This window comes from Gorilla gorilla, chromosome 2, assembly GCF_029281585.2.
Source record: "Gorilla gorilla gorilla isolate KB3781 chromosome 2, NHGRI_mGorGor1-v2.1_pri, whole genome shotgun sequence".
In the NCBI taxonomy this organism is placed as follows: Eukaryota; Metazoa; Chordata; class Mammalia; order Primates; family Hominidae; genus Gorilla; species Gorilla gorilla.
The window spans coordinates 132,745,031-132,889,209 of record NC_086017.1 but is presented as its reverse complement, the minus strand read 5'-3'; the positions used below and the strand labels follow the sequence as shown (position 1 = coordinate 132,889,209).

Genomic DNA, 144,179 nt, shown 5'->3' with positions numbered 1-144,179 from the left:
GCACTAATCCCATTCATGAGGGCTCCAACCTCATGACCTAATCACTTCCCAAAGATCCCATCTCCAAATACCATCACCTTGGGGACTAGGTTTCAACATATGAATTTGGGGGCACAGAAATATTCAGTCTCTAGCAGTTGATAAATGTAATCTGTGGCAGGCCTCAAAGCATATAGTTGTGGTAGACTTTGGTGGTAAGCATCAGTCTATTCCCACAAAGTCTGAGTTGTAGAATGTTGGTTCTGAAAAGAACTTCTGGATCATTTGGTCCAGTGATTTTTCAAACTGACCTCCCTGGCAGAGACAACCCCTTAGGTACTCCACAGGATGTCAGAAATTCTCAGAACACAGTGTGAAAACTACTGATCTAGTTAACTCCCTGGTGCTACAAATAAAGAAACTAATATTTAGAGAGACTGTTACTTGTTTAGAGTTATGCAGCTACTTGTGGCAATGTCCGGAGATTCATTCCCATCTGAATGTAATATCACATGTTATGCTGTTCTGGTGGAGAAGGAAGAAAGGGGAAATGTTACACATCTCAGGGCCATGAGCTTTGGAGTAGATACTCTCCTAGTCTGTCACTCTAGGCGACGAAAAAGAGAAAGTTAGCAAAGAGAAGCTGAGATAGAAAGCATGTTAGAAAGTGTTCTATTTAGGGGCTGCCCTGGGGAATGCCCTATTTTGTCACCAAGATGCAAGACATTCTCTCATTCAACTCATGCTTTAACTAGCTTCTCAGCTCTGGCTGCAGATTAGAACCACCTGGGAACTTTAATAAGCTACTGCTTCCCGGGCCTCCCCAAATACTAATTGAAACAGACTTTCTGGAGTGAGCTGGAAAGAATAGGATATTTTGATCCTCATTGAGCTTAACCGAGATGTATGTGGACTGACCTCATAATTTCAGAGTAGTTCTGACTCTGAACATCAAACTGAGCCTTGCCAGAAGAGTAAGAAACACTTAGAGAGAGAGAGAGAGAGAGAGAGAGAGAGAGAGAGGTAGAGAGAGAGAGAGAGAGAGAGAGAGAGAGGTAGAGAGAGAGAGAGAGAGAAAACATTTGCCTCTTTGTTCTGGGACTGAGCTCACAGAGATAATGAAAGGGAAACCATTAAAACCATCCATAGTTGGCTGCAGAGTGGTGGCATGATTCAGCAGAAGGAATTCGCATCCACCAATCACAGCCTCTTGCATTTTGGTCAAGAAGAGGTTGCAAAGAGATGGGGGGATGTGGGGACAGTGGCAACTGGCAATGACAGGGAAGGGGAGAAGCATGTGGCTGAGTGGTATTGTGTCTGTTTCCATACTGATTAATAATTTTCTCTCTCTCCCTCCCCTCCCCCGCTTCATGTTGTCAAAGGAGGTGGTGGCAAACTTCAGACACTCTACCTTTGTTGCTATGACTTGAGGACTTGAACCTCTTCTCTGCGGCTCTAGTCCTAGGAATGCAGCCCCCATTTGTCCTTGGTTTCTCCCCTTATAATAAAATGTTGAAAGAATTAGATTCTTAGGCTGTGCATGGCAAGTGCAATTAAAGTTCCTTGGTTTTATAAGTGGCTTTTGGCAGACCATGGAGTCTACACTTCTACTTAGAATGGGTGGATCCTAGCAAGACTTTTCTCTGAGAGAGGTCACCCTTAAAGATATTTTAGTTCTCCATTCCTTTTTCCAGCTAAGGGAGCCTGACATCTTCCTAACCTGGATTCTTCTCCCCTCCCCTTTGAAGTGTAGAATGCCAGAAGTGAAAAGAACCAAAGAGATTATTACATCCAGTTTCCATTTTGTAGATTAAAAACACACTTGAACAAAAGTGATTTATGTAAGGTTACCCAGTATGTCAGGGGAAATGTCAAGGCACAAACATACTTGGTTTAATTCTATAGTAAAAGGTCACTAGTTTTTGTCTTTAAAATATTTATAATGATAAAATATGCCAAAGATACATAAAACTACATAAAATAATAGGCACCATCTATCTTATATCACCTAAATTTAAATGATTTTGCATGTCTAGTGTGTTTCATATGTTTGTAAAAAAATAAAATGTTAAGGATTCAGCTAAAGCACCCGCTAATCCATCTCTCTCCTCTCTCCCTCCTCAGGAGTAACAACATTTAAGACTGGTGAGTCCCATTCCCCTAAATATATATATATATATATATATATATATATATATATATATATATATATATTTTTTTTTTTTTTTTTTTTTTTTTTTTTTAGACGGAGTGTCTCCTGTTGCCCAGGCTGGAGTGCAGTGGCTGGATCTCGGCTCACTGCAAACTCCACTACCTTGGTTAAAGCGATTTTCCTGCCTCAGCCTCCTGAGTAGCTGGGATTACAGGTATGCATCACCACGCCTGGCTAATTTTTGTATTTTTAGTAGAAACGGGGTTTCACCATGTTGGCCAGGCTGTTCATGAACTCCTGACCTCAAGTGATCCACCCACCTCTGCCTCCCAAAGTGCTGGGATTACAGGCATGAGCCACCACACCTGGCCCCCATGTATATTTTTATATTTTGTTCTACATACATATGTATCTTCCATAATACTATACTATATTGTTTTGTGTCTTAGTTAGCATAATGCTTTAGTCTTTTACAGCTTCTTTATTCACACAACATTATATTTTTAATATTCACCCATGTTGTAAATCTAGTTAATTCACTTTAACAGCTGCATATTATCTCATTCGTGAATAAACACCACCCTATTTGTCTATTATTCCTCCATTGTAAAGTTGTTCCCAAGTTTTGCACAAATCGCTTTGCAATGAACATCCTTGCACAGGTACCTGTGTCCAAGAATGAGTTTCTATAGAGTAAAGACCTTGAAGGGAAATTACAGGGTCCTAGGATATGTACACCTTTAATTCTACAAGATAATTGTCAAATTGTTCAACAAAGTGGTTGACTCAATTTACACTTCTCACATGTTTGCCAATACTTAGCTAGCTCAGACTTTTACATTTTAACCAGTTTGATGGATATGAAATACCATTTGTTGTTTTGGTTTCCATTGTCCTGATTACCGGTACAAGTTGAGTGTCTTCTAATGTTTAATAGTGAATCAGATTGCTTCTTATGTGAATTACATGTTTATCTGCCTTAGCAGAGGGTTGTCTTCTACTGATTTTTAAGGAGTTCTTTATATATTTCCAATTACAACTTTTTTGCCTTTTTCATGCACAGCAAATATCTTTTCCTAGTTTGTGACTTTTAAAAAAAATGTTATGTAGTCTTTTGGTTATAGAACTTTTTAATTTAATATAGTTGAATGAGAATAACAAACTGTTTTTCCTTTCACACAATACTTCACTTCTGACACAAGATATGAGGGTATTTTTTCCATACCAAGCAGTTTTCCTCTTTTTTTTTTTTTTTTTTTGAGATGGAGTCTCGCTCTGTTGCCCAGGCTGGAGTGCAGTGGTGCGATTGCGTCTCACTGCAAGCTCCACCTCCCGGGTTCACGCCATTCTCCTGCCTCAGCCTCCCGAGCAGCTGGGACTACAGGCGCCCGCCACCACACCCAGCTAATTTTTTTTTTTTTTTTGTATTTTTAGTAGAGACAGGGTTTCACCATGTTAGCCAGGATGCTCTCGATCTCCTGACCTAGTGATCTGCCCGCCTCGGCCTCCCAAAATGATGGGATTACAGGCCTGAGCCACCGCGCCCGGCCAGTTTTCCACTTCTTGGTGGACATCAAGTGAACATCCTACAATTTTACTCAATTCTAATACAATTACCTGGAGATAGCATCAGATCCCAAAGATTAAGGGTTCAGCCCCATGAGACTGTCCCTTCCAATTTCAGATGCTAATTGCGAGTCAAGGTTATCACCTATGTCTCTGACCGTCTGGCTATAAATTGGAGGTACTCACAACCCCCTTGTCAGGTTCAATAATTTTCTAGAATTGCTAACAGAACTCAGGTAAACAGTTTACTTCCTAGATTACTAGTTTATTATAAAGCATGCAACTCAGGAACAGCCAGATGGATAATGCAAATTATCTCTTTCTTCTTCTAAATTGTCTTGTCTATTTACTACCTTATAATTTCCAGTTAATTTTAGAAACGGTTTGTAAAATTCTGAAAAATTTTCAGATTCTTATTAGAAATACGTAGAATTTGTTAATTTGGGAAGAATTGTTATCCTTAATGATACTGAGGGTTCTTATCCAAGAACACAATATATCTTTGAATTTATTTAGGTCTTTAAAAAAATGTTTCAGGCCAGGCACAGTGGCTCACTCCTGTAATCCCAGCACTTTGGGGGTCCAAGGCGGGTGGACCACCTGAGGTCAGGAGTTCAAGACCAGCCTGGCCAACATGGTGAAACCCCATCTCTACTAAAAACACAAAAATTAGCTGGACGTAGTGGTGGGCGCAGGTAATTCCAGCTACTCAGGAGGCTGAGGCAGGAGAATCTCTTGAACCTGGGAGGTGGAGTTTGCAGTGAGCTGAGACTGCGCCACTGCAGTCCAGCCTGGATGACAAGAGTGAAACTCCGTCTCAAAAAACAAAACAAAACAAAAAATGTTTTCATTGAGAATGCTGGCTTGATACTAACTTAAAACAGTAACAAAAAAAGAAAAAAATGTTTTCAGTAACGGTTTACAATTTTCTTCATTAAGCTATTCCACATATTTTGTTGGACTTATTTCTAGTTACTTAATAGATTTATTGTGTATTTTAAAGTCAAATCTTCCAAATATATGTTGCTGGTATATTCAAATGTCAGTGACATTAATATATTGATCTTGTTTCCAGCAACCACTCTTGTTAGTCCTTATACGTAATGTATAGATTCTCTTTATATTCTGTGTAGATAACGTAATATTATCAATAATATTTTTACTCTTCATTTTCAGCCTTTTAATTCTATTTTATAATTGTGTTGGCTAGAATATCCAGTATCATGTTAAATAGGAGTTGTAATAATAAACATACTTGTTCCCAGACCCCTTTCATTAGCTTCCACCACCTCCTGCTTTTATCCTTACTCCAGATTGTTTTGTTCTAGGCCACTAGCCAAGAAGTAAGTCTCTCAGTCCCTGCCGACCCAGACTTCCCTGTACAGGCATGCAGCTCCTACAAACCTCATTCAGCCAGTTGTGCTTAATAAAGGTGTCCAACCATCCTTAGGAGTTTTATTTTGGTGGTCCAGTACTCTCTAGCGCAATGTGTCTGAGGTACTTGAAAACATTTTATTCTGTCTATATGTTTATGTTCATTAAAGGAATCACTATCTATCTAGGGTCAATAGTCAGAAACCTATATCCTTCTCTCAACCCCCACACTAATTGATCATCAATTATGTCAATTCCACATTCTACATAACTGTCAAAATATTCTCTCTGCTCCATTTCCAACACCAGTTATTGGCTTGGGCCCTCAGTTCTCCCACCTTAACTATAGTAACAGTTTCCTAACTAGTCTCCCTGTCTTTCATCTAAATTCCTGAACACCATTCTTCTCACTGCTGCCAAGTTTATCTTTCGAAAATACAATTCTCATTATGCCTCTCCGGATTCAAAATTCTTCATTGGCTCTCCATTGTCTCCTGCATGAAGTCTTAGTTCTCCAGCTGGTCATACAGACTCTTTATTTATTCTGGCTAACTCTCTAACACACCAGCCTAGCAAAACTTAAGTGCTTATTGTTCAGCTATGCTGTTTATTGGTGCTGTGATTTTTGTATAGGCTGGTCTCTCTGCTTGGATTGCTCTGGCAAAGTCATATTCATCTTCAAACCTAGAGCAGATGTCCCTTCCTCCAGGAATTATTGATAAAGAGTGCAACAAATATTTATTGAGTACATCTATATTTCAGATACTATGCTAGATGCTGGGAATACAAAATGCATAAGCCATAGTCTGAATCTTCTAGTGTCAATCAGCTACTTACACTTCTTACCTCCCTTTAGCTTTAAGTAGCTGGTGCATGATTTTTACTTACCTGATTCTTCATTCTTTTCCCTGTATATCTACAAAATCTTCTCCATTCTTGATAAATACTGTACACATATAAATGTACAAATATTACATTATTCTCAAATACAGATGCACATATATAGTATTCAGAAAACACACAGTGTTCAGAAACATTCATAGACACAGTTTCAACTAGGAAGTATGATTATAAATGATGAGATAACAGCTTAGTACTTTGTGGTCAGATCCTAGCTCAGTCAACACACAGAAGCATTGTACAGCTAGGGTGGTGAAGGGTATTGTGTTCTGAAAATAGATTGCCTAAATTTGCATCTCAGCTCTGCTACTTACAAGCTGGGTAGCCTTGGGTAAGTTAATGAACCTTTGCACCTCATCTGTAAAATGGGGACAATGATGATCCCTGAGTCATAGTGCTGTTCAATACAAATTATTGAATTTGTATTTACTTCAATAATGAAAGTGCTTGGAAGCTAGTTTGAGCGTAGTGAGTTATCTCAATTGGTTGTTCCCAGTCAGCTACAGATGGAACTCCTTGTTGTCTTTCCCCCATTCTCACTAGCACACTTAGCTAGCACTTTTTAAAAAGTGCCTAGAATAGTGCCTAAGACAATGTGTTTAATACATGGTAGCTATTATCATAACTTTGTATAGGAGGAAGTCACTATCAGCAGGTCAAGTGATTTTTACTTTATATCTAGCAGTGAAAGAACTGCTGTTGTTCTGAGCCAAGTACATACTCTTATCTAATCTTTATTGGATGAATGGCACATGTGGGAAGAATTACTGGCCCAAGAGAGCCCAGAGCTGTGGGATTCAGTTTTCCCTTATGTAGAGCTGAATAACATATGTGGAAAGAAATTGTATTAGCACACATTGACAGGGCCAGCTAGCTGTAAACACAGACAGATGGAAATATATTAATAGCTATGTGAGGGTCTATAGTGTAACAGCTAAGAGCACAAACTCTGGAGTCAGATCACCTCACCTAGGCTCATTATTCTGCCATTTACCAGCATTGTAACATTGAGCAAGTTATCTCTTTGTACCTCGGTTTCCACATCTGTAAAATGGGATTGATAATAATAGCCCTTATTTCATGCAGTTATTGTAAGACTTTAATGAAATAAAGCATGTGAAGCACTAAGAACATTGCTTTGTACATAGTACATAATAAATGATGAAGAAAAAAGATGCACACAGTAGACAGAGAAGCAGGTGAAAATAAGTCATCTAAGTGTTCACTTCAAGAGAAGCAATGAAGGTAGATGTTCAACTGGATAAGTAATTCCCAAGGGAATAATAAGGAAATTCTAATTCTAATGCACTTGAGATAAACTTTATTAAAGCTATTTTTCATTTGTTTACATAGAAGTCTCCAACTTATCTTCCCTATTATGTTTGGTTTACAGCACCAGGATTTCCCAAAATATGTTCCGTGGAGCATCTGCCCTAAACCATATGTGAGAAAAAAGGGTTTTGTGGCTGAATGACTTTGGGGGAATGCTGAGTGCCATATTTCTTTCTATATTCAAATGTACATTAACACTCTAAGGTTTAATATGTCCTGAAAAATTGTTTCATTTAGTTTAATCCAGCATTTCTTGAATTGACTTAATAATAGAGCCCTTTTTTCATATACCGTGTATTAACATTCCAGGGAACTACCTTTCAACGGAACAAACATGGGAGAAATGCTGGCTTAGATGAATATTAAAATGGCCTTTATACCAAAGCGGGGCCTGAGGGGTATGGGGGGGAGGTGTAGGAAAGACAGGGCTCACATGTCTTTTTAGACTGGAATTGAGCATTTGCTGAAGACTATTCACAAACCGGGAAACTATGCAAATCCCTCAGGATCACAGACATCCAAACATACACAGTGTTGCTGGGAGCATGTACAGGGTCTTTAGAGGGCGTTGAGGGACCTGACCCTCAACCCTCATACTGCAGCTTCCTCCTGCTGCTGCTGCTGCTGCTGCTGCTGTGCTAGGATCCCTCCACGGAAGACCTATGAGGCTCCTAAACATTTTACCATCTATCTCTGGCCACTTACTTCCTGAATTTACTCTCTGGAAGAGAAGAGGCCCACTGGGGAAAAGAGAAGTCAGATCCAGGAGGGAACCGGAAGAAGGAAAGACAGGGAGAAGAGACTGGGTTAAGATCCCACATCAGATCTAGGACAAGGATGCTCCTCTGGGTAGAGGCGAAATCAGGGATATCAGCAACGCAGGGTAAGTGGCCCTCTCACAGCAGAGCAGGGCATGATATGCGCTCAGGAGAAAAAATATTGACTTCTAAGGTTAGTGACCAGAATGGGAGCTTCCTGAAACTGTGTTTAATGAATTTAATGAATTTTTATTCATTTATTTTTCTTGAAGAAAAATGTGATGGCTGGTGGGCTTCCTGCCGTGGAAGGAGAGACTGAGATTACATGCTACGTGGCCTGGTGCAGAGACCTAGAGTCTTTGCAAAGCAAAAGGTCAAAACCTTGGTGGGGGTTGAGGTCTGTGAGTGGCTTCTCAGTGACAATGAAGGATAAGAAAAAATAAAATAAATATATACCTACTTATAATATTTTTATAAGAATAAATAAATAAATAAATAAATAAGCAGAATATTAGAATAAATAATAGAATAAATAAATAAATATACCTACTTGAACAGTGCCTAGCTATGGAAAGCGGCAGTGGGATTTTTTTAAACTCACATAACTTTTTACTTTTCTATAATATTTTACTTTTATAGTTGTAGAAACTTGAGTCAACTTCTCTAGTTTATCTCTACCTTCTAGAAACAAATATTTATCTATTTATTTATTTATTTATTTATTTTCGAGACCGAGTTTCGCTCTGTCGCCCAGGCTGCAGTGCAGTGGCGCGATCTCCGCTCACTGCAAACTCCGCCTCCCAGGTTCAAGTAATTCTCGGGCCTCAGCGTCCCGAGTAGCTGAGATTACAGGGGCGTGCCACCACGCACGGCTGTTTTGTATTTTTATTAGAGACAGGGTTTCGCCATGCAGGCCAGGCTGGTCTCGAACTCCTGACCTCGGATGATCCACCCGCCTCGGCCTCCCAAAGTGCTGGGATTACAGGCGTGAGCCACTGCGCCTGGCCTAGATACGAATCTTTAGTTCCTAGAAAATCTGAACAGACATTACGTGTAAACTTCATATTACTGTGTTTTTAGTGAAACAAACAATGTTTTGCAAGTATTTATAAGGGAATGGAAATATAACGCAGGAAACACACCCTAGAAAGTTATATCCACATAATTCTAGAAGGAGAGGAGGATATATTTGCAGGGGGTGAGATTTCCTGAGAACTTCTGGAGGAAAGTGGGAATCTTCTCCGTCAGCGGGATGGGGGACGGTGTTTCAGCGAGCAAGAGGCGGCGGCAGGTAGGGAAGGTGGCCGCAGTCCCCCGGGAGCCGGGGGCGGAGCAGGAAACGGCGGCGCGCGGGGAGGGAGGCGGAGCCGTGGGGAGCGCCGCAGGTGGGGACGAGCCGGGCGGCACCTGCCCCGGGACCAGAGCGGACGCTCCCTCCCCGCTGCGCCGAGTGAGGGGAAACCCCAGGGGTTCCTTGGAGAAGGTGGTGCGTCCTGGGGCGGCAGCTGAGGAAGAAAGACGCAGTGCCCCGAAGCCCCTGAGCTGAAAAGGGCCAGAAAGGGGGCGGCATGGCATGGCCCAAACTGCCCGCACCTTGGCTGCTGCTCTGCACCTGGCTCCCAGCAGGTGAGCCTTGGAAAAATGGTACCCACCCTGGACCCAAGGAGACAGGAAGCCATTGTGGCGTGGCCTTGCAGAGCTGGCCGCGGGCAGGGCAGTGGAGGCCTGGGCCGCGCTCTGGTGGCGCTTGGCATGGGCGCCAGGAGGTGCGGGGACTGGATCGAGTTTCTGCCTGTGGGAACCTGTTGCTTTTCTCTTTTGTTAGTCCAGGCCCTTCCCAAACAGGTGCAACTGAGAAACCTGGAGCCTTTGAACTTTCGTTCCTGCAGTTATTAGACAGTTCTTGATCTCTGAAGCTGAACTGATAGGGGCAAAAGCACCGTTGTTTAAAATTCCTAATTACTTTTTCCTTTCATCTGATATGGTGACAACCATATTGGCCCAGAAGTGCATATATTTCATTTCTGGGAGGTTATAATGTGTCCTCAGTATATAAAGCAATGTTTGGCCAGAATCTGAATCTATTGTGCAGGACCACAACGTGTGCTTCTGGGCTAACCATGTTCAATGTCACTTTTCTATTTTCTTTGTATCCAGTCACTGCCCTAACTTTACCCCTTGCTCATCCCGCATAGGTGTCCAACCATCTACCCTCTCAGGCTTCATTCTCTTACCCTCCACACCAATCTCATCTCTGTTTTGGAAAACATGATTTTGTGTATCTCTGTGTGTGTCCTGGAAATCTGACAGAAGTGTGTTCTCCACGAGTGAAACCAGGTAGGAAAGGGTAGCTGAGGGACGGAATGGGCAGGCTCTTTCAGCTCTTTTCCAATTAGGATGTAGGTGTGGCCTTGCAAAGAAGAATTTATAAGTTCCTTGGAAGCTCCACCCTGTTTTATTTCATTTTACCCCTCCCCTCCCTTTCGGAATAGCTGCCCTCTTACCTCTAAGTTGTCAGTGAAAGGTCAGCTTAGAGTTTGCTCACAGACCAGTTTGAGTCTTGTATTTTTAGGTTGGGAACAGATGCAGTATGAAGGTGTGTTGGCAGAATGTTCTTTTTACAAGCTCCATAAGACATACGAATTTCTCAGGTATAATCAAATCTTATTTAGACAGGATTCTACCATAACTTAAGCATAATGCTGAGAATAAAAGGGAGAGAGGCTTGCAAAAGGGTAGGGAAACTAGAAAATTGATATCCCCCAAGGCCCTCTGGCTTACAAGATTTTCTACAGGATATAGACCCTAGAAACTGTCTGAAGTTGACAAGACTAGATGTTGGACACCCACGATGCACAGGGAAATAACTAAACCTCACCTCAATTTGTGTCCAAAATTTCACAAACACCATCTTAGGCTATGAATGCAAATTTATAAAAATCCCACAGCTTTGCACAGTCTTCTCTCCTGTGGCTCCCCTGCTCATCTCAAACTCCACAGCAGCTGGGGATTTCTGAAGCTGCTTGAGCTACCTTTTTAGAAAAAATAGAGTTCTGCTCCCACCTCTGCCCCTGGGTATTCTATCCCCAGAATTAAGACTTCGTAATCCTAAGCAAACCTCTAAACTCACCTTCACTTTATAGATGAGAAATTGATATTTCAACTGTTTGACTCCAACACTTGGAGAGGAAATAGCTATTTTAGCAGATAGTTTTCCTATGTGTAGAAATGTAAATAAACTACATTCAGCTATTTAATGTGGTTTGTGTCAATGATGTTTATGTGACACTGGGCAAGTTACTAAACTATTCAAAGCTTCCAGTAAATAGCAATTATTATAGTACATATCTCATACAGCTTTTGTGAGGATTAAGTGAAATTAAGGTTTTAAAGTGCTTAATAGAGTGCCTGAACAAAGTGAGGGAAAGCTTAATCAATATTAGCTAGGGTGATAATAGTAGTCAGGAATTAGAGCCAGGTAGGAGTGTTTAAAGCTAACTTTAAGGGAACAAGTTTCTCTATTCCTCCTTCCCCTATGGCTAAGAAATGTGAGCTATAGTAACAGGTGATTATCAGGTTGGAATTCTGAATCTCCCTCTTACTAGTTGTGACTTTGGATGGATTACTTAAACTGCCTTTGCCTGGAAAACAGGTGAAATTCCTGACAAGCCAACTCCCTGTGCCCTCTCAATAAGGCCAACTATTGTTGGGTGGATTAAGGTCAAGCACAGTGTCAATGACACGCTGCAACTGTGATATGCACTTTGGAAAACCCTGTACTAGAGTGTGTTCATTTTGGTCCATCACCTTGTTCTCTCCTGTCTCTAAAGAAGAGTCAACCCAATTCTCTGATTAGCCTCCAAGTTCCCACAATTGCAAAGTGTGAGGCAGTAGTAAAATTGTGTCATATTTAGGTATTTGCTGGTCACTGTGGCTTGGGGCCCCTAATGAAGCTTCTGAGGCCAGGGAGTCTTGTGATATTATCACAGTCCTGGTGCTCTGAGCTGTGTAGAGATCACTTGTCAGAAGTAGGTGTGTGTGGTCTTCACTCAGGAAATACTGGGCATAAGTCCTTCTCTACTCCCCCACCTTTTCCTTAATTTTTAAGCCAAACTTCCCAAAGTGTCTGTCAAGATCAAACTGAAGATCAAGCTTCCTCTCTTGCTCTCAATATCTATCAAAGCAGTGGTTTCTGATTTTTTTTTCACAGCTCCCAGAAAGATCCAAGTACATTGTGGCATGTATGCACACATATACAGTTTATAAAATGGAAGCAAAATGATCACAAAAATTTTATTACTAAGTTGAATAAAATAATAACAATTGATATTACATATTATCTTACTGATATTAAAATTCATTTAAAAAATCATCCCCACATTAACAATATTAAATATAAACACCCTGTAAGTTGATTTTCTCAAAACCCGCTGCAAACTGCAATATGCACTTTGGAAAACCCTGTACTAAGTGTGTTCATTTTGGTCCATCACCTTGATCCCTCCTGTCTCTAAAGAAGAGTAAACCCAATTCTCAAATTAGCCTCCAAGTTCCCACAATTGCAAAGTGTGAGGCAGTAGTAAAATTGTGTCATATTTAGGTACTTGCTAGTCACTGTGGCTTGGGGCCCCTAATGAAACTTCTGGGGTCAAGGAGTCTTGTGATATTATCACAGTCCTTGTGCTCTGAGCTATGTAGAGATCAGTTGCCAGAGGGGTGTGGGGGGGGGGGGTAGGTGTGTAATTCTCTGAAAGTTTTTTCTTCAGAAATAAATACACTTTTGGGGCTGGGTGCAGTGGCTCACGCCTGTAATCCCAGCACTTTGGGAGGCCAAGGTGAGCGGATCACCTAAGGTCAGGAGTTCAAGACCAGCCTGGCCAATGGTGAAACCCCATCTCTACTAAAAGTATAAAAATTAGCTGAGCGTGGTAGCATGCACCTGTAGTGCCAGCTACTTGGGAGGCTGAGGCACTTGAATCCGGGAGGTGGAGGTTGCAGTGAGCTGAGATCACGCCACTTCACTCTAGTTTGGGCGACAGAGTGAGACTGTATCTCAAAAAAAACAAAAAACAAAAAAACAAAAAGAAATACACTTTTAACGCACAAGTGATATGTGAATATCTGCTCCTTAAAACATTAAAATAAGGCTAAAGTAAGTACCATTGTTGGCTAATAGCTCTAGTTGCCTTCATCCAATGTCAAAGTTTATTCTCAGAATGAAAGTTTAGTGTCTCCGCCGATCCCCCAAACTCTAAAAGGATGTGTGTCATTTCTGCTTTAGTGAATTTTTTTTAACATCATAGTGTGGTGTTAACTTGCAGACCCACACAGCTATCAACTTGTATTATCATTCTTTGGGAAATCAGACAACCGACCCCTAAGTAAGAATATCCTTAGAGAGACAGCATCTAGAACAGTAATTTTTCCTGGGTGATGGGGGTGGACGTATGGACCATACCGTAGACTTAATGAAATCTTACAAAGTTCCCTGATATATCTCAGGGTGAGGGGGTATGGGTGATGGATGGGATACTGTCCACTCAGCTGCTCCCTTGTCTCCTTGGGAGCTCCTGAATACCTCCCCAGAATCCCAGAGCTCTGTTGAACACAGGTAGAAATCACTCCCAGCCTTTATCTTCCCCTCCCAGCCAGTTTTACAGATAAGGAAATCTGGACCCAAGTCATGTGTCTCAGGTTGACAGAGTGGAGTTAGTTTGAGAACTGGGACCAGAACCCTGGTGTCTTCACCCTTTCTCCATTGCTCTCTCTCCTATTTCATACTGTGGAGCAGGGTTTTTTTTATTTGCTTGTTTTAATTATACTGGGTTACATGTGCAGAACATGCACTTTTGTTACATAGGTATACACGTGCCATAGTGGTTTGCTGCACCCATCAACCCATCACCTACATTAGGTATTTCTCCTAATGTTATCCCTCCCCTACCCCCGACCCCAACAGGCCCTGGTGTGTGATGTTCCCCTCCCTGTGTCCATGTGTTCTCATTATTCAACTCCCACTTATGAGTGAGAACATGCGGTATTTGGTTTTTTGTCCTTGTGATAGTTTGCTGAGAATGATGGTTCCCAGCTTCATCAATGTCCCTGCAAAGGACGTGAACTCATCCTTTTTTATGGATGCATAGTATTCTATGGTGTATATGTGCCACATTTTCTTAATCCAGTCTATCATTGATGGACATTTGGGTTGGTTCCAAGTCTTTGCTCTTGTGAATAGTGCTGCAATAGACATATGTGTGCATGTGTCTCTATCGTAGAATGATTTATAATCCTTTGGATATATGCCCAGTAGTGGGATGGCTGGGTCAAATGGTATTTCTAGTTCTAGATCCTTGAGGAGTCACCACACTGTCTTCCACAATGGTTGAACTAATTTACACTCCCAACAACAGTGTAAAAGCGTTCCTATTTTTCCACAACCTCTCCAGCATCTGTTGTTTCCTGACTTTTAATGATCACCATTCTAACTGGCATGAGATGGTATCTCATTGTGGTTTTGATTTGCTTTTCTCTAGTGACCAGTGATGATGAGTATTTTTTCATATGTGTGTTGGCTGCATAAATGTCTTCTTTTGAGAAGTGTCTGTTCGTATCCTTTGCCCATTTTTTTGGTGGGGTTGTTTGCTTTTTTCTTGTAAATTTGTTTAAGTTCTTTGTAGATTCTGGATATTAGCCCTTTGTCAGATGGATAGATTGCAAAATTTTCTCCCATTCTGTAGGCTGCCTGTTCACTCTGATGATAGTTTAAGTTTGTTTTGTTTAATTGAATTCTAGTATACAGAAATAGAAACAGGTGTTTGCTTCCTGGATGTCTAACTAAATGCTAATGTTTAAACATCTTGCTCCAACAACAATGCAGTAAAACAAGCCGTTGGGTGATTAGTGTACAGTCTACCTGGGTTTCTTTTACCGTAATAATTTATTTCATTATCTGAAGTCCTTGGGGGAAAATAAAATTGTGTGTTTTAAGAATTGAGAAGACTCTGGCCGGGCACGGTGGCTCACGCCTGTAATCCTAACACTTTGGGAGGCCAAGGCAGGTGGATCATTTGAAGTCAGGAGTTCGAGACCAGCCTGGCCAACATGGCAAAACCCCTTCTCTACAAAAAATACAAAAATTAGCCCAGCGTGGTGGCAGATGCCTGTAATCCAAGCTCCTCGGGAGGCTGAGGCAGGAGAATCAATTGAACCCAGTGGGGTGGAGGTTGCAGTGAGCCGAGATCGCGCCATTTCACTCCAGCCTGGGCAAAAGAGACTCCTTCTCAAAAATAAATAAATAAAATAAAATAAAGAATTGAGAAGACTCTGGCCATGTCCCCAGTTCTTTCTAGATCTCCCAATTTGCAACTCTTGGGATAAGGTGGGATCAGAAGAAAGCAATTTTGACACTTTCTTTATTTCTCATAACCAGGTAATCACTGAGTTCTGTTACTTAGTCCCAGGATCTGCCCCTTCTTTTCTATTTTGGGTGACAATTCTTATACTAGCCTACTTTAAGCATCTTCTTGCCTCTAGTCCTGCTACTTCTGTCTACTTCCAACCATTCTCTATGCAGATGATAGGTTAAACCTACCTGAGTTAATCATTCCCACTTTCATTTTAATCTTCCATCCAAAGGAGCTCCATTAGATCCCTATAGCTTATGAGACTGGGCTGAAGCTCTTTGTTTGAAATTCAAGGCCAACTAATTCTGGGCTCACTACTTTGGGAAGCCTTGTCCCCACAGATACAGGCATGGTCTTATTGTATAACCTTTCTCCTCAACACACACCCTTCTTTCTTGCTTTTTGTCTGGCTGTACTAGATAGACATGGTTAATGTTAACCATTTTTTTGAACTTTTAGGGCACTTAAAACTTGTTCCAAGCAATTTAGTCTATCTTACATGAATGTATCTGTTCTTTTGTTTAGCAAATGTTTAATGTGCACTTGGTGCAAGACCTCGTGCTGGCAAACAAAAGCCATCATGGCCCTGGCCCCCGTGGTGCTTATTGTCTAAAGGGAATTCAAGTGAATGTAGAAATACAACTGTGACAAGGCCAGGAAAGAAGGATACAAGGTACCACAAGAGCACTTAGTAGATGGATTTTGCTCAGTCAGGAGGCCCTCCCTGAAGGGATGATGCATGAGTACTGAGGAACGATGAATTCAAACCAAAGTAATAGCATCTGCAAGACTGCTGGATAGGAGCTTAGTGTGTATGAGAGATGAGAAGAATGTTAGCGGGACTGAGTGAAGGAAGCCACAGGAAGAGTGGTGGAGTTAAGGCCAGAGAAGTGGGTAGGACCAGATGTGCATGGCTGCATGGGTCATGGTAGGAGGTTTTGTGTTTATCTTAACAGAAATGGACAGCTGTTAGAGGTTTTTAAGGAGGAGGAATTGGGAGACTAACAGCAATGTGGAATCCACCTGGCAGGGGGAACCAGCGCATGCATGAGTACAGTACTAGGTAAGCACAGGTGATATGGAGGCTGGACATAATAGTAGCTTGTGCTAGGATAGTAGTGAAATTAGAGAGAGAGAGAGAGATTCTGGAAATATTTCAGCGATAAATAAACCCAATCTGATGATAGACTGTGTATTAGTCCGTTCTCATGCTGCTATAAAGAACTGCCTGAGATTGCATAATTTATAAAGGAAAGAGGTTTAATTCACTTACAGTTCTGCAGGGCTGGGGAGGCCTCAGGAAACTTATAATCATGGCAGAAGGGGAAGCAAACATGTCCTTCTTCACATGGTGGCAGGAGAAATGATTGCCCAGTGAAGGGGGAAGCTCCTTATAAAACCACTGGATCCTGTGAGAACTCACTATCATGAAAATAGAATGGGGAAACCACCTCAAGATTCAATTATCTCCACCTGGTCCCTCCAACAACACATATGGATTATGGGAACTACAATTCAAGATGAGATTTGGGTGGGGACACAGCCAAACCATGTCAGACTGTATATGAAGAGCAAAGGAAAAAAAGATACCAGGATGATTCCTTCCTAGTTTTTGGTCTTTTCCATTCACTGAGATGGGAAATGTGGGAGAGGCCCAAGTTTGTATGGAAGGATGATGATTTAGATTTTGGGCTTGATTTAGAACTTGAAACAACCAAGAAGAACTATCAGGAGCATTTGGATACATGTGTCTGTTTTAGTCCCTTATTGTACAGGAGTAAGATTTAATATTCAATGCTCTCGTAGTTTCTGATCAATGCTTTAAAACTCATCCATGACAGGAACTACTTTGTCTGTGTGTTTACTTGTTTATCATTGACTCTCCTACCAGGAGCACAAGTTCCAAGAGTGCAGGGACCTGTATCTCTTATTTTCTACTAGTGACTGGCTCAGAGTGTGTACTCAATAAATGAATGAATGTGTGTGTTCTGGTCATGCCTAAATTTGCATGTGCTCTGAGATTAGTGTGTGGAGACATGAGTCACTAACCTGGGTGAATGACTTTGGGAAACCCCAAGCATCTGCCCCTCAACCAGGTCTTGGCCTCTCCCCCGGTAACCAAAAGGATGTTAAGTTCAAACCACCTGAGTGGCTATTTATTTCACTTAGTAGTTTATCAAAAAAAATTTTAAAGATTGATATTTTCCTCTTTTGAATAGGTTGTGGTGAAACATGGGACTGTCACTTGCTATTTATGGGAATATACATTTCTTTCCTGAAGTATCTATTCTAATAGAAAAGACTTATTCCCTTTAGCTCACTTTGAGATATATATTCTACTGGAATAAAAGAACGCATGTGAAGATGTACTTATATAATCATATTCATTTCAGTAATTCATGTCGGCATTGCTTATAATACTTAAAAGTCAGAAACAACCTAAATGTCCATAATTTGGAAAATGTGTAAATAAAAGTGGCTCATTGATGGAGTGAAATGTTCATGCAGTTACTAAAAAAAAATAGATCTGCATATACTGATATACAATATATCATTAGTTTGAAGAAAAAGTCACAAATCAATGTACATAATATGATTAATTTAAAAAAAAAAACAACATAGGAAAAGATGTGAAGGGATGTAGACCAAATTGTCAACAGCAGTACCTCTGGAAAGTGGAATTCATGGTGAGCAAGGAGGAACTTTTTACTTGATACCCCCTCCACTGTTTGAAGTTTCTCACTTATTTATTTTGTATTAACAAACAAAAAGGAAGAAGAGCTTCTGTACAAAATGATTAAAATAAATTTGTGAATGTCCCTTAAGTGCGTGAATATTCCTCAAAGGGTTAAATCTCAACCATTTAGAAAACTTATCCAGAAGACATGGTAGTGTAGTGGAGGTCTAAGCTTAAATCCAGCTTTGCTACTTTCTAGCTGTGTGGCCTTAAGCAGATTACTTAATCTCTCAGAATTTTCCTCATCAATGAAATTGAGAGAAAGTAAAGCTTATCTCATCAGTTTCTTGCAAAGGTTAAATGAGATAATGTATAATAAAACACCCAATACCGTGTCAAACAACATAGTAAGTGCTCAGCACATAGCACTTTCCTTCTCAGGGGGTGCTGCACTGTTGAGTGTTGCATGCCAGACCTTGGGTAAACACACAGTACCGAGACATCATTGCGCTCCCCACCCATCTGCTTTCCTGGTCTCCTTCTGTCTCTGCTCTCCCTATCCTTTCCTTCTTGTTCGTGACCACTCCCTCTTGTCTTTGTCTCTTCTTGTCCATAGCTAGTCACTTCTTGTCTTGCTCCTTCTTGTTCATAGCTAGTCCCTCTTCTCCTTGATTCCGCTCATATTTGCACTGTTATCTGAGGAAATGTAACAGGCACTGATGGTAAATATGCTTGGTGAGATAGCCTGCTCAGCCATAAACTCTGATAGTATTGAATCTGTGTGCATTTTGTTAACCTGCCACATGGAGTCAGGGTGCTTGTATACCTGAAAAACACTCAGGAATCAATTCCTGTCAGTCCCAGGCCACTGCCCCTTGCCGGCAAAGACCTGCCTTCACCCTCCTGCCTACCATCCCTTCCAAGCAGGCCCGTTCATAGGAAAGGAGGGGAAGTGCCATCTAGTCCTTCAAAATAATTCTTAATTTTAAAAATATTTTAAAATATATACCTGTATTCCTATACTGTGTGAGTATCTTCTAGAAACTAAAACTCCTTCTTGCCAAATCTAATACTACACAGGAAATGAGGAATAAAAAAATGTGAAAAGATGTGCATGTATTTAGGAACAGATGACATTTAGTTGTAAAGATACTCTGCCCTGGTTGGTGTGTTTCCTTCTGTTTTAGTGTAGGATGGTAGTCCCCACTCAGCACAGCAGCCTGGCCTTGGAAAGTACCTGATGGCGGGAATCAGAGAATCCCCTTCCCCTTCTCTCCTTCCCATGAGCTCTGATATCTCATCTGAAGTTTCCTTTCTACCCATGTGACAGGTCTCCTTCCCTTCTTTCACAGAGCCTGGCAAGCTGTGAATGAGTCTACCAGGGTACAAAGCTATGAAACTTTTGAAGCTTTTGAGGCACCAACTCATTTTGCAAAGAGAAGACAATCATGATAGTTTACATTTGTATCATTTTTTCAAAATGCTTTTACATGCTAGTCTCAGTGGATCTGGAACTCCTGAAGTAGTCAAGATAAGTACAAATGATACAAATGATAGCTTAGGTTTGTTGAATGTCTATATGTGCCAGGCTCTTTGCTAAATGGGGGACATTTTTTTATGCTCACCACAACCCTCTGAGGCAGGTATTATCTTCATCTCAGTTTTGCATACAAAGGAAAACAATAGTTTGTAAATAACTTGCTAGGTCAACTTCTGACTCTAACCAAATTCCCTTTTCTGACCCCCAGCAACTAATGTTGACTAGAGTGTTTAATAAACTGCTGTTTATATTACATTACCATTCAGCTGTTAGGGATTGGAGACAGAATCTGAACTCAGGGAGTCAGGCTCTAGAATTAACATTTTTGAGAGAAAATGATAGAGACAGCTAGGAAATGAGGAGTCAATGAACTGGGGAGGAGAAAATGCCACAGGATAAAGGAATTTTAAGAATAGAAAAAAAATTAAGAATTTGAAAACTTGTAGTAAGCCCAAAAGAGCAAAGTTGCAACCAGGATGACTACAATCAGGACGTTTCTCTTTTTTGATCCTGTTCACATTTTCAGCCTGATTTGCTGCTTTGGGTCCTTTCTTGAAAACTCCACCTGCTTAGTTCTGTGCATGCCCAGTGTGGTTAGGTTTACAGAGAAGTTAGAGGATATAGGAAAAGAAAGTGGGTGATTTTTACCTTTGAGATGGACTGTCTTGCTACTGCCTTTCCCTCCCAATCTGGAAAATCCAACTGCTTTTTAAGAGCCTGGCGCCTGACTTCTACTTTGGAAGATCAAGCTTGCCTGCTTGGGAAAAATTGGGATTTGGTGTCAGCAAGGCCCAAGCTCAAATCCTGATGCTGACACTTTTTAGGTATGTGATGTTGGGCACGTGGGGATGTGGCTTATACTCTGAAATGAACTTCTGCCCACCTATATGAGCAGGGCTGTTGCCTAGCTGAGGGGGTTTGTGAGATTTAGAGACCAAGAATGTACATCACCCGGTGCATAATAGATGCTAAGGACCCACAGCAACAACTGAGATATGGGAGAAGAGTTTGCTGGGTTGTTCAGTACCTCTTCCCCTGGGACTCTTCCCGTGTGTGTGTGTATGTGTGTGTGTGTGTGTGTGTGTGTGAGAGAGAGAGAGAGAGAGAGAGAAAGAAAGAGAGACAGGGCAGGGGGTGGACGTTTGAGGTCTGCGCAGGATGCTGTGGGGCTGGCTGGCAGACCCCTGGAGAGAGTGTGAATGAGCTCAAGATGGCCAGAACTTGTTGAACCTGGCAGATATCAAGGCTTGATATTCACACAGGGATGAAATAGAAGAGAAGATAAAAGAGTACCCAAGCAGCAAAGTCAGCGCTGACGTTGGTAAAGGTGAGTTTTGTCACCCCAAATGTGGTTTGTCCACAATAAGGGCATTCGTGGAAGGGGAGCTGAGTGATCACCTTTCTCCCCATTTCCCCTCCTCAAGGGTGTCAGATTCTGCAATCTTCAAAGCTACCCCACAGCAATTTCTGACTGTAACCAAATTCCCTTTTCTGACCCCCAGCAAACCTGGTCTCCCTGCTCCCAAATGCTCTACCTCTATACAGGTGATATTGACTAGAGTGTTGAATAAACTGCTATTTATATCAAATTACATTCAGCCAAATAAGGAGCCTACATGTTCTTTATTTTACTGTGTCAGAGTGACTGCACCAGTTATATTTTAATTATTGCTCACATAGCCTGGCCCCCAGCTCAAATTATTTGCAAACTTGTGAATACCAATTATCTTTTATTTAAAGAATAGCCAAGCTGAGAGGCAGGAGCACTGCTCAGGGACAGAATCTCAACTCTGACCCCCTTAGAAAAAACGAATGACCACAGACAAGTCCCTTAAATTTCCAAGCCTCAGATTTGTTGTACAGGAAGTGAGCACAGCTAATCTTCTCCCAGGTATCACATTTAGTATATAAAAGAATATATTTGAAGATGCTGTTGAACCTAAGATTTTATTTAGACCAATATCAGTGTTTTCCTCTCTCTTCTCATCGGTATGTGTGTTATGGAACAAAATAAGCCAGTGTTGACAATGGCAACCTATTCATTGTGAAAATCTTATCTGTGGCTGCTTCTACTATAAAACTGTGGTTGGTGAGATCTCCAAGGTCTATTTCAGGTCAGTTCTGGAAGAAAAGAAACAAACAAACAAAAAACAAAAAACACACAAAGGGGTGGTCACAGAGAAAGAACAAGAACCAAAAATTAGATTAAGAAAGCCGTGTTAGGCTTGAGATGCTGGTCACCGGCCCTTCCATTCTAATTGGCCTGATTTCTGGGACTCTACAGCTTATGGAGACAGCAGCTTTTTTTCCCAAAACCACTCAAGGTTTATTTTTAAAATGATATATTTTTTTCATTTACAGCTGAGTGGGGAAGTCATCTATCTTCCTAAAAACACCACTTTCACCGTATTACTGTTCTTCAGAAAAGACTTCAGTGATGATCCATGGACAAGAAATTGACACTGGATTGTGATTTAGACTTCACCCCATCGCCCCACCTCCCACTCACTGCCACCAGCCCCGCCTTATTTATCTTCTCTGTTTTCCATAAAGCTGGAGACACAGCTAGATTGGTTTCCCCCAGGTTACCCAAGTAACTGCCCCTTCCTGATAAGGCTCTTTGCCCCCTCCTTTCTTGCTTACTGAAACAATGAGTTTCTCTGCCTTCTTCCTACTTCTCATGCGTGATCTTAGTTCTACCTGCTTCTTGGAGCCTAGGTTAAATCATTTCCTTTCATGAAGTCTTCCTGCCCACAGCTCTCGCCTGCACTGCCGCAGAGTCTCTATCCAGCACATCTGCCATGGGGCATCTGCATCACAGCCCAGTCCTGGAGATAGGTTGTCAGTGCCTGTGAGTGCCTGTCCTGAGCAGCATGCTGCTGTCTGTCTATGGATGTGAGAAACCCAGATGCAGGTGCCTATCAGAAGTTTAAGAGGACAGTCTTACAAGGGCTGTGACCAGTAGGTCAGGCAGGACCCAAGAATCATGTGCTCTAGCGTTCAAGACAGGCCCACCTAGCTGCTCCGTAAGATAATAACTACATTTGTTTTGTTTGTGGGAGTACCTTGGTCAAAATGAAGGTGGCTCCATTTGAAAACTCTGTTGGAGAAAACCCCAACTCCAACCTCTTTCTCCTTGGCCCTCGTAATAAGGGGAAAAAAGGGAAGAGACTCACATACTGACACTAATGTGGCAGTGTATGTGCAAGGCTTCATGCCAAGGACAGTGGATTATCTCATTGCATTCTTGCAAGGACCTGATGAGGCTAGCACTATCATCATCTCCATTCATGGCTGAGAAACTAGCTCAGAGAGAGTAAATAACTTGTCCAAAATTCAAGTAAATATTAAAGTTTAATTTGAACCCAGCTGTATTTGAATCTAAAGCCTGTGTGTGTGTTTGTGTGTGTGTGTGTGTGTGTGTGTGTTTTAAATTGAGTCTACACCAGTGGTTCTCAGAGTATGGTCCTCAGAGCAGTAGCATCAGCATCTCCTGGAAATTACTTAGAAATTTATATCAATTGCTGTGTGCAGTGGCTCACGCCTATAACCCCAGCACTTTGGGAGGCTGAGGCTGGAGGATTTCTTGAGGTTAGGAGTTCAAGACCAGCCTGGGCAACACAGCAAGACTTCATCTCTACTAAAAATTTAAAAAGTTAGTCAGGCATGGTGGTGCATGCCTGTACTCTCAGCTACTTGGGAGGCTGAGATGGGAGGATCACTTGAACCCAGGAGGTCAAGGTTGCAGTGAGCCATGATTGCGCCACTGCACTCTAGCCTGGGCAACAGAGCAAGACTGTATCTCAAAAAAAAAGAAAAAAAGAAAGAAAGAAAGAAAAAAAGAAGGCCAGGTGCAGTGGCTCAGGCCGGGCGCAGTTGGTCACACCTGTAATCCCAGCACTTTGGGAGGCTGAGGCGGGTGGATCATTTCAGGTCAGGAGTTTGAACCTAGCCTGGCCAACACGGTGAAACCCTGCATCTACTAAAAATACAAAAATTAGCCAGGTGTGATGGTAGGCGCCTGTGATCCCAGCTACTTGGGAGGCTGAGGCAGGAGAATCCCATGAACCCGAGAGGTGGAGGTGGCAGTGAGCTGAGATCGTGCCATTGCACTCCAGCCTGGGCGACAGAGCGAGACTCTATCTCAAAAAAAAAAAAAAAAAAAAAAAAAGAAAAGAAAAGAAATAAAAAATGCGTGTCTCTGGGCCTCACCCAAGTCCTACGGAACTAGAAACTCCTAGCATAGGGCTCAGTGATCTGGGCTGTCACAAGTCCTCTGGTGATGCATACTCAAGTTTGAGTACTACTGCTCCACACTAAACCTCCCACTAGAGAACCCCTTCATAACTTGACCTAGAAACCAAACTAACATAGGAATGTTCCAAGGTGCTGGTTATGTCTGGACCCCTGACTGTGCCAAAGTCCCACCTGACATTTTGGTGCTACCTAATCCCTTATCAAGGCACACCTGGAGCTTTAAGTATGCCTGTAGGTTTGGAGGGTAGGGAGAGGACATTTTTTAAAAGGAAAAATTTCCTCTTAATTTCTTCAAGTCTTTCTTGATCCAGTTTGTCACATCTGACTGTTTTATTTGCTCTACGCTTATGCTGACTGCCTGTACTGCTGAATTTCCACTGGTTAATATATTCTTAGTCATTCATTCCATCATTTATTCAACAAGCATTTGTTGGGTGCCAAGTAGGTGACAGGCACAGTACTGGGCACTGGTATTTGAGCAATGACTTTGAGAAGGCCGACTGTGTTTTTCTCTGAGCCCACAGTGAGCAGACCATCAACAAGAAGCATGAAAAGTGCTGCCTAGGGGTAGGATGGCGCACTTAGGAAAAAAATAGGGAGGCCCCTCTCCCAGACTTGCAGACAGGAGGACTGCTGGAGAAGGTAGGTAGGGTTCCAGACACAGAACCCTGTCTATGGGGTAGACAGAAGTAGAAACCCTGTTCAGCTGAGGTCCCAAGGCACAAATCATAATTAGCCCAGGGAAGAGAGTGGAGCAGTGGCAGGTGATGTGGAAGAGTGCTCCAGGCTGAAAGAGCTGCACCTGGAGAAGAGAATGGTCTTAGCATGGGAAGGACTGAAGAAAGCTCAGAATGGCTGACCCCTTGAGTGGGAAATGGGACGTGAAGGGACACGCGGCAGACGAGAAGGGCAGTAGGCTGACCTAACGGGTTTCGTAGGCCTGGTTAGGGAGCTTGAACTTTATCCTTAGGAAACGGGAAACCATTTTAAGAAGAGATGTGATGTGAGGAAAAAAATATATTAGCAGTGTCACTTCAGTACAAATGTGGCTTTATTTTGATACAATCCTTATATTGTTGTTGGATATGTCATCACTGTTAATGCACTGTAAATTCCTGGGAGTTTTCCTCACTCCTTTCTTCCTATGTCCCTCTGAGGCTGCTGAGTGCGTTCTCACCCCACCCCACCCATAGCCTGCCCAGGTGAGTAAGAACCCAGACTCTGTCTGTGAGCTCCTAGCCAGGGTCAGGCAGGACGGCAGGCAATATCTTTTGCCCATTTGCATTGCTTTTCTTACCCATGAGCAGATGTAGGTCACCTTCAGCATTTTCTCTTGCTCTTGGCTTTAGGGTGCCTGTCCTTGCTTGTGACGGTCCAGCACACAGAACGCTATGTCACCCTGTTTGCCTCTATCATCCTCAAATGTGACTACACCACCTCTGCCCAACTCCAGGACGTGGTGGTGACATGGCGCTTCAAGTCCTTCTGCAAGGACCCTATCTTTGACTACTACTCAGCGTGTAAGTATCCTTACCCCCTTGGCCCTCTGTGGGTCCCAGACACCTCTGTGACATACTGCGGTTAGGGTTGAGGGATTATTTAGGATTACAAATCTTGGTAGTGAGGAGAAGACACAAAGATCACCTAATGCAGTTCCTCTGTTTTATAGATAAACAAACGGAGCCCAGGTAGATGAAATAATGTATTCAAGGTCACATACTAGTTTATTTTAAAATTTTTTCCTGCTTTGTTCTCAAAAAAATTTAAAGAAACTTAAACATTAGGGAAAAGTCCTGCCTCCCTGTCCATTCCTGGTTCCATGCCAATGTGCTGAGCTGATGATGCAGGCCCGCCTCCCCTCACCCCCACCACCTTAGAATGCAGGCAAGAAGACTCTACACTCAGCACAAATGATGAGTGGTCATTTGTGAAGTCTCTTGCTCCTTGCTATATTCCCTTCTTCAGTCTGCCTTGGGGAAGATGGTCATTCCTCTGCTGACTAAGCCCTCCAGTGCCCCCCCAAGCAGCCCTTTAACTGTGGGAAGTCTCTTAGTGCTACACAACTCCGCCTTAGAGTTGGCCAGTCCTGCCTTTCAGTAACAACTGCCCCAGGCATATGGGTTGTGCTGTCTGGATCAGAGCCCTTTCCTAGTTGCCCATTTCTGCCTTCTCTCAAAGAACAAAGGAACCTAGAACCACCCCACTATTAGCACCAAGACAATTAATTTTTTGGAGATTTTGAGAATAGAAGTAGACACCCTGTTCATAGGAAAAAGTGAGCCTCCTGAGAAGAAGCAAAGGGAGAGGGAGGCATTAGTCTTTACCTTTTTGAGCCCTTGAGCTAATGTCTCACAATATGATTTGAGTAGAATCTCAAGAGCTGTCTGAGCCACCCACTGAGTCTGCCATTGTCCCCAAAAGACTCCTCTCTAAATTGAGGCATTGTTTCCTGGGGGTTACTCTTAAAATGCCTGGGTTAGGTGGCCAGGGAGGAGAGGCTAGGGTAGCAGGCATTTGCCAGGGGCAGATTTAACAGCTCTCAGACCCTATATTTTCTGTTTTGGGTTTTTTTTTTTTGGTTTGTTTTTGTTTTGAGATGGAGTTTCGCTCTTGTTGCCCAGGCTGGAGTGCAATGGCGTGATCTCAACTCATCGCAACCTCTGCCTCCTGGGTTCAAGTGACTCTCCTGCCTTAGCCTCCCGAGTAGCTGGGACTACAGGCATGTGACCTTATGTTTTAAGGGCAGGTGGATGAATTCCATGGGAGCAGAGAGAGGCTGGGGTGACTCTGAAAATGAGACAAAGGAAGTTGGAATAGGAGATGGGGAGTAGAGCCGGCATGAAAATGATGGTCAGGAGTCTGGCTGCTCAAAATGTGGTGTCTGGTATCACACAGATTCTCATTAGAAATGAGAATCTCAGACCCCACTCTAGACCTGCAGAATCAGGATCTTCATGATTAACAAGAGTCCCAAGGGATGAATAGTCTTGGGAAAGATTGAGACACTTCACTGTGTCTCACACCCGGAGCAGGAAGGGAACCTTTTTTTGTGGGAACCCCCTATTGCTGTGTGACTCTAGTGTGCCCTCTCTCCTCAGCATACCAGGCAGCTTTATCCCTGGGCCAGGACCCATCCAATGACTGCAACGACAACCAGCGGGAAGTTCGCATCGTGGCCCAGCGGCGGGGGCAGAATGAGCCCGTGCTGGGGGTAGATTACCGGCAGCGCAAGATCACCATCCAGAACCGTGAGTGCGGGGGAGGTGTCAGGGGAACTGGGGGTGGGGGGAGGTGCAGACACCAGGCCTGGCAGGCTGAGTCAGCATGGGATTTCCCATTTCTTTCTGCTGCCTGTTGGTCTACTTGGTCACTGTCATTGTTTGAGGAAAGTGCCAGCTTCATAGAATGTGCTGCACCAGCTGAAGTGACTTCCCTGGAAGTTGGTCTCTGGACCAGAGGTTGTTCTGTTGCTATCTATAGCTTTGGCTAAAGGTCTAGGGGTGAATGGTTCCCTTTGCTTTCCTGAGATTCAGGGCTAAGGTGTGGATCAGGTTTCTTTGATTCCTTCCACAAATTGCTCTCAGGGCCTACTGAAACCCCAGGTCCCTGAGTTTCCCTCCGGCTATTCCTGTTGTTCATATGGAAGGAAATAGGGTCCTCTGAGCAGATGACCACCTTGAGACCACTGTCCTCCACTGATAGAAGAAAGAACACTGGGCTTGGACTAAAAAGCCCCAAGTGAGAGTCCTAGTGCTTCCTCTCACTAGCTCAGTGACCAGTGATCAGTTATTTTCTTTGGCTTCTGTTTCTTCATCTGAACGACAGGCATCATGGTATCTTCCTCCCTACTCCGAAGTGAATATCTAGCGCGCTATGTGAGAGCTGTGTCTAAAGCCTATCTATTCTCTGTGCCCAGTGCAGGGAGTAGTGGTGAGAGCCCTGACTCTGGAGTCAGGTGCGGGTGTGCATCCCAATTCTGCATTTACAGGGTATATGAACCTGGGCAAGCCTCTCCAATTTTTTCAGCGTCAATTTCTATAAAATGGGACTTGCCATAGTACCTAGCTCATGGAGATTTGGGGGGACTAAGGTAATATGTATAAAGCATTTAGCAAACAGGAAGTGGGCAGTAAGCATTAGTTATCACTCTGTGTACTTTTGGATAAATGGCTTAGCTTAGCTCCTCATATTTCTATTGTGTAATCCACAGTTGCTGCCATAGATTAGCACAGAATTCAGAGCCTATTTCAATGGGCTTTATGTGCTGTGTTAAATAAATATTTGTTAGTTAAAAGGGGAAAAAGGGAAGAATACACCCAGTGGGCCACTCATGGTGGCCATCGCTACAATATCAAGGAATCAGTGAATATTCTGACTGTTTAAAGGTAGGTCACTTAACGGGAACCAGTTTAATAATTGCTTTCAGTTTTGTCTATAACACTTAAGTCTGATTTTTTTTTTTTTTTTTTACATTCGGCATCTGATTTTCCCCAAGCCAGCCCTCAGTTTTAGGGTACATCTGTCCTTCTTTTCTAGTCTTCAGGGGCATCTTCAAAGATCCAAGGTGGTTCTGCCTTTTCCAAAGCCAGCAGAATTTGTTCTTATCTGACCTCAAAGTTTCAAGCCTCTTTAATTAGCAAATTACCTGAACAGTTTCTGAAGGATGGAAATCCCCATAGTAGCTAGTCCCTGCTCTTATTATTTTTTTTTTTTTCTAAAAAAGTGAAGGTGAATACCTTCCACTACTCCCACTCCCAGCCACCTTTGGCTCAAACCCTGCTTCATTCTTACTACCACAGGAATGCATTAGTATTCTCCTCTGTTTTTATTTCTGTCTCCAGGCTTGTTGGGACTTCCTGAAGCCCTTGTTTTCTGACACTTTTTTGCCTATGCCTGCATCATTTGAGATGACCCTGTCAAATCAGTCCTTAGATCCTTTAAAATATTAACATATCTGAAAACTCTTCTTACTCTGACATCCCTAAAATACTCTTTATGTCACCAATAAAAATTAGAGAAGATTTACAATACACATCATGCCCTGAGGGGGAGTTTTTTAAAAGCACTTTCATCATTTTTCCAAGTCTGGGGTAAGCTTATTTCTGGGAAAGGTAGTGGGTTTGGAAAATAGCGGGTAGGAAAAAATTGTAGATATTGACGTAGAAAGAGAAGGAAACAGAAGTCAAAGTTAGGTCCACTGGTGCGTGACCTTGCATTTTTGTTTCATTTCCTCAATAAACATTTCTTGACAAACAGATAATAAAGAATTGCAGATATTACCACCAACCTAGCAGGAGCAAGTCTGTAATGCTAAGGTTCCGTGGCACTTACTGTGGGTGGGGAAGCTGGAACTGCTGCTGCCCTTCACATGGAGGCTGCCCTGATGCCTTTGACTGGATTTTAAACCCTTTCAGGACAGAAGAGGGTCTTGTTTCTCTTTACATCTCCTTGGTGCCTGACATAATGCTGGACCCACAAAAGGGCTTTAGTGAATATTTACTGACTTTGCTAAACTTGAACATAAATATTAACCATTCATTTTAAATTCCTTGTAGATGCTGGATATTAGACATTTGTCAGATGGATAGATTGCAAAAGTTTTCTCGCATTCTGTAGGTTGTCTGTCCACCCTGATGATCTTATAAGTGGAAGCTGGATGACGAGAATGCATGGACACTTGGGGGGAACAATACACACCGCGGCCTGTTGGAGGGTGTGGGGATGTAGCAGGGAGAGCGTCAGGAAGAACAGCTAATGGATGCTGGGCTTTATACCTAGGTGATGGGATGATCTGTGCAGCAAACCACCATGGCACACGTTTACCTGTGTAACAAACCTGCACATATACCCCTGACCTTAAAATTAAAAAAAAAATGAATGTACAGCAAATATATATATAAACCATTCATCTATCCTAATGGAGGTACACAAAAAACCTGAGTGCCCACTAGAACTGAAACTCTTCTTGAGTTACATTTACTTTTAAAATACTGGCATTTTATCTTTATTCAAGTTCATCTCATACCTGTCCTTCAGGATCCAGAGATAACTGCTCATTTTAGGCTGATAAGGGACCCAGAATGTGGAGTTTTTCCACCCAATTTAGAGAAGACAGGAAAGCTTGGTGGTTAAGAGTACCAGCTTTGAGGCAGAGAGATGTGGGTTTGAACCTACCTCTGATGAGCATTGTCTCCATGTTATTAGGCCAGTTCCTTTGAGTCTTGATTTTCTTCCTCTGAAATGCAGCTAAATTATCATTTCCAGTGTACCAGTTAGGATTAGGTTTGATTGTGAGTAAGTAAAAGCCCCATATACTGGCAACTTAAACAGTATTTTATTTTTAACTTTTTTTTGAGATAGGGTCTCACTGTGTTGCCCAGGCTGGAGTGCATTAGCACACTCATAGCTCACTGCAGCTTCAACTTCCTGGGCTCAAGCGATCCTCCCACCTTGGTCTCCAGAGAAGCTGGGACTATAGGCGCATGCCACCATGCCTGGATAATTTTTTTTTTATTATTTTTTGTAAATACAAGGTCTTGCCATGCTGCCCAGGTCTTGAGGGTGTCATGGGTTAGAAACCAGTGCTCTCTCCTCTGACACTGGCACTTTCTCCCTCCTTACTGTGTAGGAGCAGATCTCGTGATTAATGAAGTGATGTGGTGGGACCATGGAGTGTATTACTGCACCATTGAGGCTCCAGGGGACACATCAGGAGACCCCGATAAGGAAGTAAAGCTCATCGTCCTACGTAAGTGCTACTGGAGCTTTCTATTCAGTCACCCTCACTGCCGTAACACTTTTACTCACAGGAAAAAACAAAAACAGAAATAAGCAAGCCTAAGTTCTTGTCATTGGATTATCAACCTCTAAAGTTCCCTTATCAAAGCTAAACTTTTACCTTTTTGCCAGTATATTGCTCAACTTTAACCTGTAGGTCAAGAGCTGTGTTTATGAGACCTCTAGGATATCAGAACTGGAAGTATTCCCTCCCCCTGAATATTTAGTTCAACCCCTGCTTGGCTTCTCCCCTGCAGACTGGCTGACAGTGATCTTCATCATCCTGGGAGCCCTCCTCCTCCTGCTGCTGATTGGAGTGTGCTGGTGCCAGTGCTGTCCTCAGTATTGCTGCTGCTATATCCGCTGTCCCTGCTGTCCCGCCCACTGCTGCTGTCCTGAGGAAGGTGAGAGGGGACAGACAAGCAGTGGAATGGAGTGGATTAGGGACCAGGACCTCAAGCAGATCAGCTTCAAGTGCCAGGTCAAAGATTCTTCCAGGTTCTCCTCCATGCCCTTCTCCCATCATAGGGACAGAGGACATTAGCCTCAGCCCTGAAAATGATGCCTGGGGAGGCTAGGTAGCCACATGGAAGGACATTTGCCTGTCCACTCCTCAGGCTGCCTAAAGCATCTCTCAGATAGCTCTGCCTACTGATGGCATTTCCTCTGCAGCCCTGATGTGCCTGTGCTTCGATCTTCATTCCTAGCACTGACCTCATTTGGACATAAGGTGGGCTGGAGCGAGTGGTTTAAATAAGCCAGTAAGAGAGAAGGCCACTTGTAAAGGAAAACAAAACTGTTTTTTCCTATTCTCACATGCCACTCAATACTTCTGACACCAAGTGTGTGTGTGTTTTCCCCACACAAAAAGGAATTACTCAGCGCACACCAACTGAATGTCCTATAATTTAACTCAATTCTGATGCTATTTACCTGGAAATAGCACCAGACCCCACAGGTGGAAGGCTTAGTCCCACAAAACTGCCCCCTACTTCAGATGCTAATTGCAGTTGCAACTAGTAGGTTGTCACCTGTGCTTCTGAGCAAATGGCTATAAACTGGGAGTTACAATGACCCTTTCCTCCAGTTCAATTAATTTGCTAGAGCAGTTCACAGAATTTAAGGAAACAGTTTACTTATGTTTACCCACTTATTACAAAGAATATTTAAAATAATACAAGTGAACAGCCAAATGAAGAGATGTATAGAGCAAGGTATGTGGGAGCGGGGAGGGGCTTCCATGTCCTCTCCAGGTGTGCCACCCTCCCAGGACCTCCGTCTTCAGCAGCCAGGAAGCTCCTTGAACCTAGTCCTTTTGGGTTTTTATGGAGACTTCATTACATAGGCATGATTGATTAAGTCATTGGCTATCAGTGATCAAGTCAACCTTCAGCCACTCTCCCCTCTCCAGAGGTCAGGAGGTAGGGATGATTTCTGTTTTTTCCTTTTTTTTTTTTTCCTCCTTAACTTAATTTTTGGCTGCCACCTCTGTTTTCTGACTCAACCTGTCCGGGGCAGGACCTGAGAATTTTTATTTCTCTGGCAATCAAAATGAGTGACTGAGGCATAAGTCTCAGATCATTGAGGTTTATTGAGCTAACTTGAGGGCATACCCAGGGAAAAAACATAAGTCACAGATGCATCTGTGGCTGTTTTTTTTTTCAAAGAGGTTCCCAGGAGGTTTATTATTTATACATTTTCCTTGAGAAGTGGGAGGCAGCAATGAAACAAATGACTATATACTTGTGAAAGTTTAGTTAGTGCCCAGCAAATCTATATTTTACATAAGATAAGGTGAATATTAGAAAAGGGGAAAAGAAGAATTAGACCTTATCTTGCCTTTGTTCTGTACCTGGGAAGATAAACTAGTAACTGACATTATCCACGTGGAGTCTTTTGAAAGGGCTGGTCACTGTGAGAGGGGATATAATGAGGTGAGTCTGACCTCCCATCCCGTCATGGCCATGAACTTAGCTTCCAAGGTTTCTCTGGGGTCCCCTTGGCCAAGAGGGGGTCTGTTAGTCATTTGGGGGCTTAGAACTTTATTTGTATTTCTTATCTCAAAAGTTTCCAGGTGATGTGCTGCTGCTGGTAGAGGAGCCACACTTTGAGAATCCTTGAGTTAGGGCAAGGGAAGAGGGAGTAGATGATCTTGCTTTCAATGTGATCTTCCTTTGGACTAACAGCTGATCCTTTAAAACAGAGCTGTAACAGAATTATGCCCTAAAAAATGTTGGCTACAGAATACATGGTAAAGGCAAAATAATATAAAATTATTCTATAAAGTTATTTTCTTGGTCAAATAGATGGAATAGCACCAACTGCTTTAAATAGAAGGTTTTTAATTTTTTTTTGGCTTCTATTTTCAATAACATTTCCTCTTCCAGATGATCTAAATAAAGCACTATATTGTAGGAAATTTGAGAAATTCAGGAAAATGTAATGACTCATCTGAATACCCAGAGATAACCACCTTTATCAGTTTGATCCATTTGAAAGGAAATTTTTTAAGGGAAAAATAATGAATGACCTATTAAGATAGAAACAAAACCTGATCTACAATGTGAAGAAAGTTGGTGGCCTGAGTCTGGTTTCAGGCCTGTGCTCTAAGGTTGCTGTCTTACAGGAAAAGAGAACTAACTTTTATTGGATGTCTGATGTGTAGTCCCCTTGCATACATTTCCTCACTGAATCCTCACAACCACCCTAGAAGTCAGAAGTCATCCCTGTTTGAAAGATGGGAGACCAAAGGTCAGAAAAGCCCCACAGCTAGGAAGTAGCAGTGGCTTTGCAGAGTTGAATCCATGTTCATCTGACTTGTGGGAGTCTGCATTCCTACAGCAGAGACTGCCACAGCCTCTGTAGGTGGATCACTGTGGGATTGGCTAAGACACCATAGGAGGGGAGAAGTCATGGAGGATGCAGCATTGGACTGTGGGGCCCCCTACCTTTCAGGGACCTTAGGGAGGAGGCCATGGAGAAGTCATAATGGAAGTAATAATATTACTCCATATTATTACTGGAGTAATAATATGCAGGATGAGATAAGAAAAACCCGCCCAAGATGCCTGCTTAGACTCCCTAGGTTCGTGGGGCACTAAAAGCAGGCAAGACTGGGGACAAAGCTAACACAAATGATAAGTGCACCACTTATTAGTAAACTAATAAATGGAGGTTCTGGGGGAGAGTTGTTTCTCCTGAGGGATTAGGTTCATTTTAAAAAACTAGTAAAATCAAGAAATGTAGATTACAAAGATCCCTGAACTTGATGAGGTCACTTTCAAAGTGAGTCACTGGGGTAGACTGTCCTGAGAAGTTTGTTGACAAGAAGAATTGCATGGAAGGGCATGAGTTATTAAAGAAAGCTCTTTGGTTAGAGGAGTAAGGAGTTATTGTTGGTGTTTGTAGAATAAGGTAATCCTAAACATGTTTATAAGCAAAGAACCAAGGTTAATATCAAATGAGTAAAGTGAAGCATTAAGAAGTGAGGTCACTGATGAGTGATGAAGCTGGTAGGAGTGGCCTCAGCCCTACTAGGAAAGAACTGGCCTTAGAAAGGGAGTGGAAGGGAAAGGGAAGCAGCCTGCCTCTGAAGACAGAAAGGAAATCATTAAAATGTAGAGGATGATTAAGATGTAAGGGAGGAAGCTGAGTGAGCTCACATCTGCCTGACTCGATTTCAGCAAATCAAAATTCTAGATGCAGAAGGAAGCTTCAAGAAATATGTCAGTGATTCTTGAACTTCTTTGATCACATCCCACCTCCCCAACCTGCTCCCACTTTCTAGTGAGAGTTAAAAAAGGATTAGAGAGGAGAAAAATGAAAATAAGACCAAATTTTAGTAACCCTTGATAGTTCACCTAATAGTGGTAAAGAGCCCTCGGTAGGACTTAAAGATAGACATTTTTGAAATGGAAACGTATTTTTTCCCTAAGAACTGGAGAAACGGCTTTCATCCCTAGAGCAGTTACTGGCCCTCCTTACTGGAGAACCTCCAGGCATGGCCAGCAGTAGGCCACAGCCACAATGAGACTCTCTGATCTCTCCTGCCCCATCTCCTTCCGACTCACAGCTGAGGGAAGTGAAGTCGAGGGAGATTTTTCCACAATTACTTGTTACAGCCTGTTAGCAGTGGGCCCTGGACTAAACCTAGGTTTCTTGGCTCCATGTTCAGGGCTGGTTCCTCTTCATCAATAGAGATGAAGTCATCAGCAGAAAGTTCACAGGCAGGGGAAGACCTAAGAGGTGGGGAATGTTTAACCTGCTGCTGTAGAGGAGGGAATGCATGTTTGAGAGGTCAAGAATGAAAGCCCTATTGGGAGGAGGGCTATTTGAGGTCAATTGCCTGGTTGGGACCCAGAAGCATCTGCTGGTAGTTCCTAAAGCTAAAATGACAAGAGTTCAAAGGGGCATCAGATTCTAGGAAACACCTGAGGATGTCCCAGAAATGACTGGTTAGTCAAATCAGGGAGGACTGGTAGTTTTGGAGAAAGCAAATAGACTAAGTGACCATAGGTTAAAAGAAGGGCAAGGGCTGGGCATGGTGGCTCATGCCTGTAATCCCAGTACTTTGGGAGGCCGAGGCAGGTGGATCGCCTGAGGTCAGGAGTTCAAGACCAGCCTGGCCAACATGGTGAAACCCTATCTCTACTAAAAATATAAAAATTAACTGAGCATGGTGGTGGGCGCCTGTAATCCCAGCTACTCGGGAGGCTGAGACAGAAGAATCGCTTGAACCCCAGAGGCAAAGTTTGCAGTGAGCCTAGATCGTGCCATTGCACTCCAGCCTGGGTGACATAGCGAGACTCCATCTCAAACAAAACAAAACAACAACAAAAAAAACAAAACAAGGGCAAGAATGGGTTCTGTAAGAGTGGAGAGGGGATGGTAAGGAATGGTGACCAAAGGGTTGTTGAGAATCCTCAGCAGTCAATTCCAAGTTGACTCCTACATTATCGGAACAGGGAGCTTGTTGAAAATACAAATTTTCTTGCCTTGCATTAGACCAGCTGAAGGAGAGTCCCTGGGAGTGAGACTCAGAAAACTGTATTTTTAACAAGCTCATTAAGGGTGACTAAGGCAGATTTTACTCCACTGAGGTTAAGAGATAACTTATTGGGAGTCTTTTGCAGCTTTGTTGCCTTGTCCAGTTTTTCCTACTTTTATTGCCTATCTGATTCCCCGTTAGGCGAGCAACAGATACCCCTGATAGCCTAGACATCCTGTGAGGCTGTTTTCAGGGATGCGGGGGAAGGCACTCAAGAGAAAAGCTCAAAGGCTGTGTCTTCCATCCTGTTTCATTAGTTTTAGTGCAAGAAGGAAGGGTGAGACCCTGGAAAAACGGTGTGGCAGCTAAGGGAGCAGGTGAATTAATCTCTGGACTGTGTGAAAAAACTCAGGGAAATGTCAGAAACACTCATGGAGGATCTGGAAGGGTTGTTAGAGAGTTATTTGTGGAAGGAGTCCCATTAGTGAAAAAATCATTTGAGGAGCAAAGAGGAAGCACAACTCTGCCTTTCTCCCTAATTGAAGGAAGCAGGAGGAGTGGCTAAATGGGAATAGGACCATCTGGAAGAAGCGAGGATTCCATTAAAGGGGTACAGTGGGTAGGGTTGTTCTCCTTGGAATCAGATGTCCCCAGGCTATGGAAGGAGAGACTAGTCTGGAGTGGACTTTGAAAGGTCTGGAGCTGAGTTAGAGAGAGGTAAATTGAGGAGGTGCCTGCAGGGAAGGGTTTTTGCTTCATCACAGAAAATAAAGGAGTCTGGGGACTTGGCGGTGTGGCACACAAAGAGCGTAGGCTTGAGCGTCACACAGGTTCACACCCTGGCTCTGCCAGTCGCTAGCTGTAGGACCTTAGGCTGGGAAGGTAATCTCTCTGAGCCCAGCTTCCTCATTGGATTCCCACGTGAAGAGATTTTTCAGAGAACTAGTTAGCTTATGTAAAGTAAATTACATGTATAAGGCTGGGCATTCCAGTATGTGTGTTGGTGGTGGCCAGAAGAGGGAGCTAGGGAGAGGCATCTCTGCAGAGGGAGAGGGCAGTGCTGAGCCTGTGGACCTGTCTTCAGGGAGGCTCCAGGCTATCAGTTGGCATGAAGGTGTAGCTGCTGGGGGAGCTGCTGCAAGTTTGCCTCTGATTTCTTCCAGGCTAGGCTGTGACTCACACTGAGGGTTGGAGCTCCGGACACTTCTGGGGACTCTGTTACAACCACTTCCTGTTGTGCTGGAAGTTTCATACTGGAATCACTGGGCAGCCCACTGGATGACCCCTTTGCTGCTGGCCTTGGCAAACCCTACACCCTATGTGGCTGTGTTCAGGATGCCAGCTTTCTGCCCCCTTCTACTGTGCGTGGCCCTGCTGCTTTAGGGGTGGCCACAGGGCCCAGGGAAGCAAGGAGGAACTGAGAATGCCAGGCTGGGGCCTAATCTCGTTCACACTGAGGCTGGCACTTCCTGCACTTAACGTACAGGCACACGTCCAACACGCGTGGATAGGCAGAGCCCTTAGGAAACATGAGGCACTCAGCCACAACTACCCCAAAATAGAAAAGCATGAACAAAAACAACGAAATGCTTTTGTTTTTAATTTGTACTCACTGCGGGTTGTATGCCTCAGACCAGCCCCACCTAAGGGGCTGGAGTGACATTTTTATGGATCCCTTGCACTACTTTTTTTATATGATTTTCTTTGCCATAAAAGGAAATAGTATTTCTCATCTCCCTTCCCTGCTTCCACCCCACCCCTTAGAAATTCCCCTACTTAGGGACAATCTCAATACTTAATAAGGCGGGAAGAGTAGAAAGGACCCACTGGAATCTATTTGAGCTTTTTGCATGCCCTTGCCTTCTTCCCACAAACTTTCTTCCACCCAGGGTTGGCATGCCAGCTAGAAACACTCTTCCATGCAATTGCCAAGTAATTCTGCCCATTATCTTCAGTATCATGCCCTTCCCTTTTTCCTTCACTCTGAGCAGATGCCCCCAGCCCCTGACTCACAGCCTCCTCTAAGTCCTTTGCATCTGGACCTTCTGTTTCTGGCCTTTGGCTTCTAGTTTTATTGGCCTATGGCCCAATTATTCATTGTATGCTAGTATCCATGAATCTACCTATGCATTTTGGGTGACCTTAGGAATGGGCAAGATGATGAAATGATTTTGAGGCTAGGAAGTCAAGTTTTAAGAATATACTTTACTGGGGTACAGAAGTTGCAGTCTTGAAGATAATTTAATTCCAGCTCCTCGCCAGGGGGACATTTAATTTACTACCCCCTTAACCCTTACTCCCATGCAAAATAGGTGAGAATGGACAAGAGAAGCTGGCCTCTTGCAAGGCCCCTAGGTGGAAAGAAGTGAAGTGGGAGGTGTGGGGCTTGCCCTGGCTGAGGGTCTGCATTTCTCCTTCTTCCCCTGCAGCCCTGGCCCGCCACCGCTACATGAAGCAGGCCCAGGCCCTAGGTCCTCAGATGATGGAAAAACCCCTGTACTGGGGGGCGGACAGGAGCTCCCAGGTTTCATCTTATCCAATGTACCCACTGCTGCAGCGAGGTAAACTCTTCCAGAGATTTGGGATAGGGGAGGGCAGAGGGCAAGGGCAGGAACATGGACTACATCAAGACCTCTGTGACCAATGCGGCAGGCATCTTCATGATGGAGATGGGAGGGAGTCATGCTAACCAATGTCACATTTTGATGTCCTGATTCTGAGGTGTATGTTTTGGGCCATTTGTTCTATTGTCCTGTCCTTGTTTCCATTCAGATTTGTCCCTGCGGTCCAGCCTCCCACAGATGCCAATGACCCAGACCACCAATCACCCTCCCATCGCCAATGGTGTCCTGGAGTATTTGGAGAAAGAACTGCGGAACCTCAACCTGGCCCAGCCTCTGCCCTCTGACCTCAAAGGCAGATTTGGCCATCCCTGCAGCATGCTGTCCTCCCTGGGCTCTGAGGTCGTGGAACGCAGAATCATCCACCTGCCCCCACTGATCAGAGACCTGTCATCCTCAAGGAGGACCAGTGACTCCCTGCACCAGCAGTGGCTCACCCCAATTCCCTCCAGGCCTTGGGATCTGAGGGAGGGGAGAAGGCAGCACCATTACCCTGATTTCCACCAGGAGCTCCAGGACCGGGGGCCAAAGTCTTGGGCATTGGAAAGAAGGGAGTTGGACCCATCGTGGAGTGGAAGGCACCGTAGCTCTAGGCTGAATGGGTCACCCATACACTGGTCAGACAGGGACAGCCTAAGCGATGTCCCCTCGTCCAGTGAGGCACGCTGGCGGCCGAGCCACCCTCCTTTCAGGAGCCGCTGTCAGGAGAGGAGCCGCTGTCAGGAGAGGCCCCGCAGGCCCAGCCCCTGGGAGAGCACTCAGAGGCACGGGAGACGACGCAGGCACCGCAGCTACTCTCCTCCCTTGCCTTCCGGCCTCAGTTCCTGGAGCTCTGAAGAGGACAAGGAGAGGCAGCCCCAGAGCTGGCAGGCCCACCCCCGCCGCTCGCACTCCCGACACTGGCCCGAGGAGAAGCCGCCTAGCTACCACTCACTGGATATCACTCCAGGCAAGAATAGCAGGAAAAAAGGGAGTGTGGAGAGGCGCTCGGTGAGCCTGGGGCATCCTGCTGAGGGTTGGGCATGGGCAGAGAGGAGCCTCCAGCCAGGCATGACCACAGCCAACACAGGCTGCCTCTCATTCCGCCACAGAGGGTGCCTCCTCCCTGTTTTGCCCAAATTACACTGTGGGCTAGTTGGACTACCTCTTGTTAGAGCTAAAGAAATCAAGCGAGTGCAGAGGGCAGGGGAGAGTTCGCTGCCTGTGGTGGGCCTTCTCACCGTCGCTTCGGCTGTCATCGCAGTCCTGTGGGGCAGGCCAAGCGAGGTCACAAGAGAAAATGAGGCTCAGCATGATTAAGCACCTTGCAAGCCATGAGCTAGGACTTGAATGCAGGCTGTTGTGGCTAGAGCCTCACCTCCCTTCACAGCTGCTTTGCTTTCTTTACTTAGCAACCCATTTCCATACCCCAAATTAGAACACTGGGTCTGACAGAAGACGCTTGTTAAGTCAGCATTGCAAGGCCCTGGTATATATGAGGTTGGGACCCTCTGAGACATCCCCTGGAAAGGACCATTAAACTGATTTTTAAAACCCTGATATTCCATATATGGGCCAAAACATTAAGATTCTGTGAATAGGCAAGATGCCAATGGGTGCCAGACATAGTTAAAAGGGGAACACAGAAGGAAGTAGGCCTTTAGGGCTCCTAGATACAGATCTTTTGTATTTTTTTAAAGAAGTGACTTTAAAAATTATTTGGGGGTGGGTGTGGTGATTCATGCCTGTAATCCTAGCACTTTGGGAGGCCGAGGCGGGTGGATCACCTGAGGTCAGGAGTTCAAGACCAGCCTGGCCAACATGGTGAAACCGTGTCTCTACTAAAAATACAAAAAATTAGCCGGGTGTGGTGGCGGGTGCCTGTAATCCCAGTTACTCGGGAGGCGGAGGCAAGAGAATCACTTGAATCTGGGAAGAGGAGGTTGCAGTGAGCTGAGATCGTGCCATTGCACTCCAGCCTGGGTGACAAGAGCAAAACTCTGTCTCAAAAAAAAAAATTATAATTAATACATCCAAATGACAGCATTCCTTTAATGTTGCCACTTTGCAAAGATATGTTGCCATTGCTCAAAAACATTAATAAACTGCCTCAGAGCCAACTTACAGGCTACCCATGAAGATCTTTTCTCTATTTGACCAAAATCCTTTTCTCTTTTGCTTCTGTTGAGATAGTCAAAGGTATATGCAGTAACTCTGAAATAAGTTCCCGGAGCAGAGAGATATTATAAAAGAAGAAGTGTAGTCTGTCACAGGCTTTGAAGGATACAACTCTCATTTGGAAGTACATGTTCTGCTGTGAGTTTTTTAAAAACTCAGTCATATACATGGTGTGTGCAAAGGAGCAGGCCTCTTAGGAGAGCCACTGTGCTGCTCTTTCTAGAGCAGAGCCTTGGTGAGAGAGTGATTTGTGAGGAAGGTAGCAAAGACCAGCAGACATTTCTGTAATAATCAATGGCAATTATGTCATCTTCTCACAGATGTCCCTTGAGTGACAAGGATCAATAAAATAGTGAAAATAGCTACCCCTTGCTAAGCGGTACTGAGTTATAGACATCTTATATAACATCTTACTTAATCCTCACAACAACCCTGTGTGTTTTGTACTATTATCCTCATTTACAGATGATACAACTATTTCTTCCGTGTTACCAGTAAGAAAATTACGTCCTGAAAGAAAACACAATCACACTTCCTTTACTCATGCAGTGACTAAACCAGGTTTCTTCATTATAACAACAACAACAAAAAAAGTTAAGATCCAGTTTTGGGCCCCAAATCTACATGCTATCTTCTTCTAAGTTAAATTATTTTCTTTTCTTTATTTTCTGTAAGTTAAATTATGTGACTTCTTGTAAGTGAGAGAAGGGTGAGGAACACCAGTTACATTCCAGAGACTGGATAAGCCCTTTAAGCCCTTTCCAGGCTTTCTTTTTTTTTTCTTTTTGAGACAGAGTCTCGTTCTGTCACCAGGCTGGAGGGCAGTGGTGCAATCTCGGCTCTCTGCAACCTCTGCCTCCCCAGTTCAAGCGATTCTCCAGCCTCAGCCTCGTGATTAGCTGGGACTACAGGCATATGCCAGCACACCCAGCTAACTTTTGTATTTTTAGTACAGATGGGGTTTCACCATGTTGGCCAGGATGGTCTCGATCTCTTGACCTCGTGATCCGCCTGCCTCGGCCTCCCAAAGTGCTGGGATTACAGGCATGAGCCACTGTGCCTGGCCTCCAAGCTTTATTTCATTTAATCCTCACAACTATGGGAGCCTCTGAGAGGTTGAGTAGCATGCTCAAAGCCACACAGCCAATAGGGAGTGAAGCTCAGGTTTGAATTGCGCTTTGATTCTCTAGCCTGTGCCCTTTCAATAATTCATGCTGCCTCCTTAGAGAGAAGTATAGTCAAGTGCAGTGGCATGTACCCATAGTCCCAGCTACTCAGGAGGATAGGAGGATCACTTGAGCCCAGGTTCTAGGCTCAGTGAGCCATGATTGCACTACTGCACTCCAGCCTGAGCAACAGAATGCGACCTTGACTCAGAAAAAAAAGGAAGAGAGAAAGAGATTATCATTTGGAGTCAATGATATCTTCTGGTGACTTTATTTCTTCCTAATTTTCTGAAAATATCACAGCTTCCTTTACCACCTACCACAACCAAACCAAATTTTCAATTGTAAAATTACTCCCAAGAAGCAAAGATTTTGTGCAAGAAATTGTAAAAGCCTCCATTGTTTGGAGTCTCTTTGAGCTTATCTCCCAAGGAGTTATCACTTTACTTATCACATTCAACTTTCCATTCATATTCTGACAGTGAGCAGAGGCCCAGGATCAAAGCTTGATTTGGCAGATTGCTCAGTTTGAAGGCACTGTGTTTAGTTTGTTTTGTTTGTAACTGGAATTTTGAATGCCTTTACTGAGGCAAAGTCTGCAGGGCCAAAGTCTTGCTGTTCCCTCCTGTCCTTGGGGCTGGCTGCTGCTTCTTACACAGGCTGCCTTCCTAGCCTCTGGAGTCGCTGGAGCTTGTAGTGAAACATCATAATACAATTGGGCCTCTAGATGGTGACCTTCCATCATGCAGCACTGGAAGTTCCTGTTTACTGCTTGAGTTGATAAGATGTATCACTATTTTCCTAAAGTAGGCTTTCAGCAGCTACAGCTTTACCATAACTTTTTATAAAATGCTTATTTAAAATACTTCATTTGGCATTTAGAGAAACATAAATGGAACAACTTTTTTTGTTGTTGTTCGTGTGGAACCTTCTCTCTCAAGAGTAATGTTTAACAAATAGATACTGACAAACAAGGGCTTCCATGCAGATGATTTCATGGTAACCTGAAATAGATAGGAACTATATGTTACACAGTGCCCATGAGAAAATGGAGGTTATATTGAGGGATCTTCCACCCAACTTCAGAACCAGGATTCCAGCCAAGATCTTCTCAATTCAGGTCTGGTGGCGTTTTCACTCCACTGAAGCTATAACCTCAGAAATATAAGGAGCAAAAACTTCAAGCTTTTACCTTCAGTGAGTACAGACTTGAGTGGCCCAGGCTCCTGGACTCCTTCCAATGAATTATCTTTCCTTCTAATCTTGTCCTAAGACATTCTCAAGGTATTTCTGGCTTGTTCCAAACTTGGCCAGTATACACCTGTTCTAATACAAGAGAAAACCACTGTGTTCTTTCTTCTCCAAGCTAAATTCAAACTTTCTAAAGAGAATCCCAGCTTTTTTCTTGACTTTTTGATTTAATGTTTAAAAAGTTTTATGTCGGCATTCTTAATCTCCTACTTTCAACAAAATGTCTACTCCTTGATCATGTCTAGGTTTTCTTTTAGCAAACTTGGACAAGTTCCTTTTACCACATTTCATTGTTTTCCGTTATGTCAGAGAACATTTATCCTGCAGTATTTTGATTAGAAATCATGACCCCTAAAACTCACTTTCCTGATAAATTGGAAATTTTTTTTATAGCAACATGAATGTACATACATATGTGATCCCTTTTGAGCAGTATATTTTAGGACAGATGCTTCGTTTTCTTATTTCAAATAAGATGAGGAAGGTTACATTCATGGACCACAACTGTAAGTATTCAAAACTTAAATAAAATGATCCCCTACCATAGCTAGAGAAATATGAGAAATGTAAACCACAGTTCTTCACCCTCACCGAGGAAGTGGAAAAAGCCCAAAGACCAAGTAGAGTGGAATAACTTCTGAAAAAAAGCCACTGAGTTTGGTCAGGAAGAAGTAATTAGTGATCTCTGAAATACAACTTCAGAGAAATACTAAGGTTTGAAGCCAAACTTTTTAGAAAAGGGCTGGGAAGGAATGATTCAGGAGATTATAAAAAGGAAAAAGAGAACTGAGCAATGTCTTCATGAATGAATGGGAGAGAGATGGACTGAAGAATGGAACAGGGTACCCCTTTTTCAGTCTAAGGGAGACTTGAAGGTATTAGAAAACAGAGCAAGAGGCAGAGTGAATTAGACTGGAAGAAATTTTCAGAAATTAAAGGTATTTGAGGGAGTCTCTAGACAGGTAAGCAAGAAAAACCTAAGCCTGGGGAGAGAGATTGGTTTCATGAAGAGTAAAGAAATACTTTTTAGGTTCAGATCTGCTGTCCTGGCAGCCACCACCCACTTAGGATTTGTAAATCAAGAGCACATTATGTGTTACATGCATAGACGGATTGCACTGACTGGATTTTTTGTGTGTGTGTATTCTATTTCCCAGGAGAAAGACAGCTCTCATAGTGGAAGGAGTGTGGTCATTTAGTCACCAAGCACAGCACAACTTCTGTGGCTACTTCTCGGCTCCTGTGTGTCATCAGCATCACCTAGATTTCCAGCTGACTTGGGAACTGCAAGTCTGAGTCTAACAGTTTTTGGCTTAGATTCTGAGAATCAAATAGAAGAATTTTAAATACAAGAGTTTGAGATTGGGTATAGTGGCTCACACCTGTAATCACAGCACTTTGGGAGGCTAAGGTGAAAGAATCACTTGAGACTAGGAGTTCAAGATCAGCCTGGGAAACATAGTGAGACTCCATCTCTACAAAAAATATAAAAATTAGTTAGGTGTGGTGGCATGCACTTGTAGTCCCAGCTACTCAAGAGGCTGAGGCAGAAGGATCCCTTGAGCCCAGGAGTGCAAGGCTGCAATGAGCCAGGATCCCATGATCACACATCTGTATTCCAGTCTGGGCAATAGAGCAAGTCCCCATTACTAAAAAACCCAAAAGGCCAAAAAACAAAAAAGTTAGAGTTCAAGGAATTATCAACTGTAGTTTTAGCCTTGGTTCATGCTCTCTTGCATATTTATATAGTCTCTGACTTGTAATGGACCCTGACTGGAATGTGATCCCTCAGGAACTTAGTAGCCTGAGTCTTTCAGTAGACTACACTGCCCAGAACCCTGGCCATTCTCAAAATGAGAACTTGGGAATGTTTAAGAAGAAATCAAACATGTTTCAGGAAAAGGAAATCTATGGAGTATTATAGGGACATTCCCACGGGAATGTATCTTCCTCCATGGCATGTCTTGAGGGTCCTTTCTTGTTAGGAGTTTATCCTGCCAGCCCATAAATGGACTATTTATTGTAAGTGTAGAAAATCACAGAGAAGCAGTTTTGCACCAGCCTTATTCCTGTGCCTTGTTTTCCTCTTGCTCTTTTTTTACCTGTATATCTAATTTATATTTTCATATATATTGTGTATTGATTGAAGTCACTTTAAATCCTTCTTGGGAATGACACAGTATATAAATAAGGAAGAAAGAAAACATGCCAAGCTGAGCATGCTGCTCCAAATAAATATCTGCTTTCCTACTTTGGTGCATTTGATTGGATTAAGCCACCTTCACCACTAAAGTTCAGAGAAGACCCCGACCAACCTAGGGAGTTCTGGAGCTACCATTCTCCTGGCACTACTCAGCCTTTCAGAGTTGAGATTTCCCAAGCAGAAGCATCCAGGCAGGTCTTGCCACTCAGAGGGCCCCAGGAAGAAAGGAGTGTATTTTCACTATAATAGGCTCTACCACCCCCTCCCATTTTTCGAAGCCCCTTTGGAGGCTTCATGAATCCATCTGTGCTTGACGTACAGATCCACACTGAGCAGATTGGAAGGAGGTGGCCTGAGTGGAGGAGAGTATGTGTGTATGTTCTTTAACAGTATATCCTTACGTGCTCACTTTAGATCCCATTTATTGACACATCCATTTTCCCCAGTCTCATTAATTTAATTACATGTGGAGAAAATAGGTTAAATTTCTGCATTAGGTAGACTTCTCTGGGATTTTTGATTATTCATATTTAATTGGATCTAAATTAGCGAAAAAATATATATTTACAGATAATGTAGACGTAACATTCAGTAGGTGAGAGACTTCTGGTCTGGACAAGATGGCATTGTCCCATTTCCCCTGCTATGCCCTGCTAAGCACAACTTAATAAATTTTGGAAATGGTACAAGAGAAAACCAAAGGAGAATTCTAAAGGGTGTTAAGAAGAAAGCAGGTTGGTTTGAAAACCCAGGACCAGGAGAACAGCACAGAGGCAGGGCATTTTATATCCCCCTAACTATCAGAAGGTATTTCCTGACTTTCCATCTAGCAGCAGAAGGTAGCCCAGTAGCTCATTCTTCCCCCTGAACCTAATGGAGTCCCTCTGGCAACCTCAGGCAAGGGGACTGATTGGGAGTCCTACAAAAAATAAGTGACCAGGGGAAGCACCCTTATTCCCTGCTGGGTCAGAAACTCCTCTTTTCCAAGGAAAGATACTGAGGTGGACAGGAGGAGCTAGTAAGAGAAACCTAGGAAAAATAGGTGGTCCAGTTGGGGAAGCCTTTTTGCACAGGCCTAAGACTGTCCTCTCCTGCCCAGAGATACTAGGATTGGCTGGTAGAACCAGGAAAAGGGACCTGTGACAGACGACATCCCTGAAGCCAGCAACCTGGTCACAGAAGCCACGATGTGGAAGCAAGACTCTCCTCCCAGGCCCAGAGAAATCTGGGCAGCTAGAGGCATCTGCAGGATTTATCATAGCCCACCCTCACCAAGAGACACCTGGCAACCCAGCCAGGGAAATTCCTCCTGCCCTTTCAGGCAGCACTAACAGAGACCAGTGGGAGCCCTACATAAACCAAGCAACTAAAATAACACTGCAAAGGCTCTGAAAATGAAGCTGCCATTAGAATTACAGCCCACAAAAGTAGGCTAAAACTGTATGCTAAACCTAAACAGAGTGATTCCTTGCAAAATAAAATATTTAAATAGAAATCAGTCTCCTAACATAATAGGCAAAATGTTCAGAGTGCAAATCAAGAAACAATAAAATCACAACTTGGGTGAAAAAGGAAATCAATGGATTCCAGCATTGAGATGAACCAGATATTGGAAATTATCTGATAAGAATTTTAAAGCAGACATCATAAAAATGCTACAACAATCAATTACAAATTCTCTTGAAACATGAAAAAACAGAAAAACCTCAGAAAAATAGAAGTTTTATCAAAAGGAAACATGAAAATTATAGAACTGAAAAATACAATAACAAACTGAAAACTCACTGGATAGGCTTAATGGTACAGTAGAGATGATGGGAGATAAAATCTGTGAACTTGAGGACAGAACAATAGAATTTACCCAATCTGAACAATAGAGAGAAAATAAACCGGAAAAAATAAACAGACCTCAGGGACCTACGGAACAATAACAAAATATCCAGCATTCATATTATCGGAGTAACAGAAAGTAAAGGAGAAAAAGGGTAGAGATGAATATTTGAAAAAATAAGGCTGAAAACATTCCAAATTAGATAGAAGACACTAACTTAGAGATTCAAGAAGCCAGATGAATCCCACAGAAGAAAAAAAAAATCCATGCCCAGGCACATTATAATTTTTTGAAAACTAAAAACAAAGTCCTGGAAGCAGCAAGTGAGAAATAGTGCATTACGTGTAGGAGAACACCAATTTGAATGGATTTCTTATCTGAAACCATAAATAAGGAAGTGGCCAAATATTTTTTAAGGGATGAAAGAAAAGAATCATCTCCTATAATTCTAGATCTGGCAAAATTATCTTTTGAAAACAAACAAAACATTCTTAGGAATGAAGGGATTATAAAAACATTAACAGATGAATGAAAACTAAAAGATTTTGTAACTAGCCAATCTACCCATAAAAGACTAGCTAAAGGAAGTTCTTCAAATTATAAAAGAAGGAAACTTAGAACATCAGGAAGGAAGAAGAAACAATAGAGCAGAAATACTGGTTCATACAATAGACAATTTTTTCCTTATGAGTTTTAGAGAATATATTTTATGTTTGAAACAAAAATTGTAACACCATCTGATACTTAAAACAATGATATTTAAAGGTGGGGAAGCCAAAGAGACCTGAATGGAAGTGAGGTTTCCACACTTCATTTGAAGTGGTGAATATTGATACCAGTATATTGTTATAAGTAGCATGTGTAACACCCAGAGCAACCACTATGAAAACTATACGAAGTGACAAACTCAGAAGTATTACAAATAAATCAAGATGGAATCTAAAACATGTTTAAATAAGCTGCAGAAAGGCAAGAAAGATAAATGAGAACCAGAGGAGACAAATAGAACATAAATAACAAAATAACAGACTAAAGTGCTAAAATATCAGTAAACACTGGACCTTAAATGTAAATGGTCTAAATATACCAATCAAAAGACAAACATTGGTAGAGTGAGTTAAAAACCATCCATAATCCTATGTGCTGCATATAAGAAACTCATTTCAAGTTCAAACACAGGTGAGTTGAAAGTAAAAAAGGGTGGAAAAAGATATATCACATACACATTAATACTTTTTTAAAAAAACAGGAGTAGCAATAGTAGTGTCTGATAAAGTAGACTGCAAAGCAAAGAAAATTGCCAGAGACAAAGGGGATATTATATAATGATAAGAGGATCAATTAGGAAGACGCATTATACTAAATGTGTACAAACTAAACCACAGAGCCTTAAATACCTGAAGCAGCAATTGATAAAGCCGAAATGAGAAATAGAAGAATCTGTAATTATGGTTGGGAACTTCAACATCATTCTCCCCTTTCCCCAGTAACTAATAGAACTATGAAGTAGAAAAATCACCAGGATATGGAAAATCTGAGCAACACAATCAATCAACAGGGTCTAATTAACATTCATAAGACATACCACCTAACAATACATTTTTCTCAATTGCCCATGCACTATTCATCAAATAGAAAAAGACATAAAATATATAGTAAAACAAACTTGACAAATTTAAAAGAATTGAAAGCATGTGCTCTGGCCATAATGGAATTAAACTGAAAATCTCTAACAAAGACAACAGGAAACTCTTGAAACACTTGAAAATTAAATAACACACTTCTAAATAATCTATGGGTCAAACAGGGAGTCTCAAAGGAAATTAAAAGGATAAATGAAAACATATCAAAGTATGTGGGATGCAGCTAAAGCAGTACTAAGAAGAAAATTCATAGCACTATATACTTACTACATTAAAAATGAAGAAAGGGGCACTTGATCTCTCATGTTGCCCACTTGGCCCTCTTCCAAATGTACTTCCTTTCATTCCTTCTCTAAAGCTGTTTAATAAACTTTCACTCCCCCCCCAAAAAAAATTAAGGTGTCATATCAATAATTTAAGTTCCCACTTTTCCTCAAAAAGAGGAGCAAAATAAATCCAAAGCAAGCAGAAGGAATTAAGTAGTAAAGAGCAATGAAATTGAAAACAGGAGAATCTTACCAAAAAATGCAATGAAAGGAAAAGATGGTTCTTCAAAAAATTGTAATAAAATCAATAAACCTCTAGCAACATTGACAAAAATAGAAAATGAGTCACCAATATGAGGACTTGAACAAGAACTCTCATTTCAAATGCTGCAACCATTAAAAAAAATAGTATTACATATGGCTTTATGCTCAGAAATTTGACAATTTAGAATAAATGGACCAATTCCATGAGAACCACAAACTACAAAAACTCAGATGAAATAGACAATCTAAATAGCCCTATTATTATTAAGGAGATTGAATTTTTGATAAAAAATCTCTCCAAAGGCCGAGTGCGGTGGCTCACGCCTGTAATCCCAGCACTTTGGGAGGCCGAGGCGGGTGGATCACAAGGTTAGGAGATAGAAACTATCCTGGCCAACATGCTGAAACCTCATCTCTACTAAAAGCACAAATTAGCTGGGTGTGGTGGCACACGCCTGTAATCCCAGCTACTCAGGAGGCTGAGGCAGGAGAATCACTTGAACCCAGGAGGTAGAGGTTGCAGTGAGCTGAGATCATGCCACTGCACTCCAGCCTGGCGACAGAATGAGACTGTGTCTCAAAAAAAAAAAAAAAACAACTCTCCAAAATAAAATCTCCAGGCCCAGACCCAGATGGTCTCACTGACTAATTCTACTAAACCTTTAAAGGGGAATTAACACCAACTTTATATAATCTCCTCCAGAAAATAGAAGAGGAAATATTTCCTAATTTATTTAGAAGGCCAGTACAAAGCCAAAGACATTACAAAACAACAACAACAACAAAAAAAAACAAACATCTCTCCCAAAATTAGAAGCAAAAATCCTTTATAGAGCATTAGCAAATCTTGTAATACACCATGAACAAGTAGGATTTATTCTAAATAAGCAATCTTAGTTCCCAGAATAGACCTAACAATCTTGAAAAATCTTGAAAAATAAAATTGGAGGATTTACATACTTCTCAACTTTATAGTGTACTATAAAATAATCAAGATAGTGCAGTATTGACATATTGATCAATGTGACATAAATTAAGAGTCCATAAATAAACTCCTATACCTGTGGATAAATTGATTTTTGACAAAGCTGCTAAGGCAATTCAATGAGGGAAAGATAGTATTTTCTATAAATGGTGATGGACCACTTGTTTAGTCATATGCAAAAAGATGGATTTAGACTCTTACACCTTATACAAAAATTAACTTCAAATGGACAATAGACCTAAATGTAAGAGCTAAACCCCAAAAAGTATAGAAAAATCTTTTTTGTCCTTAGGTAAGGGAGAGTCCTTAGATATGACACCAATAGCATAATCCTTAAAAGAAAAAATGTATAAATTGAATTTCATCAAAATGTAAAACTTTTTTATTTCAAAAGTACACCATTAAGAAAACAAAATACAAACTACAACCTTAGAGAACATATTTGCAAATCATATTTCTGATAAAGTACTTCTAACCAGAATATATCAGGAGGGCTTACAACTCAATAATAAGACAAACCCAACTTGTTTTAAATGGGCAACGTTTAAATAGAGACTTCATCAAAGAAGATATAAAAAGTGCCAACAAGCACATGAAAAGATGATATACATCTTAGGGAAATGCAAATTAAAACCACAGTGAGATACCACTTCATAGCCACCAGAATGGTGAGTTAGTCGGCTAGGGTTGCCATAACAAAATATCACAGACTGGGTGGCTTAACAGAAATTTACTTCTCACAGTTCTGGAGACTGGAAGTCCAAGATTAAGGTGCCTGCAGATTTGGTTTCTCCTGAGGCCTCTTTTCCTTGGCTTGCAGATGGTAGCCTTCTCACTTTCTCTCTCATATGTCCTGATCTTTTCTTTCTAGGACACCAGTCAGATTGGAGTAGGACATACCCTAAATATCCTCATTTTAACTTAATGCCCTCCTTAAAAGACTTATTTCCAAATATAGTTATATTCTGAGGTACTGAGGGGTTAGTGCTTCAACGTATGAATTTGGGGGACAGGGACACAATTCATTCCATGATGTGGTAGGCATATCCATGGACTTCCGTAATAAAAGGGAATAAATTACTGACATGCTGCAACATGGATGAGTTCAAAAACATTATACTAAAGAAAAGAAGCCAGATACAAAGACCACATATGAGGTGATTCTATTTGTACGAAATGTCCAGAAAAGGCAAATCTACAGAGACAGAAAGTAAATTAGTGGTTGCCCAGAACTGGAGTGGGAATAGAGATGGTAAGTGAACATGAGGGTTATTTTCAGAGTGATAGAAATGTTCTAAAATTGGTTGTTATGATGATCAAACAACCTTGTAAATTTACTAAAAATTGTTAACTTGTACAATCATAAGAAGTGAATTTTCTGATTTGTATATTACACCTCAATGAAAATTTTAAGCATAGTAAATGAACATCATTCCAAGTATTTTTTTCTCTGCTTATACAGAATGAGAGCAATAGATAACCTTTTAAAATGTGTTCATATGAATGCTACTAATTTTAGTCAAAAAAAAAAAAAAACTTTTGCTGGCTGTAGTGGCTCACACCTGTAATCCCAGCACTTTGGGGGCCAGAGGTCGGGGGATTACTTGAGCTCAGGAATTACAGACTAGCCTCAGCAACATAGCAAGACCTCGTATCTACTAACAATAAAAATTTTTAAAAATTAGCCAGTCACGGTGGCATGTGCTTGTACTCCCAGCTACTTGGGAGGCTGAGGTGGGAGGATCGCTTGAGCCTAGGAGGTCAAGGCTGCAGTGAGCTATGACCGTGTCACTGCACTCCAGCCTGGGCAACAGATTGAGACCTTGTCTAAGAAAAATAAAAAATAAAACCTGTTTTGCTGGATTTTAACAGAAGAAAAGTAAATTGAAGGGAAACTAGAGGAATTGTTAAACTTTAAATCTTTCATTTCAAGAGATTTTATTTCTTATAGGAACCCTCCTAGATTATGAAAGAAGACAAAGGAAAACATGATGAAGTTAGAATCATTGTACTTTAAACCCTCAGGTTTCAAATGGACTTCCTGGTATTGAAAATGAAAATACTGGCACTCTCACACTTCCTGTAATATTACACCTCTGCATCTCTCAACTTAGTTTTGTTGTTACAGTAAACAAAACTAGTTATGTTTATTTTAGAAAACCCAAAAAAGATAATTTTTATTCAAAGTTATTTTCCAACTTCCACAGAAGGGGAACAAAGAATTCTGATGGTCATCTTAAAAATCAAAGCTATTCTGATCTTTTAGGATTCTGCAGAAAAAAAAGCTGCATTTTTTTGTGGGAGTTTTTATAGAGGACAGTGTTCATAGAGTTCACTTGAAGTTCAGGTACATACATACATGAACTAGCCAAGCCTTCAGATTTATTTTAATCATCTCAAACATATTTCACAATTTTTGACAAGCATAAAGGCTTACATTTCAGATGAGTCAGACAGTTTAACAGCACCAGAGCCTTAATTTCTTTAGCTTGAATGGAAGGAAAGTAGGCAGAGAAATATAGTAGTAAGTAAAGATAGAGCATTGTCAAGTTTTATATTACTGGAAACCTCATCTGAACCTGAGGTTAGTAAATATAACCTGTATAAGTCTGTTTTCATGCTGCTGATAAAGATATACCTGAGACTGGGCAATTTACAAAAGAAAGAGGTTTAATTGGACTTACAGTTCCACATGGCTGGGGAAGCCTCACAATCATGGCAGAAAGCAAGGAGGAGCAGGTCACATCTTATGTGGATGGGAGCAGGCAAAGAGAGCAGTGCAGGGGAACGCCCATTTTAAAACCATCACATCTCGTGCAACTCATTCACTATCATGAGAACAGCACAGGAAAGACCTGCCCCCATGATTCAATCACCTCCCACCTGGTCCTTCTCAAAACATGTGGGAATTCAAGACGGAGATTTGGGCGGGGCCACAGCCAAACTGTATCATTCTGCCCCTGGCCCTTCTGAAATCTCATGTCCTCACATTTCAAAACCAGTCATGCCTTCCCATCAGTCCCCCAAAATCTCAGCTCATTTCAGCATTAACCCAGAAGTCCAAGTTTAAAGTCCCATCTAGACAAGGCAGGTCCCTTCACCTATGAGCCTGTAAAATCAAAAGTAAGTTAGTTACTCCCTAGATACAATGGAGATACAGGCATTAGGTAAATACAGCCATTCCAAATGGGAGAAATTGGCTAAAACAAAGGAGTACAGGCCCCATGCAAGTCTGAAATCCAGCTGAGCAGTCAAATTTTAAAGTTCTAAAATGATCTCCTTTAACTCCACGTCTTGCATCCAGGTCACACTGATGCAAGAGATGGGTTCCCATGGTCTTGGGCAGCTCCACCCCTGTGGCTTTGCAGGATACAGCCCCCCTCCTAGCTGATTTCATGGGCTGGCATTGAGTGCCTGTGGCTTTTCCAGGTGCATGGTGCAAGCTGTCAGTGGATCTACCATTCTGGGGTCTAGAGGACAGTGGCCCTCTTCTCACAGCTCCACTAGGCAGTGCCTCAGTAGGGACTCTTTGTGGGGGCTCCAACCCCACATTTCCCTTTTGCACTGCCCTAGCAGAGGTTCTGCATGAGGGCCTTGCCCCTGCAGCAAACTTTTGCCTGGGCATCCAGGCATTTCCATACATCTTCTGAAACCTAGGCAGAGGTTCCCAAACCTCAATTCTTGACTTCTGTGCACCCACATGCCCAATACCACATGGAAGCTGCCAAGGCTTGGGCTTGCACCCTCTGAAGCCATGGCCTGAGCTCTAAGTTGGCCCCTTTCAACCACAGGTGGAGCAGCTGGGACACAGGCCACCAAGTCCTTAGACTGCACACAGCATGGGGACCCTCGGCCCCGGCACACAAAACCACTTTTTCCTCCTGGGCCTCCATGTCTGTGATGGGAGGGGCTGCCATGAAGGTCTCTGACATGGCCAGGAGAGATTTTCCCCATAGTCTTGGGGATTAACATTAGGCTCCTTGCTACTTATGCAAATTTCTGCAACCGGCTTGAATTTCTCCCCAGAAAATGGTTTTTTAAAAATGTTCTATTGCATAGTCAGGCTGCGAATTTTCCAAACTTTTATGCTCTGCTTCCCTTATAAAACTGACTGCCTTTAACAGCACCCAAGTCACCTCTTGAATTCTTTGCTGCTTAGAAATTTCTTCTTCCAGATACCCTAAATCATCTCTCTCAAGTTGAAAGTTCCACAAATCTTTAGGGCAGTGGCAAAATGCCGCCAGTCTCTGTGCTAAAACATAACAAGAATCACCTTTGCTCCAGTTCCCAACAAATTCCTTATCTCCATCTAGACCACCTCAGCCTGGACCTTATTGTTCATATCACTATAGGTATTTTTCTTAAAGCCATTCAACAAGTCTCTAGGAAGCTCCAAACTTTCCCACATTTTCCTGTCTTCTTCTGAGCTCTCCAAACTGTTCCAACCTTTGCCTGTTACCCAGTTCAAAAGTTACTTCCACACTTTTGGATATCTTTTCAGCAACTCTACTGGTACCAATTTACTGTATTAGACCGTTTTCATGCTGCCGATAAATACATACCCAAGACTGGGCAATTTACAAAAGAAAGAGGTTTAATTGGACTTACGGTTCCATATGGCTGGGGCAGCCTCACAATCATGGCAAAAAGCAAGGAGGAGCAGGTCACATCTTATGTAAATGACAGCAGGCAAAGAGAGAGCTGTGCAGGGGAATGCCCCTTTTTAAAACCATCAGATCTCATGAGACTCATTCACTATCAGGAGAACAGCACAGGAAAGACCTGCCCCATGATTCGATCACCTCCAATTGGGTCCCTCCCACAACACGTGGGAATTCAAGATGGGAGATCTGGGCAGGGACAAAGCCAAACCATATCACAACCTTTCTTTAGACAGCCAGGTCATAAATATACTGTAATCCCTAGATCCTATTATCAGAAAAAAAAAATGTGTGACTATCATCTTATGGCTTTTGCAAAAGGTTCTCTAGAAGGCAATGTTCCTAGAGTCTGTTCATGTTTATAAAAGCTGTTGGTGGACCTAAAACTTCAACTACATCTCGGTATAAGTTTCTATTTAGAATATTATCATTTGGTATTACATGTTGCTGTGGAAAAAACTGAGGACAGTCTATTTCTTTTTTCTTCTCTTCTTCTGTAGATCAATGGTTCTTAAAAGTATGACATGTTGCTGTGGAAAAAAACTGAGGACAGTCTATGTTTTTTTTTTCTTCTTCTTCTTCTTCTGTAGATCAATGGTTCTTAAAAATATGACCCCTGGATTAGCAACATCAATATCACCTAAGAATTTGTTAAAATGCAAATTCTCAGGCCCATTTTATGGCTACAGAATTAGAAATTCTGAGTATAAAGTTGAGTAGCCTGTTTTAACAATACATCCAGGTACTTCTCATGCATACTAAAGTGTGATAACTAATTAAATATTTACCTTTTCTGCCTGAGTGCTTGAAGAAGTTTTGCCTTGAAATTCAATAACCTAATCCAGGATATAATTGAGAACTCTTTATCAAAATTTTCTACATTCATCTTTCAATATGTACTCTGGCTGGTAAAGGATGCAGAGTGAACAAATAAATCACTTGGCTTTTATGACTGGATGACCATACATTTTCCCAACATGTTTATTACTAGTGCCTCCTTTCACTCTCAAAATTGTTCTAGTTGGAGTGATCAATTATATGGTCACCCTACTTATGACCAGTGATTCCAGTGGTTTTCAAAATATGTATGGCTGATCAAGATGCTGGGGGATTCTGTGGAAGCCCTGATAAGAGAATTAGAGGAGAGGCCCATAGCATTTTGGAGCAAAATCGTGCCTGATTTGAAAATTAATTGCCCTCATTTTGAGAGATAGCATTTGGCTTGCTATTGGGTCATAGTAGAGACCAAACACCTACTTGACTGTAGGACAGGAGGACACTCAAGTCAGTTCCCCACATGAATTTGGTGTCTTATCTATCACCATAGAGTCCGGCATGGCAGAAACACTCCTCCAGCATGTGGTATATTGACCTTAAGCAGGTCCTAAAGTCAAGAGTAAATTGGATGAACAGGTGGCTATCATTCCTGGTGTGCCTACTGCCATCACACTGCCATCTTACTCTCATCTATACCTGAGCCACATGGAGTGTTCTCTATGATCAGTTGATTGAAAAAGAAAAACATGTGAAGCTAGTTTATAAATGGTTCTCCATGAAAACTGGAGATAAACTTCTGCAGTGCAGCAAGGGGTGGAATTCCTTCCAATGGGCAGAATTTTAAGCAGGCTAACTCACTGCCCATTTTGCCTAAAAGAGAGATGACCCAAGGAACAGATCTACAGTAATGCAGGGATTGGGGCTAATGATTGGCAGGTCAGAGATACACAAGGAGTAAGATATAAGGATGTATAACAAGTTGGCCTGAAGAAAGAGGTATGTGAAGGGATCTCTTAAAGTAAACTCAGAGTGTGAGAATATTTGTGTCCTATGTAAATACTCACCAAATGACTTTTATTGCAGAGAAAACATTCTTTACCCAGGTAAACATGACTACCCTCCAATTTCCACATGCAGGCTGTATGATCCATTATTCAATGACAAAGATTCCTGTGGGTCAAATCATTATAATTACCCTACCAGCCTTTCTCCTATTAAAATAAGCAGGCCAAATTGTTTCTGGTATATTGGTGTAATTCATTAGTCTCTGCCACCCTGAGATGTCATCATTCTTATTGAAATCATAGAGACTATTTCAATATTGGTATTTTCCAACTTCATCTCTGGCATACAGAAATCAGCCACAATGGTGCTTTTCAAATATGTTGGTACTACCTTCATTTATGCTTTTCTCTATGCTCTTATTGAAACTGCCTTTGCAAAATCATGACAGTAAGAGAAATTTGACATAGTTGACTCCATCTTGCTTCTGATCTCCAAGCTGTCCTTGGTCATTGCTGGGCATAGGCCAAGCTAACTTTGGAAATGATTTATAGTTTTACCCAAAACAAAGATTATAATAGTCCTTTCCAAAACTAAACTGCCTTTATAAAAGTAATGAAAGTCCAGAAGGTTGGGATTGTGAAAGGGGTCTGAATTCTGAAAAGACAGGCATAGTTTCTATAATTCCTTACTGCTCAGGGGTCATGTAGCCAGAAGTCACAAGACTTGTGACTTTTCTAACTGTTCCTATAAGTAATATCACTATTGTACAACCTAAGATTGTTTTTTAAAGATGCTTTTCAGACTGATACCACCTGGACTCATGACTTATGACTCAGAGAATCCTATTGCCCCAAACAGAGGCGGACTCAGCACGTGAAGATTGTTTTCCACACCCCTATGATTTCATCCTCAACCAATCAGCAGCACCCATTCCCTAGCCCCCGCCCACCAAATTGTCCAGAAAATCCCTAACCTCCAAGTCTTTGGGGAGACTGATTTGAGTGATAAATTTGTTCTCCCGAGTCAGCCAGACTCACATCAATTAAACTCTTTCTGTCCTGCAATGTTGAGGTCTCAGTGGGTTGATTTTTATCTGTTCAGTGGGCAAGAAGAACCCATTGGGTGATTACATTATGACAGGTATGTCTTCAGGGATGGAATGGCTGAGTGAGTAACACAAAACAAATTCACTTTAACATTCTGATAAAAGAAAAATAGCTCAGGGCAATGGCAAAATTTAGCAGGCCCAGAGAAACACTGGTATGGGACTTTAGTCATACTCTTTACCCATGTCCAAACGCAATTACTTAAAGACATTTTGTTCCTGATAGCTGCCTCACTCATTATCTTCAGGTTCCTGGAATTTGTGATACAAAGAACAGTGTACAGCCAATTAATAGCTTGCATTGTTTTAAGATAAATTGTTTGTAAAGAACTCAGGAACTGCCTCTTCTTTTTTCCTTAAAAACCTACTTGTAACTGCTGTGAATCAGAGTGTATATTCAGGGCAACTTGAATCTATGCTCCCTGGTGGCCATCCACAAGCTTTAGGCCCAAATAAACTCTCTACTTAATCATATTTTCTGAATCTAGTTATTTAAGGTTGACAATTCTTATCTCCCTAAATCTTTCTTTCTCTACAAGGGATTTTTGAAGTCTCAACTCAACATAGGCCAAAGTAAATATAATTTTCAGTCTACCACCAAAAAACAAAAAAAAAGAGAGAACTCTTCCAACTGTGTGTGTTAGACATTGAATGCAGAATCTTTTGTAAGTGCACCTATATAATAATTTCAACCTAATGTAATCACCTCATGGGTTCTTCCTGCCCACTGCACAGACAAAGCCAATTCACCGAAACCATGGCATTGCAATAAATAGAGTTTAATTGACATGAGGCCAGCCATGCCACATGGGAGATGGAGTTATTACTCAAATCAATCTCCTGGAAAATTCAGAGGCTAGAGTCTTTCCAAGGATAGTTTGGTGGGCCCAGGAGTCTGAGTGGGGCCATAGAAGTTGTTGACAGGTGGCCAGTGGAACCAGAGATGCAAAAACCTGAAAAGACATCTCAAAAGGCCAATCTTAGTCTCTATAATAGTGATGTTATCTGCAGGAATAATTGGGGAAGTTGCAAATCTTGTGACTTCTGGAGTATGGCTGGTAATCCACACCTTAGTAGAATTCAGGCTCCTTTTATCTTCCTAACCTGATGGCCTTTCATTAGCTTTAGAAAGGCGATGTAGCTTTGGAGAAGGGCTACTATTATTTAAACTATAAACTAAATATCTCCTAAATTTAGCTTGGTTCAAGCCCAAGAATGATTAAATTAACCCTTTTCCCCTTTAGAGAAAAAAAGTGCAGCTCACTGCCAGCACTCATTTAATTTTATATAAACACGCTCTTTGTGGCTGAAGCAAATTTGACTGATTTTCAATGTGAAAATAAAATATAAAGACTGTTTTTGGAGTTATTTCTAAACAGAATTAACATCAGAATCATCTGAATCATAAGAATAATCTATTTCAGAAAAATCGGATTCATCAAATGAATCTTCAGCTGACAACTGTTTGAGAACGATGTTAACATCATGCATAGGAATGCTACATTTTCTAGAATTTGACATTTTCAGCAATTGAGAATTACTATATTTTGTAAATGGAAACAGCACTACTAAAAACAGAATACTATAGAGTGATGTCTTTTGTTTCCAAAGTTGATATACTAGAGCGATCCAAAAATAATAATAAAAGTGAGATATTTTGTGGCAAAGTTATCTCGCGGTAAGCACTGCAGCTGCAAGTGCCACCAGCAAGTATTCTTAGGGCAAAGGGGAAAAGGGTTAAGGACAATTTGGAGGTTAAAGACAAGATGGGGGTTGGTTAGATCAGATCTCTTTCACTGTCGTAATTTTCTTAGTGTTATAATTTTTGCAAAGGCAGTTTCACTAACTTAAATTTATATCCCTGGGGCATTACCCTTATAATTCCATTTTGTGTATATTCCCCCAGGTTTTTACCAATAAAACCTACTTCTGTTTGGTAAATTTTTTGCTATATAGGCCCTCTTGTTGCAAATTTGACTTTGTAAATGGCCCTTGGGCTCTGGGAGGAAAGCAACTGTTGGGCCATGTGGTTGTATCTTTAGTTTTGTAAGGAATTGCCAAACTGTTTTATAATGTGGCTATATCTTTCCACACTTCCAGCACAATGTATGAGTGATCCAGTTTCTTAGCACCATAATCAGAATTTACTGTTGCTACTATTTTTTAGCTATCCTGATAGATGTGTAGTGATATTTTATTCTGGTTTTGAAGCAGTGTCATTGTCTGGGGTAAATCCTTGAGGTTTGTTGTCTCATGTCAAGGGAATCAAGGACATGGACACACAAGTAGTGAATTTAAGAGTGGAAGTTTAATAGGTGAAAGAAAGAGAACAGAGAATAGCTCTCTCCCCTGCAGAGAGAGAGGGGTGCCCAGGTGGGTCTTCTGGTTCCCTGGTGAAGTGCATGGGGTTTTATAGACTGGCTTGAGGAGGCAGTGTCTGATTCACATAGGGCCCAAAGATTGGTTGGACCAGGTGTGCCATTTACATAGCAAGCGAGGAAGGTGGCCACCCCACCCTAATCTTTTATAATGCAAATGGGGTCTCTTCCTGGCTGGCGCCATGTTGTCTGTTCCTTACTGTACACATGGTTGGCAAAGAAAAGGGGAGATGGAAGTGGCACGTTGAACATGCCTAGCCCACAGGTATCCTTTTCCTATTGGCACAGCTGCTGGCATTCACCCATGCAAGCTTCCAGCTTGCTTATCTATGTCTGCAGCTTGATTTTACAGGCTGCTCTTTATTAGAAAAATGATTTGGGGGCTGCTTTTCATTAAAAGGAAAACCTTACCGAGAACTTCCTTACCCTCACTATCTGTCTAAATAATTTCTTTTTAACTCTTATATCAGTTTTAATTTCTATTTCCCTAGTGGCTAATGGTGTCAAATATCTTTTCATGTGCTTACCTATTATCTGTATGTCCTATTAAGAGATGTCTCTGCATGTCTTTTGCCTATTTTCTAAATGAATTATTTATTTTGTTAGTGTTGAGTTTTTGAGAGTTCTTATTACAGATACTAGTTCTTTACTGAATATGTGGTTTGCAAATGTTTTGATCAGCCTGTAGTTTGTCTTTTAACCCTCTTCATATGGGCTTTCACAAAGCAAATTTTGATGGAGTCCAACTTATCAATTTTCCCTTTTTAAAATTATGCTTTAGTAACAATTCTTAAAAACTCTGCCTGACTTTAGACCCTGAAGATTTTCTCCTACTTTTTAAAATAAAATTTTATGATTTTATGCTAGACATTTAAGTCTATAATGCATTTTGAGTTAACTTTTCTATAATGTATGAGGTTTAATTCGAAGTGTTTGTTTTCATTTTTTGTTTGTTGGTTCAGTTTGTTTTTTGGTTGTTTTCATGTGTGTGGACAGGAGGCCGTTTGTTTTGGATTTTTTAACCTAAGAATGTCCAATGGTTCCAGCACTTTTTGTTGAAAAGGCTGTCCTTTCTTCATTGAATTGCTTTTGCACCTCTGTCAAAAATCAGTGTAATAATCAACACAATACCAAAGAAGAAAAAATTTGGAGGACTGACACTACCTGATTTCAAGCCACACCATATAGCTACATTAATCAAGTTTGGCATTAGCAAGAGAATAAACAAATAGATCAATTGAACAGAATAAAGAGCCCCAAAATAGACCCAACAAATACAGTCAACTCATCTTTGACAAAGGAGCAAAGGCAATACAATGGATCAAGGAGAGCCTTTTCAATATATGGTGCTAGAACAACTAAAAATCCACATGCTAAAAACTGAAAGTAGGCCATGCATGGCAGCTCATGCCTATAGTCCCAGCACTTTGGGAAGATGAGGTGGGAGGATCCCTTGAGCTCAGGACTTCAAGACCAGCCTGGGCACATAGCAAGACCTTGGCTCTACTAACAACAACAACAACAACAACAACAAAATTAACCAGATGTAAAGGTGCACACCTGTAGTCTCAGCTACTTGGGAGGCTGATGTGGGAGGCTTGCTTGAGCCCGGAAGGTCAAGCCTTCAGCAAGCCATGATTGCATCACTGCACTCCAGCCTGGGCAATAGAGTGAGACCCTGTTTCAAAAACAAAAACAATAAACCAAAACTGAAACTAGACACAAACTTTATACCTCTTACAAAAATTAACTCAAAATAGATCATAGACCTTAAAGTAAAATGCAAAAACTATAAAATAAAACTCCTAGCAGATAACAGGAAAAAGTCTAGATGACCTTGAGTTTGGTAATGACTTTGAGACATAACACCGAAGGCAAGATTAATAAAAGAAATAATTGATAAGCTAGACTTCATTAAAATAAAAAACTTCTTTAGGCAAAGTCTGATGGAAAGTCTTTGGCTTGGCTTCTTAGTCTACAGAGGCTTTTAAAAAGTCAAATCTCAGATTTCCTGTTAGAAGTTCCAGTAAAGCAAACTTAAAAGGAGCCTTTATGGTTAATCACCATTCTTGCTGCACTTATGTAAATAATCAGGTCATGTTTAATGAGACTCATTTATTTTGCAAACAAATTAGTTTTACTACAATTATCTTTGGCAGACATGCGGGTGACTATAGAAAGAAAAATGTTTCAGTAGAAAATCCTAGTGTACTATGTGTAACATAGTGTACTATCTGTAACAAGATTAGATTATCAGATCTAGCAGTATTCATTGTCTTTGAGGTTTTGTTAAACTAAACTGGATCCTGAATTTCTGTAGTTGCCTTGAATATCTGACTACAACTCTCCAAGCTAGCATTTCCAATTGTCTCCCACCTTTCTGACTTAAAACCGTTAACAGCTAAGACTGCCCTTTTCCTAAAGTTCTGAAAGCTAAAGCTGGATGACTTGATATAAATTTCAGATAAATCACCACAAAAGCTCAAATACAGACAACCTTGATGTCTGTTGCTGTGTGAGCCACTCAGAAAGTTCACTAGAACATGCTATGATATCACCAGAGATAGTCAAACCACAAACCAGGAAAACCCATTAGATTTAAACTGCCATCCTCATTCCACCATCTAAGAGGTTTTGAGATCAAATCTAGAACTCTCTCGCGTGACTGCCTTATGGACTCAGAAGCTGATTTATCATTTTTTTCCAGTGATTAACCTTTAGTTTTTTTGTGTCCATAGAATGACTCTACTTAAATACTTGTTTGCTTGCACCATACAGAGGCCTAACTTTGATGGGAACCCACCTGCAACACTGCCACCTGAAATGACACACAACTTTCTAACTCAGTTGACCTGAGTTTAACTGAACTCAGGACTAAGAGACTGGCTCCATAAGATATGGGGCTGCGAATTCAGCTTTTAATATGTGAAACTTTCCAAAAATAAAGTTCAAAGGGAGGACTGTAAGTGACTAGAATATGCCACTTTGGCATAAGGATTATTTTGAGCTGAAGACAAGTGGGGAAAAAGCAGATATAAGAAGAGTTCTCTGTTCTTCCACTACTTGCCTAAAAGCAGGACATAAATTCACCAATGTGTCTGTCCCTCCTCCCCTTTCTACCAGGAAGGACAGCCCCTTACCAGCCTGGGGATCAACACCAGAGGAACCTAGGTAATGAGCTTTATTAACTAGTCTGTATCTACCATTTATTTGCCTTTCTATAATTTGCCACCCTTAGAGACTCAAAGTCTTTTTCCTTTGTCTTGTCATTTCTCTAAATTTGCTATTGTTTGTTGAAGATGCTACATAAGCTGGAATTCAAAGCCACCTCTGAGATATACTCATTTTTGTGAGTATCTCCCACATATACATAAGGTACACATGTTATTAAACTTTATTTGTTTAAAACGAACACAGCCACAGACTGGATGGAACTATTTGCAGAATACATATCTGATAAATGACATGTATCCAAAATATACAAAAAAATCTTCAAACTCACAATAAGTAAACAACCAACCCAACTTTAAAATGGACAAAATAGCTGTATAGATGGCAAATTCACCAAAGAAGATATGCAAATAGCAAATAAGATCTAAAACAGGAAAATAAGCCTATGAAAACATGCTCAATATTATATGCCATTAAAGCATTGAAAATTAAAACAAGATACTTCTACACATCTATTAGAACGGCTAAAATCTGAAACACTGAGAACACCAAATGCTGGTGAGCATGTGGAGCAATTGGAACCCTCATTCACTGTTCAGGAGAATGTAAAATTGTATAGCACTTTGGAAGATAACTGTGGTAGTTTCTTACAAAGCTAAACATAGGCTTACCATATGATAGAGAAATTCTGCTCCTAGGCATTTACCCAAATGAACTGAAAATGTGCGTTTACACAAAAACCTCCATAAGAATGTTTATAGCAGCTTTATTCATAATTACCAAAAGTTAGAGGCAACCAAGATGTTCTTCAATGGGTGAATGTATAAACAAACTATGGTACATCTATACAATAGCATATTTCTCAGTGATGAAAAGAAATGAGACCGTATGCAGTGACTCACGTCTGTAATCCCAGAACTTTGGGAGGCCAAGGCAGGATGATTGCTTGAACCCAGGAGTTTGAGACCACCCCTGGCAACATAGTGAGACCCCCTGTCTCTATAAAAAAAGAAAAGAAAAGAAAAAAGAGAAATGAAGTATCAAGCCATGAAAAGACATGAAGGAATGTATATTGCTAAGTGAAAAATAGCAGTCTGAGAAAGCTACATCCTGTATGATCTCAACTATATGACAGGCTGGGTGAGGTGAAACTTAGAAACTGTAAAAATTCACTGGTTGCCAAGATTTTAGGGTAGGGGGAGAGATGAATAGGTGGAGCACAGGTCATTTTTAGGGCAAAGAAAGTCTTCTGTATGATACTGTAATGGTGGATATATGACATTCCCACATTTGTCAAAACCCATAGAACTATACAACACAAAGAGTGAATCCTAATGTAAACTATGGATTTTGGTTAATAATTATGTATCAATATTGATTAGTTAATTATAATATTATGTGCAACCCTAATACAAGATGTTAATAACAGAAGAAACTAGGGGTGGGGCAGGGAGGGAATGGGGGTTTATGGAAACTCTACTTTCTTTTTTATTATTATTTTAAAATTTATTTTTAATTTTTGTGGTGCATGGTAAGTGTATATTTATGGAATACATGAGATATTTTGATACAGACATACAATGTATAAAAATCAAATTAGGGTAAATATGGTATCCATCACCTTAAGTATTTATCCTTTTGTTGTTTTACAAACAATCCAATTTTACCATTTTAGATATTCTGAAATGTACCATAAATTATTGTTGACTATAGTTGCTCTGTTTTGCTATCAAATGCTAGATCTTATTCATCCTAACTATATTTTTATACCCATTAACCATCCCCAGGTTGAATAGGAGGGATGAGAGAAGGCACCCTTGTCTTATGCCAGCTATCAAGAGAAATGCTTCCAGCTTTTGCCCATTCAGTACAATGTTGTCTCTGCGAGGTTTTGGTATCAGGGTGATGCTGGCCTCATAGAATGCACTGGGGAGGAGTCCCTTCTCTTCAAATTTTTGGAATAGTTTCAGTAGGAATGGTACTAGTTCTTCTTTGTACATCTGGTAGAATTTGGCTGGGAATCCATCAGGTACTAGGCTTTTTTTGGCTGATAGGGTATTTATTACTGATGCAATTTCAGAGCTAGATATTGGTCATTCAGGGAATCAACTTCTTCCTGGTTCAGTCTTGGGAGGGTGTATGTGTCCAGAAATGGATCCATCTCTTTTAGGTTTTCTAGTTGGTGTGCATAGAGGTGTTCATAGTAGTTTCTGATGGTTATTTTTTATTTCTATGGGGTCAGTGGTAACGTTCCCTTCATCATTTCTAATTGTGTTTATTTGCATCTTCTCTATTTTCTTCATTAGTCTAGCTAGCAGGCTATCTTATTTTTTTTTCAAAAAACCAACTCTTGCATTAGTTGAACTTTTGAATGAATTCTCTTCTTTTTCAGAGATGCCAGTAATTCATAGATTAGACCTCTTTACATAATTCCATACTTCTCAGAGGTTTTGTTCATTTCTTTTTATTCTTTTCTTAAATTTTATTTTTTTTTTTGACTGTCTTATTTCAGAAAGCCTATCTTCAAGTTCTGAGATCATGTTTTGTGTCTTGATTTCCTTCAGGTTAAGCTATGAATTTCCTTCTTAACACTGCCTTAGCTGTGCCTCAGATATTCTGGTATGTTGTATCTTTGTTCTCATTAGTTTCAAAGAACGTATTGATTTCTGCCTTAATTTCATTATTTACCCAAAAGTCATTCAGGAGCATGTTGTTTCATTTCCATGTAATTGCATGGTTTTGAGTGATTCTTAGTCTTGACTTCTATTTTTATTGCAGTGTTGTCTGAGAGTGTGTTTGGTATGATGTTTGTTCTTTTGCATTTCTGAGGATTGTTTTATGTTCAATTATGTGGTTGATTTTAGAGCATGTGACATGTGGTGATGAGAAGAATTTATACTCTGTTGTTTTTTGTTGGAGAGTTCTGTAGAGGTCTATCAGTTCCATTTGGTCCAATGTTGAGTTCAGGTCCTGAATATCTTTGTTAATTTTCTGCCTCGATGATCTGTCTAATACTGTCAGTAGAGTGTTGAAGTCTCCCACTATTATTGTGTGGAAGTCTATATCTTTTTGTAGGTCTCTAAGAACTTGCTTCATGAATCTGGGTACTCCTGTGTTGGGTGCATACATATTTAGGATAGTTAGGTCTTCTTGTTGAATTGAACTCTTTAGCATTATGTAACGCCCTTCTTTGTCTTTTTTGATCTTTGTTGGTTTGTAGTCTGTTTTGTCTGAAATTAGGATTGCAACTCCTGCTTTTTTCTGTATTCCATTTGCTTAGTAAATTTTTCCCCATCCCTTCATTTTGAACCTATTGGTGTCATTACATGTCCAATGGGTCTCTCAAAGACAGCATACCATTGGGTCTTACTTTTTTATCCAGCTTACTGCTCTGTGTCTTTTAAGTGGGGCATTTAGCACATTTACATTTAAGGTTAGTATTAATATGTGTGGATTTGATCCTGTCATTGTGTTGTTAGCTGGTTATTATGCTGGATTATTCATGTGGTTGCTTTATAGTGCCACTGGTCTGCGTATTTAAATGTGTTTCTGTATTAGCTGGTAGCACTATTTCCTTTCAATATTTAGTGATCACTTCAAGATCTCTTGAAAGGCAGGTCCCTCGACATTTGCTTATCTGAAAAGGATCTTATTTCTCCTTTGCTTAGGAAGCTTAGTTTGGCTAGATATGAAATTCCTGGTTGAATATATTTTTTCTTTAAGAATATTGAATATAGGCCCCTAATCTCTTCTGGTTTATAGGGTTTCAGCTGAAAGGTCTACTGTCAGCCTGATGGGGTTTCCTTTGTAGGTGACTTACCCTTTCTCTCTGGCTGCCTTCAACATTCTTTCTTTCATTTCAACCTTGGAAAATCTGACAACTATGTGTCTTGGGGATGATCTTCTTGTGTAAAATCTTGCAGGAGTTCTATTTTCTGAATTTGACTGTTGGCCTCTCTAGCAAGGTTGGGGAAGTTTTCATGGAAGATATCCTAAAATATGTTTTCCAAGTTGCTTGCTTTCTCACCCTCTCTTTCAGAGATGCCAGTGATTAATAGATTTGGCCTCTTTACATAATTTCATACTTCTTGGAGGTTTTGAACATCCATTTTTATTCTTTAATTTTATTTATTTTTGTCTGACTGCCTTATTTCAGAGACCCCGTTTTCAAGTTCTGAGATTCTTTCCTCAGCTTGGTTTATCCTGTTGTTAATACTTGTAACTGCATTGTGAAATTCTTGTATTTGTGTTATTCAGCTGTGTCAGATCCATTAGGTTCTTTTTTATACCAGCTATTTTGTCCTTCAGCTCCTGTATTATTTTATTGTGATTCTTAGTTTCCTTGGATTGGGTTTTGCCATTCTCCTGATTCTCGATGATCTTCATTCCTATCCATATTCTGAATTCTATTTCTATCATTTCAGCCAGCTTGGCTTGGTCAAGAACTTTTGTTGGCAAACTGGTGCAGTTTTTTGAAGGACATATGACACTCTGGCCATGAGAGTTACTGGAGTTCTTGTGTTGGTTCTTTCTCATCTCTGCATGTGGATGTTCCTTTAACTGCAGTGTAGATTGAGTCAATAGACCTCTTTTCTGTATGTTTTCACAGAGCCAAGACTTTGTGCAGGTTCTTTATTTGAAGCTGACTTCTTGTCTTTGGTTTCAGAGTGGGGTATGTAAGCGAGGTATTTGGGGTGTTGAAGTTTTGGGTTGTGATCCAGTAGGTGGCACTTACATGTATTGGTCAGTTGATAGACTCTTGCTCAGTTGTATGGCTCCCCGAAAAACCTCCAAGAAGTATGAATTATGTAAAGAGGCCAAATTTGTGAATCACAACTGCACTCCTCATTGTTTCCTCACAGTTGCAGCCATGTTCTCTCTCAATGCTCAGAAAGGGTGGGTCCCTCTCCCCCTTAAATGCTGGCTGTAGATCACAGCTTGGCACTCCTGGGCTGCCCACTGAAGCTCTGGGGCAATTTCAGTGTTTATGCTCCCCAACTTGGAGTTGCAGTGTTCCCCAACTTGGAGGCAGCAGAGGAAGGGTTCTTAGTAGCAGTTATGGCCAAGGGTATTTTGCTTGTCTCCTGGGGGCTCCACCTAGAAATAGGTAGGTCAGCAGTTGCTCAGTGCAATCAGCCCAGGATGGAAGGTCTGTGCTGTGGGCCCACGCTGGAGACTTCCTGTCTGGTGATAAGCAGGGAGGTTGGATGAGTCCTGTAGGAGACAGACTGGCCTCCTCTTCTTGGGTCTACTGCAGCTTGTTGGAGTTGTGGATAAGGCCTTAGGGTCTTTGCTCCTTTGTTAGTACGAGGGTAGCAAGGGCAGTTCCACTGCAGAAGCAGTGACAGGGAGGCTTTCATTTTCCCTGGGGGCTTTGTTCAGGGAGTTGCAGGGCTGCTACTGGCTTGATAGCTCTGGTGGTAGATGGCTGGAGGCCAAGGCCTGGAGGACCTGCCCAGTGAGGAGATATGGAAATGGGGATCCACATAACCATCTGGCCACTTTTTTATAGGGCTGCTGCAGTGTGCTGGGAGCCCACTCCAGTCCCTAGTCACCTTGGATTTTCCAGTACCTGGAGGTATCAACAGTGAAGGCTGTGAAACAGCAAATATGGTGGCCTGCTCCTCCCTCTGGGAGCTTTGTCCCAGAGAGGTACAGACCTATTGCCAGCCTGAATGTACCTGTAGGATGTGGCTGGAGGCTCCAGTTGGGAGTTCCCACCCAGTGAGGAGAAACAGGATTGGGGACCCACTTTAAAAAGCAGTCTGGTCACATTTTTGTAGGGCAGCTGTGCTATGCTTGGGGTCTGCTACTGCCCCTGGTCACCTCAGATTCTCCTAAGCCTGAAGGCCAGAATGGTTAAGTAACCCAAACAGGAAAGATGGCAGCCTGGCCCTCCCTTTGGGAACTGCATTCCAGGGAGGCTTTAAATCTCTGTCAGCTGGAGAGCATTGGTGAGGGTAGCTGGAGACCCTGGTTGGGAGGTCCCACTTAGTGAGGAGGAATGGGATTGGACACTTGCTTTAAAAAGCAGTCTGGCCATGTTTTTGCAGAGCAGCTATGCTCTGCTGGGGGACCACTTTCATCCCCCAGGTGGCCGGGACTCTCTAAACCCTGAAGGCTGGAATGGCTAATTGTCCAAAGAGCAAAGATGGCAGCCCACCTCTCCCTCTGGGAGCTCCATCCCAGGGAGGTTTTAAATCTCTATCAGCCAGAAACCACCAGTAGGGGTGGCTCAAGACCCTGGTTGGAGGTCCTGCCCAGTGAGGAAGAATGGGATTGGGACACGTTTAAAAAAGCAATCTGGCCATGTTTTTGTAGCACAGCTATGCTGTGCTGGGGGACCACTTCAGCCTCCAGTTGGCTTGGACTCTCCAAAGCCCGAAGGCTGCAACCACTAAGTTGGCCAAATGGCAAAGATGACAGGCCACCCCTCCCTGCTAGGAGCTCTGTCTCAGTGAAGTGCAACACTGCTATCAGTGGCTGGTTGGAGTTCCAATTTAGTGGGTCTTCTCCTATGAGGTACCTGAAGACTATGCTGCTCAGCCCTGTGGATTCAACCATTTTCCTAGGGATGTGTACAGGGGTCTAACCTCTCACTTTGCTGACATTGCAGTTACTTTTGCTGTGAATCCTGGAAAGCCCAGGTATCCAAGGCTCCCAGATCTGTTCATGTGCCTGAGTGGCTGCTTTGCCAAGACTCCACATAGCTCTTTGTGTCAGACTGAAGGCCCTGGTGGAGTGAGTTCAACCCAAGGGTTGTAAAGATCCATGGGAGAAGTGTGGGTTCCCAGGGTTGCACATTCACTCACTGCTTTCCTGAGTTGGGGAGGGTCCCCTGGCTCAGTATCTCTCCCAGGCGGGCCATCATCCTGCCTTGCTCCATGGGTTGAGTTGTTTCGTTGATTAGTCCTGATGCATATACCTGGATGTTTTAGTTGAAGGTGCTGTATTTATTTGCCTGTTCCATTCTTCTCTGTATTAGTTTGTTTTCATGCTGCTGATAAAGACATATCCAAGACTGGGAAGAAAAAGAGGTTTAACTGGATTTACAGTTCCACATGGCTGGGGAGGCCTCAGAATCATGGAGGGAGGCAAAAGGCACTTCTTACATGGAGGTGGCAAGAGAAAAATGAGGAGAAAGCAAAAGCAGAAGCCTCTGATAAACCCATCAATTCTCATGAGACTTATTCACTATCACGAGAATAGCATAGGAAAGATTGGCTCCTGTGATTCAATTACTTCCCCCTGGGTTCCTCCCACAACACATGGGAGTTCTGGGAGATACAATTCAAGTTGAAATTTGAATAAGGACACAGCCAAACCATATCACTCTCCATGAGAGCCACACACACCAGCTGCTTCTAGTCAGCCATCTTGAAAACCCCCTTGTAGTTTTCAAAGTAGAGATCTTTCACTTCTTTGGTCAAGTTAATTCTTAAGTATTTCATTTTATTTGTAGCTATTGTAAGTGAGATTAGTTTCCTGATTTCTTTTTCAGATGGTTTACTTTTGGCATATAGAACTGCTACTAATTTTTATATGTTGATTTTGTATCCTGCAACTTTACTGAATTTGCTTATCAGTTCTAATAGTTTCTTGGTGGAGTCTTTAGGTCTTTCCAAATATAAGATCATATCACCTGCAAACAAGAATAATTTGTTATTCTTGTTTCCATCCCTTTCCAATTTGGATGTCCTTTATTTCTTTATCTTTTCTAACTGCTGTAGCTAGGACATCCAGTACTATGTTGAATAACAGTGGTGACAGTTGGCATCCTTGTTATGTTCCAGATCTCAGAGGAAAGGCTTTCAGTTTTTCCCCCTTCAGTATGATACTAGCTGTGAGTCTGTCATATGTGGCTTTTGTTGTGTTATGTTTGTTCTATATTCAGAAGGTTTTTAGCTTCTTAATTTTTTTATCATCTTGATTTCTTCATTGACCTACTGTTCATTCAAGTGCATTAATTTCCATGTGTTTGTATATTTTCCAAAATTGCTCTTGTTATTAATTTCTAGTTTAATGATCATTTGGTTTTTCTCCTTCATGCTGTTGATAAGATGTATCACATTGATTAATTTGCATTTTTTGAACCATTCTTGCATCCCTGGGATAAATCCCATTTGGTCACAAAAAATGATCTTTTAAATGTATTCTTAAATTCAGTTTGCTAGTACTTGGTTAAGGATTTTTGCATCAATGTTCATTGGGGATATTGGCCTGTAGTTTTCTCTTTTTGATGTGTCTTTGTCTGATTTTGATATCAGGGTAATACTAGCCTCATAGAATAAGTTTGTAAGTATTTACTCCTCACCTATTTTTTTGGAATAGTTTGAATAGAACTTCTATTCATTCTTCTTTAAATGTTTGGTAAAATTCAGCAGAAAACCCATCAGGGCCCAGGCTTTCCTTTGCTGGGAGACTTTATTACAGCTTTGATCTTGTTACTTGTTATTGCTCTGTTCAGGTTTTGAATTTTTTCATAGTTAAATCTTGGTAGGCTGTAGTGTTAAGGATTTATCCATTTATTCTAGGTTTTTCCAATATATTGGTTTTTCCAATTTATTAGAGGCTACTGCTCCCAATATACACTTGAATAACCAATAGCCTCTAATAATCCTCCTAATTTCTGTGGTATTAGTTTTAATGTCCCTTTTTTAATTTCTAATTTTATTTATTTAGATCTTCTCTCTCTCTTTTTTTAAGTCTGGCTAAAGGTTTGACTTTCTCTTTTCAAAACACCAACTTTACATTTTGTGGATCTTTTGTATTCTTTGTTTCAATTTTATTTAGTTCTGTTTTTATCTTTTTAAATATTTTCCCTACTAATTTTGGGTTTCGTTTGCTCTTGCTTTTCTAGTTCTTTAAGATAAATCATTTTTTTATTTGAAGTTTTCCTACTTTTTTGATGTAGGCTCTTATAGCTACAAACTTTCCACTTAGTACTGCTTTTCCTGTATCCTACAGGTTTTGGTATATTATGTTTCCATTATTATTTGTTTCAATAAATTTTTAAATTTTCTTCTTAATTTCTTCATTGACCTACTGGTCATTCAAGTGTATATTGTTTAATTTCTGTGTGTTTGTATAGTTTCCAAAATTCCTCTTGTTATTGATTTCTAGTTTAATTCCATTGTGGTCAGAGAATATACTTGATATAATTTCAATATTTTTTGATGTTTAAAGACTTGTTTAGTGGCCTAACATATAGCCTATCATTAATAATGATCCATGTGCTTAGAAGAATGTTTATTTTGCAGCCATGGGATGAAATGTTCTGTAGATGTTTATTAGGTCCATTTGGCCTAATAAGATTAAGTCTGATGTTCCTCTTTTCATTTTCTGTCTGGTTGGTCTGTCCAATGCTGAAAGTGGGGTGTTGAACTCTCCAGCTATTATTGTATTGAAGTCTATATCTCTCTTTATCTATAACGATATTTGCTTTATATTTCTAGGTGCTCCAATATTGGGTGCATATGTATTTTCAATTGTTATATCCTCTTGCTGAATTGACCCTTTTATCATTTTATAATTACCTTCTTGGTCTCTTTTTATAGTTTTTGTCTTGAAATGTATTTTGTCTGACATAAGTCTAGCTACTCCTTCTCTTTTTTGGTTTTCACTTGCATGGTATATCTTTTTCCATCACTTTATAGCCAGTCTATGTATGTTTTTATAGGTAAAATGTGTTTCTTGTAGGTGACATATTCTAGGTCTTGGGTTTTTTTTCTTTTTCTATTTTAAATCAGTTCAGCCACTCTATGTCTTCTGATTGGAGAGTTTAGTCCAGTTACATTCAATGTTATTATTGATAAGAATTTATTACTGCCATCTTGTTATTTGTTTTCTGGTTTGTGGCCTGCTCTTCCTTCTTTCCTTTCTCCCTGTCTTCCTTTTACTGAAGGTAATTTTCTCTGGTGGTATGCAATGATGCTTGCAAATATCTCATAATCCATTATTTTAAACTAATGACAACTCAACACTAATTACATAAACAACAAAAAGAACTAACAAGGCAAGAGCATACTAATGAAAACTCAACACTTTAACTTCATCCCCCAACTTTTTAACTTTTTGTTGTTTCTATTTACATCTTTTTGTACTGTCTATGTCTTAAAAAGTTATTTGACATGGTTTGGATTTATGTCCCTGCCCAACTTCACGTCAAATTGTAATCCCCAATGTTGGAGGAGGGGCCTGGTGGGAGGTGATTAGATCATCGGGGCAGACTTCCCCATTTGGTGCTGTTCTTGTGATAGAGTTCTCACGAGATCTGGTTGTTTAAAGTGTATGGCACCTCCCCCACTCTCTCTTCCTCTTGCTCCAAAACCTGTGGAACTGTGAGCCAATTAAACCTCTTTTTCTTTGTAAATTACCCAGTCTCAGGCATTTCTTTAGAGCCGTGTAAGAATGGACTAACACATTATTTAATTATTATTTTTGATCAGTTTATCTTTTAGTCTTTCTATTGAAGATATGAGTAGTTTACACACTGCAATTACAGTCATAACAGTCTGTGTTTTTCTGTGTATTTACTACTACCAGTGAGTTTTGTACCTTCAGAGATTTCTTATTGTTCATTAACATCCTCTTCTTTTGGACTGAAGAACTTTAGCATTTCTTGTAGGACAGGCCTGGTGATGATGAAATCCTGCATCTTTTGTTTGTCTGGGAAAGTCTTCATTTCTCCTTCATGTTTGAAAGATATTTTTGCTGGATATACTATTCTGGAATAAAAGTTATTTTCCTTCAGCCCTTTAAATATGTCATGCTACTTTCTGCTGGCCTATAAGGTTTTTGCTGAGAAGTCTGCTACTAGACACATATTGGAGCTCCATTGTATATTATCTGTTTCTTTTCTCTTGTCGCTTTTAGGTTTTTTGTTTTTTTTTTACTCCTTTCTCCCCTCTTTTCAAGCAGAAGAAAGAAGTCTCTCCCAGAGCTGCCAGCTGCACTGCTTGTGTTTGGAGGAGGATGGCACAGGCATTCCCTTGGCTGCCTTGGCCGGTGTCTCACTAGGTCTCCTGGCCCCCAAGTCCATTGGCTCTGAGCCCAACACAGCACCAGGACTTGTCCAGTAATTGCAGTTCTTGAAGCCTAGACTGACTTTCAAATTTATTTAGGACCCATAGCACTTTAGCCCATGGTGGCAAGACTTGCCAGAACTCAGGTTCCAAACACTGGGATGGATGATTTGCCTCTGGCATAGCTGGTCTAAATACTCTCTGTGTGGGCACCAGCAGATTTCTGCCCAGTATGACTTTCTACTGTGACAGGGAAGCACTAAGTTTCAATGCAAAGATCCCACAATTACGGTGCTTTCCCTTCCCCAAGTGCAGATTTCCTCTCTGCATCATGTGGTCACTGCCAGGGGATGGGAGAAGGGTGGCATCAGCAGTTCAAGACTTTCTTTCCTACCCTCTTCAGTTCCTCTTTCACTAATACGAAGTCAAACCAATTACTGTGCTCACTTACCTAATGTTTCATTCTTATGAAGGTGCTTTTTTGTGTGGATAGTTGTTAAGTTTGGTGTTCCTCTAGGGAGGAAAATCAATGCAGGCTTCTGTTCAGCTATCTTGCTCTGGCTGTCTTGGAAACTCTACTTTCTGTGCCATTTTTCTTTAAAAAACATTATTTTTAGTTTCAATAGCTTTAGTAGTACAAGTTATTTTTGGTTACAAGGTTGAATTATATAGTGGTGAAGTCTTTGATTTTAGTGTACACATCACCCAAATGGTGTATATTATACCCACTAGATGGTTATTCATCCCTTAGTCCTCTCCCACCCTATCCCCTTCTGAGACTCCAATGTCCATTATACCACTCTGTATGCCTTTGCGTACCCATAGCTTAGGTCCCACTTACAAGTGAGAACACATGGTATTTTATTTTCCATTCCTGAGTTACTTCACTTAGGATAATCGCCTCCCGTTCTATCCAAGTTGCACAAAAGACACTATTTTGTTCTTTTTAATGCCTGAGTAGTAGTATTCCATTATATATCTATATCTGGATCATCTATCTGTCCCTCTCTCTATCTATCTATCCATATACATCTCACATTTTCTTTATCCACTCATGGATGGGTATTTAGGTTGATTCTGTATCTTTGCAATTGTGAATTGGGCCATGATAAACATATGAGTGTAGGTGTCTTTTTTATACAATGACTTCTTTTCCTTTGGATAGATACCCAGTAGTGGGTTGTTTGGATCCATGTATTTAATAAATAGAACAATTGAGTATTTCTTTTGGCCTAGAGCATAAAATAGTTGCTGAGACACAAAGAGACCCAAGAAAGTTGAGGAACCTCTGATATAGCTTCATGAAGGGCCAAAAATTTTGACAGAAAAGAAACTTTATACTCAACATTGTAGGCCAGATATTTGTTTTTGGGTAATGCAATATAGTGAACAAAAACAAGAAGGAGGAAGAGGAGCGGGAAGGGAAAGGAGGAAGTAGTAGAATAAGAATGGCCATTAACTGAGCACTTAACTAAGTGCCAGGCTTTGTGCTAAGCATTTTACCTACAATAATATTTTTCAATATAAGGCCTGTGCCATCATAGTACATATTGGATTTTCTCTGTTCTTGTTGGTAAAACAGCCATTACCCAAAGCAACCTTGGCAGCCCTGTGCCTCTTCCTGCCAGGCACCCCCTGGACTTCCCTATAAAATAGCAACTTAATGAGCCAAGCAGGGGACCTTTATGACCTTGCTCCAGCACCATGGCTGATATTTGTTATGCTTAACTATTGCTTGGCCTTCCTAATGTTAAATATTTAGCATTCCACCCTTGTTCAGTCCTCACAGCAACACCTTTGGGGATGCCGATTCCAATGGCCCAAAATATATCTTGACCTTGCAGCCAGTTTATATTTTTCTTGATGTGAGAGATAACACTAAATATAAGGAGATCTTTCTCTGAAGTTTGATCAGCTGACACAAATTTCCCAATTTTCAAGGACACTACCTAATATTTTATTCGAATTAAAAAAATCAACAAATATATATTTTGCAAGAGGCAAATCTGTATGTGTGTGTGTAATGTAATGTAATGCCTAGAGCAATCACTTTAAAAAGCTGCATAAAGAGATGTACTCACAAACACTATAGATAAAATAGAATTCTAAAAAAAAAAAAGTTGACATAACCCACAGGAAGGCAGAAAAAGACAAATAGAACATGCAGAAAAAAAATAAAATGGCAGACATAAGTCCTAACATATCAGAATTACATTAAAAGTCAATGGGGCAGGCTGGGCGCAGTGGCTCATGCCTGTAATCCCAGAACTTTGGGAGGCCGAGGCGGGCAGATCACGAAGTCAGGAGTTAAGACCAGCCTGACCAACATGGTAAAACCCCATCTCTACTAAAAATACAAAAATTAGCCAGGCGTGGTGGTGGATGTCTGTAATCCCAGCTACTCAGGAGGCTGAGGCAGGAGAATCACTTGAACCTGGGAGGCAGAGGTTGCAGTGAGCCGAGATCGTGCCACTGCACTCCAGCCTGGGTGACAGAGTGAGACACTGTCTCAAAAAAAAAAAAAAAAAAGTCAATGGGGCTGGGTGCAGTGGCTCACACCTGTGATACCACCACTTTGGGAGGCCGAAGTGGGAGGATCACTTGAGGTCAGGGGTTCAAGAACAGCCTGGGAAACATAGCAAGACCATAACTCTATGAAAAAATAAAAAAAATTAGCCAGGTATGGTGGTGTGTGCCTGTAACCCTAGCTACTCAGGAGGCTGAGGCAGAAAAATTGCTTGAGCCCAGGAGTTCTAGGTTACAGTGAGCTATGATCACATGACTGCACTCCAGCCTGCACTCCAGACCCTGTCTCCAAAAAAAAAAAAAAAAGAGCCAATGGGTTAACTACCCCATAATAACAAGCTAAACAAGAAAAGTTACATGATCATATTAATCAAAGCAGAAACAAATTTGACAAAATTTAACACTCATTCATGATAATAAAAAAAAAACTTTCAGGAAAACAGGAATAGAAGGGAACTGCTTCAAATTGATAAAGATCATCTACTAAAAACATACAGCTATTAATAAACTTAATGTTTATAGATGTTGGTGGGGATGGTAAAAGGGGAATTATTATACACTGCTGGTGGGAATGTAAATTAGTACAACCTTTATGGAAAACAGTATGAAGATTTATAAAGAACTAAAAGTAGATCTACCATTTGATCCAGCAAAACCAAGATGGTGACAAGAGTAACCTCTTGTTGTCCTCACTGCTACACTCTCACCAGTGCCATGACAGTTTACAAATGCCATGACAGTATCAGGAAGTTACCCTATATGGTCTGAAAAAGGGAACCATGGATAATCCACCCTTTGTTTAGCATATAATAAAGAAATAAGCCTGGGCGCAGTGGCTCACGCCTGTAATCCCAGCACTTTGGGAGGCCATGGCAGGTTGATCGTGAGGTCAGGAGATCGAGACCATCCTGGCCAACATGGTGAAACCCCGTCTCTACTAAAATACAAAAAAAAAAAAAAAAAATTAGCCAGGCGTGGTGGTGGGCGCCTGTAGTCCCAGCTACTCAGGAGGCTGAAGCAGGAGAATGGCATGAACTCAGGAGGTGGAGGTTGCAGTGAGCCGAGATTGCACCACTGCACTCCAGCCTGGGCGACAGAGAGAGACTCTGACTCAAAAAGAGAAAGAAAGAAAGGAAGGAAGGAAGGAAGGAAGGAAGGAAGGAAGGAAGGAAGGAAGGAAGGAACCATAAAAATGGGCACCCAGGAGCCCTCGGGGCTGCAATGTCTATGGTGTAGCCATTCTTTTATTCCTCTACTTTCTTAATAAACTTGTTTTCACTTTATGTACTCACTCTGAATTCTTTCTTTCTTGAGACCCAGGAACCCTCTCTTGGGGTCTGGCTTGGGACCCCTTTCTGGGTAACATCTTTCTGGCAACGATGAAGGGACGAAACTGAGGAGATCCCCCAGGAAACAGACTGCAGCACTGATTGGTTGACTTTGGGTAAGTGGTGGTGAGGCAGGAAAATAGGGTCTGGAGACAAGGAACATAAGGCCGATTCACACTTCAGCTATGACAGGAAATAACCTCTCCATGAGGCATACACCAAATAAATGACTTTGTAACTTTACTTCATCCTCTCCATTTATATAGGGCATACCCGAAGAAACCAGTGATATCTTCTAGGGATATCTTTTTTTGTTGCTGTTGAGACAGGGTCTTGCTCCGCCACCCTAGGCTGGAGTGCAGTGGCTCACTGCAACCTCTGCCTCCCAGGCTTGAGTGACCCTCCCACCTCAACCTCTCAAGTAGCTGGGACTACAGGTACACATCACCACACCTGGATAATTGTTGGATTTTTTTTGTAAAGACAGGTTTTTTTTGTTTTTTTTTTCATGTTGCCCAGGCTGGTCAATTCCTTTTAGACCTACACTTGGAGTAGTGTGATGTTGGCTAATCTATTTTGGAGGAAAACCACTGTTTTTGATAGAATTAAGGAATTCTAGAATGCAAAGAAATTTTTAGGTAACCTAGGGCTTGCTCCTAGGATTTTCTCCTTATTTTGCTGATGAGGAGAGGTAGATAGCATGTAGTTGGATCCTGTTTTTTCATCCAATGTTATAATTTTTCACTTCTGATTAAAGGGTTTACTCCATTTATATTTAATGTTGGACTTATATGGTTTATATTTAATGGTTGGATTTATAGCTGTCATTTGACTGTGTTCTACATGTCTCATGTTTTTGGTTGCTGTATTGCTTCTTTACAGCCTCCGTTTGTGTTAAATATGTATTTTATAATTGCACCATTTTACTTTGTTGGTGTTTTAGCATTAGTCTTTTGAGTAATATTCTTAGTGGTTGCTCTAGCAATTGCAATATACATGCTCATTTGAAACAATCTAGCTTTGATTAATACTAACTTTAGTATATAGAAACTTTGTTCCAATATAGCATCATTTTCTCTCCCCTCCTTTGTATTATTGTAATAGAAATTATATTTATATATGTTATAATGCCAAAATAAACTTATATGATTACTGTTTTTATTCAATTGTCTTTTAACTCCATTTAGAGAAGAAAAAAGTAAAAAGTATATTTATACTATTTCTTATCTTTATCTATATAATTACCTTTATTGATGCTATTTCTTTGTAGTGATGCAAGTACTATCTTCCAGTTTCATTCCTTTTCAGTCTGAATGATTTTCTTTAGAATTTATTTAAAACAACAACAACAACAACAAAATAAAAACTAGAATCTTGCTCTGTTGCCTAAGCTGGAGTGCAGTGGCACAGTCTTGGCTCACTGCAATCTTTGCCTCCCAGGTTCAAGCTATTCTCCTGTAGCTGGGATTAAAGGCATGCACTAGCACGCCCTGATAATTTTTGTATTTTTAGTAGAGATCGGGTTTCACCATAGTGGCCAGGCTGGTCTGGAACTCCTGACCTCAAGCAATCTGCCCACCTCAGCCTCCCAAAGTGCTGGGATTACAGGCATGAGCCACTGCACCCAGCTAGAATTTCTCACAGGACAGGTATGCTAGTGACAAACTATCTTAATCTTTCTTTATCTGGTAATGTCTTTATTTTGCTTTCAATTTTGAAGAATAGTTTTACTGGATATATAATTCTTGGTGGTCAGTTTCTTCTTTTTCTTTCAGTACTTTGAATATGTCAATTTATTGACTTCTGAGCTCCATTATTTCTGATAAGAAGCAAGTTGTTAATCTTACTATTTCTCATATGTGAATAATTATTTTTTATTTTTGCTACTTCTAAGATTTTCTCTTTTTATTTGACTTTTGATGGTTTGACTATGATATGTCTAGGTGTGGATCTCTTTATGTTTAGGCTACTTGGAGTTCTTTAAACTTTTTGGATGTGTAGATTAATGTTTTCCAGCAAACTTGGGACATTTTCAGCTACTATATCTTCAATAGTTTATTTTTCTTCTTTCTCCCTTCTCTCCTTTTGGAACTTCTATTTTGCATATGTTGGCATGCCAGTTGTTTTTCATTGTTTCTGACACTCTGTTACTTTTTTAAAGTTCTTTTGTTTGTTTCTTTAGACTGGATAACGTCTATTGACCTATCTTCAAGTTCACTGATTCCGTTTTTCAGCCTAAACTTGCTGTTGAACCTTCCATTAAGTTTTGTATTTGTTACTGTACTTTTTAATTCCAGAGTTTGTCTTTGGTTCTTTAATTTCTATCTTTCTTTTGATATTGTCTGTCTAATGAGGCATTGTTTTCATATTTGTTTTAAATTTTTTAAAAGTGGTTTTCTTTAATTTTCCAAACACATTTATAATAAGCTGATTTAAAAGTTTTCTCTATTAAGTATGCTCTTCAGATAGTATGGGCCACAGTCTCCTGTTTCTTTGCATGTGTTGTACTTTTTTGTCAAAAATTATACATTTTAGATTTTTTTTTTTTGCTAAACACCAGAGTATTTTAATGACTCTGAAATTTTATTACCCCACCCACACCAGGGTTTGTTGTTGTCTGTTTAGCAATTTACATAGGCTAGTTCTATAGAGTCCCTGCAGTATGCTGCCACAGAAATCTATGCTCACTTTTTAAAAAATTCTTGTTTCTATTTTTAAGCCTAACTTCCTAAGGGTTCCCCTGTGTTTACATACTTCAGGGGTCAGACAATGATTGGTTAGAAGGTTTTCTTAAATGACTTGAATAAGTAAATCTTCCGCAACTGGCTGAGAGAAGCTGTTTATGAGTTTCCACATGCCTTCAAAGTTCAGGCAGTTTATAAATTTGCCTTAGGTTTCATTGCCTGCTTACACTGAGCTCCAAGGTCAGTAAGAGATGAATAAGTAACTTGGGCCCCTGTTGGTATTTCCTGAACATGCATGCAGCCTTGAACATGCACACAACCTTCTAAATCCCCAGGAACATTACAGACATATTATAGAGCTTATCAAAGTCCCTTGTGGCTCTCTTGTTTCTCAGGTAACCCGATAAAATATGTGCTAGTCTCTTGGTGCCTCAACCTATATTGCAGCCCTAAGCAGTTGCAATGCTGACTTTGAGCAGATTGCTTCTAATTGCTATTTTTTTCATGAATATCCAGAGATAGAGCTTTTTTGAGGTTCTCCAAGTCAGATCAGTTCCTTCCAGCAGACACAAGTCCTCAAGACTACCTTATCACAGAGGTGACACTCAGAGAGGGAAAAAGATGGAAAATATAAAAAAGAACATAAAAAACATAAGGAATAACATGAACAAATCTAACTTTCATGTAATTGGAGTTCCAAAAGGAGAGCAGAGAGAGAAAGAGAGAATAGGGAAGAGATGATCTTTGAAAAGTTAATGGCTAAAATTTTCCCAAAACTAATGAAAGACATAAAGCCACTGAGGCATGAATTCCTGAAAATCCCAAGCAGGATGAATATAAAGAAAGTCACATCTTGGCACATTACAGTAACACTAATAAAAACCAAGGTCAAAGAAAAAAATTTATAACAGCCTGAGGGGGAGAAATATTACCTTCAGTTTTTAATTGATTTGGTGCTGACTTTCAATAAAATGGTGGCAGTGAGAATATAAGTAGTGAAAAAAGTAACTGGTAATCTAGAATTACAGACCCAGAAAATACACCCAGCAAAAACATCCTGCAAAAATGAAGGAGAAATGAAAATGTTGTCAGAATAACAAGAACAGAGAATACTTCCTAAGCAGAATTACACTAAAATTACTATAAAAGGTAGTTCTTCAGGCAGAAGGAAAATAATTTCAGATAAAAGCCTAGAAATTCAGTAAGGAGTGAAAGACAATAGAAAGAGTAATTGTATGGATTAATCTAAATGAATATTGAGGATATGCAACACTAATATATTGTCTTGTGGGGTGTAAAATATGTTTAGGATTACAATACATGAAAACAATAAAACAAAAGGTAGAAGAGACTAAATGGAATTATAATGTTCTAAAATCTGAGCATTGCTAGGGAAGAGGTTAAATTAATCATGTATATTTACTATAAGAAGTTCAGGATGTACGTAACAACCCAAGGGTAATCACTTAATTAAAAAAAGAATATATAATAGAAAAAGTTAATAGTGGGGTAATGAAACTAAATATTTGATTAATCCAAAAAGAAGGCATAAAAGAAAAGTAGGGTCAGACATGGTGGCTCATGCCTGTAATCCTAGCACTTTGGGAGGCCGAGGGGGGTGGATCACTTGAGGTCAGGAGTTTGAGATCAGCCTGACCAACATAGTGAAACCCCGTCTCTACTAAAAATACAAAAATTAGCCGGGCATGGTGGCACATGTCTGTAATCCCACCTACTTGGGAGGCTGAGGCAGGACAATTGCATGAACCCAAGACGTGGAGGTTGCAGTGAGCCGAGATCACACCACTGCACTCCAGCCTGGGTGACATAGCAAGACTCTGTCTCAAAAAAACAAAAAAAAAAAAACCAGAAAAGTGAAAGGAATATAAAAGAGGTTAAGTAGAAAACAAATAATAAGATGGTAGATAAAACCTAAATATTATGAATAATTCTACTAAATGTAAACAGACTAAATATTCCAGGTGGAAGACTAAGATAACCTGAATTTTTTTTTTTTAGACAAAGTTTTGCTCTTGTTGCCCAGGCTGGAGTGCAGTGGTGCAATCTCAGCTCACTGCAACCTCTACCTCCCAGGTTCAAGCAATTCTCTTGTCTCAGCCTGCCGAGTAGCTGGGATTACAGGCATCCGCCATCATGCCCAGCTAATTTTTTGTATTTTTAGTAGAGACAGGATTTCACCATGTTGGTCAGGCTAGTCTCGAACTCCTCCTGACCTCAGGTGATCCACTTGCCTCAGCCTCCCAAAGTGCTGGGTTTACAGGTGTGAGCCACTGCACCTGGCCGATAGCCTGAATTTTTAAAAAAGAAAACCTACATGGTGCCTACAAGAGACCACACCTTGAAGATAAAATTACAGAAATATGTAAAGTAAAATGATTGAAAAAGATATCCCATAAAAGTGTAAAGGAAAATGGGTTCAGCTACATTAATATGAGATAAAGTAAATTTTAGGTAAGAAGCTTTGTAGAGATAAAGAGGGGTATGATATAATGATAAAGGATTAATTTGCCGTATATCATATAGCAATTTAAAATCTATATGTACCTACAATATAGCCTCAAAATATATAAAGCAAATTTGACAGAAATAGACAAATCTTCAATTATATTAGGAGACATTTGCTCTAGTTGACATATAGAACATGGCACACAACAAAATACATACTTTTTTTTTTTTTTTTGAGAGGAGGACTTGCTCTATTGCATGGGCTGGAGTGTAGTAGTGCAATTATAGCTCACTGCAGCCTTGAGCTGCTGGGCTCGAGCTACCCTCCCACCTCAGCCTCTCAAGTAGCTGGGATTACAAGTGCGAGTCACCATACCTGGCAAAATACATATTCTTTTTTTCAAGTATACATGCAATATTTACATAAATTTATCTGGATAGAATACTAAATCATAGGTCAGATGCAGTGGCTCATGGCTGTAATCCCAGCTTTTTGGGAAGCCAAGGTGGAAAGATCACTTGAGCTCAGGAGTTGGAGACCAGCCTATTCAAGATAGTGAGACCTGGTATCTACAAAAAAAATAAAAAAAATTAGTTAGGTATGTTGACACACACCTGTGGTCCTAGCTACTTGAGAGGTTGAGGTGGGAGGATTGCTTGAGCCCAGGGAAATTGAGGCTGCAGTGAGCCATGATTGCACCACTGCACTCCAGCCTGGGCAACAGAGCAAGACCTTGTCTCAAAAAAAGGAAGAAGAAGAAGAAGAGGAAGAAGAAGAAGAAGAAGAAGAAGAAGAAGAAGAAGAAGAAGAAGAAGAAGAAGAAGAAGAAGAAGAAGAAGAAAGAAGAAGAAGAAGAAGAAAGAGGAAGAGGAAGAGGAAGAGGAAGAGGAAGAGGAAGAAGAAGAAGAAGAAGAAGAAGAAGAAGAAGAAAGGACTATAAAACAAATTTGTTGCCTCAAAAAATTTCATAGGATTGTATTTCCAACAGAATGTGTTCTCTGATCACAGTAGAATTAAGGTAGGTATTAATAAAAAAAGAATAATTTAGAACATCTTTGATATTCTTAGAAATTAAGCAATGCAGTTCTAAATAACCCATAGGTAAAGAGGAAATGAAAAATAAATTAGAAATCCTTTAAAACTGTTGGGTGGATCACTTGAGGTCAGGAGTTCGAGACTCAGCCTAGCCAACATGGTGAAACCCCGCCTCTACTAAAAATACAAAAATTAGCTGGGCATAGTGGTGGGTGCCTGTAATCCCAACTACTTGGGAGGCTGAGGCAGAAGAATTGTTTGAACCTGGGAGGCAGAGGTTGCAGTGAGCCAAGATCGAGCCACTGCACTGCAGCCTGGGCAACATAGTGAGATTCCATCTCAAAAACAAACAAACAAACTGGATTATATTTAAAAATTGCATTGTAATGAAAATGCAACATGTCAAAATGAATAGGATCCTGCAGTTGAGCAAAGGAAATGAAACACGACAATATACCTGTGATACAAGGTAGAAAATTATGAATGTCTTCACCAAATAACAAATAGAGCTCTACTGAGGTTTAGAGGTAGGAGCAGGTGTATCCCAGAGGTGGACTACAAAAGGCCTCATAGAAGTGGTGACATTTAAATGAGGTTTTAAACAAATATGATGTAAAGTTGGAGCTATAGAATAGAGGTAAGAAGAAAAATGTCTAATAGGTTGCAGCTCAAGTTGTGATCACAGAAAAATTAATCAAATTTTAAAAATTAATTGCCTAAGTACACATATTATAAAAAGAATAAAGGCTGAAAAATCAACCCATCTTAAGAAATTAGAAAGAGAAAAGCAAGTTTGAAAGACTCAATATTGGAAAAGATCTATTCTACAGATGTAATGCAATCCTGACTGAGATCTCAACAAATCTGTGTGTATACGTGTTGCATATATGCAACTTGACAAGGGCCATAGCAAAGATAAGGCTAGATAGGTAGGTAGGGGCCAGGGCAGATAGGGCATTGTTGATCTTATTACGGAGTTGGAAGTTTATCCTTAAAGTAGGGAGCAATGAAGGGTTGTTACGCAGATGAGCTATATATTAAAATATATCACATTGATAACAGCTTTAAGAAAAAATAGATTAAGCATAAAAGGTTGTTGTAAAAATCTAGAGATATAATGGTGATTTTGATAGTGGCAATAGGAAAGGATAGAAGTGGACAGATTTGAAACCTATTTAGTAGGCAGGTTTCAAGACTTGTTACTAGAGTCGATGGATAATGCCTATGTTCCTAATTTGGAAAATGGGTAGACGGTATTGAATTTTGAACCATATAATCGTACTCTTGTGATATTCTCCTGCAGTTCCAGGCAGCCCAGAAAGAGCAATAGAAATAATATAGATTTGTGTAGTGGTACAGATTAGCAGAAATGATGAAAGTCAAGAAAGGGGAAAATTTTGAGGTGGTAGCAAACAAAGAGCTAAAATAATTGACCATGGTGTCCAGGTTAGTTTCAAGACAAATGAAACCATACTGGAATGTAATCTGAGAGAAGTGAGACATATCAGTTGAAGATTACAATAAAAACAAACAGTGAGTTCGATTAAGAGGAAGGAGAAAAGTAAATGTGCAGAAGATTAATATTAGAGAAGATTTTTTAAATGGAGATCTTGCAGGTAGCATTTTTCAAGGCATATTTAAGTGTGACATATAGCTTAGTCTGAGGATGATTGAGTTATCTTAGGTAAAATGGAGGTCATGGAATTTCAAAAGAGGTCAAAGAATTGTGAGTCCTGGATGTTAATGGTTTCTGTTAATGGATGTGGGAAACACCAAAAGTGGTTGTAGAAGACAGAAAAAGATTGAGAGTCAGATACTACAATTAGAAAAACACAAAGCTTTTGATAGAAAATTTCTGAAAATTGAAAAACTTTTGAGCTCATTGATGGCAAGAATTGTGTTTCATTCATCCTTGTCTTTTTTGAATATAGCACATCTAGAACATAGCAAGTGCTCAACAAATATTTGCTGGTTGAACTGACTCCATTGCCTTTTATTCCTCAGAAATGTGTATTTGCCCATGATATGCTAGATAGCTATTTCAAATGGAGAGATCAGGTGATGAAGAGGTGATCTAAGAACTGAGTGACAATAAGAGTCAACCCAAGATCAGGGTAAAGAATATTCTAGGCAGTGGAAAGATCTTGTCAGGAACAATCTTGGCATGTTTCAGAAGCAAAGATTGCTGGTGTAGTTGCAGCTTATTGGTCAAGGGAGAAGAAAATGATGAATGTGGCTGGACACAGTGGCTCATACCTGTAATCTCAGCACTTTGTGAGGCCGAGGTAGGGGGATCACTTGCATCCAGGAGTTTGAGACCAGCCTGGGCAACATAGCGAGACTTAGTCTTGACAAAAAATAAACTAATTGGGCATGGTGGCACATCCTGTAGTTCTAGCTGCTAGGGAGGCTGAGGAGGCAGGATTGCTTGAGTGCTGGAGGTTGAGGTTGCAGTGAGCCATGATCACACCACTTCACTCAGCTTGGGTGACAGGGTGAGACCCTGTTTCAAAAAAAAAAAAGAAGGAAGGAACATCAAATTGAATTAAATTGTGGAGGAAAAAGTATTTAGGCAAACATACATAGAAATTACCAGAACCCAGGTTTACTAATAGGAAAAAGTACTTTCTTTAGGTCAAAGATAAAAATTCGTTTTTATCTAATTAGAACACAGAGTGTGTCATTTATATTAAATTGCATTCTCCTGAGTTTCCTCATATTTCATAGGTCACCCATCTCATTGCCTTTGCTGCATCCTCCTCTTCTCCAAACCTCCAATGTTGGAGGACCCCCAAGCTCAACCATTCCTTGACCATTTCTCTCTCTCTCTTTTTTTTAGAGATGGGGTCTCACTCTATGGGCCAGGCTGGAGTGCAGTGGTGTGATCATCATTCCCTGTAGCCTCAAACTCCTGGGCTCCAGCAATCCTCCTTATCTCAGCCTTCTGAGTAGCTGGGACTACAAGTGCACACCAGCACACCTGGACCTACGTGATCTGATCCCTAGCTTCCTTTGACTGTATATTTTACCTCTTTGCCCCTTATTCTTGTCAAACTGTCCTTCTTGCTCATCATTTCTCTATACACATTCACTTCTTGGGAAATCTCTTACAGTTTGATGGCTTTAAATACCATATATATGCTGATGATTCTCAAGTTTATGTTTCTAGCTCCAACCTCTTACCTGATCTTCAGACTCATATATGAAACTGCTAACTTAATGTCTCTAATTGGATATCCATTAGCATGGGTAGAAGCTCAACATGTCCAAAACAAAACTCATACCAGAAAACTTTTCTTATCCTAGTCTTTGCTATTTCTAGAAAATTGCATCCTGATTCATCCTTACTACTTAGGACCAAATCTAGGAGTGAGCTTTTTTCTTTCTTTCTTTCTTTTTCTTTTCTTTTCTTTTCTTTTCTTTTTCCTTCCTTCCTTCCTTCCTTCCTTCCTTCCTTCCTTCCTCTCTCTCTCTCTCTCTCTCTCCACCCCCCACCGCTTCTTTCATTTTGAGACAGGGTCCTATTGTCCAGGCTGGAGTACAGTGGTGTGATCATAGCTCATTGCAGCTTTAAGCACCTGGGCTCAAGGGATTGTTCTGCCTCAGCCTCCTGAGAAGCTGGGGTTGCAGGTGCACACCACCACACCCAGCTAATTTTTTTATTTTTATTTCTTGTAGAGAGGGGGTCTCATTATGTTGCCTAGAATGGTCTTGAACTTCCGGCTTCAAAGAATCTTCCTGCCTTATCTTTGCAAAGAATTGAGATTACAGGTGTAAGTCACCACATCTGGCTCATTTCTTTCTTTTAAATTGTGTATCCAAACTACACTCAAATCTTGTCAGTTCTAGCTTAAAGTTTAATTCCAAGTCAAACCATTTCTCTCCACCTCCACTACTATCACCTTGTCCAAGTCACTACCATCTATTGCCTGAACTATTGCAAAAGCCTCCTAACTAAACTCCTTACTTCTTTTCCTTCCTGACTATAGATAATTCTCCCCTTAGCAGCCAAAGTGATCTTAAATGATCACATTATGTCACTCTCATGTTCTAAACTTCCAATGGTTTAACATGTCACTTAGAATAACATCAAAATGTCTTACAATGGTGACAGTCATATATGTCCATATATAGTCAGAGTCTTTAATATGCAAATGTTAAGAAAAACTGCATATTGCAGTTTCAGTCAATGACAGACCAAATATGTGATGGTGGTCCCATTAGATTATAATACTGCATTTATACCTCTTTTCCAATTTGTGTATCCACATTTTTTCAAATGAATTATGTCATTCACTTTTTAAAAAATTGATACGTAACAGATATAGACATTTTCAGAGCACATATGAATAATTTGATACATCTATATAATGTGTAAAGTTTTTTGTACCTTTTCTATGTTTAGATATGTTTAAGTATAAAAATACCATTGTGTTACAATTGCCTGCAGCATTTAATACAGTAACATGCTGTGCAGGTTTGTAGCCTAGGAGAAACAGTCTACACCATATAGCTGGAGAAACAGTCTACACCATATAGCTTAGATGTGTAGTAGGCTATACCATAGGTTTGTGTAAGTACACTCTATGATGTTTGCATAATGACAAAATTGCTTAACAATGCATTCCTCAAATGTATCCCTGTCATTAAGTGATAAGTGCTAGAATGTAAGCCCACATTATGATGTAGTTTCCAAAAACAACTCATGTTACCTTACACTGCATTAACAGAAGTGCATTGTTTGAAGAAAGGCAGGTGCTAGTTCTTCCAGTCAGACTACTTTGGAATGTTATATTTGACTCCAGGTATTTCATATTAAGATATCTTAATATTAATTGCTCTATTTCAGATAAAGAATGTTTTTCAGAAGACAGAAAGTAGGATGGTAAAAGGACAAATTATGCCTGGTGAGGAACCATTACAGGAACCGAGAATCTTTACCTTGAATACTTGATGATTAGGGAAGAGCCATGAAAGTTCTCCCCAAACAGCTAAACATCTGCCACATGAAAAAGGGGGTATACATATTCTTTTTTTTTTTTTTTTAGATGAAGTCTCACTCTTGTCCCCCAGGCTAGAGTGTGATGGCGTGATCTCGGCTCATTGCAACCTCTGCCTCCCGGGTTCAAGCAATTCTTCTGCTTCAGCCTCCCGAGTAGCTGGGATTACAGGCACCTGCCATCACACTTGGCTAATTTTTGTACTTTTAGTAGAGACACGGTTTCACCATATTGGCCAGGCTGGTCTCGAACTCCTGACCTCAGGTGATCCACCTGTCTCAGCCTCCCAAAGTGCTGGGATTACAGGCGTGAGCCACTGTGCCTGGCCGGCTGTTATACTTATTCTTGTTAGCTACAGGGGAAAAAAAACAATGGTAGGAGGTTTCAGAGAGGAAGCTCAGCACTTACAAGGAAGAACTGCTCAACAGTTTTTTCCAAACCAATGTTCTGCAGCATACATGTTAATTTAAACAAGGTATCTTGTGTCTTTACTGCAGGATATCTCAGAGTCTTTAATATGCAAATGTTAAGAAAAGGATACAGTATGCCACATTTCCCAAACTTATTTGTCCATAGACACTTCTATTTACAGAACTGTGTTAATGTCTCTTGAAACAATGGTCATAGAACAGTTTGGGTTAAAGCTATTTAAAAATGAACAGGCTGTCTTCTAAAGGAGTAGGGTCAGGTTCACATCAAGATATCTGGAAAAACTGGTTGGTCTGGCTGCCGCTCTTATACTTCTGAAATGCTTGTCATTAAAACTGAAGTATATAAAGTTTGGACACTTAGAGCAATTTCTCTTACCTGTTAACAGTAACATTATCTGTTAATATTAACAGGTGCCTGTTAACATGAACATTGTTACGTATTAACATTAACAGTATGAGACCCAACACTGTTCTACATGAGAATAATGTTTTAAAACCAATGGAAATGAAGCTCTCTAGAACAGTGATTCTGAACTTTTTTCCTAGTAACACACTGCACAGTCGTGCCATTCCCGTGTCTATCCTCTGATTCATTCATTGTGTATGAGGTAATGTTTCTCAATTTTTTTTCATGACCATACACATACACAAACAAAACCCTCATGCTCTACCATCCCTACTCCCACAAATTTTGATAGGAACCTCACATAGGACCATGCTCCTCTATTGACATTTCCATTTTAGAACCTCAAACCTAGAGCATTAATGTAACTTTTTTTGAATAAAAAGAAAATTTCTAGGCTTCAAGGCAGAAATGGTATTTAAAACTTATGGGAAAAGTAAATCAGGAAAACAACATCAAAAAGGAACTACTTTGATATTTTTGAGGCTAAATGGAAACATTAATAAAGGAAGTTGGACTTATAGAAACATTGTTGTTATTGAATATTTGCTGCAATAAGCAAGACAAGGTGTAATAATAAGAAAAAGCTGGATCAGCAAGGTTGACAAGACAAGGTTGCAAATTATAATTATTGTTTATACAACTGTTCACTGAAGGGCATAGACCAGCGCCATAGAGGCTAAGAAGAATGTACTCTGTAAAAGAATGACTGGCTCTTCAGGATTTCTACAACTTACACCTGTTCCTATTCTCCAGAACAATGTTTACTAATGCTTACTATCTCTAATCTGGTTTCCATGATCTATCCATACCAAGAAAGGAGGGTTTGGATAACTAAATAAAATACTATCATAATCAGAGAGATATAACTTCTCCTGTGTTTTAATAAAATGGCATTCTGCTTCCTACCATCTATATTGACAAATTTACTAAAGTCATATTAAACCTAGAGAGCTGACAAGCCAGGCCCTGGCTGGACCAGATCACATCATACATACCAATTCTTGAGGCCCCTGTGAATAGCATAATTACATTGCTTATAAAAAAAAAAACTTGAAATACCATTTCTTTGTTATTCTGCAATTTTGCCTCTAAATCAGCACCTCAAAAATTAGGGCCATCAGTCCTAAATGGCAGTTACCTATAAAGGAATTCCCATAACTTTGCATACCCACAGAGAATGATCTCCATTATACGTGTGTATTTTCATGGTCATTTGGAGACACCAGGCCAGCTCCAGCAACACTGCACAAGTTTTAATGAGTTCACTGATGGACGGGCAGACATAGAGTCTCTGGGGCCTTATTTAAAGATGTACTGGAAAATCAGTCCTGGAACTTCTGTCATTGGAGAAAGGTGGAGGAGATCAGCTCTGATATGCTGCTATCTCTCTTGTCTAATCCAGTAGAAGAAAAAAAATGCTTCAAGACAGGGCCAGGAATTGGGGTCAGGACAGAATCTAGGGAGTCATCAGAGTTTTGTCTTCTTGGTCTCTAGTTTGATCATGTTCCCCTGGATGTGAGGAATGTGCTTATCTGCTGGACCCCGCATATCCTCTGTCTTTACAGGAACATAGTAGTAGCCCATGATGGAGAAGATCAGGCAGATCACCAGCAGGAGGCAGGAAAACAAAATGAATTCGGCCCACTGCAGGGGGAAATAAATATGAGAAGAATATGGAGAAACCTGAAACTAAAGAGATCTTTACAGGATGAGGAGTGGGGAGCAGACTGACCTGGGATCACCAGTTTAACCAGACTTTTGCTGGACAAAGACTGGGTTCACTGGCCTCTCCTCACATAGGTATATTGCAGTCATTATTGCCACTTACATATGTCTATTTTCCTGGTAAAGTCTGTATATCTAACCCATTTCATGTCACAGCACTGAATGGGGAATATGGGAAGCAGAGAGATGGGGGAAAGGGAGAAGAGAAAGCTGGAGGAAAAACTTGAGTAGAAATGAATCCTGCTTCCCTCAGATCCATACCTGTACCAGGCCACTGAACTGTGCCACAACAAGCACGATGATATTCCCAACTGCAATTGTCAATAGCCAAGCTGCCTGGAGCACAGATTTCATGCTAGAGGGAGCCTGGGGATGACACAAGTTTGAAAGTAAACAAACTCCCTTCACTGCCCTCATGCCCCATGCATCCAGGAAACTTCTCCCACAAAAGCTTCCAAGTTAGAACTTCTCTTATTAAGTTCAGCTATCACATTGATTCAGAGGGTGTTAATAATGTAAACAGTAAGAATAAGATGAAGCTCCTAACTGAATATTTTTAAACTCATTATGTCATATAATCTTCATTACAATCCTAAGAGATAAGTTCTATTCGTATTCTTATACATTTAAAAAATAGTATTACAGGCTGGGCGCAGTAGCTCAAGCCTATAATCCTAGCACTTTGGGAGGCCAAGGTGGGCAGATCATCCAAGGTCAGGAGTTAGAGACCAGCCTGGCCAACATAGTGAAACCCTGTCTCTACTAAAAATACAAAAATTAGCCAGGAATGGTGGTGTGCGCCTATAATCCCAGCTACTCAAGAGGCCGAGGCAGGAGAATCGCTTGAACCGGGGAGGCAGATGGAGTCTCGCTCTGTCGCTCAGGCTGGAATGCAGTGAGCTGAGATCGTGCCACTGCACTCCAGCCTGGGCAACAGCATTACAGAGATAGTAATTTACTTGCTCAAGGTTACACAATAGGTCATGCAGCCAAAATTTGAACACGGGAAGTCTGACTCTGCAGCTCTTCATTTTAATCTTTAATCTCTTTCCTAGAACCCCAAAATCATAGACTCCCATGCTGCACTGTCATGACCTGGGGAGTTAAGATGTTCAGGTCATATATGTTCAGGGTCATAAATAAGGTACCCAAGGCCAAAAGAGATAAGTTACCTATTTAAGTCAGTGCTAGAATTAAAATTCATTGTCCTTCAAGTAATGTCTCAATTTCTACCTTCTATTTGCAAAAACTTACCTGAGAATAAGAAAACTCAAGACCTGTGACAGAGAACATGACCTCCCCAGCTGTAACCAGGGCATATTGTGGTAGCTGCCATGCAATGGACATTTTGTTGGCTGGAATGTCTTCAATCTTCCAGGCCTGAAGACCCTGATTGGTGTTCTTAGGGAAAGAGAAAATGGAAATGGACTTGTCAGTAGTCTCAAGTAAATATTTCTAACTACAGCATTCTATGATCTTATATCCATCCTTTTTGTATTTTCATTCTTCAGCCACTTTCAGGAAATTGAGCATTTCTACACAATTCCAGCTTTTCAAAACTTCTTTTCGTAATATTATGCTCACTCGCCTAGATTCAATCAGATATCATTATTGACAGAGACTTTAAATGAGAGAATATTTTGATATTGCAGTTTGGATTTCCACCGTTTTGCCCTATCAGGCATTTTGATCCTGGACAACATTTTAAACATAAAATGGCATCTGAATTACACAAACAAAATAAATTTTCAGATAATTCCCTTGATAAGGGTGTGTTTATTCTTTGAGCAGAGATTATACTTCTCTCCTCAGGCTATGCCCAGGCCTGCTATGGTTATCAGCCTGGTAGAAATGAAGTAGTGGAAATTGAAGAAAACGAACAAGATTAGAAGAACAGATTCTTTTGCAACAAGGGTTAAAGTGTTGCTGCTTTTGGCCAGGAGGGTTAAAAGAGACATGGAGGTGGCTGGAGCCAAGATGGCCGAATAGGAACAGCTCCGGTCTACAGCTCCCAGTGTGAGCGACGCAGAAGACGGGTGATTTCTGCGTTTCCATCTGAGGTAACGGGCTCATTTCACTAGGAAGTGCCAGACAGTGGGCGCAGGTAAGTGGGTGCAGCACATCGTGCACAAGCCGAAGCAGGGCGAGGCATTGCCTCACTCGGGAAGTGCAAGGGGTCAGGGAGTTCCGTTTCCTAGTCAAAGAAAGGGGTGACAGACGGCACCTGGAAAATCGGGTCGCTCCCACCGGAATACTGCACTTTTCCGACGGGCTTAAAAAACGGCGCACCACGAGATTATATCCCGCACCTGGCTGGGAGGGTCCTACGCCCACGGAGTCTCGCTGATTGCTAGCACAGCAGTCTGAGATCAAACTGCAAGGCGGCAGCCAGCCTGGGGGAGGGGCACCCGCCATTGCCCAGGCTTGCTTAGGTAAACAAAGCAGCCAGAAAGCTCCAACTGGGTGGAGCCCACCACAGCTCAAGGAGGCTTGCCTGCCTCTGTAGGCTCCATCTCTGGGGGCAGGGCACAGACAAACAAAAAGACAGCAGTAACCTCTGCAGACTTAAATGTCCCTGTCTGACAGCTTTGAAGAGAGCAGTGGTTCTCCCAGCACGCAGCTGGAGATCTGAGAACGAGCAGACTGCCTCCTCAAGTGGGTCCCTGACCCCTGACCCCTGAGCAGCCTAACTGGGAGGCACCCCCCAGCAGGGGCAGACTGACACCTCACACGGCCAGGTACTCCAACAGACCTGCAGCTGAGGGTCCTGTCTGTTAGAAGGAAAACTAACAAACAGAAAGGACATCCACACCAAAAACCCATCTGTACATCACCATCATCAAAGACCAAAAGTAGATAAAACCACAAAGATGGGGAAAAAACAGAACAGAAAAACTGGAAACTCTAAAAAGCAGAGCGCCTCTCCTCCTCCAAAGGAACGCAGTTCCTCATCAGCAACGGAACAAAGCCGGATGGAGAATGACTTTGATGAGCTGAGAGAAGAAGGCTTCAGGCAATCAAATTACTCTGAGCTATGAGAGGACATTCAAACCAAAGGCAAAGAAGTTGAAAACTTTGAAAAAAATTTAGAGGAATGTATAACTAAAATAACCAATACAGAGAAGTGCTTAAAGGAGCTGATGGAGGTGAAAACCAAGGCTCGAGAACTACGTGAAGAATGCAGAAGCCTCAGGAGCCAATGCGATCCACTGGAAGAAAGGCTATCAGCGACGGAAGATGAAATGAATGAAATGAAGTGAGAAGGGAAGTTTAGAGAAAAAAGAATAAAAAGAAATGAGCAAAGCCTCCAAGAAATATGGGACTATGTGAAAAGACCAAATCTACGTCTGATTGGTGTACCTGAAAGTGATGGGGAGAATGGAACCAAGTTGGAAAACACTCTGCAGGATATTATCCAGGAGAACTTCCCCAATCTAGCAAGGCACGCCAACGTTCAGATTCAGGAAATACAGAAAACGCCACAAAGATACTCCTCAAGAAGAGCAACTGCAAGAAACATAATTATCAGATTCACCAAAGTTGAAATGAAGGAAAAAATATTAAGGGCAGCCAGAGAGAAAGGTCGGGTTACCCTCAAAGGGAAGCCCATCAGACTAACAGCAGATCTCTCGGCAGAAACCCTACAAGCCAGAAGAGAGTGGGGGCCAATATTCAACATTCTTAAAGAAAAGAATTTTCAACCCAGAATTTCATATCCAGCCAAACTAAGCTTCATAAGTGAAGGAGAAATAACATCCTTTACAGGCAAGCAAATGCTGAGAGATTTTGTCACCACCAGGCCTGCCCTAAAAGAGCTCCTGAAGGAAGTGCTAAACATGGAAAGGAACAACCAGTACCAGCCACTGCAAAATCATGCCAAAATGTAAAGACCATCGAGACTAGGAAGAAACTGCATCAACTAACGAGCAAAATAACCAGCTAACATCATAATGCCAGGATCAAATTCACACATAACAACATTAACTTTAAATGTAAATGGACTAAATGCTCCAATTAAAAGACACAGACTGGCAAATTGGATAAAGAGTCAAGACCCATCAGTGTGCTGTATTCAGGAAACCCATCTCATGTACAGAGACACACATAGGCTCAAAATAAAAGGGTGGAGGAAGATCTACCAAGCAAATGGAAAACAAAAAAAGGCAGGGGTTGCAATCCTAGTCTCTGATAAAACAGACTTTAAACCAACAAAGATCAAGAGAGACAAAGAAGGCCATTACATAATGGTAAAGGGATCAATTCAACAAGAAGAGCTAACTATCCTAAATATATATGCACCCAATACAGGAGCACCCAGAGTCATAAAGCAAGTCCTCAGTGACCTACAAAGAGACTGAGACTCCCACACATTAATAATGGGAGACTTTAACACCCCACTGTCAACATTAGACAGATCAAAGAGACAGAAAGTCAACAAGGATACCCAGGAATTGAACTCAGCTCTGCACCAAGCAGACCTAATAGACATCTACAGAACTCTCCACCCCAAATCAACAGAATGTACATTTTTTTCAGCACCACACCACACCTATTCCAAAATTGACCACATACTTGGAAGTAAAGCTGTCCTCAGCAAATGTAAAAGAACAGAAATTATAACAAACTATCTCTCAGACCACAGTGCAATCAAACTAGAGCTCAGGATTAAGAATCTCACTCAAAACTGCTAAACTGCATGGAAACTGAAAAACCTGCTCCTGAATGACTACTGGGTAAATAACAAAATGAAGGCAGAAATAAAGATGTTCTTTGAAACCAACGAGAACAAAGACACAACATACCAGAATCTCTGGGACACATTCAAAGCAGTGTGTAGAAGGAAATTTATAGCACTAAATGCCCACAAGAGAAAGCAGGAAAGATTCAAAATTGACACCCTAACATCACAATTAAAAGAACTAGAGAAGCAAGAGCAAACACATTCAAAAGCTAGCAGAAGGCAAGAAATAACTAAAATCAGAGCAGAACTGAAGGACATAGAGACACAAAAAACCCTTCAAAAAATTAATGAATCCAGGAGCTGGTTTTTTGAAAGGATCAACAAAATAGATAGACTGCTAGCAAGACTAATAAAGAAAAAAAGAGAGAAGAATCAAATAGATGCAATAAAAAATGATAAAGGAGATATCACCACCGATCCCACAGAAATACAAACTACCATCAGAGAATACTACAAACACCTCTATGCAAATAAACTAGAAAATCTAGAAGAAATGGATAAATTCCTGGACATATACACCCTCCCAAGACTAAACCAGGAAGAAATTGAATCTCTGAATACACCAATAACAGGATGTGAAATTGTGGCAATAATCAATAGCTTACCAACCAAAAACAGTCCAGGACCAGATAGATGGATTCACAGCCGAATTCTACCAGAGGTACAAGGAGGAACTGGTACCATTCCTTCTGAAACTATTCCAATCAATAGAAAAAGAGGGAATCCTCCCTAACTCATTTTATGAGGCCAGCGTCATTCTGATACCAAAGTCGGGCAGAGACACAACCAAAACAGAGAATTTTAGACCAATATCCTTGATGAACATTGATGCAAAAATCCTCAATAAAATACTGGCAAAACGAATCCAGTAGCACATCAAAAAGCTTATCCACCATGATCAAGTGGGCTTCATCCCTGGAATGCAAGGCTGGTTCAATATACGCAAATCAATAAATGTAATCCAGCATATAAACAGAACCAATGACAAAAACCACATGATTATCTCAATAGATGCAGAAAAGGCCTTTGACAAAATTCAACAACGCTTCATGCTAAAAACTCTCAATAAATTAGGTATTGGTGGGATGCATTTCAAAATAATAAGAGCTATCTATGACAAACCCACAGCCAATATCATACTGAATGGGCAAAAACTGGAAGCATTCCCTTTGAAAACTGGCACAAGACAGGGATGCCCTCTCTCACCACTCCTATTCAACATAGTGTTGGAAGTTCTGCTAGGGCAATGAGGCAGGAGAAGGAAATAAAGGGTATTCAATTGGGAAAAGAGGAAGTCAAATTGTCCCTGTTTGCAGACGACATGATTGTATATCTAGAAAACCCCATTGTCTCAGCCCCAAATCTCCTTAAGCTGATAAGCAACTTCAGCAAAGTCTCAGGATACAAAATCAATGTACAAAAATCACAAGCATTCTTATACACCAAAAACAGACAAACAGCCAAATCATGAGTGAACTCCCATTCACAATTGCTTCAAAGAGAATAAAATACCTAGGAATCCAACTTACAAGGGATGTGAAGGACCTCTTCAAGGAGAACTACAATCCACTGCTCAAGGAAATAAAAGAGGATACAAACAAATGGAAGAACATTCCATGCTCATGGGTAGGAAGAATCAATATCGTGAAAATGGCCATACTGCCCAAGGTAATTTATAGATTCAATGCTATCCCCATCAAGCTACCAATGACTTTCTTCAAAGAATTGGAAAAAACTGCTTTACAGTTCATATGGAACCAAAAAAGAGCCCACATTGCCAAGTCAATCCTAAGCCAAAAGAACAATGCTGGAGGCATCACACTACCTGACTTCAAACTATACTGCAAGGCTACAGTAATCAAAACAGCATGGTACTGGTACCAAAACAGAGATATAGATCAATGGAACAGAACAGAGCCCTCAGAAATAATGCCATATATCTACAACTATCTGATATTTGACAAACCTGAGAAAAACAAGCAATGGGGAAAGGATTCCCTATTTAATAAATGGTGCTGGGAAAACTGGCTGGCCATATGTAGAAAGCTGAAACTGGATCCCTTCCTTACACCTTATACAAAAATCAATTCAAGATGGATTAAAGACTTAAACATTAGACCTAAAACCATAAAAACCCTAGAAGAAAACCTAGGCATTACCATTCAGGACATAGGCATGGGCAAGGACTTCATGTCTAAAACACCAAAAGCAATGGCAACAAAAGACAAAATTGACAAATGGGATCTAATTAAACTAAAGAGCTTCTGCACACCAAAACAAACTACCATCAGAGCGAACAGGCAACCTACAAAATGGGAGAAAATTTTCGCAACCTACTCATCTGACAAAGGGCTAATATCCAGAATCTACAATGAACTCCAACAAATTTACAAGAAAAAAACAAACAACCCCATCAAAAAGTGGGCGAAGGACACGAACAGACACTTCTCAAAAGAAGACATTTATGCAGCCAAAAAACACATGAAAAAATGCTCATCATCATTGGCCATCAGAGAAATGCAAATCAAAACCACAATGAGATATCATCTCACACCAGTTAGAATGGCAATCATTAAAAAGTCAGGAAACAACAGGTGCTGGAGAGGATGTGGAGAAATAGGAACACTTTTACACTGTTGGTGGGACTGTAAACTAGTTCAACCATTGTGGAAGTCAGTGTGGCGATTCCTCAGGGATCTAGAACTAGAAATACCATTTGACCCAGCCATCCCATTACTGGGTATATACCCAAAGGACTATAAATCATGCTGCTATAAAGACACATGCACACGTATGTTTATTGAGGCACTATTCACAATAGCAAAGACTTGGAACCAACCCAAATGTCCAACAATGATAGACTGGATTAAGAAAATGTGGCACATATACACCATGGAATACTATGCAGCCATAAAAAGTGATGAGTTCATGTCCTTTGTAGGGACATGGATGAAATTGGAAATCATCATTCTCAGTAAACTATCGCAAGAACAAAAAACCAAACACCGCATATTCTCACTCATAGGTGGGAATTGAACAATGAGATCACATGGACACAGGAAGGGGAACATCACACCCTGGGGACTGTTGTGGGGTGCGGGGAGCGGGGAGGGATAGCATTGGGAGATATACCTAATGCTAGATGACGAGTTAGTGGGTGCAGCGCACTAGCATGTCACATGTATACATATGTAACTAACCTGCACATTGTGCACATGTATCCTAAAACTTAAAGTATAATAATAAAAAAAAAGGCACACCAAAGGGATCAAGTTAATTAAATTAATTAATTAGTAAAATAAATAGAACTTTGTAGATTGGGTTCTCATCAAACCTCTAGAAATGTTCTCTCTTTTTCTTATTCACTATCTTTTAGTCTTTAATACAGTATGAATAATAATGAAATAACAAAATTAAAGTCAAGATTGACATCAAAATTAAAATCAGTTATTCTGCCCTGACTGCTAGGACAATTGTTTTTGACAGATCACAGTTAACTGATCCCCAAACTTTGTGTAGGGATTGACATTATTATCAGTTTCAGTATTTCAGACTGTGACATGCTAGCAGATCAAATTTCCAGAGAGTGAGAAGATCTGCATATGAAGCCGGCCAAGAAGACGTTAGTACTTTTTCATAAATAACTTGTGTTTGATTGGAGACATTAAAAAGACTGGAGCAGGCCGTGGCATCTCACAGTGATGGCTCAAGATAAATTATTTTTCTCCTTCCCCAAGACCCTTCGCTTGTTGTTGATGTTATCTCTTAACAACCCCTAGAGAGACAGTGGGCTTTCTAAAGTCACTGTAGAGCCAGGTGCGGTGACTCACGCTTGTAATCTCAACACTTTGGGAGGCTGAGGCTGGTGGATCATCTGAGGTCAGGAGTTTGAGACCAGCCTGGCCAACATGGCAAAACCCCATCTCTACTAAAAATACAAAAATTAGCTGGGCATGGTGGTGGTGGGTGCCTGTAATCCCAGATACTCGGGGAGGTTGAGGCAGGAGAATCACTTTAACCCGGGAGGCAGAGGTTGCAGTGAGTCGAGATGGTGCCACAGCACTCCAGCCTGGGCGACGAGAGTGAAACTCCGTCTCAAAAAAAATAAAAATAAAAATAAATAAAGTCACTGTAGAACCTGTCATCTTATGCTAGAAATAAATATACGTGTCTGCTTTGCCACAGAGTCTTCTCTTTTGTTTTCTGCCCCTGCCTAGAGGACCCCAGGAGATATATATATATATATATGGAGAGAGGCTAAAGAGGTGGCTGTGAGCTACTTACATTAGTAATAACAAACAGATATGCTGCACCAAAGTCTAGAAGACCCAAATTCAGAGAAAAGTTCTTATCTTCTGTTCTACAGTGCACTGCAGGGTATCTGGAACAGGATGAATTTAGGTTAGAATAAATATCAAGGCTTGGAAAAGCATTCCCATCTCCAGGTGAAAGTGATCTCATTTCTCTACTGATGGTGAGGAAAGCAGTGAAGCCACTAATTATCTTTGAAGAGAAGTGTTTCTTGGAGTAGGTTATTTTCATGCCAGACTTCTGTCCCTGATTTGAGCTCTTTATTGCTTGTCAGGTATTTTCTAAAATATTCAACCTAAATAAAGAAGTTACAAATCATATTCTTTTGTTAACTTAAGTACCATGTGAATTTTCCTCATGCAAATCTTATGACTTAGTAGAACAGGCTATAACAGTGAACCTGAGAAGATAAGCTCTAAGTAATGAAGTGCCAGTGTAAGGTACCAAAGTACCTTCTTTAGTAGAAATGGAAACCAATAATAAACTTTGAGAAACTCACAGAGACGGACTGTGTTAACTATACAGAGATGGGCTGTGTTAACTATATAGTGTGGTCTTCACGGCAATCGTGATCTCAACATATCTGTGCAGAAAAAAAGTGAGACTGAGGGAAGGAAGCAAGAGTTGGAAAAGATCAGTAGTGTGTCTATACTCAAAATTAGACCACATGCACCTAAGTTCCCCACCTATATACAAAGATAGCACTTAAAAAACAATTATTGACAAAAGTAAAATGTCCACAGGGGCAATGCACTTACTCTCCTCTTTGCACAGTTCTATAAGCAGACACACCATAGTCTTCACCAACATTGAGAGAGGTATCTGTATTCAGGGAGATGTTGACATCTTTATGCAAAGTGTTAACAAACCTGAGGGTAGAGATATTATTTACACATCAAACAAACAGGAACACCTGATAAAAGAGGGTAGGGGCCTTTTATGTTTTGGGTATAACTATATCCCCAGTGCCCAAGTGCCTAGGATAGTGGCTGGCACATAAAAGGTACCTAATGTATATTGTAAACTAGACGAATGAACCCACACGTAAAAAGTAATCCATAGTCTTAGCTGTCCCTAACTTTCTTTTTCTTGAACTTTTATCTGTCACATCCTCACCAGACCTCTAGCTAGACGGACACTATCATGATCATTCACGGAAATCTGAGATTCCTCACTAATCCAGCTTAGGTGCATCTAATTTATTTCCCTTACAATGGTGGAATCTATCAACTGAGACTTTACTAAGAAAAATAAGATAATTATGCATACATAAAGATATGATAGCATTTACATAAAACTGATATCTTATCCTCTTATAAATGAAGTCCAATGTGACCTATGCAAAACTCAGACTCCCAGCCCAGAGTAGGTTATTATAATTGTTTTGGAGTCTGCAGAAACTTTGGACCCTTCCAAGACCATCTTTCTATTTTTCTGAACCTGGCACCTACATTGTCCTCTCAGGATGGGTTTTGGTACATTTCTGTTTTGATAGCTTTTGATTTGGTCTCTGGCCCCAGGAATAAGAGGGACATTTCCCTCTAGAGTCCTGAATGTTGATTCCTAGACTTTAGATCATTCTACACTGACCTAGAAAATGCCCCTTCTGGGGGCCCATGGCTCTCTGACCTCACATTGTCTTATTTTGAGCTGTTTACTTTTTTTGAAGCATATTCAAAAGCAAGTTATTATGACTGTCCCATCCTTCAGTGAAATCCAGACTTTTCACTAAAAGTTCTCCACTAAAATGCTATTCTCAACAGCAACCACTTGACCTTGGTGGCCATAGACCTGTGTATCTGTCCATTTCATATCTAATACCAGCCACAGAGAACACATGTTCTCTTGGGTACTCCGTCTCTGTAATTGTCCCTCACCGTTTGACAAGACCCTTCAGCCTTATCTGGATTCAAAACTAAGTCTTTTGACTCCAAATGTGTGCTATACCATGATGCCTCTACAGGCTTATAATAAAAACTATACTTTAAAAGATATATATTCAACTATCAAAAATGAAGGGAGGATTATTTTCTCACTTCCAAATTTCTCTCTGGCGATCACAGAGAGAAAAGTACTCAGTTATTTTCCTGAGAGCAAGATAAATAGATAAAATTCAGCAGAAAGGATTTATGCCCCAGAGTACAGGGGGCATACACAGATAGAGTCATCTTCGAATCCCACATGAGAAAAGAAGCCTATCTGCCTCTCACTGTCCTAGAAAATGCCTTTTGACACCAGTGCCCCTGGCATTCTACGAGAGGGAATTCCTGTTCAGAACAAGTAGAATGCAGCCCCAAAGATTAGAAGAGATCCAAGATTCAAGAAAACAGAGTGGCCTGGAATCTCATTGACATTCAAACCTCACGGTTGTCATCCCATTGGTTGTTTTGCTTTCTGTATCCTTTACCTACAACAGAGGAAAGTAAAAATCAGTAACAGCTGATGAAATAAGACCTATACTCAGAAAATTTGATCATCAGGCAGATCCTTGGTAAGATGTTGATGAGACAGTCATATTACTTTGAGATGACAACTTAAAACACAGGCAATTCCTCAAATTACCATCATGCTGGAGATACTGTTCCCATCTTCACGAATGACAAGACTGTACCAGTTCTTCTCCTGCACAGAATGCTCAGTGTAGAGAGACAAATTGTGATATTTCAGGTGGAAGTGAAAATCCTGGCTTTTTGTTTTCAGGTGCAGTTTGGAATAGTATGGTGTTTTCTGTAAAATGAAGAATATAAAATGAAGGTCACGTACACCTTCTACTCCATATTGGACATCACGATGTAGCATCTCAGGGTAGGTGACCTCATCAGACACTTTCAACCTAGTAATTCCTTTCTTTAACCTAGCCATTTTATTTCTTGGAATCTACCCTAAGAAATCATCAGAGGCATGCATAAATATTTATGAATAAGAATGTTCATTGTAGGATTATGTATAATAATAAAAACGGAATACCTATGTGGAAATGTCTAAATAAACTATAGTGTATCTATAGAATGGAATATTATATGCCCATTAAAATCATGTGCTCAAAGATTATCTAAAGACATGGGAAGATGCTTATGATACAATTAATGTTAAGGAAAAATCAAGATCAATATAGCATACAGAGTTTCTAATTCATTCAGGTACACACCTCACCTGAAAGGATTTGATGGACTCTATCAACAGAGAATTGTTTTCATTTCCCACCACTGTCACCTTCACCTCATCATCTGCCAGATTCAAGACTTGTAGGAAAACCTCCTGGGGACCTGACTGGGCTGGGGCCATTTCCTTAGAGCAAAGAACACATGTCAGAATCACCAACAAATAATCCTTCAGATACAATGGCAACACATATCTCAGTTTTCTCTGACAGCCTAGTCCACTAGCCAAGTAGACATAGTTTTCTCCCTCTGAAAAATATTTGGCTTAGAAAACTCTAAAGGCAGCTTGGAGAGGGAAACATCAGCTCATTGTAGCAAGTACCAATGCCAGCTTACAAACTCGATGCTTTTTGACTCAGCTGCGGCCTCATCCGTAATAGTGGCTATTCAATCTGCCAAAAGGTTTTTACTTGAGTATCTAGAAAGGCATCACATAAGCCTGTGTTCCCTAAGGAGAGGGCTCTCTTGGATATTAGTGTTTGAGAATTCCCTGAAAATACATTCTGAGTCACTCAGGTGGGAGGTGGGCCTCATTTTGCATTGCTGTTTTACCCCTGTATCTACTTATTTATCACAAATACTTATGATGCACCTCTTATAAAACAGGTACTGTGCTAGGTCCCAGGGAATCATGATTGAACAAGTCAAAAGAGCAAATAAGAAAGATATGATCCTGCCCTCATAGAGCTTAAGAATTACTGAACTCACATTTATTTTTATCTCTACAGCTGCCGCAACTGCAAATGCCAGGCACGCTAGGATCATACCAACAGCCATTTTCCTAAGTGATCTGTGGTGGAAAGGAGAAACAATTATATCTAAACTTTAGACTCTAAAGGATGAAATCCAAACTCTGTAGCCTATTATTAAAGACTGCATTAGACTGTTCTTGCATTGCTATAAAGAAATACCTGAGACTGGGTAATTTATAAAGAAAAGAAGTTTAATTGGCTTATGGTTCTCTAGCTTTACAGGAAGCACAGTGCTGGCATCTTCCCAGCTTCTGGTGAAGCCTCGAGGAGCTTTCAATCATGGGAGAAGCCAAAGGTGGAATAGGCATGTCACATGGTGAAAGCAGAAGCAACCGAGGAGGTGGGAGGTGCCACACACTTTTAAATGACCAGATCTTGTGAGAACTCATTCACTATCATGAAGATAGCACCACAGAATGGTGCTAAACCCTTCATGAGTATTCACTCCCATGATCCAGTCATGTCCCACCAGGCCCCACCTTTATCACTGGGAATTACATTTCAACATGAGATTTTGGCAGGGACAAATATTCAAACCATATCATTCCATCTCTAGCCCCCCAAAAATCTCATGTCCTTCTCACATTGCAAAATACAATTATATCTTCCCAATAGTTCCTCAAATTTTAACTCATTCCAGCACAAACTCAATCAAAAGTTCCAAGTCCAAAGTCTCATTTGAAATAAGGCAAGTCCCTTCTACCCATGAGCCTATAAAATCAAAACAACTTATTGACTCCCCAAATAAAATGGGGGTATAGATACTGGGTAAACATTCCCATTCTAAAAGGGAGAAACTGGCCAAAACAAATGGGCTACAGGCCCCAGGCAAGTCTGAAACACAGCAGGGCAGTTATTAAATCTTAAAGTTCCAGAATAATCTCCTTTGACTCCATGTCCCACATTCACGGCACACCAATACAAGGGGTGGGCTCCCAAGGACTTGGATAGCTCCACCCTTGTGGCTTTGCAGAGTTCAGCCCCTGTGGCTGCTCTCACAGGTTGTTGAGTGCCTGTGGTTTTCCAGGCCCAGGGTGCAAGCTGCCAGTGGGTCTATCATTCTGGGGTCTGGAGGATGGTGGCCCCCTTCTCACAGCTCCACTAGGCAGTGTCCTTGTGGGGACTCTGTGTGGGAGCTCCAACCCCACATTTTACCTCCACACTGCCCTAGTAGAGGTACTCTCTGGGGGCTCCACCGCTGCAGCCGGTTTCTGCATGAACACCCACACTTTCTCATACAGCCTCTGAAATCTAGGTGAAGGGTGCCAAGCATTCTTCATTCTTGCACTCTGTATGCCTGCAGGCTTAACACCATGTAGAAGCCACCAAGGTTTATGGCTTGTACCCTCTGGGGAAACAGGCATGTCACATGGTGAAAGCAGGAGCAAGTGAAGGGTAGGGAGATACTACATGCTTTTAAATGGTCAGATCCCACTAGAACTCACTATCATAAGGACAGCACCAACGGGATAGCACTAAACCATTCATGAGGAATTCATCCCCATGATCCGACTACCTCCCACCAGACCCCACCTCCAACATCCAACATTGGGGATTACATTTCAACATGAGATTTGAGTGGGTACAAATATTCAAACTGCATCAAAGACTTTTCCTGATTTGATCCCAATTACTTTCCTTTTTTAAATCCATGTTTCCATGACCAATTACTTTTCAAGGGATTTCCTAGAACTCCCCTTCATACATTCTTCTTTCTTCTTGTTCTTGAGTCACATTGAACTGCTCTTCTCTGTGATACACCACATTTACCCACCTCCATCTTTGCTTATGATGGTTTTTCTATTCGCTATGTCATAACACCAAAAATAATGGCAATACAATCAGGTTTATTGAACAAATACCATATGCCAAGTGCTGTACATGCTTTACCTCACATTCCTCTGCAGAAATCTGTTGGCTTTGGCAGGGGAGGGACTTTTTCTTTTCTACATCTCCTTGGCACTTGATCTTCCCTTCTTAGGACACTTATTTTACCTGTGTAGTAGTTGTATTACATATATATATATATATATATATGTATACTCTAGCCCCTTTACTAAGTAATAAACTGTTTGAGGGAAATGTTTTTATTTTTTTTTTGCTTGATTTATATTTTCTTGACACTTGGTCCTAAACTTCCCAACATCTGCTCAATGAACAAATGACAAAGGGCCATTTTCATCTGGTAAAGTGGTCATCAAAATGAAATTGCTATTAAATCAAGAATGAAAGAAGGCTTGAAACTTTCTTTTGCCAAACTCTAAAAAAGACTAATCCTTCTATTTAGAAACAATTTCAGGCAGTAATTGGGAATAATTCAGCCCCCAGTCCTACTAGGTTCCCCATTTGTTTTATAGGGACAACAGGAGATTTAAAGGGATTAGTAGTCATCAAAGGCCTTGAGTTTCTTTGAAGAGACAACATTCAAGAACAAAGAAGAAAGTTGGTTTAGGAGCTAAATTTCACATATTTTTGGTTTAGCATGAAACCTAGACCTGCCCCTCCACCATTACACAGTTAAGTCCACAGTAATGGCTTTGACTCTCATTAATTATATCTAATTCCCATTTTTCAGGGTCAATAGGCACTTAGTCTAACATGGAAAAATAGAAGCAGATAGATGATAAACTAAAACCAATCCTCACTAAGAAAAATACTGACATTGAATCTTTATCAAACTGGGCAAAGACTGAGTCAATTTAGAGTAATCCATACAGACATAGTGAACACTTACGAGAAGTTAATTCCACACTTGGAGACCAGACGATAAATGACAAAGTCAAACAACGGGATGAAGATAAGAACCAGAAGGGGATTTAGAACCTGTAACACCATGATAAAAAGGATTAGCTACAAATATTCTCCTATCATGAGTGTGAGCACTGCACTCATTTGCTTGTTTACACTCTGTCTCACATCTACACACACTTTTGTCATTGTAAGTACAGAATGACTCCACATTCCTCAGTCCATTTAACCCAAGACCCTATTTCCCTTGCATAGCATTTTAGCTTTCAAATATCCCAAGGGACAAGTTTCACTCTGAGCCTGTCTTTCTGCCAGCCTTATTGTGAGCTCTTTCGTCTCATGACTTCATTGCTCACAAAATAAGCCTTACAATTTCTTTTACAAGATTTTCATTATACTATCTTGACTTGGAAAAAAATCCAATGCCTATACTTAACCTGTGGCAAGTTAAGTACTTAACAGGGGATGTGAAGGAGAAGGGTGGGGCTTAAAGAGAATGTTTTCATGTCGAAGCTTGGCCCTTGTCAGTGTACAAGGAGAAAAGCATCAAATTATGGTTGTTAATCGTAATACTGCAGGTGGAGGCATAGATAAGGAAACAAATAAGTCCCCATGGCTATAGAAGAGTCACATACCTGCATCTGGTCCGGCTGAAGCACAAAAAACCCCTGAAACATTTTAACAAATTAATTTAGATGATGTCTGAAGAAAAGAAAAAAAATGTTGGCCTAGATCAATAATTTTGCTAGTTAGCAAGTGAGAAACATATGAGAGAAAATTCATTAGGTCTTTGGTTCAGGGCCACTATTTTGCTGTTAAGATTATTTGGGGGATGGGAACAGACTTGGGAAAGCTTCTGGCTATGTTTGCCAGGCAGATGGGCCTAAGGGAGAAATTATTTTCTATGTATTATGCTTTCCTTAACTTGAAAGAGAATAGAGTCAGTGCATTTTTATTGATCTCAGCAACTGCAGTTCTAGGTTGTAATATTATGAAGGGCAAGACATCATGGTTAGGGTGAAGACTCTCCCTGACACATAGTGTTTCCGAAGTTGTTCTCCAGAGGGTCAACAAGAAGACCACCATGGTAAATAAGAGACAGCCAGAGGAAGGGAAAAGGTAAAATTATATTTTGCAGGCTCCAAATAGACTGACTAATAAGACCCTGGTATCATTCTACTCTGTCTTTTCAAAAACTGAGAAGATAGAAAAATAATACACTAATCTAGGAAAAGAACAATTGAGAGCAGAGATGGTACCTTATTTGAGTGGGCTAAAGAATGCAGTTTGGAAAAAGAGAAAGTAATATGTATAACCTCATTCTTTCCATATCCATACATACAAAATATTCCATTTCCCACAGGTCCCCTGCTGTGATCCTTGTTGAAGAGATAGACCAATTGTGTAGTAGTGCCACTCAAACCTGTCCCTGCTGTACTCTGGGATAGGCTTAGACAGAAGAAAATCACTATCCCAGGTTATGCATCACTTCATTTGCTAGCCTCTCAATACTTCCTCGTATACATTGAAACTTTCTCATCCTTATGTTCCTGATTTCTAAAGAGAAGATTCTGGTTTTTATTTCTAAACTAGCTTTCTTTATCTTTGCCTACATGGTACCTTCAGGCTAAAAGCACTTCTCTGAAGATCTTGTTAGTTTTCAGGCAAAATCACAAAGAAATTAATTTTTCCCCAATATGGATGATGAAGAAAATAATAGACTTCTCTGGAAAATCTCTTCTACTCACCAAATTCCTATTCATCCTGATGGCTTGCAAAGTCCATCGTGAACCCTAGGGCAAACAGATCCTGTTATGAGAAATCCCTTTCCTGTGTGAGGGAAGTGGCTGTAAGGAGCGGTAATGTCCAAAAGAACTATTCTTACCTGCTGATCCAAAAGAGCCCAGAACATGGGCAATGGGATATAAAGGAATAGTACCCTGGTCAGTGCCTTTACATCCATAATGAGCTGCTTCTGCGAAAAGGAGGAAGAATGGGCAGAAATGCTAGAAGTTCTGTACATGGCTTTCTTGCTTAAAGTAGAAGTGTCCAAAAAACAGTAGAGAGGAGGTTGAATGCAGTAGGATAGAATCATTTTGAACATTAGGAAAGACTCTATCAAGCCATAAGATGTTTCTGCATTTCCAACTTACTGGATATTTCTCAGCTGCCCAGTCTAGCCAGTGCTGTCGCTTTGGAATGTCTCCAGAACGGTTCTTGAAACGATTGGAAATAGCAAACTAGGGCAGAGCATAGACATCATGGGAGAGACAAAGAGAAAAACATCCTCTGCCTTTTCCAACTTATTATACCTTCCTTCAAACACCATACTTTTAGTGACTTATTCCAACTCTTTGACCTAATCAGGCATTGAATTTCAGAATATTTCTGATATAATTTTATCTATCACTTTAAGAAAGAACTTGCCATTCAAAACAAAAAATAACAAAAAAAGAAAAATGTTATCTGTCTATATATAATTACATTTCAGAAGATTTTTGCTAACTTAAAAAGATGATTACTTTTTTTAACTTAATGGTTAAGTAGAGGCATAAGAAGAAGACTGGTTAATCTTAGCTTGTTAAAAAACATGAAAATAGAACAGAGGTCATTGAGAAAAATGTATGCCCACGTTTGAAGGCCCATATTCTCAGCATAGCATCTCTTTCTTTTGATTGAAAAAGGCAAGAAAACAATTTATGGACTTACCCAGATACATTTGAAAACTTGAGCCACTATGTTTCCTTCAGGGGGTGGTTTATTGTATATTTTGCTTCCCATTGCAAACACAACTGCAGTTGACACACAAACAAGGTTCTTAGCTTCTCATTTATTAGGTTGGTGCAAAGGTTATTGCAGTTTTGCCATTACTTTCAATGGCAAAAACCGCAATAACTTTTGCACAAACCTAAATAGCACATTCAGTATATCAGTGCTAAGGACAGACTGCTGAACTGTGGGAGTGGCTGGCAAATCTCATAAAGAGGGAACTGACTTACATTTCCTGACTTTTGGAGTTATCAAAATTGCAGGAGCCAAGAGAAGACAAAATGGTATGTTGTTAAGAGAGATATCTATTGAGACTTTCATGTAATCACAGAAGTGGAAGTCATCTTTGACTTCTTACTCTTCTTTCTCCATCTCCATATCTGAAATGTTACCAAGTTTTATTGGTCCTCTTTCTTTAATGTATTGCCTATTTGCCCCCTCTTTCACTTTACTACTGCTACCACTCTTGTTCAGGACTTCACAACTTGTACTTTGGATTATTAAAATGGCCACCAACTAGTTTCTCATTCCCTAGTCTCTTCCTTCTTTAATCTGATGCCAAATGTTTCTTTCCAGGATCTATTAATACTTACCTGACCCAAACTCCTGGCATGAAAGACCTTCCCAAATTCATTGTTATCCTAATGGTTATTGTTATCCCTACCATCTATTTGAAGGTTTATCACATGTAACTTGTTAAGCATTTTACATACATTAACTGATTTAGCTTGACAAAATATGTACCACTATCTCTATTTTATACATGAAGGAATATTAAGGAAATTAAGCACCTTGTACAAGGTTACACTGCTAGAAGATACCAGAACTGGACTTTTGACCTGAGGCTTGACTGACTCAAAAATCTATGTATTTAATCCTTATAATGCATCTCACTCACTAATTCTTACACCACATACTGTACTAGACACTACTGGTAACACAGGTGAAAAAAACAAGGTCCCTGTCCTCAAAGGAGTTCACCTCAACCTGCCGTTTCCCACTTTATATTTCATCAATCTTTTTGAGATACCCTATGCTGTAAACACTATTCATCATTTATACAAACACTTCTGTTCTATACTATTTCTGTTCTTGAGCTCATTCTGTTTCTTTCAGCCCATATCTCTGTCCTTTAACCACATATCCACAGCTAATTGTAAGGGAATTTCATTTCTTTAATTTTCCTTTTATTTTCCAAATTAACAATGAGCTGGTATTACCTTTGTAGTTATAAAATAGTGGTTTTTTCAATTTCATTCAATTAAAATCAGTAGAAAAACTCCATCTTGGTTCCCTCCCAGATGCACTTTCCTCCTTAACAGATCTCCCAGCTTCAGCGTGATGCCCCTCTAGTAGATCCTCTGCTAAAGATGATTTTCTCAGTGACCAGTAGCATTTTCCAGTATCCTTACACATCAGAATGCACAAATCACTTTACTTTTCTCTCCCATCACTTTTTAATATCTCCATTCGTCTCATTCAGATTCACTCTACTTTTTCTCATTCATCCTCTCAATTTCCCCAAAGCTTCTCCAAATAGCATCCTTTATCTATAATACCCTTCTCATGGTTGATAGAAAAAATAGTTCAGTGGAGGAATGCTAATCCTGAGAGTCAAGTGGGCAGATAAAAAAGTACCTAGACGGCTGGGCGCGGTGGCTCACACCCGTAAACTTAGCAGTTTGGAAGGCTAAGGCGGATGGATTACAAGGTCGAGAGATCGAGCTGACCAACCTGGCCAACATGGTGAAACCCCGTCTCTGCTAAAAATACAAAAATTAGCTGGGCGTGGTGGCGCGCACCTGTAGTCCCAGCTACTTAGGCGCTAAGGCAGGAAAATCACTTGAACCTCGGAGGCGGAGGTTGCAGTGAGCTGAGATTGCGCCACCACACTCCAGCCTGCTGACGCAGTGAGACTCTGTCTCCAAAAAAATAAAAAATAAAAAACAAAAAAAGAGATACCTAGACAAGAGGAAAATTTTGGGTAGGGAATAAACTACTCCTGAAACTAAGAATGATCCTAGAAAGAGGCTGGACACCACAGGAATGCTGGTTGCAATAGTGACAGTGGAGTGATAATAGGAAGACTTATGTAATCAACTAAAGTCATACTTACATGTCAAAGACACTTAACTAAAGAAGATGAGTATAAACCTTGAATTTCTCTACTATCTACTCCTTCTAGTAGATGATGTTGCCTCTTAATTCACAAAGAAAATGGAAACCTTCAAATGGAAACTCCTTCAACTCCCTGCCACCAGATCTATTAATTCTTGTATCCACACTCATCCTGTCCTCCCTCCAGGTAGGTGAAGGTGATATTCCTCCTCCTATCCGCAGCTAATTTGCTCATATGTGTTTTCATACTGATTATACTGTCTTTATCTTGTATCTTCAACCTCTTTCTCCACTGGATTATTCCTAATAATATTCACACATGCTCAATATCCTCTCTTGAATCCATGTCACCTTCCAACTATAAATACTATTTCACTTTCTTACTGATAGTGACAAGAGACAGATAAATTCCTAGGCAGACACGGACGGGTCCCAGTGAAACCCGACCTTCAAGCCAAAGGCAGTTTAAAGCCTGAAAACCGAGTTGCCGGTTCCTGATAGAGTCCATGACCTGAGTGAGAACTTCTATCTCCGTCTTATCCTCTCTCTCCATTGGTTCCTTTTGGATGATGCCTTTTAACCAATCAAGTGGTACTTTTTCCAAACCCACCCATGGACCAATCAGCAGGTACTCCCCCATTCAAAACCCATAAAAAAACCCACACTAAGCCTCACAGACGGCTACCTACTTCGGGTCCCCTCTAGGACCTCAGAGCTTTCCTTCTGCCACTCAATAAAATTCTTCTCTGCTTTACTCACTCTCTGGTGTCCACACACCCCATTCCTCTTCGTCATGGGACAAGAACCCGGAACTTGCTGAGCTGTGGGTGGTGGGAATGAAAGGGCTGTGACACCCCTGGGCAGCTCGCCAAGCTATGGGCAGCGGGAATAAAAGAGACGTAACACGCTCCCGCTCGCTAGACTACAGGAGAGAGTTGTAACATGCTACTGCTCGTTGAACTACAGGAGTGAACAGCTGTAACATTTCTGGGGGCTCAGACCTCGGGACTCCCTGAGCAGGAGCTATAACACCTCTTAGGGCTCTGCAATTGCTAGCATCTCCGAGTTTTTGGGTGCCACCGTGTTCCCCTTGTCTAGATGCCGCACCCAACACAGAAGCTGCTCGCTACATGCCCAGTCCAGTCGCAGGCTGAGCGAGCCCAGTGGGCCAGAGCAAGGCCCAGACAGAGGCGGTAGTGGCCACAGAGATTTCTGGCTGACAAAGCAGCACTGAAGGAATCCTGTAACATTTACTTCTCAGTCTCCTCCAATCAGTCTTCAGCCTCCACCATTTACCATAACTGATCTAATCGTATCGGTGACCTCCTTGTTGTTGTATTTAATAGACATCTGTCACCCTTATCTTAATCTCCCACTCAGGAACATTTATCACTCTGAATGAATCTCTTCTTGAAATCCTCTTGGTATCCAAGATAACGCTATTACCACTTTGGCCATTCCTTCTTAGTCTCATTTGTGGGCTTTTCCTCTTTGCCTGTCTTTTAAAGCCTGGCGTTTCTTGAAGTTTGAACCTATCCCCCCACCCCACTTTTTTTTTTAACCTTACTCTTCTAGCTTTTAGTTATCTATCTTCATTTCATGGTTTATTGCTACCCACATACTAATGACTCCAGATCTATATCTATAGTGCAAACATTTCTTCTAAGCTCTAATCCTGTATTTCCAAATAACTGTTTAGTAACTCCAATTAAATATTCCAAGAACATATAAAATGCAACATGTTCAAAACTAAATTTATCAACATTGCCCCAAACTGGCTTTTCCTCACTATCTCAGTTAATAACCCCACTACCTACCCAGTTGTTCAAGGTTCAGAACACTACATTAAACCTTGGCTTATCTTCTCCCTCACTTAACATATCTAACCATTCTAAGGTTTGTTAATTCAACCAGGGCCAGATTAGGGTAAACTGAGTGAAACACTCATCTCAAGCACTAAATTTAAGCAAGTATCAAAAAATTCGGTAATCAAAATAAATATTATCTTTGCCTCACTCCAACACAATCCTTTCTCTACATTATAGAAACATCATTGAAAAATTAAAATCTAGCAATTATTCCTCTGTTAAAATGTTTTTAGAGTTCCCCACTCTCCCTCACAATAAAGTTCTAATTTCTTATTGATTTAAAAGGGCCTTCATTATCTGGTTTCTGAGAGTTTCTCCTCTTTATCATTCTTTTTTATGCTTTAGGTAATCTGAATGCCTTTAAAACCTTTAAACATGTCATGCTATTTCTCAGCCTCTTGTCTTACAGCTACTGTGTCCTCTTTCTGCATCACTTATAATTTCTTTATTGATTAATTGCTGTTTGGCCCTTAGGTCTCACCTTAAATGTCATTCCTTTAGGCAAACTTTTTACAACCCCCAAAGTATTATTTATTTATTTATTATTTTATTCATTTATTTATTTTTGAGACAGGGGCTTGCTCTGTTGCCCAGGCTGAAGTGCAGTGGCTCAATCATGGCTCATCACAGCCTTGACCTTCTGGGCTCAAGCGATCCTCCCATCTCAGCCTCCCAAATAGTTGGGATCATAGGTATGCGTCATCATACTCGGCTAATTTTTAAATGTTTGTATAGATGGAGTCATGCTGTGTTGTCCAGGATGGTCTCAAACTCCTGAGCTCACGCAATCCTCCTGCCTCGGCCTCCCAAAGTGCTGGGATTACAGGTGTGAGCCACTATGCCTGGTCCCTCAAGGTCTTAATTAAACATTACTTCTATGCATTCCCATAGCTCTCTCTGTACTTTCCTAGATCACACTATATTGATCTGGGAAATACTGATCATACCATATTGTAAATTCCTTTTATTTGTTTGTCTTCCTTTCCCTACTGAACTATATAAGTTCTTTGGGAACATGAATGCTCTAGGTATCTAATTCACCAATGTGATCCCAATACCTAGCACATAATATGGCACACAATAGGTTCATTAAATGTTGGTTTAAAAAAATGAGTGAATGAAAAAATAAATTAATTGGCTGGGCGTGGTGGCTCACACCTGTAATCCTAGCACTTTGGGAGGCTGAGGCAGGCAGATCACAAGGTCAGGAGATCGAGACCATCCTGGCTAACACGGTGAAACCCCGTCTCTACTAAAAATACAAAAAATTAGCCAGGCATGGTGGTGGGCGCCTGTAGTCCCAGCTACTCGGGAGGCTGAGGCAGGAGATTGGCGTGAACCCGGGATGTGGAGCTTGCAGTGAGCCGAGATCATGCCACTGCACTCCAGCCTGGGCGACAGAGCGAGACTCCATCTCAAAAAAGGAAAAAAAAGAAAAAAGAAATTAATTACAGTAAAAGATCAGAGAATTGAGTTATTGATTAGCACCCAGAAAACTGAAGCTGCTGACTAATAATGACAGCTAGCACTTGTTTAACATTTCATAATTTATGAAACATTTCATTTATAGCATCTCTGTTTTATCTTCATAATTACTCTGTTATGTAAATATTATTATCATGCAAATATTTGGGAAAATATTTGGCTTTGAATGCAGAAGGAAGTAAAGAATATATTATCACAGCTCACCTATAATAAATTTCCTTGGCATTGGGAATTCTGAGTACTACTATCAGTGCCCTCCCATCAACTCCCTGGTAGAAAATACACTGAGCATTGAGTCTGTAAGCTGTTTTTCCTCTGTTGAGCTCTTTATGGGTTTGCACTGGATATCTTCCAAGGGGGTGTCACCCTGAGGCTCAGAGTGGAGAACAGGTTTCCAGGTCAATGATTAGAAATAATCATGCCCAAGTTTTCCCTTAGGCTATGTAAAACAAGGAACACCACATCCCTCTTCTCTTCCAGGACTGGGTTCTCAGGGATAAAGAGAATGCCACTTGATTTAAGTTGCATTAATTTTCACCTATTTATCCAACTCCTCTTATTCTCTTTACTCAAGGGCAGACTCTTTGGGGGCACTACAGAGCAGGGCAGAAATAGCTAAACCTAGAAGCTGTTTTAAAAGGCTTGGAGAATTTAAAATCTTTTCCAATTACCAGATAAATAAGTATCATATGAAGTAAACTAATTTGAAAGAGGATTATCTTCCTTGCTTCCCTATATATTGTAGTGTAGAGCAGTGGATCTCCACCTTGACTATACATTAGAATGACCCGAGATACTAAAAAAAAGCCCGAGTCCCTGACTGGCCCAGAGTTTGGACTTTTTAAGGCTCCCCAGAAAGCATCTTACTGGTTATGCAACCTTAGGCACTTTTTTCTTAAAGTTTCTGACTTCATTCAGAATTTACCTCCAAAATTGAGGGGAAACCCTTACAATAACAGTTACCCAATAGGCCTGGTGTGAGGATTGAATGAAACAGCTTGTGTAAAGTACCTACATGATGCTTTACATGTGTCAGGTATCAATGATTATTAGTTTCCTTTGCTTCACTGCACTTACCAAGTGCAATTACCATGAGCAGTCCTGGAACTCCAAAAGCCAATGCATAGCAGTCTTCTCCAAAACATTGCACATCTCCTAAAGAAAATGGGATGGGAGGAGGAAAGTAACTCTGAGTCTTGAATATTTGATGTTTTATTCTACAAGCTGAGGTTGTTGAATAAACCTTAGCTTGTAGAATAGACATAACCACCCTCTTTCCTCCCATCACCTAATCCATAGTTCTTCTTTTGGGCCAGACAAATCAATACTAAAATAAATTTTCACAGATTATCAAGCTCTTATAAAAGGAGATGATAGACAGGAGAAAGCCTTGAACAGCTTTTTGGCTGACCAGAGCAAAGCCTTATACAGGGCCCCTCAAAAAAATCCTAACCTCTCAGCATGGGTGTGATAAATGTAGAAATCAAGCTCCCTGCATTGATGGACAGGTAGAAGACTGAGAAGTATCTAGTCCGTTCCTCTGCCTGAAACAAACAGGATAAATCATCAGTGCAATGTGTCCCCTAGCTCCAGCCCCACTCCACGTTCAGATTCAGAGCTGAAGGTACACACAAAGAGAAAGATTCAGATATTGCCTCCACAATACCTGAATTTCATATTATTAATAGATATTTAAAAACATTGCTGGCTGACCCCAATCATTTACTCACCTTTCAAACTCCAGAGCAGCTTTAGCATTCTTTTCCTCCCTTTGCATAGGTTAAAAATAATCTTCCTGTCTTCAGTGCCACTACCGTGTCCTGTATATAGCTATTCTAATATTAATGTCTTTGCATTAAATGTCTGGGTTTTTTATTTCATGTGTGTGTTTGTGTTTGTTTGTTTGTTTGTTTGTTTTGAGATGGAGTCTCACTCTGCCACCCAGGCTGGAATGCAGTGGCGCAGTCTCAGCTTACTGCAAACTCCGCCTCCCGGGCTCAAGCCATTCTCCTGCCTCTGCCTCCCGTAAGTGTCTGTTTTTTCAGTATGTTGTGAGTTTCTTTAGAGCAGAAATTTTATCTTACTCATTTCTGTAATCGCCAATACCTAGCACAGCATCCGACATATATTAGGGACTCGATAAATGTTTATTGACTGTATTAACTAAGTGAATGCCTGATTTAGTTAAATAATAGATTTTGTGATAGGAGTGTGTGGTAGGAATAGTACCAGAACATAGGACAGTGGAGTCAACTGTTAATGAAGGAGGATAGTTCACCTAGTGCTTAACGGAGATTTGCCAGAGAGTCTAAAAAGAAATCATCTGGCTTAGAAGTGGCTAGTGGAAACCTGGAGGCAGATTTGTCTTACTAATTGAAATATCTTTGTGGAGCAGTTACCAAATGAAACAACTTTCAAATAAAGTTGCTGATGTTTCGTTCATTATACACCAACATGCTTCATTCTGACACCCCAGATCTCTCCCTGCCATATTAGAACAACGAGTCCTTCCCCATTTTCTATTTACAGTGTGTTTTGTTTCCTCTCCTGGTTTCAATTTAAACCTTATTCCACTTATCTAATTTGTATAGTTCATCATACACAGGATCCCACTTGCCAAAAGTTGGTTCTTTCTCCAAAGTCAGCAAGCAATTATGATCTATGGACTCTTTGACAGATAAAGAGTATAAAATAACCCAAATGGTCTGAAAGGTAAGAAAAACACTGGAAGACAGGACAGGATAGCAGAGGCAGAAGGAGATAATAGGCATTATGTCAGGGTTGAAGAGGGAAGAGGAGAGAGAGAGAGAGAGAGTGGCGGGAGGTGGGGGGGAGAGAGAGAAAGAGAGAAGGAGTGGGGGAGAAAAAGAAAAACTGGAAAAAAGATAAACAGTTATAGAAGAGGGAATGGATACATGAAGACAGACAAAACTGAAAACTGGAAGCAAAACTGAGGAAGCCAGAAATGTTGACAGATCTAGAAATAGACTATTTCCTTGCCTATTTGTCACTGCTTTCTCATAAATGCCCATTTATTTTTCACCACTGGTAATGGAAAGTATTTAGGAAGAGAGGGAATGATCAGTCAGGGAAATTCATCTATAGACATTCATTATGTTTCCTTGCAATTTGTCACTTTCCCATTTCATGGAATCTCAAAACAAGATGCTTAAATCATCTCTATACTACTCATCACCTCCCATTGCCAAAGTGCTTACCACATTTCTTTCTAAATACCTCAAGTTAGAGTAAACTTACTACTTCCAATTGTTTGAAGTTTTTCCACCCATCAAGCAAAACACTGGCTTCTTGGAGGCTTTCACTCGTTGGTCTCAGGTTTAATCACTGACATCCTTCCAGCATCTATAAGCAGCTATAGTATTCTCCTCAATTCTTGTCCAGGCTAACTATCCCTATTTCCTTCAATCTTTCCTCATAAGACATACCTTTTAGTTCATCTACCACCCTGGTCTCTTTCCTTTGAAACTGTTTCAGTTTTCCTCACTATTAATGGCCAGTATCCAGCATTGAATACAACTGTTCAGATAAGATCTGACCAGTACATTACTTCAATCTTGGCAAATGGCTACCTGCCAGATACCCCCATTAATGCTGGCTCTATATTCTTGAAAATACAAAATAACAGGATTCTTACATGTTTTTCTTCAAACTGGTCTCCACCAAAAGCTGCCACACAGGGTTTGATGCCTCCTGTCCCCAAAGCTATTAGACTCAGGCCGATCAATGATAGGACTCTGAAATGGAGAGGTGAGAATGCCAACCATGTTGATACTAAATGCACCTGTAGAGATGGACTACAGAGCTGCAGAGGGGAAAAAATGTGTACAAGGGCAAAGATCCCCTTCACATTTCTACTTCATGGGTACTTTCCATTTGCCTTTATTCCTAGGAGGTATTCATGGTCAATTACCCTATTTATGATCCTTCGGCCTCTGCAAGAAAGTATGCATTATGTGGGAAGATTTCATCCCTGGTAGCTCCATTTACCCCTTATGAGCATCCGATAGAAACAGATACTGAAGGAACTCCAAAGCTAACACACTGGTTCCCAATCTTGTTTTGGTCAAAGGAGTACTTCAATAGAAAGACCTTTTAAGGACCTGATCTCACATATTCTTACCAAAATTTTTTTAAAAATGTTCAAATTCATCATAATTAATAGCAACAGTGTCAAAAATTTTTGACGGGACACCAATAAGAAAGTAATATTTATTAAATATCAAGGCCAGGTGCAGAGGCTACGTCTATAATCCCAGCACTTTGGGAAGCTGAGGCAGGTGGATCACCTGAGGTCAGGAGTTCAAGACCAGCCTGGCCAACATGGTAAAACCCCATCTCTACGAAAAATACACAAATTAGCCGGGCGTGGTGGCAGCCGCCTGTAATCCCAGCGACTTGGGAGGCTGAGGTGGGAGAATCACTTGAACCCAGGAGGCAAAGGTTTCAGTGAGCCGAAATCACACCACTGCACTCCAGCCTGGGCAACAGAGCAAGACTCTGTCTAAAAACAAACAAACAAACAAACAAAATGTCTAACTCATAGGATAAATACATGTACACAGGCACACAGGCACATTATAATATGAATACATATAAACTGCTTTGTGAACAGCTGTAATCCTCTCTACTGACTGAATAGACAGACATCAGAATTTATCAAATGCCTCTGATCCCATAAACATCAATAGCAACTGAAATATATGGAACTACACATAAATGTAAATATTCAAAGCTTTGAGTATAACTTCTACAATTAATTATGAGGAAACATTATAGAGTTTTTTTTAACCCTGGTAAAGTATAGATGCATGGATGAATAAAAAGGTGAGGGAATATGTAGGGTATGAAGGTTTTGATTATTTTCAAGCATATGAAGAGGATACTAACTAGGCATTCTACAAGTCCCAAAAACAGATGAGCTCAGATAAAGTAGGAAAGAGTTCAACTGGTCATAAGACTGTTTTTCTTAACCAGTTTTGTAGTAAACTGTAGATTGAAAATAAAGAGACATCTCTGGTAAGAAAATAGAAAATAATTTGTAACAAATGTCTGAGAAAAGTAGTTTAGTTGATTCCATGATTTTACTCACGTGTGTACCACTTGTCCTCCCAGTATTGGTAAGGCACCCAAGGACTTGATCACATGGCCAAGCACATACACCAAGGAGAGATAGATGATTGTCCTGTTGAGAGAGCTAAATCAGTCAGTCTAAAACCAGAACTGAGAGATTTGAATAATACAGACTTAGGGTTCATACTGTTCTCAGTGTGGGGATAAATGGAGGAGGAGGAGGAGGAGGGAGGAGGAAAGAATTATCTGAGGAATCCAAATAGAGACAATAATGGTGAATGAAGTGAACAGACTAGGAAAAAGGAGTGGAATTCTTCACTCTTTAGTGTTAGAGGTAATAGACATTCCCTTCAAGTTCCCTTCCTATACCCACCTTCCCCTTTGCCTCTACCCGCTCACTCCACACACACACAGAGAAACCCTACTTTGTACAGACATGACAAGAACAAGGTGGATTTGTAGCAAAAGTGACAGTGCTTTAAATTGGGAGAACCAGTAGAAGAGGATATTTGGACCTTAGATGTTTTTCTCAAGGAATATCTTCTGCTGTAGAGAGCAAGAAGGGTCAAGGAAGAACTCCAAGTAAACAGGAATGGCTAATCCAAACGACTTCCTCAAAACTCAAGAAGCACTGGGAGGTAAAAAGCTCTCAGGTTCAGCCTGGGTAACTTGGACTCTTGGATTAATTGTAATCCTCACCACAGTTTCCTCAGGGACAAGTTAACAAGGGTAAGAAAGGAGCCAGGGACTTAGAATAGACTGTCCAGTGACAAAAATCATGCAGTTGGAAGGAACATCCTGTTGTATTGTTTTCTCAAAGAACTTGAACAGCAAAAAGAAAGTAGAAGAATAAGGAACTCCAGTAAGAACATATAGACAGATTCACACATTGAAATATGGCACACTACAACATATATCCCTTATGTGTACTACCACACCAGCATTCCCACATATAAGTAGAATGTTAGCATTATAATGAACCTTGGAAATTACAGTTTACACCTGCAATTTTTAAGGTGTTTTATGCTAATGTGGAATAAAGAGAATAGAATGGAATAAAAATAGCAAAGAGAGGCCAGAGATGTCAGAACTCTCAGGATGTGGATTTCTCATTCTAAGTGCCTAATCCTTGGGTTAGCTTTCTAGGGAAGGGAACTTAAAGTGTATGGCGGGTAGCGGACAAGAAGTTAGGTGACTAGGGCACGGTGGCTCACGCTTGTAATCCCAGCACTTTGGGGGGCCAAGGCGGGTGGATCACGAGGTCAGGAGATCGAGACCATCCTGACCAACATGGTGAAACCCTGTGTCTACCAAAAATACAAAAATTAGCTGGGCCTGGTGACATGCACCTATAATCCCAGCTAGCGGGGAGGCTGAGGCAGGAGAATCGCTTGAACCAGAGAGTCAGAGGTTGCAGTGAGCCGAGAGATGGTGCCACTGCACTCCAGACTGGCGACAGAGCAAGACTCCATCTCAAAAAAAAAAAAAAAAAAAAAAAAGTTAGGTGACTAATCTAGGACTAATTAACATCAGGGGAGGGGACAACTTTCCCAAAAGATCTTGTAACATCTTCTAGAGAAAGGTTCTCTTTGTTGTAATAAAAAGAATAAATAGAAAGGGAATAAAAAGGAACAGAAAAAAAAATGCTAGCTATCATGAACCCCAAACAGATGATCTATGTTAGATCATCATAGAGGAAAAAAAAAGGAGTTTGAGCTGGAGTGATATAGTCTGGGTAGTAAGATCAGTATCCAATTGATGGACTAAATCAGGGGTGTCCAATCTTTTGGCTTCCCTGGGCCACATTGGAAGATATATTGTCTTGGGCCACACATAAAATACACCAACACTAACAATAATTGGTGAGCTAAAAAAAAAAAATCTAATAATGTTTTAAGAAAGTTTATAAATTTGTACTGGGCCACATTCAAAGCTGTCCTGGGCTGCATGTGGCCTGCAGGCTGCAGGTTGGACAAGCTTGGACTAAATGAATGAAAGAAGTGTAAGTGGTTTAGGAGGAAAATAGGCAACTTATAGATTAAAAAAAAACCAAAAAACAAACAAAAACAACAAACAAACAAAAACCTCATAGGAAATAGTTTAGCTATGAAGGATATAAGAGAGGAAACTAATGGCAGGAAACTAATAGGAGGAGCAAGAAGTCAAGAGACCTGAAAATTCTGCATTTGAAACAAGATATTAGGGTCATTGTAATCCCAACCATAGCACACAGAAATGCTTTAGGTTGACTTCACTAATCCTTCAATTTTACAAATCAAGAAACTGAAATCCAGACAGGTCAAATGACATTTCTAAACAGTGACTTTTGGGCCAGTTGCAGTGGTTCACCCCTGTAATCCCAGAACTTCAGGAAGCTGAGGTGGATGGATCACTTGAGGTCAGGAGTTCAAGACCAGCCTGGCCAACACGGTGAAACCCCACCTCCACTAAAAATACAAAAATTTGCCAGGCATGGTGGTGCATGCCTGTAATCCCAGCTACTTGGGAGGCTGAGATGGGAGGATCACTTTAACCCAGGAGGTGGAGGTTGCAGTGAGCTGAGATCTCACAACACTGTACTCCAGCCTGGGAGACAGAGCAAGACTCCATCTCAAAGAAATAAAAAATAAATAAATAAATAAAAATAAAAATAAATAAATGAACAGTGACTTTTTTTTTTATTGTAGAGATGGGGTCTTGCTATGTTGACCAGGCTGGTCTCAAACTCCTGGCCTCAGGCAATCCTCCTGCCTCAGCCTCCCAAAGTGCTGGGATTACAGGCATGAGCCGCTACACCTGGCCCCAAAGTGACATTTTAATTAGTATTAGGGTTAGGTGTAGAGCTTCTATATTTAACTCATAATCCAGCATTCCTTTGGTTTTATCATGAACAAGTTAATGTGGAAAAAGAAAATGGAAGAGAAAGAAGTAATACATTTTATTTCACCATAAGAATATAAAAAGCCAGAGCCATTTTTAATAGGCACTTAGGAACTAAGAAGAGGTATATACAGAGGCTGAGAGTGTGTAGTGATGGCAGAGGAAGAGAGCTTGCATGAAGAAAAGAAGGTCAGTTCTGATCAGACAAAAAAGAGGAGAGAGGAAGGACATACTATACAGACCCACTCAGAGAAAGAGAAAAGAGAAGTGTGGAGAGGACATTCAAAAGCATAATAACTCCAAGATGGCTGAATACGAACCACTCCGGTCTGTAGCTCCCAGTGTGGTTGATGCAGAAGATGGTGATTTCTGCATTTCCAACTGAGGTACCTGGCTCATTTCATTGGGACTGGTTGGACAGTGGGTGCAGCCCACAGAGGGCGAGCCGAAGCAGGGTGGAGCATTGCCTCACCTAGGAAGCACAAGCGGTTGGGGGATTTCCCTTTCCTAGCCAAGGGAAGCCGTGACAGACTGTACCTGGAAAATCGCAACACTCCCACCCAAATACTGTGCTTTTCCAAAGGTCTTAGCAAACGGAACACCAGGAGATTATATCCTGCGCCTGGCTTGGTGGGTCCCATGCCCATGGAGCTTTGCTCACTGCTAGCGCAGCAGTCTGAGATAGACCCACGAGGCAGCAGCCTAGTAGGGTGAGGGGCATCTGCCATTGCTGAGGCTTGAGTAGGTAAACAAAGCAGCTGGGGAAGCTTGAACTGGGCAGAGCCCACTGCAGCTCTGCAAGGCCTGCTGCCTCTGTAGACCCCACCCACCTCTGGGGTCAGGGCATAGCAGAACAAAAGGCAGCAGAAACTTCTGCAGACTTAAACATCCCTGTCTGACAGCTCTGAAGAGAGCACTCGTTCTCCCAGCAGGGTTTTTGAGCTCTGAGAACGGACAGACTGCCTCCTCAAGTGGGTCCCTGAAGCCTGTGTAGCCTAACTGGGAGACACCTCTCAGTGGGGACCGACTGACACTTCATATAGGTGGGTGTCCCTCTGGGACGAAGTTTCCAGAGGAAGGATCAGGCAGCAATATTTGCTGTTCTGCAGCCTCCGCTGGTGATACCCAGGCAAACAGGGTCTGGAGTGGACCTCTAGCAAACTCCAACAGACCTGCAGCTGAGGGACCTGACTGTTAGAAGGAAAACTAACAAATAGAAAGAAATAGCATCAACATCAACAGAAAGGACATCCACACCAAAACCCCATCTGTAGGTCACAAGCATCAAAGAACAAAGGTAGATAAAAACCACAAAGATGGGGAGAAACCAGAGCAGAAAAGCTGAAAATTCTAAAAACCAGAATGCCTCTTCTCCTCCAAAGGATCGCAGCTCCTTGCCAGCAACGGAACAAAGCTGGACGGAGAACGACTTTGATGAGCTGACAGAAGTAGGCTTCAGAAGGTTGGTAATAACAAACTTCTTCAAGCTAAAGGAGAATGTTTGAACCCATTACAAGGAAGCTAAAAACCTTGAAAAAAGATTAGATGAATGGCTAACTAGAATAAACACTGCAGAGAAGACCTTAAATGACCTGATGGAGCTGAAAACCATGGCACGAGAACTATGTGATGCATGCACAAGCTTCAATAGCTGATTCAATCAAGTGGAAGAAAGGGTATCAGTGATGGAAGATCAAATTAATGAAATAAGCAAGAAGAGAAGTTTAGAGAAAAAAGAGTAAAAAGAAATGAACAAAGCCTCAAAGAAATATAGGACTATGTAAAAAGACCAAATCTACGTTTGATTGGTGTACCTGAAATTGACAGGGAGAATGGAACCAAGTTGGAAAACACTCTTCAAGATATTATCCAGGAGAACTTCCCCAACCTAGCAAGGCAGGCCAACATTCAAATTCAGAGAACACCACAAAGATACTCCTCGAGAAGGGCAACCCCAAGACACATAATTGTCAGATTCACCAAAGTTGAAATGAAGGAAAAAATGTTAAGGGCTTAGCCAGAGAGAAAGGTCGGGTTACCCACAAAGGGAAGCCCATCAGACTAACAGTGGATCTCTCGCCAGAAACTCTACAAGCCAGAAGACAGTGGGGGCCAATATTCAACATTCTTAAAGAAAATGATTTTCAACACAGAATTTCATATCCAGCCAAACTAAGCTTCATAAGTGAAGGAGAAATAAAATCCTTTACAAACAAGCAAATGCTGAGAGATTTTGTCACCACCAGGCCTGCCTTATAAGAGCTCCTGAAGGAAGCACTAAACATGGAAAGGAACAGCTGGTACCAGCCACTGCAAAAACATGCCAAATTGTAAAGACCATCAATGCTAGAAAGAAACTGCATCAACTAACGGGCAAAATAACCAGCTAACATCATAATGATTGGATCAAATTAACACATAACAATATTAACCTTAAATGTAAATGGGCTGAATGCCCCAATTAAAAGACATAGAGTGGCAAATTGGATAAAGAGTCAAGACCCATCAGTGTGCTATATTCACGAGACCCATCTCACGTGCAGAGACACACATAGGCTCAAAATAAAGGGATAGAGGAAGATCTACCAAAGCTACCAAGTAAATGGAAAGCAAAAATAAGCAGGGGTTGCAATCCTAGTGTCTGACAAAACAAACTTTAAACCAACAAAGATCAAAAGAGACAAGGAAGGCCATTACATAATGGTAAAGGGATCAATTCAACAAGAAGACCTAGCTATACTAAATATATATGCACCCAGTACAGGAGCACCCAGATTCATAAAGCAAGTCCTTAGAGACCTACAAAGAGACTTAGACTCCCACACAATAATAATGGAAGACTTTAACACCCCACTGTCAGTATTAGACAGAACAACGAGATAGAAGGTTAACAAGGATATCCAGGACATGAACTCAGCTCTCCACCAAGTGGACCTAATAAACATCTACAGAACTCTCCACCCCAAATCAATAGAATATACATTCTTCTCAGTACCACATCACACTTATTCCAAAATTGACCACATAGTTGGAAGTAAAGCACTCCTCAGCAAATATAAAAAAACAGAAATCACAACAAACTGTCTCTTAGAACACAGTGCAATCAAATTAGAACTCAGGATTAAGAAACTCACTCAAAATGCACAACTACATGGAAACTGAACAACCTGCTCCTGAATGACTACTGGGTAAATAACAAAATGAAGGCAGAAATAAAGATGTCCTTTGAAACCAATGAGAACAAAGACACAACGTACCAGAATCTCTGGGACACATTTAAAGCAGTGTGTAGAGGGAAACTTATAGCACTAAATGCCCACGAGAGAAAGCAGAAAAGATCTAAAATCGACACCTTAACATCACCATTAAAAGAACTAGAGAAGCAAGAGCAAACAAATTCAAAAGCTAGCAGAAGGCAAGAAATAACTAAGATCAGAGCAGAACTGAAGGAGATAGAGACACAAAAAACCCTTCAAAAAAATCAACGAATCCAGGAGCTGGTTTTTTGAAAAGATCAACAAAATTGATAGACCACTAGCAAGACTAATAAAGAAGAAAAGAGAGAAGAATCAAATAGATACAATAACAAATGATAAAGGGGATATCACCATCGATCCCACAGTAATACAAACTACCATCAGAGAATACTGTAAACACCTCTATGCAAATAAACTAGAAAATCTAGAAGAAATGGATAAATTCCTGGACACATACACCCTCCCAAGACTAAACCAGAAAGAAGTTGAATCTCTGAATAGATCAGTAACAGGTTCTGAAACTGAGGCAATAATTAATAGCCTAGCAACCAAAAAAAGGCCAGGACCAGACGGATTCACAGCTGAATTCTACCAGAGGTAGAAAGAGGGGCTGGTACCATTCCTTCTGAAACTATTCCAATCAATAGAAAAAGAGGGAACCCTGCCTAACTCATTTGATGAGGCCAGCATCATCCGGATATGAAAGCCTGGCAGAGACAACAAAGAAAGAGAATGTTAGACCACAATCCCTGGTGAACACCAATGTGAAAATCCTCAATAAAATACTGGCAAACCGAATCCAGCAGCATTTCAAAAAGCTTATCCACCATGATCAAGTCGGCGTCATCCCTCGGATGCAAGGCTGGTTCAACATATGCCAATCAATAAACGTAATCCAGCATATAAACACAATCAACAACAAAAACCACATGATTATCTTAATAGATGCAGAAAAGGCCTTCGACAAAAATCAACAGCCCTTCATGCTAAAAACTCTCAATAAACTAGGTATTGATGGAACGTATCTCAAAATAATAAGAGCTATTTATGACAAACCCACAGCCAATATCATACTGAATGGGCAAAAACTGGAAGCTTTCCCTTTGAAAATCGGCACAAGACAGGGATGCCCTCTCTCACCACTCCTATTCAACATAGTGTTGGAAGTTCTGGCCAGGGCAATCAGGCAGGAGAAAGAAATAAAGGGTATTCAATTGGGAAAAGAGGAAGTCAAATTGTCCCTGTTTGCAGATGACATGATTGTATATTTAGAAAACCCCATCGTCTCAGCCCCAAATCTCCTTAAGCTGATAAGCAACTTCAGCAAAGTCTCAGAATACAAAATCAATGTGAAAAAAATCACAAGCATTCCTGTACACCAATAACAGACAAACAGAGAGCCAAATCATGAGTGAATTCCCATCCACAATTGCTACAAAGAGAAAAAAATACCTAGGAATCCAACTTACAAGGGACGTGAAGGACCTCTTCAAGGAGAACTACAAACCATTGCTCAACGAAATAAAAGAGGATACAAACAAATGGAAGAATATTCCATGCTCATGGATAGGAAGAGTCAATATCGTGAAAATGGCCATACTGCCCAAGGTAATTTATAGATTCAATGCTATCCCCATCAAGCTACAAATGACTTTCTTCAGAGAATTGCAAAAAACTGCTTTAAAGTTCATATGGATGCAAAAATAGCCCACATTGCCAAGACAATCCTAAGCCAAAAGAACAAAGCTGGAGGCATCAAGCTACCTGACTTCAAACTATACTACAAGGCTACAGTAACCAAAACAGCATGGTACTGGGGTACCAAAACACATATATAGACCAATGGAACAGAACAGAGGCCTCAGAAATAACACCACACATCTACAACCATCTGATCTTTGATAAACCTGACAAAAAGAAGCAATGGGGAAAGGATTCCCTATTTAATAAATGGTGCTGGGAAAACTGGCTGGCCATATGTAGAAAGCTGAAACTGGATCCCTTCCTTACACCTTATACAAAAATTAATTCAAGATGGATTAAAGACTTACATGTTAGACCTAAAACCATAAAAACCCTAGAAGAAAACCTAGGCAATAACATTCAGGACATAGGCATGGGCAAGGACTTCATGACCAAAACACCAAAAGCAATGGCAAGAAAAGCCAAAATAGACAAATGGGATCTAATTAAACTAAAGAGCTTCTGCACAGCAAAAGAAACTACCATCAGAGTGAACAGGCAACCTACAGAATGGGAGAAAATTTTTGCAATCTACCCATCTGACAAAGGGCTAATATCTAGAATCTACAAAGAACTTAAACAAATTTACAAGAAAAAAACAACACCATCAAAAAGTGGGCAAAGGATATGAACAGACACTTTTCAAAAGAAGACATTTATGCAGCCAACAGACACATGAAAAAATGCTCATCATCACTGGCCATCAAAGAAATGCAAATCAAAACCACAATGAGATACCATCTCACACCAGTTAGAATGTCAATCATTAAAAAGGCAGGAGACAGCAGATGCTGAAGAGGATGTGGAGAAATAGGAACACTTTTACACTGTTGGTGGGACTGTAAACTTGTTCAACCATTTCAACCATTGTGGAAGACAGGGATCTAGAACTAGAAATGCCATTTGACCCAGCCATCCCATTACTGGGTATATATCCAAAGGATTATAAATCATGCTACTATAAAGACACATGCATACGTATGTTTATTGCAGCACTATTCACAATAGCAAAAACTTGCAACCAAGCCAAATGTCCATCAATGATAGACTGGATTAAGAAAATGTGGCACATATACACCATGGAATACTATGCAACCATAAAAAAGGATGAGTTCATGTCCTTTGCAGGGACGTGGATGAAGCTGGAAACCATCATTTCTGTCCATCACAAGGACAGAAAACCAAACACCGCATGTTCTCACTCATAGGTGGGAATTGAACAATGAGAACACTTGGACACCAGGCGGGGAACATCACACAAGGGGGCCTGTCATGGGGTGGAGGGCTGGTGGAGGGATAGCATTAGGAGAAATACCTAATGTAAATGGCGAGTTCATGGGTGCAACAAACCAACATGGCACATGTATACCTATGTAACAAACCTGCACATTGTGCACGTGTACCCTAGAACTTAAAGTATAATAAAAAATTAAAATTAAAATTAAATTAAAATAAAAAATAATAAACACATTTAAGAGAGTGGTTCTAAGTGATTGCCCAGGTCAAAAATCAAAACTGATGCGCCTGGGTAATAGGATATAAAATCTAGGAACTATGACTAAAAATGTTTTCCTTTCTTAAAACCAACTTGACACTACAAATAGCATCCTTGAGAAACCAATATGCATGTTTAATAATTTTTGTTTTCCCACTGCGTACCTATTGATCAGTCTTTCCTGTATGTAGCTCTGAAGGAAGTCTCACTTCTTTCCTGGCATAGGGAGTTCCTTAAACAAGAGTCAGGGACTCTGGATGCCCATTTCCTCTTAACATATCTATTATTCTGGGATAGCAAACAGAGGAAAGATTTTTAATAGAAGTTGTTTACTAACTTCAGGAAATTGCCCCTTCAGGGTTTGAACAATCTTTCTAATGTTAGAGAAGGCTTTTCACCCTCAAAGTAACACGTGAATAAAAGTAAACAGACACCACACACACACACACACACACAAACACATACTCAGGCAGAGAAACATATGAGAGGTGGGGAAGAACTTAACGGTTTGAAACAAAAATCTATCCATTTTCCTCTAGCAAATGAAGAAAATAGGCTATAGGTTCAAATTAGAAAAGACAGTAAAGAAAGAGTCTTGTCTTTTTTCTGATTTTCCAACTTAAGGAAGGGTAGTTTTAAATACTTATTCCCTTTTGTTGCTGTTATCATCTGTTTGTATATGTTACACACACATGCATACGCACACACACACAAACATGACTACAGGAGAACAAGTTACACACGTTTTCTCAAACTACTCCCTTTGTGAAAGAGATACAAATCGCCCCCAAGTTTTCTTATTTAAAAAGCAACCAAAATACCCACAATAAAATAAAAGTAACCTTCATGCCTGTCTACATCTATCTGCAGTCATGTGGCTACATTTGAGGGTCTGAGGGTGAATAAATTTATGAATTCGAATATTTACTGTGGGCCTATCTGCTAGGCACTATTCTACGTGCTCTTGGATAAAAATATAAATCACAGCCGGGCACAGTGGCTCACACTTGTAATCCCAGCAGTTTGGGAGACAGAGGTGGGTGGACCACTTGAGGTCAAGAGTTCGAGACCAGCCTGGCCAACATGGTGAACTCTCATCTCTACTAAAAATACAAAAATTAGCCGGGCATGGTGGTACATGCATATAATCCCAGCTACTCAGGAGGCTGAGGCAGGAGAATCACTTGGACCTGGGAGACAGAGGTTGCAGTGAGCCGAGATTGCATCACTGCACTCCAGCCTGGGTGACAGAGCAAGACTTTGCCTCAACGACAAAAAATATGTATATTATATATATACTTATATATTATACATATTATATATGTTCATATAATATATAAATGACTGGGGTGGGTGGGGAAAAATATATATAAATGACTTTGTCCTCTAAGTGATTGAAAGAAGATATCAGATTCATATATAAACAATTAAATAACTATAATAAGATAGAGTTTAGTAAATGTCATATAAGGGTGAGAAAACAAAGAACTCAGAAAACACTATATTACTTCCGGCTATAGTAAAAGGTGAGGGGGCAGAGAATACTCCATAGCATAGGTAGTATTTGAGTGAGCCTTACGGGGTTTGGACATGAAAGGGTGGGGAAGAAGGGGTTTCCATGAAGCAGAAACAATGCAAACAGACATGAAAAAGAGATGTCATTGGATATGATTACAGAAATATTAGTATTACATTTTCCTCTAGTGGCCATTCTCAAAAGGAGATAAGTATGACAATAAGCACAGAAAAGTCAGTTGGAGTGAGATTAGTAGACAGTGATTTGATAGTCACCAGAAATTGCTGAGCAGAGTAGTAATGTGATCAGGATTTATTTTAGGAAAATTAATTTGGCAGTAGCGTATATGCTCAATTGTAGGAAAAAGAGATGGGAAGCAGTAAAAACATTTTAGATGTCCATTTTAATACCTCAATTTAAAGACATTGAGACAATGAAGACCAAAACTGGGTGATGGCAACTAATGCAGTGGATGTTGTGCTGAAAAGGGATAAATGTGAGAGAGATTGTGGCAAACAGAATTGGTAGAATTTGATAACTGATTGAATGTGGGAATGTAGAAAAGACAGAAGAAAGAACAGATTTGTGGAGGTGAATGCCAATATGTAATTCACTGGAATTTGAGGAGCCATCTGCATATAGCTAATATCAACACCACAGAATTTGCTAAGGAAGAATCTAGAGAAAGAGAAGAGGGTAAAAGTTATAACCTGGGAAAATGCTTACACTCAGGAAAGAGTGAAGTAAACAAGAGGCAAAAAAGAAGCCAGATAAATAAGAAAAGATATAAGAGGATGAGAGTGAGAAAAATATACTGTAGAGAAGGCCAGGGAGTTTCACAGAAATGATAAACAGACTGAAACGTTAACAACAAGTTCAAAATGAGTAAGAATTTAGAAAAGACCACTGGAATTTGCTAATGAAGAAATCCTTACCAGTGATCTTAGGGAGTAATTTCAGAAGGAAAAAAGATGATTTACAGTATATCTTATTGTACTACAATATGATCTGTATTAAAGCTATTTGAATATGAACAATATGAATTAGGTAGTATGTGTAATTCACCTCTTCATCCTCCATGGTTCCTTGGACAAACAGAAGGTGCTCAATAAACATTTATTGAATTAAATTGGGTCAAATCAAATTAAATTGAATTGGATTATATTGCATTATATTATATTACTCTACCATAAGAACTGATAATGAAGAGTGAGAAAGGCAACACATACAGAGGATTATTTGTATAATATGGGGTTAACGGTAACAGGAGAAAAATGATAGGAAAAGAGAGTCAAGATGAGTTTTGTTCATTTAAAGCTATTAAAGATTTGCTCCTGCTTCTAGTTGAAGGAAAAGACTCTGGTTCTCTGGGAGAATTTGAAGGCAAGAGAGGGGAATAGTGAGGGTACAGAGACCCTAGGGAGAGTGATCTGATCTAGGTGATGAGTGATACATACATAAAAACTGATCAAGGTGTACAGTTAAGGCTTTTGAATTTGTGTGCTTTATGTAAGTTATATCCCAATAAAAATAAATTAAAAACAATAATAAATACATCAAGAAGGATTGATTTGAGAGCACAAGTGGAGGTTGTTAAATTTTCTCTGAATTAACCAGGAAACAATTGCTCACCAAATCCTGTAACTGTACTTCTTCAATCTTAAAGGAAGTTATTTTTAAAATAAATAAAAGTGGTATGTCATGTATATGAATCTTTATTCTACAACTGAATAAATAGATTATGGCTTGCACTTTTTATTCTGCAAGTAGTGCCAATCTCCTATCTAGATAAACTTGGTGACTACTACTACATATGTAGCAAATGTAGATCTCAGCTACTCACCCACCATTCCTCTCCCAAGTCAAGAAACTGTTCAGTACTGTGTTATGTCTATAGATACATATTAGGTGCTGATTAAACACTTCTAGAATAATGAACATATGTCGGCCAAAGTAAGCTATAAACCATTGTTTACTAAAGAGAATTCCTTGGAACACTGGGTCCACAAAATATCCAGAAAAAATATGCCATAGTCAAACTGGTTTGGGAAACACTACATACTACAACCTTCTGTGGAGATTTTATAGTTCATATTAGCGTATTTAAGGCTGTAAGAAGTCATGCAGTAAGGGAACATTTTTAGCTTTGCTCAGCCTAACAGTTTCCAAACTTGCTTGACCACAAGAGCTTTATTTTCCCACATAACTCATTATATTTTATAGTTTTGAACAGAATGCCCTTTGAGAAATGCTCATTTAGACAAATCCATGGATGACAGGTCCATAGAAAATAATTGGGCAGGGGATATCCACGATCCATTTCTAAGCTTATCAGTTTAATGTTATAGGGGACAATTATAACATTTACCATGTTATATCTCTTGGTGCTGTGTTCAGGGACTTAAAAGATACTGAACTGAATGAACCAATAATCTAACTCATGAAAATATTAGATTCATAAGAAGGAAACTACAAAAGACATTAGAGAAGAGAAATAGATGGTAAAAGAGCTGAAAAGAGACACTCATAAGAAGATCCTAAAGGAGGTGGGATAACTCAATCTGGAGAAGAGATGGAGAAAGTATCAAATAACTACATAAAAGCATCAAAATTTCGATTTTTTTTTTTTTTTTTGAGACAGAGTCTTCTTCTGTTGCCCAGGCTGGAGTGCAGCGGCTTGATCTTGGCTCACTGCAACCTCTGCCTCCCATATTCAAGCAACTGTCCTGCCTCAGCCTCCCAAGTAGCTGGGATTACAGGTGCCCGCCACCATGCCTGGCTAATTTTTGTATTTTTAGTAGAGACGGGGTTTCACCATGTTAGCCAGGCTAGTCTCAAACTCCTCACCTCAGGCAATCTGCCCGCCTCGGCCTCCCAAAGTGCTGGGATTACAGGCGTGAGCCACCGCACCTGGCTAAAATTAGAAATTTGCTGGTGGATAGTGCTCTCTATCTCCAACAAGATCAGAGCAAGATTTAATATTAAACTGTGGAATGGAAGGTTAAAATTAGTTTTAAGGAACAAAAGATACCACAACTGAAGAGGATGTAAACACATTGGAAAAACTGATAATGAAAAGAATAGCCTTTCCTTGTTACCACAGAGATTCTTTTTTTTTAAATTTCCCACACTACACAGATGTACAGAGATTCTTATTTTTCACGCATGACATAGGTATGTTCTTACTCAGAAGCAAGAGGCTAGAAGTGATAGCCTTCTGCACAACCTGTGAAACTTGTAGGGATGTGACCTCCCATCTTCCTTACTTGAATTTTCCCAACCACGAGTCAGCAATGGCTGCTCCCAGGATGGGAGTAAAATAACAGAGGCTGCTGAAGGCATGGTATATAGATGTGGAGGTATCTTCATTCCAGTGCAGGAAATACAGGAAATACAGGATCAGCACAGCTGTAGTGGGAAAAAAAAGGAGGCGTGGGGAGACAAAACAAGATAGATGCATTAAAGTGACTTATGGAAAAAAATATTTAATCTCTGGTCTTTATAATGTGATTTTGGCCTTCAGCACTCCTATCAGTGACATGACTGAGAAGTGACTGCCAGGCAGTAGAAGCAGGGCCCCATGGGAGTTGTGGGAGTGAACGGGACTATGTTGAATGTACAAATATAATACTCCTCCCTTCAGTCTATGTGCACCCCTAGCATCATTTAGGCCAACCATGAACATAACATGGTGCTTCCAATATCCCTTCCCTCTCCTCTCCTTCCCAGCAACAAGATGATAAGAGCTCTTATCTGAATTCCATTCTTCATACCTGTTCCTCAGGTATGAGCCCTTAGCCAAGAGCTGTTAGCTCATACCTGAGGAACAGGTATGAAAAATGTAACTCAGATAATGAGAGCTTTCCCCCATTTTTTTTTTTTTTTTGGAGATGAATTCTTGCTATGTTGCCCAGGCTGGAGTGCAGTGGCCATTCACTGGCACAATTACAGGTGCCCGATAACCTTGAACTCCTGGGCCAAAGCAATCCTCCTGCTTCAGCCTCCCAAGTAGTGGCGACTACAGGCACATGCCATCATGTCCAGCTCCACCCACTTACCCATTCTCAAAGTCTATGTTCTGGTTTGTCTCAGGCCTTTCTGATCTTGGCCTACATATTAGGTGAAATCCTATGAGAGATTTATTGGAAGTCTTGGCCAAAGTAAAGGACCAATTTGGACCAAGGCAGAAAGAGTGGACTCAGGAAATAAGTGCATATAAAGAGACCAGGCTGTCACAAACATGGGGTGAGGATGGGTGGAGGAGAGTAGGTAGGACTCTTGGACACAAAATTACCTTTCATTCCATAATAGGAAAAGCGCTCGCAGAATTCATTCACCACAATGAAGGCAATGCTCAGTGGATAGTTGGAGCCACAGATTGTCTATTCAACAAGAAGGCAATGATTCAAGCATGAGCTGTTTTTCCCTGTTTCAACAATTAGATTTCTTCAAAACTGAAAAATTCATTTATTTCAAGTCATCATGGTAGGTAATGGAGCAATGGTCTCTACTCTTCATGACACACCTATTAGGTAACACTAAAAGTGCTTACATTACTGATTTAGAAATAATAGAAGCTAATCTGAATATTATTTTGTTGCTTGTTTATTTTACATGGACTTGCTCAAATACTCCTTGGACCTGCTCATCTTCCCACAACTACTATATGAAAAGCCTAGGGCTCTGGGGCAGAAGAATGGTGATATTTACTTCCTAGGAACAGAATAAAGAGGTAGCCTATGGAATACCTGATATCCAAGCAGTGAGATTCAGATGTCAGTCTCTGCTTAGCCCCACTATGGGGACTCTTGTTGTCCCCAGCTGTTCTGTTTGCCATGCTGGGAGGAATCCTGGCAATATGATAGCTTCTACTTCAGAGGCTGCTGGAGTCAGGCACAGAGCCCAACATGGAGGGCAGAGATTCCTAAGGGTAAGCTAATTGATCACCTTGACTTTAGGCAGAGTTCTTAAATCCTGTAAAATTAAATGCCTACTCTTCCTACTAAAGAGATTCTATAACATTTTCATGATAATCCTACTGGACATTAAAAGAATTATGCTTTTCATGTAATATATCAGTCAGAATATAAGGAATGTTATGTTTTATTTTAATTCCCTATCTATTACAATAGACCAACTAACATGAGAGGAGACATAGAGGTATCTGTCCTCAGTACAATCAAATCTTGTAAGATTTATATTGCCTTATTTCATGAGAAGTATATACATCTTTGCAAGTAGCCCTAAATTCTTTGGGACCAGAAGAGATATCATTAACTAAAAAAATAGGCAAAATAATAAAGTAGGGATATATATAAATGATCCTCCTAAATATTAATATATTTTAATGTTTTATAATAGCTTATTTGAAACATACAATGAACTGGGCTTCTTACCTTTGCAGCTCACAGCTTGAGAATTATGCAATCTGGAGTTTAGCTGACACACTGTTAGCTAGTTAGGCAACACTGCCACTGGCTGTGTTAACATACTGATACTGGCATTGTCACTACACCTGTCTCAAATCCTCTGTTCTGTTATTCCAAAGAAATGAGAATAACATCACCTTTTGGCCCACGGTAAGAACTCAGTAAATTTTGGCTATCATTACTATATCCTCCCCACTTACAGAATTTTAGTGTAAGAATTGACTGAGATGATGAGTTTAGAAGTGCTTTAGCGAGTATATAAATGCAAAACATTACTATTCTCTGTTTCTCTGTCCTATCTCCCACAGTAAACTGGGAACACATAGTAACAGAAATTGGATCTATTCTGAAACTTCCATTGGTGTTCAGCAGAAGACTCTGCACACAGGGAGAACTAAGGGCAGAGTTTTTATATTGGTAAAGAAAGAACAATCACACACAGTTCTCCAGACAAGAATGCTTGCCAAGTTTCCCTGGACGTTCGAATTGCTTTTTTTCCCCCAGGGAAACAGAATATGCAATGAAATTCAGCAAGTCCCTGGATCCCAACTGAAGAACTTTGACTACCTCTTCCTGCTGCTTTGTCTTCTTATGTAAAGGAAGCTTCTGTTTAGATTTGGTTTCAGGTGAATTCTAAATCCAAGAGAGAAGCATTTTAATACCCTAATACAGCTCAGCTGGAAGCTCCAGAGCCCAAGGAAGAGAGCCAAAAGAGGGAGGCCATTCCTCTCAGAGGCAAGATTGAATCTAAGGACTCACCGGAGATGGCTTCTTTGGAGGGCTAGGCGGTCGAGGTGGTACCTCTTCAATGGAGACAGGTGAAAAAAGAGTTTCCTTGGACTCATTTTTCTGGAAAGGATTCATGGCTGGCTCCTTACTCTCTCTCTCTCCTCAAGCATTTGGCTTTAGTAGGCAGTTAGGACAGCTGCCAGCCTACTCTGAAAAGAAGGACTGGGAGGGGGAGCTGGTGGCTTCAGCAACTGAGTTTAACTCTGTGGGTGTCAGCTTCAATAGCTTCCTGATCCAGAGCAAAGCAGGAAGCTATAGTTAAAAAGAATGTGTAAAAGTACAGCACAGCAAAGTGAAAACATGCCAAAGATAGAATGAAACAATGCTAGAGAACTGATTAGAAAATCTATGTTTAAGAAAGATTATCTTTGCAAAGGAGTAGAAGATAGTTAAGAACACAACACCTCGAGCACAGATTGAAAAACTGATTCCATGGTCAGGCGCGGTGGTTCACGCATATAATCCTAGCACTTTGGAAGGCCCAGGCAGGCGGATCGTTTTAGGTCAGGAATTCAAGACTAGCCTGGCCCACATGGTGAAACCCTGTCTCTACTAAAAATACAAAAAAAAAATTAGCTGGGTGTGGTGGCGGGCGCCTATAATCCCAGCTACTCAGGAGGCTAAGGCAGAAGAATCACTTGAACCTGGGAGGCGGAGGTTGCGGTGAGCTGAGATTGCACCATTGCACTCCAGCCTGGAAAACAAGAGCGAAACTCCATTTCCAAAAAAAAAAAAAAAGAAAAACTGATTTCAGGGTAACAATAGCTGTAATTTATTGAACATCTACTATTGAAAGGTTAATATATATGAATTACATCTATGTTGTATGTCTATAACATATATATTCTAATTCATATTACTATCCCCATTTTATAGAAAGTAATGTTCCCAGAGGTTAAGAAATTTGTTCAAAGTACCTGTCCACTAAGTGGCAGATCTGGAATTTTCACTATGCCATGACAGCTGGGAAAAGTGGAGTTAGTGTCAGTCATTATTCAGGTATGGAGGTTACATAAATGGAATGTAGGAATGCAGAGGATTAAAATGCATTGGAGAAGGAAAGTCATCATAAAACTGAGTTTGGGAGATAAGAAAGATGGTGAGTTTTGGCTGGGTGCAGAGGCTCACGCCTGTAATCCCAACACTTTGGGAGGCCGAGGTGGGCTGATCACAGCTCAGGAGTTCAAGATTAGCCTGGCCAACATAGTGAAACCCCATCTCTACTAAAAATACAAAAATTAGCTGGGTGTGGTGGCACACGCCTATAGTCCCAGCTACTCAGGAGGCTGAGGCAGGAGAATCGTTTGAACCCAAGAGGCAGAGGTTGCAGTGAGCCGAGACCCCACCATTGCACTCCAGCCTGGGCGACGGAGCAAGACTTGAAAGAAAGAAAGAAAAGAAGGGAAAGAAAGGAAAGAAAGAAAGAAAAGAAGGGAAAGAAAGGAAAGAAAGAAAAGAAAAGAAAGGAAGGAAGGAAGGAGACTTTTGTTTTCAACATCATAAAAGTTCAGCTAGAAATAGCCTATAAGCCATTAAAGAGGTGGGGCTAAAGAAAATGAGAGAAAAGGATTGGTGATATACATTTGGGAACCATTGTTCTTCTTTGCTAAAGTCATTCCTTATATTTTCATTTTCTCACTTCAAGATTAATCTATTCTTTCATTTAATAAATAAAATTTAATTTGAGGAAAAATTGTGAACCAGTTACTTTCTAGGTACTGTTGTGAACACCATTTTCCTTAATTATACATTTAGTCCTTATCAGAAGAGGAACAAGAACAAACATGATAATGCTAGGTGCATTTTATGCTGTGTTATTTTTGTCAAGCCAAAGAAGTAAAAGAATAAGAAAAGAGCATGGTGCCCCTCTAGTTGTTTGTCAAAAGAAAAGGGAAAAGAAAGGCTAGAGAGCTACAAAAGAAATAAGAAAAATGAAGACTAAATCAACAAGGTCAGGCAACATCAGAATGAATTATTTTATTTGAAAATACAAGAGAGAAAACCTATAACTCTATCCCTCACAAAATTTTTACATTAACTATTCAAATAATTTATTGACAAATAGGGCCAGGATAAACTGTCTTTTCCTCTCTAAACTTTAACTCAGACTTTGACCATATCTTCTCAGTTTCTATTACACCCCTCATTTCTACTGTCTCCCACCAACCTTTACCCAAAGAAGAGTCCAGCTTCATTTCTGACTGTGGCATTAATAATTAAGCTATAGTTATTCTTTCAGGAAGCACTGCCATTTCTGACTTGGTTTGGTTAATGACTTTGGATGGAAAATAAATGGTCAGAAGTTACTAGTCAAGTTAACTAGCAGAGGCACAGATGCCTTGAAGATCCACTTATGTTGTGGCTTTCCTTGATCTGGCAGAGTAGATGGAATAGCACTTGTATGCAATGTACCAATTTATTTGTGCTCATAGGTATCCCAAATACTAAACTTTGGAGTATTGGCAGTGGTTTTCTGACACTCCTTTGTTTAGACAAAATTCTTCTTTTGATTATGGCAGTATAATGATAGTATTCACAGAATCGAATATCAGAGATGGAAGGAATCTTAATCTTGTCCTATGTGAGTGAAACTTCCCTGAGTATAAGAATCATTTTCCTTTGGAAATTCCAATTCAGTAGATCTCGGTAGGGATCTAAGAATCTTTGTTTTCAACGAGCGCCTCCAGCAATTCTTACGCTAGGAATTTGGGAAACACTGGACATAAATTCTCTCCTATTCTATTTCAGAGGAATTCAGAAGGGACAAAGCAAGGACTGGAACCCCAGGCTCCCAAGGCATAGTCTTGAGCCATTTATATAATATTAAGATGGCTCTTAAATCCTATTATTTTGCTAACATCAGATAGAAGCAGAAAGAGAAAAGATAAAAAGAAAGCACCTCCCAGACAGAAATGAGCACCAACTATTCTGAGACAAACAATAAAAGTGAAAGAATCTAAGTATCAGTGATGAGTAAAGAATATTTGTGTCCTTAGTGATTACAACACCAGAAAACATTTATTATGACATATGATAAAGTTTTAGTTATATATACATAAAAGTAGACTGCTGCTCTAAGTTAATAGAATCTAATATAGTCAGAGAAAAGAGGAAAATATGAAATTAAAAGGGAACATATATTTAACAAGTTCTCTAAATTAAAATACAAAAAAATAAATTGTATCAAACATCAGTCACAAAGAAATAGAAAAGGGAAATCTAAGGAATACATTTATATATTTATTTATATAAATAGATTTAGGAATAAATCTAACAAAAGATCTTCTAGACCTCAATATTAAAAACTATAAAATTTTACTGAAAGAAATTGAAGAAGATCTAAATAAATGGAAACATACCATGCTTATGAATTGGAAGGCTCATATTGTAAAGATGTCAACATTTCTCAAAACATTCTACAGTTCTAAAACAAAATCCCAGCAGGTTTTGTGAGTATAGAAAATGACAAGCTGACTTTTTAAAGTCAACTTGGAAGTGCAAAGAGCCAAGGATAGCAAAGTCAATCTTAAAGAATAATGGTGGAGGATTGTATTACCCAATCTAAGACCTATTTTAAAGATAGTTATTATATCAGAGTGGAATTGACACAGATACATAGGGCAACCAATGAAACAACAGAGTTCAGAAAATGATTCCCACACATAATGTTTATAACAAAGATGATGCTGTAATACAGTGAAGGAAATGATGTTAATTTCAATAAATAAACACCATTTGAATATCCATACCCCCTAAATTATTTTGACCCTTATTTTACAACATACACAAAAATAATTTCTATATAGATTGCCTATCTAAATGTTAAAGTAAAAAAAAAATGTCTTTAGAGGAAAACATAAGAGAACATCTTTATGATTGTGGAGTAAGTCAGCATTTCTTTTTTTTCTTTCTTTTTTTTTTTTTTTTTTTTGAGACGGAGTCTCTGCTCTGTCGCCCAGGCTGGAATGCAGTGGCATGATCTCACTGCAACCTCCGCCTCCCGGGTTCAAGCGATTCTTCTGCCTCAGCCTCCTGAGTAGCTGGGATTACAGGCACGTGCCACCACGCCTGGCTAATTTTTGTATTTTTAGTAGAGACGGGATTTCACCATGTTGGTCAGGCTGGTCTCAAACTCCTGACCTCGTGATCAGCCCACCTCGGTCTCCCAAAGTGCTGGAATTACAGGCATGAGCCACTGTACCTGGCCAGCATTTCTTAAATAAGATATAAAATATGGTAACCATGAAAGAAAAAAAAGATATGTTGGACAATATTAAAATTAAGAACTTTTGTTGACCACTCTGCAAATTGTCAAAAGACAATTTACAGAGGGGAAGAAAATATTTGTGTTACGTATATCTGTCAAAGGATTCGTGTCCAGATTATATAAGTAACTGCATAAATCAATAACAAAAAGCTTAATAGGTAAATGGAAAAATATTCTTTTGCCTGGGCGACAGAGCAGAGACTCCGTCTCAAAAAAAAAAAAAAAAAAAAGAAAGAAAGAAAAATAGTCTCCACCTTTCTGGATGGAACTAATGTATTTCTTACATATATTGATTGATGTCTCATATCTCCCTAAAATGTAAAAAACCAAGCTATGTCCCAACCACCTTGGGCACAAGTCATCAGAACTTCCTGAGGCTGTGTCACCAGCTAGTCGTCAGCCTTGGTAAAACAAACTTTCTAAATTAACTGAGACTGCCAGGCCTGTAATCCCAGTACTTTGGGAGGCCGAGGCGGGAGGATCACTTGAGGTCAGCAGTTTGAGATCAGCTTGACCAACATGGTGAAACCTGATTTCTACTAAAAATAGGAAAACTGGCCAGGCATGGTGGCCGGCGCCTGTAATCCCAGCTACTCTGGAGGCTGAGGCAGGAGAATCGCTTGAACTGGGGAGGCGGAGGTTGCAGTGAGCCGAGACCCCGCCATTGCATTCCAGCCTGGGTGACAAGAGCGAAACTTCGTCTCAAATAAATAAATTAATTAATTAATTAAGACGTGTCTCAAATTTTCAGGGTTCACAGTCTTTTTCTATTATAAGTAATACTGCAATAATAACATTGCACAGAAGTTAAATATATGTGTAGGATAAATTTCCAGAAGTGAGAATGCCAAGCCAAAATATATGCTTTTATAATTTTTGGAACTGCCTATTCATTTTCTTTGCCCATTTTTCTAGAGTCGTGTGTCCCCTTCTTGTAAAGTTGTAAGGTCAATTTAAACATTGATATTAATGTTCTGCCATCCTCTATATTGCAATATTTTTCCTATTGATTTTATTTATGGACTTTTAAAATTAAATGTACTTGAAGTAAAATGCACAAATCTTAAGTGTACAGCTCTGTTAATTTTTATATATGTGTAACTCACACAAGCACTACCTAGATAATGTTAAAAAAATTTCTAGCATGTCAATGCCAAAAGTTCTTCAGAGATAATACCACTGCCTCCCTTCTGCCTCCCAGTCAAACCCTCCTCCCTCAAGGTCACTGTTCTACAAAATGGTACTCTGAGTGGCCAAAGACTGGACAAATATCATATCCAAACCACTTTGAGCCAACAAGACTTTGTCCTTTGCTAATGGATCTGTATGTGTAAGGGAATACATTCAAAGAACATGTTATTTTCAAGTCTTCCCAAGTTCTATTTTTCATCAGGCCCTTTTGTGTTTACTATGCATATGCCTCAGAGTTGGTCAGGAGTGTGTGAATAGTTTAGGCCATCTCTAGTCTCTGCTGCACATGTACCCAGTCTCAGCCTGAAACATGATTGCCCCAACTAGGATTGCAGCCTCAGGGCCGTAGCGTGAATAAGCTCTTGGTCTTCTCTCCCTAGTCAGCATCCCAGAAGTCACTTTCACTTAAAATGTTTCTGGGCATGAGTGTCAACTACCCCTTCAAATTGAGTGAGTTTCCTTCAGGAGACAGAGAAGTTGCCAGTCCTGAAAATATTAGTTATCAATCTTTTCATAATATATTTTTATTATACTTTTTTCCCATTCTTGAGTTCCTAATTTTGATTCATCTCTTAATAAATTAGAAATTACTACAATAATTATTATAGGAATGGTATATGAATGATAGAATTCCTGAATTCTTATATGTCTAAGAATACCTTCTTACCAAACTATGGATGACATCTGATGAATACAAAATTCATAGGTCACATTAATACCCTTGCACAGATGCAGCTTTATTACCTTTAGATTTTA

The 144,179-nt window shown here is 40.4% G+C and overlaps 2 protein-coding genes across 11 annotated transcripts; one reads left to right on the top strand and one right to left on the bottom strand.

Annotated features, from left to right (window-relative positions):
• Positions 1–9,418: 9,418 nt before the first annotated feature.
• ILDR1 (immunoglobulin like domain containing receptor 1) lies at positions 9,419–45,147 on the top strand. Of its 6 annotated transcripts, none has more exons than XM_004036160.5 (8): positions 9,419–9,687; positions 25,288–25,458; positions 27,037–27,186; positions 30,567–30,686; positions 30,973–31,119; positions 38,132–38,263; positions 38,475–39,313; positions 44,055–45,147. In XM_004036160.5, exons 1-8 carry the CDS (start codon positions 9,630–9,632, stop codon positions 44,094–44,096), a joined length of 1,659 nt encoding a protein of 552 aa, XP_004036208.1. In that variant the 5' UTR covers positions 9,419–9,629; the 3' UTR covers positions 44,097–45,147. The 6 variants fall into 6 exon arrangements, with proteins under 6 accessions (XP_004036208.1, XP_055239743.1, XP_055239750.1 ...); XM_055383775.2 differs by having other exon boundaries at positions 9,420–9,687; positions 38,475–39,272; positions 44,055–45,146; XM_055383768.2 differs by lacking the exon at positions 44,055–45,147 and having other exon boundaries at positions 38,475–40,421.
• An 18,246-nt stretch (positions 45,148–63,393) lies between these two features.
• SLC15A2 (solute carrier family 15 member 2) lies at positions 63,394–141,119 on the bottom strand. Of its 5 annotated transcripts, none has more exons than XM_055383765.2 (22): positions 137,936–141,119; positions 136,042–136,129; positions 135,014–135,155; positions 120,876–120,968; positions 119,421–119,520; positions 117,219–117,309; positions 116,843–116,920; positions 110,235–110,317; positions 109,679–109,765; positions 109,411–109,500; positions 109,274–109,318; positions 108,161–108,193; positions 107,512–107,600; positions 104,734–104,815; positions 104,018–104,152; positions 103,427–103,591; positions 103,225–103,271; positions 101,623–101,733; positions 100,838–100,934; positions 93,067–93,213; positions 78,029–78,210; positions 63,394–64,185 (listed from the first exon to the last, which is right to left on the bottom strand). In XM_055383765.2, exons 1-22 carry the CDS (start codon positions 138,038–138,040, stop codon positions 63,963–63,965), a joined length of 2,313 nt encoding a protein of 770 aa, XP_055239740.1. In that variant the 5' UTR covers positions 138,041–141,119; the 3' UTR covers positions 63,394–63,962. The 5 variants fall into 5 exon arrangements, with proteins under 5 accessions (XP_055239740.1, XP_063560170.1, XP_018880140.1 ...); XM_019024595.3 differs by lacking the exons at positions 63,394–64,185; positions 78,029–78,210 and adding exons at positions 89,731–91,731; positions 92,074–92,178 and having other exon boundaries at positions 137,936–141,104; XM_063704100.1 differs by lacking the exons at positions 63,394–64,185; positions 78,029–78,210 and adding an exon at positions 86,305–86,753 and having other exon boundaries at positions 137,936–141,114.
• Between the last annotated feature and the right edge of the window lie 3,060 nt (positions 141,120–144,179).

What these genes read in the sequence shown, in the direction of transcription:
- ILDR1 (XM_055383768.2), top strand. Translation starts at nt 9,630, where the DNA reads ATGGCATGGCCCAAACTGCCCGCACCTTGGCTGCTGCTCTGCACCTGG. An exon ending in CTGCACCTGGCTCCCAGCAG is followed by an intron (nt 9,688 to 25,287) that starts GTGAGCCTTGGA and finishes TCTTGGCTTTAG; the next exon opens with GGTGCCTGTCCTTGCTTGTG. An exon ending in GTACCCACTGCTGCAGCGAG is followed by an intron (nt 38,264 to 38,474) that starts GTAAACTCTTCC and finishes GTTTCCATTCAG; the next exon opens with ATTTGTCCCTGCGGTCCAGC.
- SLC15A2 (XM_055383765.2), bottom strand. Translation starts at nt 138,040, where the DNA reads ATGAATCCTTTCCAGAAAAATGAGTCCAAGGAAACTCTTTTTTCACCT. An exon ending in TTCCTATTATGGAATGAAAG is followed by an intron (nt 135,156 to 136,041) that starts GTAATTTTGTGT and finishes TTCCCACTACAG; the next exon opens with CTGTGCTGATCCTGTATTTC. An exon ending in TTCAGCCGGACCAGATGCAG is followed by an intron (nt 107,601 to 108,160) that starts GTATGTGACTCT and finishes ATGGTGTTACAG; the next exon opens with GTTCTAAATCCCCTTCTGGT.